This window comes from Pezoporus occidentalis, unplaced genomic scaffold (genome assembly GCF_034315485.1).
Source record: "Pezoporus occidentalis ecotype Australia unplaced genomic scaffold, CSIRO_AGI_Poc_V1 ctg8, whole genome shotgun sequence".
NCBI classification, from domain to species: domain Eukaryota; kingdom Metazoa; phylum Chordata; class Aves; order Psittaciformes; family Psittacidae; genus Pezoporus; species Pezoporus occidentalis.
The window spans coordinates 1,021,224-1,142,175 of NW_026916158.1; the positions used below are offsets into that span (position 1 = coordinate 1,021,224).

The following is a 120,952-nucleotide window of genomic DNA, read 5'->3' on the forward strand; positions in this document are numbered from 1 at the left end:
AAAGTATTCAAGTTGTAATGGACAAAGACCAAATTAATAAAATGAAGTTTGCCAAAATACATGGTCAGGTTGAATTTGAAAATTCAGTTTAAAACATGCATTCTGAAAGGGTCATGAGACAAATAAATAGAAAAAAGAAGCAGGAAAAAGAAAATGGAGCAGAACTCTTATACAGTAAGGATGGTAAAAAGTTTAAAGACTTTTAAGTCAAAAATGAAATGTAATATATGCTTACATTTTTAATAAAGATAGTAAAGTAGAATATGGGGACAAAACTGTGGTTGGCTAATGAACTGTGACTATAGAAATTAAAATTACCATATCCATGGTTCATCTAAGGCCTAAATTTATGTGCTCGCACAAGGAATCTCCATCCAGAATACTAAAAGAACTGCACAGGGTCAAACCTGAGATGCTTTGTGATAGGGGGAAAGCAAAAATAAAACTTGAATTTACAAAAAAGGGAAAAGAAACATGTCATGATCATTGAAATTAAAATGTTCATCCTTAAAGATGTGAAATCAAGGAACATTCACCTGTTTCAGGAAAGGCTCTGTAACTGCTATGCCATATCCCCTACTGTTTGCAGCCACGGTGTTTACATGAGAATGGGGTAGCCTTGGTTTGCACTCTGTATTCTGCAGGAGTCTCCTGGGGCTGCTGAGAATGCGTGTGGAACCCAGGAGCATCGCAGCCAGGCAGCTGAACCCTCTGCATCCATCTGCTCTTACGTCCTGCAATCGCCTTCTTCCACGCTGGGCAGCTCTGCAGATCTGTGAGGGCTACACCTTCCCTTTAATTAGAAGAGAGAAGTAGAAAAATGGGACCGCTAAGGTAAACAAAATTTATGAGGTCATAGATGCCATTTAGTTATCGATGTATCAAAATGTATCAAATGTATCAATGTATCAGTATGTATCAAATCCAGATACTTCTAAGATTAAATTGTGTGTGCTGCTTTGTGCATATGTGAATAATTTTAGCTTTCTTGACCTTTTATTTGCATGTAATATGTGGAAGATGCAACAACTTATTTTTAAAACCCACAAAACATAAGCTTCATTTCCTCTTACTTATAAAAAGATCTTGGTTCATCCACTTTTCTATGGAAATACAGTGTTCAGCTTCCTGCTAAATTCTTAGCATGCTGCTGCGAACTTCTCGAAATGTTTTCCTTCAGCCTTGTTGACTGTGAAAACAACTCCAGACCAAATCCTGAGGCGAAACACTGAAATAGAACAGAGGCTAAAAGTGTCCAGTAATAAATTTTTGGTGTTGTGAGGGGATAAATATGGGCCTTTTTCCTAGAGGTGTGAAAGCCAGCAAATCAGACTGCAGGAAGGGAAAGTCTGGGCCTGCCCAGCAGAAGCCATTTCATGAATTAGACGATGAATTGATTTTCTGTGGACCATAAGCCCATCATTCCTGAGAAGCCTCTGCCAAATCTCTTGTAAACCGCAACTGCATTTCCTAACTAAAGATGCTTACCCTGGTGCTCTGCTAGCATCAGGGTAAGAACAAACTGTATGAATTGATGTCCTTCATATACAGTTCATGTATGATGGACTCTACTATGGGCTCTGTACCATAACTTCTCAGCTACTGGAGTTTACTGATGGGGTAGCTGTCCTAGAGTCATATATACAGTATTTTTCATATGGTCAAATTTACAATTACACTTGCACTGAAACCAATTCATTTTTTTCTAAGTAAGTCTTTTCTTTGCTGGGATCACCATCCCACATAGAATACCTACTTTAGCCTACTACAGATGAAAACTTAGTATTGAAATACTCATGGACATGGGAGAGTGTTGACACCTCCAGCTTACGCTATTTTCACTGCCTGCCCCTATCACAACAATTTCTCACAACTGAAGAAACAGAAATGAAGGCAAAAAAGAAAAACCTTAAATTCTGATGCCGAGATAGAGGAGCGGAAAAAAGATTAAATAATTCCAAGATCAAAAAAAATCTTTGATGCTAAGTTTGGAATAACCACCATTTTCTTCACCCCTGAAGTAGCAACTTCACTTCTAGTGAAGTTGCTTCTTCCTCTTTTTTCTTTACCAGATGCAGACAGTGAGTTATAGCAAAATAGAAACAGAGCTTTTTCTACTTTGAGCCATTTTTCCTGCATGCCCCTTCATATGGTTTTATTTTTAAATATTTTCCCATAAAGATGTAACTTACTTTAGGGCTTACTTCAAGGAAGTTCCTGACAAGTTCCCATATGCTATTGCTTAACCCAGAACAGCTGATCTTTGTAAATCAGCAACAGGCCCAGCAGCAGTATCTGACTGTAATAGCCTGATGGGTTTTGCCTATTTGTAGCGCAGTCAGTTTACTAATGAGGACCTGGCAAGAGGCACAATGCCCCCCAGACCTCATTAAATAGGCTTATTTTGGCCTGCTGAAATGTTACCTCAGGACTTGAGTACAGAGGCTGCAGAAATGGAGGTCCTGTCTCACTAGCAGAGGTGGTGTCTTCCTGAAGAGTTTTAAGTCAGGTTTCCTGCCTGTCACTGTCTCTCTACATATGACATAAGGATACAGTGGTGACACTAATGAAAGTAAGTTTCATGCAGAGGCTTGTCGATGTTCACACTGAAGAAGCTCATTCCCATCCTGGGGCCCACTGTTCAGTCACTCCCTGTGCATAATGACATGTCCCCACATTGGCAGTCTCCAAGCATGCGCTGGCCCTCCTGAGGCTCCTCTGCTTTTCTCTGCAAAGCTGAGCAGTTTTAAACTTACTTACTTAACAAATTGCACAGACATCTTCCCAAAGTAAGGGAAACTACATGAGTGGCAAAGTGCCTTCAGAGCGCACCCTCACCACACTCTGCTTCTGGGCAAGGCAGCCTCGAGGCTACAGAAGGGAGAAAGGCATTAATGTTACACTAGTCAAAACTCATTAGTCAGTTCTCCCAGGTTAAGGGGGAGTCTTAAAGTGAACTGCAGTCATTAGTGCTTTCCTAACCTGCTCTCATTTTCCTCAGCTGTCATGTCCAGGTTTGCCATTTCTAGCTTAGACACGCTGGCAAAAGAGATGCTTACAAAGTGAAGCTCAAGTGCCAAGTCCAAAGGTCCCCTGAGGCTGCAGATTGTTTTGCTTGGAGGCTCATCTCTACTCTGGATAAGCAGAAGAGTAAAAATGACAAATCTGATCAGTCTTTTTTCAGCCCACAAGTATGCAACTTCTGTCACTGTGAAAACTAGAAACCCAGGTTCTGCTTGTGCAAAAACCTCAAAATCAGTTTAGAAGGGAAAGAGCTACCTGCAGGAGCACTTGAGCTGTAACAACAGTGATTTTCACCAAGGAGAAAAACTGTAGACACTCCACCCCATGCCAGAGTCTGATGCACAGTGCCAGTTGACTGCACTGCTAGTGGCATATGCAGGAGGCTCATGTGAGTATGACAGGAGTATCAGGCTAGTCAGGGAAGCCTCTGTTGAATTCTGACTCCTCCCATGTTGAGTAGCCTCTGGAACTGCTACAGGACTGTCAGCAGATGTGGCCTTCTCTAGTCAGATTTTTGCTTGAAAGTCAATAGGTGTTGGATAGCACCCAAAGCTTCAGAAGTATTTGAGAAACAGGAAAAAGACTTAGGATCATAGCCACAGATTTTCATTAGCAAAGATTAACAGCTACTTTAAGTTAGCCTAACTAGAGGCTTTACTTACTAATATAGCATTATACATTTCCAAGTCCCTCTAAGTAGAGCTAGAGGTGCGCTGTCAGCTGCTTTGCCCGCATGACTACAGTTGCTGTCTGGAGACTGCCTGTGACTTCTGTTGATGCAGTGGGAGGTTGTTAAGCAGGCTGCCGCAGGTGGTGCACTAAGATGTCCTGCTGCTTAGCTATCACCACAGAGGTAGATTTATATAAAGGGATACAAGAGGCATGTTTTTCTAAATTAATAATGACTTTATTAATCTGGACAGGAATATTCTGGCCATGGACATCTAACAAGAAATGAAAGTCCTATTTTTGTTCTCCTGTGTCTGTGCAGAAATACATTTCATAATGCTGGTAGCAGCCAGCTTGCTGAGACATTCATCAGAGGTGCTGAAGCTCATAATTACAATGGAACATCATGACAGCACCCCGAGCCACCTGGTTTCTTTGGGAAGTTTGCATTGCATGCTGGCCCAGTGGGGCACAATACTGGGTTGCTGTTGTCATGGCTCTGGTTTTGCTACCAGCTCCGAGCCTTTATTCAGTTGATTGAAGCATGGTGTACTGAAAAGCAGTGGTGAAATCTCAGGCTTTGTGGTGTGCTTTACTTGACAAAGTTCACAGCTCTGCTACAGCTCCAGTTTATCAAGTAACTCGTTCAGTGTACACAAGAGGGTGTTTCTTTTCCCTTTCAGTCTCCTGTGCTTCTGATTTACTGTGGTTCCATTATGTGTCCCCTAGGAACTCCTCTCATTACATTTTCACCAAACATGTCTTGCAGCAGATTGCAATTTAAAAGGTAAGCAGTTATTCCTATTTCAAAATTTGCTGTTCAGCATCTCTATGAAGAAAACTCCCATTAATGAAGGAGAAAGCTGAATGTACACAGCTCCTCATATTCAGAAGTCAGACTGCAGGGATAAGCAGAGACCCCTGCCTTCATGGTCTGTGTCATCTGAGAGGCTTCATCAGTGTTTTCCCTGGTTGTCCCCATGGGATGGGAGAGTGGCTCAGGTCCAGTGTGGCAGTCCCACATCTGCTCAAAACAGAGAGAGAAAGACTGGTTTTGCTTGCACTGTTTAGTTTGTGACAGGATCCAAAACAATGTTTTCTGTTCCTTCAATAGAGTTCATGTCTTAAACACAGAGACAAATAATAACCAATATTTCCTGAACTCACTTGCCCTTATGGAGGGTTCTTTAGAACCAGAACTTAGAATCGTAGAATAGTTGGGGCTGGAAAGGACCTTAAGATCATCTAGTTCCAACCCCACTGCCACGGGCATGGACACCTCACACTAAACCATGTCACCCAAGGCTCTGTCCAACCTGGTCTTGCGCACCATCAGGGATGGAGCATTCACATCTTCCTTGGGCAACCCATTCCAGTGCCTCACTACCCTTACAGTAAAGAATTTCTTCCTTATATCCAATCTAAACTTCCCCTGTTTAAGGTTTAGCCTGTTACCCCTTGTCCTGTCACTACAGTCCCTAGTGAAGAGTCCATCCCCAGCATCCCTATAGCCCCCCTTCAGATACTGGAAGGCTGCTATGAGGTCTCCACGCAGCCTTCTTAACTCCAGGCCGAAAAGCCCCAACTTTCTCAGCCTGTCTTAATACGGGAGGTGCTCCAGTCCCCTGATCATCCTCATGGCCCTCCTAACTTGCTCTTATGGATTTTATTTTTTTTTTTTCAAATGTAATTTTAGCCCAAAGCCTCTTGACTGAGGAGGATTTAAAAAATAATAAATACAGGGATATCATGCCTCTAGCACTTAATATTTCTGCTTAGCCTGAGATAATTTTCATCCCAGCTGTCCCGGGTTCAGCAGTGGCAGTCATTTTTCTCCTTCTTAGTAGCTGGTGCAGTGCTGGTTTTTTGACTTTCAGCCTGGGAACAGAGCTGATAACACCGATGTTTTTAGTTGCTGCACAGTAATGTTTACTCTGACCAAGGACTTCCTGAGAATCATGCTCTACCAGGGAGGAGGGGAAGCTGGGAGGAAGCAGAGACAGGACACCTGACCCAAACTAGCCAAAGAGGTATTCCATACCACAGCATGTCATGGCCAGGATGTAAACTGGGCGCAGTTACCCAGAAGGGCTAGATCACTGCTCGGGTCAGGCTGGGTATTGGTGGGTGGGTGGTGAGAGGTTGTATTCTCTTCCCTTGTTATTTCCCTTATCATTATTATTATTGGTGGCAGCAGCAGTGGTTTGTGTTATACCTTAGTTACTGAATGGCTCTTATCTCAACCTGTGGGAGTTACAGTCTTTTGATTCTCCTCCCCATCCATCTGGAAGTGGAGGGATGAATGGGGGAGGGGAGTGAGCGAGCGGCTGCGTGGTTCTTAGTTACCAGCTAGGCTTAAACCACAACACCAGCTCATTCAGGTCATTACTGGGCAGAAGTCAAAACTGGCTTTCACTGTTATTGATGTCTGTTTGATGAGAGACTACTTGTTAACAAAGCTGCATAGAGGTTTTAGAAACATTTAAAGGTAGCAATAGAAAACCACCTCACAGTTGTCTCTAATTTGAAAAACATACTTTTGTTCGAGTGACCCACATTTCATGTCTGTCATCTTCATAAAATAAAAGCAAAAGTAGAAAAGTTCCATCAACTCAATGCTTAACATAAGGCAGTTCCCAAAGGACACGTAAGGAGCTGTTGCTTTCTAAAATTTACACATCAGAAGTGGAATGAAGTATACAGCTAAATTTTTGTTTGGGCCCTTCTGTCTAGTTACTGACATAGACAAAAATAATATACGTTAAAGAAATAAGTAGCAAGGGCACTTAAAAAAGAAGTTAAGTATATATATGATGTTTATACTGGTTTTAGCTACAAAAATTTCCACTAAAATTCAAATCCAGTGGTGCATTTCCCAAGCTTACTTCTAGAACCTAACTAACCCACTGACTTACAGAACCTAACCCACTGTACTTCATCAAGACTAGGTATTAATTGTTTGCATCCATAACAGGGTAACACCTTGATCATTACCTAAAAACTTTCGTGCTTTTTCTGAATTATTTTTTATGGTTTTGTTCACCAAAACCCACTTGTACTGCTAAATTATATTACTAGTTTAATTAAGTTACATTAGAATCTCTTCTGCCTAAAGTTTAGTCTCTAATAACTTTTACACATATTCTCTACAAGATTTCTCCTAAGACTGGCAAAATTAGTTTAAGTCTCTTACACACCTTGACTGGTATATATCTGAAGATCAGCAACATGCAGGGCTAAAACGTGGAGCAGTACTCACAGCACTGAATGCAGGGAATTGTGAGAGATTTTGCAGAGTTCCTCTTGCCATGAGATCCTGAACTGCCAGGAAGCTTCCCAACATTCCCAGCTCTAAGTTGAGGGGAAAAACTTCCATGGGTTTTCCTGAAGTAAAATTACAGTTTTACTTCTGACAGGCTCTGTGGAAAAACTGACAGCAAGAGTAATTTAAATAATTGTTTTAAAATACTTTTGCCTGAGAAATATCTTTTTAGATGAATTCTCCCAAAAGGAGAGTTGCTTCAGGCTGAACTGGTAAATAGCTTGCTTCTAGATGGGACCTAGCACTACCAGTGCAAAGTGTTTACACTTCAGCTACAGTAACTACGTCCCAGTGGAAATGTTTATTCCTAACTACATCCCTCAAGCAGGGAAAAAAAAGGGTAAGGCTGAATTATTTACCTTCCATTTCTATTTACTGTATCAATTAAGCTGTGCAATGGATCCTAAGAATCATTGATCTGTTTAAACAAACAATATCACACACACCAGCCTGCAAGGGCCATCTGACACCGAGTTCTTTTGTTTCCATTTGTGGAGCAGGCAAATTATATATTGTAGAGTTTGAACAAACCTATCCATGTGATTTTCATCAAAGATCTTCATTTGTGGCAGTAAGTTTCACCGCACCACTTGATGGTCTGTTTTTCGTAAATGGAAACATTTCTGTCTCTGGGAGGATGAAGGAGATGACATTTCAGTTAAAGGAGTTGGTACATGTGCATTTGTGGTTCTCTTGTTGGCATAAAGCTAGTAAATGCCAAACTCACAGGGTTCAGGATTGTATATATGTTAACCACAAACTTGTTTCTCCTCTGAATGAATTGAAGCTTGCTAGAAACATTTTTCTACCCATTTGTGATACATTTTTGTCAGGGAACCAAAAAATTGAGGCTAAATAAAATTTATCGTTGAAACTCAATTAAAGCTCCACCAACACTAACTACAGATTCAGGATGCCACATGGATTTGTCACTTCACTGCTGAATCTTCACATTTATGGCCAATGATCCAAAATGCGCAACCACTAACCTAAAAAAGGAGGGTTCTCAACCCAAATTCCTCACTCCTGTCTGCTGACTGTACCTGACAGGGCTTCTGTCAGAGCGGGTGTACCTGCCACACGTTAGGAATGCCAACTTTATAGGTGCCATTCACTCTTGTTCAGCAAGATTGTTTACATAAGAAAAGTGGCACTATTCCCTGGCCTAAATATACATTAAATAAACAGACTTCTTGCAGCCAGAGTTAAAAATTGCACCGGCATTGATTGAGCAATTGAGCCATCAGTTTAGCCCCTGAGACTGGAGCACCCTGAGTTCTGGGAGGCACACTGGGAGGAGAATAGACATAGCTTCCATTTCAGGAGCATGTCTCTCCCTCACGCTGTGAGGGATGTCTTCTAGCATAGGGCTCCTATTTCTGCCTCAAGAAAGTGTCTCCTTAAGATGCCCCCAACAACCACCAAGGGAACACAGAGGCCACCCAGGTCCAATAGACTCAATTGAGTAAAGGTTCCACTAGCCATATTTCCTTCTTGGCCCTTAGGTTCAGGTACCTGAGTCTCTGGATTTGACTTGTGTTGCCAAGCCTCCAGAAACAGCAAAGCCAAGCCCCTACAAGTAAAACCTCTGAGGAGCCCTGAGTGAAAGAAGGATAGAGGAAAATTAATTGCTCAGAAGAAAACTTGCGAGGGATCTCCAATGGCCCCCTAACACCGAGACTTAAGAAGCCTAATGCCAGGTGCCAGCTGGTTATACCATCCTCAGCAGCTCACCCAGTCCTTTCACTATTCAACAGTGACATTGAATATGGGGAAAAGTATTTGAAGAGCAAAGGTTAAATTTTTCTTAGATAGCACTTGTTACATGCCAGAAAACTTTTTATCTTTACAAACAAGGCCTTACTGCCAGAAACATTGATATTCAACACATGTATTTTGTCATTTATGATGAAATAAAGGGTAAAGTTTTTCTACACACACTTTATTTTGTCTTCTGACTGTTACTTTGGGCTATTGGCAGTCTAACTGCCTACTATTAATCAGAAAGTTAATTTGATCAGTCCCGTGGCAGGCAGATCCATGGCCCTCCTCCAGACAATATTGAAAAAGCTGGTTTAGCATCAAGGAGGTTATAAATCCACACTACGCAATCAAGCTGAAGGTGCAAGGAACAGCTATATTGAAAAAATAACTAGTTATGTTCTTGCTACAGCCTTGAGAGAATTTCTAAGCTAACTGGACCCTCTAGAGTCTGACTTTGTGCTAGATAAGCATATAAACTCAAGCAATACTGTAAAGCAATCCCATAGACTTCTAAATATTCTAATGTTAACAGATAACCATATAGATTTTCAGAGAAAATAAAAAAAAAGTTTGAGAGGAAATGAAATCTTCTGGGTCCTGGAGGTGTAAAAAAATTAACTCGCCCTTATTTAGACATCCCAGAAGAGTTTTCAGTCTATGTGCTTCCTGCAGTTGGGAAGCCCTTGGTATGCTGGGAGACCAGTAAATGTGACTTGTGTTAAAGATCACATGTTCTGGCAGCATAACTTACTTTCTCATTAACATCTTCAGGAATATTGCTTTGTCTTGAGGACTGATGTGTGCGTATACTTCTGCTTGGTCTGGCAGAAGCTGCAGGAAGGAACTGCCCACTTTTGGACAGAGTTGCTGGTAACTTCCTTGCCTGCATTGCATCTCAAGTAGCAGGCTCTCTGCATGCTATGATAGAGGTGCTAATTTCTATGTGCAAGTGCTAATTAATAACAATACATAAAGTCACCTCTCTACAGTTAAAATTCCTTCCCTATGGAGAAGAACAGAAAGCATCAGTGGTACAAAAGAGCACGCTATAGCCACTGTGAATATAATGAATATTCACAGGAATAATAATCTATTCCTAGAGCTTCTCCTACCAAAAAAAAAAAAAAAGAAAAGAACTATTTGGATTCTAGAATATAAATTCTCACAGATTACAAGCACAGACAGGTCCTCTTCTGCAGAACCAGCATCTCAGTTTACCTAATAACGACTTACTGATTTGTAGGAAAAGCTTTTAAGTTGGTAACTAACAAAGTGGAAAAGGAATGCAATAAAAGTCATGTCCTCTCTTTCTGTGAAGAAATACATCAGACAATGTACAACTCCTACAATTCTCTGAGAAAAGTGCTTGCAGGACAGAAGAGGAAGGAAGATGGTAATCCTGTGGAATATGGAGAGCAAGGTTTTCCTTAAGGACTCCCTAGACTCTGGGGTCAGTTTTCACTTGCAGGAATTTGTCTTCAGATCTGCCTCCTCAAGTGGTTTATCTCAGTCAAAAATTAAACCCAGGGAGGATGGTAAGAAATTAATTGAGAATGTAACAAAAACTATGCAAGAAAGGTACCTTCTCTGGTCTCTTCTGGGTAAGAGGGTACTAAATCAGGTAAAAGAGCAAGCAAGGACCTAGCTTTGTTGAATTACATGACAGAGAAAGAGAAAAACCCTTGTGTAAGCCATTTTTCTACATGGTGAGTCAGGGAATTTATGTCCCATTATGTGCTCAGCAAGAAGTGTAAAAGTACAATTCCTTCAAGCAAGTGTGAATAGACGTTCAGTATCAATCTCCATGATGAAGTGTTTGTCTTCAGTATCCCGTGTGCTAGACCTTCACATAGATGATAAGTCAGGAAAGTCAATTACAAAAAAAAATTAAAATTGATTTTATTTTGTCAGATCTGTCATTTTGTTATGTCAGATCTATGAGAGATGGATGATCTCAGACTTGTAAACAATATGATGAGAATATCCTATTATATATCTGCCACTGATTTTTGTTGCATGATTGAGACAAACAGCCAGAAAAGCAGTGGTGCTGCCAGCCAACATGGAGGTGATGATAGGTGAGGAAACTCTGTGGTCTGGAATTAGGCTATAGTCAAGTTACTCAGTCTCTCAGTTTGGAGAGACATTTAGTCACACTCTTCTGTGTGGATGCCCCTATGTCCAGAAAGCAGCTTCTTAGGGACCAGGCACCCTTCCCCATGCAGGAGCAGTTGGAAGAGTGCTTAGATGAGCCCTGCAGCCCATATGAGACTGTGCCTGGTATGACTCTGTGTTTACCACAAAGTCACAGGTTTTGCACACAGGTTTAACTTATGCAACTCCTGAGCAAATAGAGTTGCAGCTTCTTTATCCATAGTGTGTGTTAGCTGTGCTGCTATAGATCCTTGTATTGAATTTAGCCCTAAAGCTATCAGAGTTTCGCAGGTACTAAATTCTCCAACATGATTTTTAGAAATATAAAATAAGGCAGTAAAGTTGTTAACTTAGAGCTCACTCGATATATTCTCAGCTCGAGGTCTTTCTAAGAAAACCCATGGCAGAAAAGCAAAACAAAACAAAACAGCAACATAAATTCTGAGTTCATAGAATGTTCAGTGCAATTTGCAGCATTGATAGTTGTTACAGGGCTGTCTTATACAGCCGGGAAGTATTTAAACTTACTTAAATATATATGCATGATCCACTCTGCCAGACATACGTGCTACACAAAGACAGATGGGAAAGAGCTGTGTATTCTGTACTTGACTGCTGGATTGTGTCATACTGAGACTAGTCGTAGTTATAAAGTTGGTTCATACAACTACTCATGTTTATCTAGAAGTTCTCAAGACTGTTATTGAAACAATAGTTCTTTTCTTACTCAATAAAACATAGAGTTTGAAAGTATTGAAGATCCTCTGGAAGATGCTACTACAAGCAAAGCTTGCTTAATGTTGCCTTCTTTTCAGTCACATAGGGAGATGGGTGGAGTGTAGATGTCACTGGACAGAAAATAAAACAAAGCACTCAGAACTGGGAGCCAGACCAATATAATGCAGCAAAAATTGGAGGCAAAGCCTGTGAATAATTCCAGAAATAAAGTGGTAGGGATTTAAGCTTTGGACAAATCTACTCAGCAGTAAAAATATGTGAATCTTCATCAAGAAATAAATCTAAAAGAGGATTATTTTCTTAAAGAACTTAAAAATTAAATACCTCTGTCAGCCAATAACTCTGGAGTTTACAAGAGAAGTATAGACCATCTGTTCAAGAGACCAGTAATACGATCTCTGCAGCTAATCAGCACAATAGCAGTAGGAAATGATTTCATAGAGACCTATCACATCTGTTTTTAAAACTAGTGGACTTTTTTATTTTTAAATACTTTCTCTGAATCTCTCACAAAGCCTCTTTTCTGATATGAGCTTAGCTTTAGTAGACAGCTAAACCAAGAATGTGGACATTCTACTGTTGGAGACTGAATGTTATTTTCTTCCTGGCAGAAAGGCACTTTGGAGTATAGAAAATTGATTTAATTACATTTTGGATGTATGAACTTGAAACAAAAAAAAAATAAAAAAGCCTCTTGAAAAATCTATTGATAGAAAATAGACCTTTTGATTTCACACAAAAAGCAGTAGGAATGCTGTTGTCAATAGCAGTGTATGTCAGCAAGTTGGAAAGTCAGCATGACCAAATGAAAATACAGCAATGTGCTCTGCCAATTTATTCCAGCAGAAATATTGGCTCTGAATACTATGTGCAACTGGGATTTTTATGACTGTTTTATGGGATTTTTCACCTAATTTTTCTAAGTCATCATGACTCCAAATGGCTAAATCAAGCAGGAAAGTTAAAGAATACAAAATAGCTAATCTTTCATAAGCAGCAAGAATGGCAAAGCAGTAATGGTTACCTAGAATAAATAAATATGAAAGAACTGGAAATATTTGAATGACCTCATTATTGAAAATACTGTTTATGTATCTTGGTCCCGCATTATTATTATACACAGGATGTTTTCTCCTTTCACACCTGATGAACTACTCCTTGTGTTGTTTCTGGCAGCATGAAGGAGTTAATAGTACTCAAAGTGCTTGGAGCTGCATTGTGGTCTAATAGAAAAAAAGAAATACATGCTAGGGAAGAAACTAATGGCCTTCCCTCCCACACCCCTGTGCTCATGCCAGCAATTCCCCAGCAGGTTGGAATTTACTTTTCTTGTGGAAGCTAACCCAGAGCTCAGACCTCCAGCCTTGGGACCCAGGACATTCCTGTGTCATCTGCTGAAGTCTGGCTCTTACACAAAGGGCGACTGCTGTAACCTAACAGGACTCAAGAAGTCCTGTTTCTCTGGTAGCCTTAGGAGTTTATTCCTTTCCTCTTTATTCCACAGAAAATAAGACCAGAGGAGACTTCTGTCTAACAAGTTCTGCTCCTTTGCTGCTGTATCTTAGCAAGCTCTACCATAATGATAACTTGCCTCAGTTCAAAGGTGATCAGTCTAAGCAGTTAGGGTTTCTAATGAGGGTATTCAGAGTAGATACTGACGTGGTTCAAGAAACTTAAAGATCCATACTTATGGGATAGGGTTTATTCTAGAGTCTTATGCTCCTGCCCAAAGAAGACTAAATACTGTCATTGATGGATTTGGAAGCAGGACTGCATTTAAGTATTCTGCTTATCTCAGTGTTAAAATTCTGGTCAGGTCTACCGATAACAGGGATACAGCTGAATCTGTGAGAAAACTAACTGGGCCCTGATAAGTTATAAGCACAGTAATGGTGAGGTTTCATCCAGGACAGTTTGTATTTTTCATGAAAACAAATTTGACTTGTTTGTTACCCTCATCTATTTACAAATGGTGTGTGCTGTCAATGTATTGACTGCACTTGCTCCAAACATACAAATAGACTTTCAGAGAGAGAAGGTTTTCTGCAAATGAACTCCACTCCAAAGCAAGGGTGGGCAGAAAGGATCAATGTACGCTTGCAATTTATGAGCAGTTTTCAATTAGTTTAATTTAGGTGGTCCTTGGACAATGTAGATGAATATTTAAAACCATCCTATTAAGGTTAGGCTAATTTAATTAATTCTGAACTACAGATACTGACTTTTAATAACAGACCATTGATGTGCAAGAAAGTACATTTGGATTTTATTTTGATTCCAGATCTGATCTTTGCAAGATGCTGCCTAAGCAGGGAACTCCTGAGATTCTCATCTATTTTCTGCTCCCACCCTCCCTTATCCTTATCATAACAAAAAGTTCCAGCTGTGAACAGTTTGAGGACTGAGTTGCTTATCACCACTGGTCTGTAACCACAGCTTTAACAAAACATTAATACAAACAACACGGAGCTTACACAGAAAAATAGATCACTTAAACAATATAAAATGAAATAGCAGGAAAATGTAAGTGCAAGGCCCCTAAGTTATCTGCCAAATCTCAAGGACTTTACAGTGTATGTGGCAAGGTATTAAGTGCACTGGGGTTATGTAGTTATGCCTCCAGGTCAATGGACATAAGCAGAGGACTTAATTCTCCTCCCAGTTTCCCTCCACTAAATTTATTGAAGTGGTAGAGTAGCTTCTGCAACACTAGCATAAGCTTCAACAATAATGATGCAGTTTAGTAAGTATAATGACAAAATCTGTTCGATATTTAGTCCCCAAAACTCAGGTTTCTCAGGTTTCCTTGCAGATTTCTAAAGGTCATTTTTTGTGAAAAAAGAAATAAAAATTTGAATGGTTGAAATAAAAAGATGATTTGCAGTTAGGTGTTTCCTGCTACATCTGCAGCTAATAATTGCACTATCACATAGGCAGCATAGGAGGGCACAGATGAGAACAAGCTACAGTGGTCATCCCTGAATTCAGTCTGCCACACACCTATTGCCTCTGAAATGACTGTCCCAAATACACATTGCAGCTACACATACAGAGTTCAATATTTTAGATCTGCGCCTAACTCTTTCAAGGCATAGAGAAAGAGGGGATGTTTTGGCACCCCTAGCAGAATGCAACACTCCTGACTTCAGAGAGGCAGGACCAATCTCCAAAACAGGGAGATGCTTAATTTGTTTTTAGTCTCAGGTGTTTCTCCAATCTGTTTTTTTTCCATACTGAAAACCAGGCAGCTCCTCAGGAAGAAAGGAGTAATGTCGCTGCTTCAGAAAGAAAGTGCTTCAGGTAATGATGTGGTTTACTAGACATTGTACACAACACAGAATGCCTTCTGTCTGAAGATTTTCAAAGCAAGCACCAGATTCTTTCTCAGCACTGTGGATGTTTTAGAGTGTCCAAGTGGCAGCATCTAAAAGTAAATGTGAATTACTGTAGAATATTTTCCCAGTGCTGTGTAATATCACCTAACTCAAAGTATAACATACCTGTGTAACTCACTGCTGCAGTGACAGAAACAGTTTGGCTTGAAACAGTTCATTTACAATATTGATCCTGAAATAAAAGGTTCATGTTTTAAAGCCTTCTTACTGCAACCCTTTCAGAATATTTCAATAAACCTTTTATACTATTAAAATAGATCTAATATGTCCCAGCCTATTGATCTGGTACTGAAATTGCTGTATTAGGCAGTTTAAGGGCACTATGATGCTTATTTGGTACCTAAGTGCTATTTTTTTCACCATGATAAAGATTCTGTGCCTTGACTCTATCTTGTCTTCATTATTAAATAATCAGTAATTCTGTCTGCCACAGAATCCACCTAAACATTATGGGCTTTATGAGCTGTAGATGCTGCTAAAGGAAAACCAACAGACACCCACAGACATTTTACTGATCCTTTCTACTGTCATGGAAACAGTGATGGAGCAATTTGCATAACACAGCATCATTGAACTTCTGTGGCAAAACGAGCAATGTAAAGAATGGATTGGGCATGGAGCAGTGGGAATAAATGTATCTTTAATACTGCCACAACAGTTTCCATCCCCCAAAAGCTTCCTAGAAAGCTTTATGTAAGAAAGAGGATATAGTTTTCAGTGCACAACAGGTTATGTTACAAAACACTGTTTTCTGTTCAACAGCAATACAGAGACTTTTGGCATAGCAAGAATTTTCTTCTGTATTTAGGAAGGCAGTTCTGAAACTGCAGTAATAATATCAGAGATGATTGAGAAAACTAGATTATCATCATGGAATGGTAGCTGGGTTATGTTATGATAGCAGGGAATGCTGCCCACTGCATTGTTGGTTTCAAGCACTTTTTCACTACTGTCGTGGTTTAAACCCAGTCAGGTAATTCGTTCGCTCACTTCCCCCCCTTTCTTGCCCTCCCCCTGCTCTCGGAGGGACGGAGAGGAGAATCGAAAAGAATGCAACTCCCACTGGTTGAGATAAGAACAGTTTAGTAACTAAGGTATAACACAAATCACTACTGCTACCACCAGTGATAATAATGATAAAGGAAATAACAAGGGAAGAGAATACAACACCTCAGCACCAGCTGACCGATAACTTGCCCCCCCTCAGCCCGACCAAGCACCGACCGATACCTCCTCCAACCCTGCAGTCTCCCAGCCCTTCCAGCTAACTCCCAGTTACATCCCGGGCATGACGTGCTGTGGTATGGAATACCTCTTTGGCTAGCTTGGGTCAGGTGTCCTGTCTCTGCTTCCTCCTGGCTTCCCCTCCTCCCTGGCAGAGCATGAGGCTCACAAAGTCCTTGGCCAAACCAAAACATCGCTATCAGCTCTGTTCCCGAGCTGAAAGTCAAAACACTGCACTGCACCAGCTACCAAGAAGGAGAAACATGACTGCTACTGCTGAACCCAGGATAACTACCTGGCACCACCATTTCAGCAAAGGAGAGGTTTGCACTAGATGGTTGTACTGCTCTTAAGATAGACTGAAAAGAAGACAACTCTTATAGTTACATGGAGCAACATGAGACAAGATGCATACCTCTTGATACATGCACCCTTCAAGAGCAAGATCTCTTTGTTTTGCCACTGAAGAACCTTCTGATAAGGGTTCTGGCGACACAGCATACCACCTGTGGAAGTGAAACACAAGTCTTGCCAAAGTCATAATGTATAATCCTCAAAGATCACAGAGCAATTTCTAAAGACAAAACTACCTGAAACCTGCCTTTGTTTGGTCTCAGCAGCTTCACTGGTTGTCAACAAATGAAACTCAGCTTTACAGCTTTTGACAGATTTCTGATATTAACAGTGAAAGGGTTTTACAAGCATCATTCCCTGTAGTTTTCTAGTCTACTCTTGCTGTATAGACCCTGACGGTTTATAAGCTAAAAATTTTACTGAGAAGGAATTTGTTTCCATCAAGAGCTAAATTATAGACAACTTCTTTGTAATGAACGTGGCAAATTAAAAAAAATAAACATGCAAGAGTGCTTTGAAATATGAGAAGGTTTACAATGTTTTAATGTACTCTAGAAAATTATACTTGCAGATATTTACTCTAAATTGAGCTTGTATATTTATATACATAGATATAGATCTAGCTGACAACATTATAGTTATAAATAACAATGTCAGGAAATTCTGTGATTCAAATGAGGAAAACCTGGAAAAGCAGCACTCAGGTTTCATTTTCATCTATAAAAGATGTTGAAATCATGTACAACTTTTTTCTTTTTCTAAAGCCAAGGTTTTTGTGCCTTTTCTGATTTTCCCATGTTTGTTCTTAGGTAACCTTGAGGACAATGAAGGGAGTCAGAATACCTGATGGGTTTTTTTTTTAGACAACAGCTATTTTTTCACAGCTCTATCAAGAATGGTAAATTTTAAGACTCCTAAATTTCCTTTGCCTGTAATTCTAAAGACTACAAACAGGAGAAAATTCTGTTGGTAAAATTTCCACCGGTTGCCCATCAAATACATGTATGAAAGTCAAATAATACAAGTAGTTTCTAGAAACTTTTTTCAAGAGAATGACTGCTTAACAGCTTAGCAAAAATAAAAAAAAAAATCAAATATGAAATACAAAACATACATCTAGGTAGCAAAGCAATGAACGGCAAAAAGCATTGCAAAATGTTTGAAAACAAGTCTCAGTCACGGCTCACCAAAAGACGTATTTCGCTTTTCATTCTGAAACAAAAATTAGGACCCTTTTACTCATTTATTTAGCTACTTCTGGCTATGTTCAGATTACACGTGACTGCAAGCAACATAATCCGAGGAGTTGGAGGAAATTTTTATTCCCTTGGCTAAACTAAAAGTCCTAAATATGTAAGAGTAAGCTAGACAGTTAAAAAAATTGCCTCATAGCTTTAATCACTGTAAAGGAGGACTGAAAAAATATTGTGTGGCTTTTATTTGCAGTTTTTTTTCTCTTTCAGGAATTACAAATATGAGCAATACGCATTTTTGAAATTTCAGCATCAAGGATGACTATTACAACTTGAAATCCTATGCTGTGAATGCATGGACACATAAGAAATTGTTCCATTCTTGATTTCTGATATAAAAAGTTATTTAAAAACAATTCACCCTGAATTTTATTTAATAATTTGATTAAAACTCTCACTTGCTCTTAGTGACTAACAGTTTGTTTCCTGGTATCTCTGGTGTCAGTAATGCATTAGATTTTTAATTAAAGCACACAGCAGAAAAAGAGGGGGCAGCAAAGAATCTCTAAGAAAAAGAACTAACAAAACCATCTTTTCTGGAGCTTTAAGTTCACCTTTAAATGAAGCCCATCTAGCTTTTACTAAGAACATAAACTGTATGTCTTCCTTAAATATAGACATATCCTTCCTATTTTGTACCAAAATCTTTCTTGTGCTTCAATACACACTACATTTAAACCAAGGCATCAAAAGTAAATAAGCCTGATGATAACTTAAAATTCTGTGCAGGCATTTTTCCAGTAATAAATAATGAAGTATTTTGATTAATCCCTACTCTTGCAGCCAATGGTGGTTTATAATCAATTTGAATTGTAATAAGAACACATCTGAAATTTTTAAACACATTAAATAAAAAAGTTTTAATAAAAAGACTGGATATTTAAGAGCATTTTATATAGATTTCTACAATGGAATATTTACACTTAGAATAGATGATGGAAAAAGACTGGTTACTCTCCCAGCTTTGCATACCTACCAATTCAAATTCCTTTCTAAGTATTCCAGCATGAAAATATTGCAGACTCTGAATATAATGGCTTACATCTGTTTCTTCTGGGCCTTTACATCTCCAGCTCAGACTTAGAGCATGAGACTACAAAGCATAGGATTAAGGAAAGGCCAATGCCTATGGGTTTCGCAGGACTGTGAGCACTTCTCCCTACATACCACTCCTCCACACAGTGCCAGACAATCACCAAACGGTGACATAGGCTTATGCATGTAGTCAGACAGTTCCATGAACACCAAAAAGACAAGCTTAGTTCATGGGGGCTTGCATCTTGCCCCTGGGAACAGAAAATGGTGCCTGGCAGCAGTAGCATGGTCTGGGGCTGAACATGGGCTCAATGCTCCAATGAACAGCTTGGATCCCTGGAAACTTCCCTCTCTTTCTCTCTCTCTCATCAGACCACGCACAAATAATGAGAAAGAATGGAGAGACTGAGTTTGAGGAGTGCTAAAAGAAGAATAAAAATTGTGTATGTAAGAATCCAGGTTAAAAGTAAATAAATAGATAAATAAATAAATAAATAAATAAAAATCTCTGGTGGATTAAATTCCCTGCCTATCCTCATGCCATTGAGCTGTGCGAGCAGGAGATGTGATATCACACTTTACCTTGGAGGACAGCAGTATCCGGCTATCACTTTCAGAAATATCTTTAAAAAAGATGAGCCTAGACCCAAAGGCATTTTAACCTGGGAATTACAGAACTGAGAGGAATTATTCCTCAAAGGAAGCCGCCCATGGAGTTAATTAGCAATGAGTCCTTCCATGACAGGGTTTTTTTCATAACTTTACTTTCACTGAACTCAAATGAATTGTATATTAGCTTTTAAAAATGCTTTGAAATGAAGGGTTTGGGACTTCATATAAATAGGCATAAGAGATTGTAAAGGGGGTTAAAAGTTCAGTAAGATACTTTAGGCAAATAATAGCATAAAATATGTCAGTACATTCTTGAGGTGGAGAAAAAAGCAATGGTCTTTTATGAATGTTTAATGATTTTTACTCCAGGATCAGCAAAGTCTTAATCAAAGCGGGATGCATACTTAGCCTGATCAAATAAGGCATGAAGAGTCAAACATTCTTTCTGAATACTAATGCAGTATTATACTTGGACTTTTAAGTAATTGAAAAATGTCAGAAGATCTACAGAGCACATTGAAGAAATACATGATTCAGTTAAACATTTTAAATTTCATGTCTTAAACATGAATATTACCCTAATTGCTGAAATTAAAGTGTCTACTAAACTTCTTTTCAAGCAGACTGAGTAATGTTGAATGCCATTTGGCAAACATAATCTCAGAAAGGTATCTGAATATTCTCTTTAGCATCTATTTATCTTCTCTTCGCCAAAAAGTACAGCAAGCAATAGTAACACATGCACAGAAATGGTGAAAGTTAGGAAACTCCACCCTTCTGCTTTATAGCAAGATCCACTATATTTACCTTACAACCAGTTCGCATCCCCTCAAACCCTTCCGTGGGAGAGGTTTCTTCTCTATTTTTTATATGGAATCTGCAATACAAATATTCACATTCACAAGTATAGGTCTGTAGAGGAAGTCACAAAATCACACATGTGCCTTTAGGTGCCCATAATATCACAAACAACAACAAAAAAAGCACACACAGTTATTCTGTTCAAAAATTCTCCTATGAAATTTTGTGTGCTATCTTCAGAATAATTGAAATCTGAATTTACGTTCCAGGTTTGTATGCTGACACAGTCTATTCAACCAAAATAATAAACTTCATTTCTAGATATTTTTTCTTGGTGGTTTTTGTTTTGCTGTTGGGCATTTGGGGGGGGGCTGGGTTTTTGTTTTTTTTTTTTGTTATTGTTTGGGGGGGGGGGGGGGGGGGAGTTGGTTTTTTCTTTGCTTGAGAAGGAAATAGACTTGATATTAAATTGAGAGCTTTCAGAGTTTTGGATTAATCATTTCCTCCAAAAGTACACATGCACAGTATGCAAATCTGTGTATGTGGCTTCCCTTTTCATGTCACAAGGAGTTTCACTGATGAACACTGAAGCTCTCCTGAGTCTTACCTGTCTCCAAGACTGTCAGATTGTTTGCAGACATAGACTAAATGGTAGTGGCTTGTGTTAGCATAAGGACCTTGTTTGCCCCAAAAAGATACGAAAATGGTTAAGTATTTCCTGGGAACTAACATAACTGACAGGAGAAATACGCTGCTGTTTTGGTTTTGTAAAACTTTTTTTTTTTTTTTTTGTTTAATACTTAACTTTTCTTTCAGTTCAACATTATTGCATTTAACTGTGACCTATGAGTTTAAGTTGTGTAGTCAATTAAGGATAAAGCTACTACAAACATGGTTTTGACTTGTCTCTGATAAATTGGCTATTCTCCAAACATAGCCCAGTAGGAGTGTTTTCTGTATTCCTGGGCTTTGCTTTTATTATTTTCACTGTTATTACATACGTACACATACATTGTCTAAACGTGAAATAGGAATGATTATGAAATCACAGCTAATAGAAACACCACTCATTCATAATTTGTAAAGCTCCCTGTAAGAACTTTTTATATCAGAAGGAGACTGCTTAATCAGTTGTATGGAAGTTCGCTGATGGTCAATAATTACAAGCCAAACTCTCCTTCTCTTCAAACTCTCATACTTTCAAGACATAAGGTATATACAAAGAAAGTCAAAGATATTTAACAGCAGGCAGTACAAACTAGACAACATATGCATTTAGTTTAATAAAAGAGAAGGGCTTGATGCTAAGGTACCAAATGCAGAAATACTGTTACATAATGTATGTCTCCCACAAAAGCACATTAATATTTTAATATTTTAATTTGAATTATATCTACAGGAAAAAGCATAGCATCCCCTTGCAAAAGAAATAATGGATTGAGCTATGCAATTATTTTTAATGAGCAAGGTTTGTACAGTTAATTTTAAGGGGCTGGAGAGGTACTTATGAAAAAAGGGTAGTACTCACACAATTTTAGTATAGTGAGACTACCCAAAACCCATTCGTTGCTAAATGTATGCCATATAAATGTGTGGAAAAGATAGACAGCAAGCAGAGAGTAAACTCAGGGCATGTATAAAGACCAATGAAATGCATAGGACAAGTAATTGTTAAACTTTAGGAAATGCATGCTTGCCCCTTGTTTACTTTACTGAAGAGACGGGATTAGCAGTTCCTTCTTGTATATACACTGAAATAACATGTCTTTTTAGGAAGGTAACTAGGTTCCTGCTACTAACTAAAATTAATATGTGCAGTACTTTCTGCTAATAGTACTCTGAATTAGGGTTTTTGCTTACATCCAAATCCGTCTTGAGAATTTTAAAATAAACTCTTCTAATATGCATTTAGAACTGCTAGCAATCCACCCCCTTTGCTTGTCCTTTTCCAGACCTTTTAAAGTGTTTGCTGGAAATAATTCCACTGCTATGATAGTCGGAATGCCTTGCTTTAACCATTATAGCTGTGATGCTAAAAATGCAAACCAGCCATACCCAAGGAGAGCTGGATAAAACCAGAATATTCTGACGTTTATGTTGGTGGTATTTCCTTCTACGGCTTGATGGAATGAATACATCTTGGATGTATGAAGATCATCAGCACTCTCAGCAAACTGGAAAATATTATGAGAGCTGTGTAGTTGAACTTGTCTTTTGCTCCTGGAGGTGGCCCTTTCAAAACACAGCTGAGCACCATTTGCCAATGCTCAGTGCCAGTGCTGGTATTGCTCACTTTGTGCATACACTGAACTCACAGTTTCCACCACTGCTGACATTTGGCAGAATTTTTTAGGAACAGAAATGAAAGAGAAATCTTTTTTTTCGATGAACTATCTGAAAAGCAGCTTTTCAAACAACAACAAAAATATAATCTAGCACAGCTTTCTAGATTCAGGAACTCTAAACAGAGGGAGGCACCTAAGACAAAAGGATCCAGTCCGTTCAAATCAACAGCATGTGGTCCTTACAAGGTCTTCGGGGCTACCAGGGTTAGTGGTATTAGTTGTCTAGCCAAAACGAATACTACAACTTACAGCCTGATGGACCCCTTCCTTGTTCAATAAAGGAGTTTAGCACTAAATATTTGATCCTGCAGTCAAGAACTGATTTATAGTCACTGCTCCCAGTGGTTAGAATACCCAGAGAAACACAAACACCAGCTCTGAGGACCTCTACTCTTCAAGACAGCATTAGTGTATTGCTGGATCTAATGGATCCTGACTCAAATTTAACAATTGAGAGCATGGGCTTATTTATACTTGCTAGGCAGAGAATTGCTCCTGGCAATCAGATTGACAGATCCTCAAAAAAACTTTAGATAATCTGAAATTTAAAATAGTAGTAGTTTTATTTTCTTTCCTTTATTATATTTATTATTGAAAATTTGCTTTCTCACCTATCAATGCAGATATTTTGAATAAGTTAAAGCAAACATATAGGACCATCTATACTGCTGCTTCCCCAAAATGAGAACATCACATGCTTCTTGTAATTACCATTTCTCAATATACTGGCTCCTTGACTGTTCACTCTAAAATGTTTGCATAAGCATTTTCTCCAATGTAACATTTCTTCTCAAAATACCAGTAGAAAAGGCATAAAAGAAGGCTGGTTTATTATCTGTGGACCTCTACTGGAGGTTTTATTTTCTGTCCTTACACAAATGCTAAGTGTTTTGATCTTAGAATAGGTATCAATTATTAGCAAAGATGGTAGAGAAAGAAAGCAGTTTTTCATGACGAATTACACCATAAGCACTGTTCCATAATCTGTCATGCTGCATTTTCATCCTTCAGAGGACAAAGAGCAGAATGACTAATATATCAATTTCAGTCCTGTTCCCTTCTTTTGAAAAGCACCTTGTTATCTAGGACCACCCTTAATCTACCATCTTTTGAAGACAGAAAATGTAATGAAAACATTCATTTCTGTTTTCTGCTAGCCTGTAATAATAAACATCAGAGTAATAGTTATTCTCCATCCACTAATCAATCGTGCTCCTAAGCCATGCATACTTGTCTGCTCTTCTGACATGTACTTCACCTAAAATGGACACCTCTCCCTCTGCTTAATGAAATTTCCACTATTGCAGATGGGGATGAAAGCTCTGAACTCTATGAAGTTAAGATATACAGCACTTTCTTTACACTGATGGCCCAGAGCTTGGATTTTAATTCTTTAGTGCCATTAGGAATTTTAGAATTCCTGGACTGCAACTCATCATGATACACGAAGTGCCAAAGTCCCAAAGCAAGAGGTTTGTAGGAGATACATAGCCAGCCATTTCAGGAGAATTAAGGTATTTATTCTCACCTGAGAGCTTCCCATCTTTTTTATAATTAAACAGATTGTCTTTTACCTACATATGACATCACAGCCAGCTTGGGTTCACTCTGCCTGTGCCCTGGAGGGGAAGGACACAAGCTAGCCCTGATCTAAAAGCCAGCTAACAACATGAGTGTGGCACAGAGCCCACACTTGTTTCTCCACAGGACTTACTAGATCAGTAGTGCCATGCTAATACTGTGTTGTAGCTCTCAGCTGGTTGCACCAGGCTGGGCTTGTTTCTGCCCGTCCCGTGTCACCACACTCATCTAGGGAGCAGGCTCACTGGTTTGTGAAGCACAGATGCTTTATGAGATTTACAAGATACAACTGAGCAACACCAGCCTGTGCTGTAAAGAACTGATGGTGATTTCATTTTTATCTCATTACTAGGGTCCATGCTTTTTAGCTGTACAAGCTCTATGCACTCTCACTGTTGCCACAAGGTTCACTGTGGCCACGATGTGCAGCCTCCTACCAGCAAATGTGTCATCCCAAGCCTCTTGCAGCCCTGCTATAAAAAGCTCTTTTCATATTCCCAGCGCTTCAACGGTGTATCTGAGGGTTTTGCCTATGGTCACTCAGTACTGGTCCCAGAATACTTTGTAGAGTACCTGACTCCTCCTCCACAATAGGAAGTCACTGCTGGGGAATAAGTTTCAAATAATTTATGAATGTTCAAAGGGTAGGAAGTTAGGTGTCTCAGAGATTACATATAGAGGGTACAGTGAATGTTGAGCACTTTTCATGGAGAATAATTGTGTGTGCAAGTGCAGGGTGACCTGAACAAATTTTTCAGCGACAAAATTTGGAAACATTGGTTAAATTTTCTCATCCTTTCATCTACTTCATTGACGTAGGCATAGACTCTGAATATCCTGAATAAGGCAATCACTACAGCTGTGCGGATTTCTGCCACATCCTTAGTTACTGAAGAAGGTCTCAAGAGCAGTGAATCATAGCCTAGTTCTGGCATACAAACCATGGGCCCAGAGGCCAAGGAAATAACTGAAATCAGTGAGTTTATACAGAAACACACATACATGTATACAAAAACACATGTTTCAATTTGAAATACATTTATATTTTTCAATTGAAAAATCAAACTAGGCTAGAAAGTATTCATAAGTACTTGCTAGCAGCAGACTACTGGGCTGGATACATCCTAACTGGTACGTCTGACTTGTGCAGCTTTCTCCAAGAGGATGTCAGTGTTGATTGCTGTTTAAGAAGATGTTATCTGAAGCTTTTGATTTATCAAAGGTATGGAATAAGGAACAGAAATCCTTCATGTTTACAGAATCATAGAATTGTTAGGGTTGGAAGCGACCTTAAGATCACCTAGTTCCAACACCCTCCTGCCATGGGTAAGGACACCACACACTACACAATGTTGCCCAAGGCTCTGTCCAACCTGGCCCTGAACACCACCAGGGATGGAGCATTTGTCACTTCTTTGGGCAACCCATTCCAGTGCCTCACCACCCTAACAGGAAAGAATTTCCTCCTTATATCCAATCTAAACTTCCCCTGTTTAAGTTTTAACCTGTTACCCCTTGTCCTATCACTACAGTCCCTAATGAAGAGTCCCTCCCCAGCATCTCTATAGGCCCCCTTCAGATACTGGAAGGCTGCTAGGAGGTCTCCACGTAGCCTTCTCTTCTCCAGGCTGAACAGCCCCAACTTTCTCAGCCTATCTTCATACAGGAGGTGCTCCAGTCCCCTGATCATCCTCGTGGCCCTTCTCTGGACTTGTTCCAACAGTTCCATGTCCTTTTTATGTTGAGGACACCAGAACTGCACACAATACTCCAGGTGAGGTCTCACAAGAGCAGAGTAGAGGGGCAGGATCACCTCCTTCGACCTGCTGGTCACGCTCCTTTTGATGCAGCCCAGGATACAGTTGGCTTTCTGGGCTGCGAGCGCACACTGAAGTCGGCACATGTTCATTTTCTCATCGACCAACACCCCCAAGTCCTTCTCCGCAGGGCTGTTCTGAATCTCTTCTCTGCCCAACCTGTAGCTGTGCCTGGGATTGCTCCGACCCAGCTGTAGGACCTTGCACTTGGCATGGTTAAACTTCATGAGGCTGGCATCAGCCCACCTCACAAGCATGCCAAGGTCCCTCTGGATGGCATTCCTTCCCTCCAGGGTATCAACCGAACCACACAGCTTGGTGTCATTGGCAAACATACAGGGACACCTTCTGCTAGACCAGTTTACTCAAGGCCCCATGCAAAGACTTGTAGTACTTCAGTTTGAGGCAAGTCAGGGCAGATATTGTGCTCATTTGAATGAATGTCTTACCTACTCTTGTGCTAACCCAGGGTTTCAAAATAAATCAAGGAGTGAAAGGGAGGACTTTGCAGGCCTGGGATCACTTCACCTATTGTGTGAGCATGTCACAGCTGGCTGAGCACTGGTGGCTGCCTCTGTTGTGGGGACAGAGAAAATGCTGTGTTGGACACAAACCTGAGCACACAAACCTACCTGTCCACAGCATGTCCACACCTGCATATTTCCGTGTGTATACCTTTATGTGCTTCTTTTGCATCTCCCACACCCTTTTTTTCCTTCTCCTGGACTTGATATACTTGACTGCTCTCATCTTTATTGGTTAGTCCTCCCCCTGTAAAGACAGATGGAGCATCTTGCTCTTACTGGATTTTGACAAAGCAGTAGGATGAGCTAATATGGATTGGGACAACACCAATGAAACTTCTCTACATAAACCATCAAAAATAAGTCAAATGCATATGCAGAAACTAGAATTACTTTCCCTGCTAAGCACCTGGGCTTGTTTGGTTGTTTGGGGTTTTTTTTTTGTTTTGGTGGGGTTTGTCTTTTAAGTTATTTTATTATCATAATTGAACTTTACATAACACTATGTGTTTTTACTATTCACCTTGAAGCAGACCATTCTGATTAATAGTATCTGTACTTACCATTTATTGATAATGAGTTGAGTAAATGCATCTGAAGACCTATCGTTCTTACTGGAAAGGTCAGGACATCATAAACAAATCTGCTGTTACACAGCCCAACAATACAAGGCAAACAGAGAAGGCCACATCACTTCCAGACTTCTTTTTTTTTCCCTTCATTAAAGCATAATGATTTGGAATTGTTTTCAAATGTGTTTGGCTCCCAAGTATCCAAAAGTGCATTTGTTGTTAAAGAAAGAAATGGAAGCAGGCATTTTCTTCTACTTGAGTTTTTCTGAGTCTTTGCAAGGCTGCTAGTTTCCCAAAATGTTAATCCACAAAGAGTGGCTGTACAAAACTATATATCTGCCTCTGGCTAAACTAGAAGTGATACACATCCAAATAATTATTTTTCTAATAAAATACTAGAAGGTATCCTTCACACACCAATCCACCCTCTATAACGTCTCGTCAAAAGCTAGTTTAAGATATGCCAATATACTTTGGAAGTCCATAGGAAAAAAAAAAAAAGGGGGGGGGGGGGGGGGGGGGGGGCAGGAGGTTTAGCTCATTCTTTCCTGCTTTGGACATTAGAAAGGGACTTAAAATATTACCCAGTTGCAGAATGATGGAACTTGGCACAAAATCCATGCCTTGTTGCAGACTCCTGGGTTTCACTTTCAAAACTGCTTTTACGTTATATGGCGGGGGTGGAGGGGGAACATCTTCCAAACTATTAATTTTGTTTGAATTGGCAACATGTCTCTATGAAACCGCAAGGCACATGACTGAAGATCTTTAAACCATACCATTACCACACATGGAATATGGGAGTAAAACCTGAAAGCTCCCTCAACCTGGCTATGGATCAGTCAATCCAATAAAAGACACCACTTTTTAGTAAATAACTTTGCCTTGTTTGTCCCCCAGGTCATTTTGGATAGTAACACCAATGTTATTAGTGCCTGGTAAACCACAACCTTCACCTCAGTCGCCATGCCCCTTGCAGAAAAAGGCCTGAAAGTTCATGCACCCTAGCAATTCCCCTGGCAAAAACAGCTTCACCAGCCAAAGGGAGGTGAGGTTTGAAGAAAGGCTTGTGATGTTCCTTTTGGAGTCACTGGCCCTCCGTTTCTTATCTTTGACCACCAGCTCAGCCATCACCTGGGGCCCAAGCATCCTCCAATGGAAATGGGTTCCAGACTCTAGAGTAAGGCCCTGCATACCACATCTTCTTAGGCATCTCCTTACTAAGTCTTTTGTCACTTATTTTTTACTATTTTCCCCATTTCATCTATATAGAGTGGTTGCGGCAATAATGATGAAGAGGTCTCTATGAACCTTTTTTTAAATAAGCAAAACACCTCAGTACTGCCCTCTTCATTCAGCCTGAGGCCATGGCTCAGAGGTTCTGTGCTTAAAGCAGTCTGTCTGTCTTGCCCTCCTGAAGGTCTCTGCACCCTTTCATGTATCAGCATGATGCCCAGCGCTCTCATCCCACCTGGCTAGCACAGAACTTCAAGGTAGGTAAGGTGCTGTACATACTTCTTGGACTATTCTGCCATGCTCCAGCCCAGAGCCTACTCACCCCTGTGTGTAACACAGGCAAAGGTACCAAACATCTGCTCCCATTCCTGACCTGATGTGCCTTTGCACTTGCATACTATTTCTAGAATGTTCCACTACCTGGAGAGAGGAAGAAAAGCTTTATTTTACTTACTGACTGCAACATGAAAACACCACATATCCAGAGTCTTAGAAAGCATGAGTGCCAAGCTCCCTTTGATCTGTCTTCTCAGCCTCTTAGGATCTGAATGTGTACTGATGTCTCAGCTCCTCTGGAGTCAAGCTTCTCTCAAAGCACCCAGATCCATACTTCGGTCAGAATTTATGGAGATACAGGTTATTGCAAAACAAGAACCCTTTGTGCAGCTACATTTGCTATACTACCACGACTACTGAAAAATACCTGCATGAAACAATACAGCTGATGTGTTGCCCAAATAACTTCAAACCATTAGTATCATGCAATTCTCAGTCTGCAATCCTTGTAACATAGTCCATTACACGTACTCTCAGGTAACTCAAAAATTCAAAAAACATAATCCTAATAGTCATTTTCTTCAGCACAACACTTAACTAATGCAATACAGTTTGGGAAAGGAAGAATGAAGGAAAAAAAAGAGCTGCCATCTAACAACTATCTTTGCCTTATTCTTCACAACACATTCTCGTTGGCCACAGATGACAAAAGCAATTTAGGCCAATTACAGATTAACCACAAATACAACAAAACACAAAGAGTGGATGCAGACTGACACACCACTAAATAGCCACAGTCTATAACATTTCTGAATAGGCTATTTCAATTTATTAATTCTCAAATTAGCAAACTGTACATCTGTTTTGGCAAAGCCTGCTCGTTTCAGCTGCAGCTCGATGTTGCCCTCCTGCGGGCAAAAAAAGGGAGAGCTGTTGTGTTGATTCACACCTTCACCGTACCAAGAGAAATCTGGGCACGGTCCACTCCTTTCCAGCCGAGACAGAGTAAGCACAGATGAGTTGTGTCCCTGTAAATCATGTAAATGTAACATTGTTCTGCACATTTAATCACTTCTGGACTACTTCTGGTAAAAGTTTGCTCCAGATCAGCCATAGGAATAAACATCTGCATCTTGCCAAATCAGCCACAACTTACACTAGTATTCATGCTGACTTTCTTCCAGCTGGGGGAAGAGGTGATACATTAAGTTTGCTGGAACAAAAAACCAAAAAAGCAAAACCCAACTATTCTGGTTTGAATGGCAGACTGATTTTTATTCTTTTTTGCCTCCCATCCTTTGCCTCATGATAGTATGGGTGTCCCACAACAGGGGACACTCACAGTCCCACAGTCTTGAGGACCCCCAAGAAAATCCATTTTTGCTTCCAGTTTGATGAATGACTCTCCCTTGCCTAGGCTGGGATGGATTTCTCTGCAACAGCCTCATTATAATGCACTTAAATGTTTGTCATTCATACACTTCCCACGTGTTTTGCCACTTGGGAACCATAGGTCCCTATTTATCTAACAGATTGCATTTGGGACCCATGTGAATTTTGAATTGTGGTTAAATTGATTTGGGGATGGCAGATATTTAAGTTGGTCTCCAGTTAGTGTTCCACTTCATAAGGATGGGATGAGGAGCAAATTCCCCACCAGCAGGAGGTAGGAAATGCTCCAAACCCAGCAACCTGTGAAACACAGACAGCACTTAAATACTGGTAACCTAATAATTGATCTCTTCATGCCTGAAGCAATGGCCAGGAGACAGAATGGGAATACCTGGGCTGTGTAAGAAAAAAACAGTACTCCTTTTCTTATGCATGATGCACAACTAGTGAGAACCCTGATGAACACAGAAAGTAGGGATTGTTTTGTTATTTAGATTGATAATTAATTATTTGTCCTGCATCAAAGCCCCTAGAGAAATTTTCATACTGTTGTCACCCCAATAAGGTTAACTCCCCTAGACTTTTCTAGGGCCTGCAGCCTGCATAGTGCTAAGGGAAGGAAATAGTGCTTGTGGCAGCCACAGGCAGAAACTGAGCTTCAGTTCCTGTTATCAGAGCAGCACAGCTCAGTTCTGTGCCAGGGTCACTGCAAACCTCAGGGAGAGATGGGATTACTTCCAGCCTCTGAAGTGAGACTGTTCTCCTTCCCAAGATGACATTTATGCCACCCTGGAGCATAATCACCTTGGAAAAGGCTCAGATATCCAGGTAATTTATTTTTACTGAAAATACAAGTTTCCCGTAGCATTGCTCCAAATTAAAAAGGGGGTTAAATCCTTAGCAACAGCTTGACTTTACATGTAGCCAACACGAAGCAAGAAGTTGAGCAGTCTTGGATTATTGTCAAAATGCACCTTTGAATTCAGAAATGAATTTGTGGCTGTGTTTGACTGTTGGTATAAGTCAAACCAACTTCTCAAATCCAAACATAACCTCAAACTGAGGAAACTGAGGTCAGACAGTTGTGGCTTGGGTTCATGTCTAGTTGCTACCAGCTCAAAGGCTTCCCCTCTCGAAAACAGAGTGCTAATGACCAAGCAACAATCCAAATGCAAACAAGAAAGAAGCAGCAAGAAAACATCTGGAAGCAATACTGGCAGGAAGAGAAAATGGAGATGAGGCCAAATGCTTCACTGCCAAGAAGGAAGAAAAAAAAATATTTTATGACAAGGGGCTTTTCCTTGCCTGTGTTTAAATATCACCAACAGAACATCTGTGTAGAATAAAAGACTAGGAGAGAAAGTACATATGTGGTTTGTGAACGAGGAAAGAAGAAACTGCTAGAAAAACAACTCCAGAGTAGCTAAGGAAAAGGCAGCTGATTAGCATGCAGTCAGTTGAGATCTCTACAGTAAATAGCATAATCAACATTCATATACATCTGTCCAATAAAGCCTGTAAGAACCACCATTTTTCCTTAACAATAGCCAAGTTTATATTAGAAATTACCATGCACCAGCAAACTAGTAAAAAAAGTAAAATTTCTAAAATCTTTCTTGCCACAATCAATCTGTTGATTAAGTATTAGAATAATGCGAGTTGTCAATGAAAGCCACTGGAAACTTTAACATTAACGCTCAGGCTATAGTGGCTGCTGACACAATGAATTTAAATGAAATCCAGAGACCGTCTGGCAAAGAAAGTATGTTGAAGCAGATGGAAATTTTTAAAGCAAATCTTTGCATTTCCTCAAAAGGTAATTTTGCTCAGGCTTGTTGCTGGAGAGAAAGAGCGGGGAAAAGAAAAGAGCTACATTTCACTCTCCTGCAGCAGCTTCAACAGTACCATTGCTCCATATTCCCCAACCAGTTCTTACACACACACCCCTTCAGGGCAGACTTCCAAATATTAGGAGATGACAGAGATGCAGCACAAATATTTACTCTGCTCTGCGAGGGAGAAAGTGAGGAGCAGTAAAACAGAGGCCTGTTACGTGTCAAAAAAAAGAGAGAGATTCATGTTGCCAAGAGCAGCCAAGGCTTGGTTTCCACTTCCCAGCACCCAACACCTTTCTACAGGAGGCCAAAGCTCCCATCAGGGTGGGGAGAGCTCCTGTCCAGCTGCAGGCAGGGCTCATGGCAAGTGCCCCCAAGGACACATGCTTTGCTGCATGCCTTTGAGCTAAGATTCTTCCTCATGGGCTGCAAATGCAGGAGCTAAGACCCCACACAAAAGTCAGGATACAGGAAAATATGTTGTCTATACAAACTGCTTTTAGAAGAGCTGGTTCTGCAACTCAAAGTCCTTTTAACCTCTGTCAAACTATGTAATGGAGCAAGGGACAAATTACTGCCTCTTTCCAGTCCTCCTTCAAGTGAGTTTCACAGGCTTTACTCTTGAGCTGAATCACTTCAGCTCTAGGAGAGTCTTCCAGTTAAAAAGCCATTTCTGAAAGTGCCTTCAACCAAATGACAATTCAAATAGAATATACTACACACAGACATTTATTTGTCCTTTATAGCACCTTTCTTGATGGATATATACTTCCCATACATCTGGGAAATGAAACCTGACCAAAGAAGTGAAGAAATTGTGAGGAGGTGAGATCCAGTGAGTAAGCAGCTGTTTTACTAGCAGCCATACAGTTCTTGATTTAGAGGCCTCATTCACTCATAGCTGAGGAACATCACCTCTGCCTGGTGCTATACATGTCAGTCAGGACTAAAATAGCAACAGGGCATTTTTGTTGTAGCTTCCCAAACATGTCACCCGAGTTCAATGAAGCTGAGTGCGTGATAAAGGAAGTGGATCCTCTGGCAGCAGTGTAGCAGTCCTATTGCTCACATCCACACCTCCTCCTTTGCAGCAGGGATGGTTGCCAAAGAAAGCAGAGCCATGAAAACAAACAGGTTTCCCAGTGACTGCCCGGCAGCCCCACACGCACACCAAGCCTGTTCTGCAGCTCTAAACTTTCCACCAATTTGATGAAACCCTGGTTTCTCCAGAACTGCTTCATGCTTTCAAAACTATCTGGATTGTCAGATCTGTATTCATTCCTGGCCAAGAATGACCTCTTTAGATAAACACAGCATGACTTACCAGGCTGACAGCCCAGCCGTGGTTGAAGAATGCTGTAGGATATAACCAGAGCATCCAGTGGGACACTGGAGAAGACCAGCTGTGCAGCATTTGTGAAACAGTGCTGACATGTGGCACAAGAGTAACAATGTGTACCTTCAAATTCCAGCAACAGTTATTTCCCCCTAGCTCTAGAAGTCTGCTTTAACCTGACTCAGTACAAGCAACCACAGAAATCCCTGGGTAATTAAAGATACATGCCCAATTTCCATTCTTATATGAAAGAAGATTCTTAACCCTTTATGGTCCTTTGGATTTTAGCACAGTTAAAAGGAGCAGAACCTTAAGTAACCACTAAACAAGGTAAGGATATTCTGCTGTATTAGTCTTTAAGGCTAGTTTAGGAATTTCTCTGTTTCCCAGTCAGTATTTTAAAAATGCTATTCCTACTCACACCTAAAAAGGAAATCCCACAGCACAAAAAGGCTCCATGTGGATAGAAACAGTAACTTTTCAGCTCACATGGAAGAGGAAGTTAATGATCTCTAATAAGAAAACAATTCTGCAGTTGTATTTTCTGATCTGTCACACCCATAAATTCAAATGCCAATCCAAAAAACTCAAACCTGGCTTTATTCAGTGAGAAACTGCCTCTTCTTCAGAATTCAATAATAAAATTACATTGAAACAACTGAACTCGGCCAACAGAGAATTTATGAGACAGAAAGTGAAATCTCTGTGCTATCAGAGTTGGCAGCTTAAGATCCAGTCCAGAGCAGGTGAGGGAAATAGAATGATTATTAACAATGAATATTGATAAAACATAATAGCAACATTTTATAGTTTTAGGGTCTAAAATGTAAATCATTTTTCCATCTTGTCTTTTCCTCTACAGCCTGCAAACCACATAAGCAGTTAATATACTTACTGAAGTATACCAAGAGTTTCCATTTGACTTTTCTCTATAACGTTGACTAAAAAAAAGTTTACTACTCATTTTGACTAAAATGAGTAGGCAAATCCATCAAATTAGAGCTGATAAAAATCCATCTACCTCCTGTGGTTAAAAGACTTCAATAAATGGTTCTGTGCAAATACATTTTTAATAAAGTTTTAAGAAGTTTTATATTGCTTTTTTGACCTGGCTTTGACAAGGTACAACCAAACACACATCAGTGGTCACTTGGAATAGCTGACGGTGTTTTTTTCAGGACTAGAGATATCAAACCAGAAAAAGAAAACCACAATAAAACAACAAAAACTAAAACCTGAGCTTCAATTTTTGGAACAATAAACAATTTCAAAGAAACAGAAAGGATGACATTTTAATTCCACGCAGTAACAGTCATTTTGTCACATATAAATAATTAGCATGAAGGCTTGGAAAACGGGTCCCATCCTTCCAGGTATTTCATACTTAACCACCAGCACCATACTGAAATAGCATATCCAACTGACACCTAGGAAAACAATAAGCAAGTTATTTACTCCATCATGTAGTAACTCAGCCACTATATATTAATATTCAAACAACAGTATACGATTCAGAAATAACATTTCATTCAAACGTCAAACACATGCATAAATGCCAGGTGTAATAGAGATTGTGCAGAACAGGGAGCTGGAGGGCTCCACGCAGACAAGACAATGGAAGAGATGCTCCCACAGCATTGCATTGGCTGGCGTCACTCTTGGCTCCCAGAGTCTATGAGATCTTGGTTTCATACCAGGAGACAGTTTTAGAAACACACACAAAATAGGACCAGGGAAGAGAGCCCACACTAGACATCGGTTTGTTGGGAACGTTTTGTCTTACTACTTGCTCTGCACATCGAGCTGGCAGGGAGCTCTGTCTGGTATTTGAAGCACGCTCCCCCTTGCAGCCCCCTCCTGTCCTGCTGCCCCCAGACTGGAGCAGGGCTGCTGGGAAGGTGGTCTGATGAATCATGGATGCTCGTCTGGCTACTGAGTCACTCAGCCAGAGGTCAAAGCCAAGACTGTAAACGGAGACTCTGCAGTCTCTTCCCAGATCTGTTGCCAAATGGCATGAACAAATCAATTTTCTGAGCCTCAATTTTCCCATCTACTTGCAAAATACTTTGATGCATTTAGATGAAAGGCTATACAACTACTGCCCCATTACCAGACACTTTCATTCTCTCTCAGGTTATAAAGTGCAACTTCTACTTAAAAATGTGTGTGTACATAGGTTTTTTATGTATACATGTATGAATGCACACAGCCAAATATAAACATTACTAGACTTGAGTTCTAAAATTATACCTTAAATATTATGGTTTGTTGCACCTATTATTTCTATCTTAACTAATTTTTATTATCCACGCTCCATTCTGTCTTTAATAAATATCTGTAAAATTAGATTTTGGATGCAGGATGGCAGACAGAATATAAAGACACTATTTTATCCTCAACTTCCACTCACCAGGGAAGTATATATATATATACAAGCATTTTTTCTTTCCACTGTCTCCATTTGCTAATACTTTTATTCACTAGGTTAAACACTTTAACCTCCCCAGCAAATTACGGAAGAGAGTTTATTAAACAGACATATCAAAAAATTAAATTGAGAAAGGCCATTTCCAAGTCTCAAGTCAGATATGCAGAAATTCAGCAATCGGCAGCCATGTCCCTAGAATAGATCTCACAAGTCTCTTGCTCATACATAGCACTATTTTAATTATGCTACAAGTAATGTTACCTCTGTTTTATTTAAGAGTTTTAAAAATCATTCTTGCAAGCAGCCTTAAGTAACCACCGAACAAATTAAATTATGTTGTTGCCATATATTTAGTCAACATATACCCCAGACAGCAGAATAAATGATCAGAAGCTTAGCAGACAGAAGGCTATTGTGGGACTACCCAAAATTCACTCCTAAATTACAAGATTTTTTTTCTTGCTGTTATTATTCTTGGTTTAAGTTCAGTGAATTCGGACTTCTTAACAGATTCTTAACAGCCTTTTGCCCCCAGCTTCTAAAGAAAATGAGTACAAAAAGAATCATTAAATACCGTAAAGGGCTTTCTTTGAGCTTTTATGCGTTATCATTTAACCAAACCATAAAGCACTCCAATTTGTAGAGGGCAGCAGTACAGTTCATAGAGTTCTAATGCTCCTTCAAATAATTTCCTGAGCAATAAATAAGTACAAGATTGACACTATGCAAATCCACTACTTCATTATCTATGCAAGTCTTTACACAGTCCTGAATATATTAGTATTCTAAAGGGAGAGGACAGTTTTTCTCTTGTATTTGGTTTCAACATATTTATTTCTGAACTGAAAGAGGGATGGAGACAAAGAGTGGAACTGGAGCTTGAAGAAGCATACCATGAAGAAAACACATTCCACATTTAAGTAGCATTTATATTGCCAATGGTACTGGCTGTGCTATTGGAGTGTTTTCTGTTTTCCCACAACACTCTATTATAAAGAAAAACATTCATAATTCAAAACTTAGAAGGAGGTTGGAAAGCCAGCTGAAAAGGATGAATATCCTCTTTATCAAGGTACATTTTACACAGAGGGCTACCTACCAACATGCTGAACTAAAGCCAGGTGGGAACACAGAGAGAAGCTCTGTATCTACAACCAATTTCCAGGAATCTGAGAGAAGTGAAATGTTTAATAAAGTGGTAAGGAAGGACTGCAGGCATCTCTGTAATCACTTTAACAGTGGACCACAGGCATTTAGGAAAATAGTGGGTTCAAGAAAGAAGTTGGCAAAAAGCATGGATAAATGCCATGTCTGAGTACTCTGCTTGTACCATGAGACATTCCACCAAAAAACACATACAGAAGTCAGCACTGTAAAGTCAGAAAATAACAAATAAAAGTTATCTAAAAGCTGATGAGAATGAAACATAAAAAGTAAGCTTAAGTTGGGGGTAGGAGGAACCTAGGAGTTCCTATCAGTTGCCTTTCAAATAATCCTGTGTTTTCTGTGGCCAAATGTGACAAATGACAGCAGAGATGTCTGTCAGGAATTCAGCCCCTTAGAGCAGAAAATAAAAGACAGCAACGTATCTGATAACTTCTAACATAATCAGTATATTTTGTTGTCCATTATGGCTTGGCAATGGGATTGAAAAAAGACACTACACTTAATGCTATTTTTATCATGAATCGTAGATCATAATATGTAATGTTGTCACTAGCTTACTCAATTCCACTGTCTTGCACTTCTTCTAAACTTGTTACCTATACATGAAGATTTAAACTTCATATTTTGTGTACAATCACTTAGGTCCATTATGGGGAAAAAAGTTTTACTTCTTTTCTTGTGAAAAGCAAAACTGAATCCCAAACCAGTTTTCTTTGGTAGTTTTTTTCAGATCTGCAAACTTCATTTGCAGAATGAAAAATGAAAACATGATTAGCAAAAAATACTCTATCTCTTCTTAGATATTTTAAAAGGATAAAAATCCAGTAAAGCTTACTATAAGTTTTTATCCTGAGCAAATATGCTATGGAAGACATTCAGTCTGGAAGAGCTTCCTTAGCTTGTCTTTGAAGTGAAGAAGTAGCATTTTAACACAGCATGCTCCACGTAAAATCTTCAGCTTGAAGATAAACACATCAAACTGAAAGAACAGCAGTATTTTTCCATACAGGAAAGATAAAAAACAACCCTCGTTTATAAAATAAAACTAACTGTACAGTAGTGGTCTTTATGCATGAGCTACTTGTAATAAATACCAGGGTATCCTTCTCTAAAGTTTCTTTGTGAAGTAAGGAAATACTTTTCAGCCTTGTGAGACCAATTCCTTTTGCATTAGCAAAGTGCTACAGTTTTATTTTGTGCATGTTTAGCTCCATTATTCAAGGAAATTTTTTTTTTTTCTGGAAATTTCCTTACAGAATTAATTTTGCTAACTGCAGACCTCCTGTACAGGAAATTTATACTGGAACACTCAGATTATGTATTTTATCTATTTCCATGAAAGAAAGAAATGTCCACTTCTCATGTATTAACACATTTCTGTAATTATATTGATTTACATTGCTCAAGAACTGTATTAACTTCCTTCATTCCCCAAGTTAAAAACAAAGAAAAAAAATGGAAAGGGTGTGGTAGAACACTCCACATCAATGCTGTGGAAGAACCACACAGAATACACTATCAGCCTCCTCTTTCCCAGGGGCTTTGCTCCATATCAGCGCCTCTACTTGGATGAGCACCAAGCCTATGGCTATTCTATAGTTGCCAGGCTGCTCCTACGCAGAAACAGCTGATGTTTCTGTGCATCAGAAACAGAGCGGCCTCACTGGATTTCTAAAATACTAAGACAAGAAAAGCTACAATCTCTCCCATAGGCAAGGAGGATGGAGAATTCCAACCTGTAAGAGCCAGGTGGTATGTCAGCATCCTTTGGGATAAGTCTTTCATTCAACAACTGTCTTATTTACCATAAATGTGGAGTTTGTCCAGGAAAAACATGAGAAAATTATGGTGGACATAATGTTCTCTCAATCCTCGGCCTCAGTGGTTTCAACATAAAATTGCAAGACCTGCTTTGAAGGAAGGAGATAAATTAGCTCTTTAGGTGCAAATATTCTGCAAATTTGCTATCAGCTCTCAGGTAGGACACTCAGAAGTCATACACACACTCTCACTCCAGCTGAAATTAATACTTACATCAGTAACTTCCATTCACAAATGCAGTAAGTTTCAATTCCTACATGAAATCTGTCAAAAAACTACCTCTCCATATACTTGTTTCTTTCCTGTTAACGTCCACAATTTAGTTGCCATAGAGTTTTAATGCCAAGCATAAGACTTGGTAGGCATTAGAGCTACATGCAGTACTGCATGCTGGGGGCCCTCTCAGCTAATGGCGACTAGGTTGGAAGTTTGGCCTTTTTTCTGAATATGTATGCTTTAATGTTACCTTGCATTTTTGATTGTACATGAAGACCCTTCAGGAACAAATTCTGCAACTAGGAACTCTTCCCATTTGTTTCTTTTTTTAGTATTATGGAAAGTTAAACGTGTATTGAAATTAAAATAGGTCTTTAGGCTGCGGTATTTTGAAAACATTCCTCAAGTGCCTCTTTAGGGTTCTGGTCATAAAATACTTCATGCAGGGAGTAGTTTTGTTGTCTTAATAGCTGCAAAGCTTTTCTCTCCTCTGCAACATAATCTCAATTTATTTTCATTTTTTTTATGAGCTTCTGATTCACAGCATTTGAATGCTGCTATAGCTTTATAATATGATTTTGCTCCCTTAAGAGTAAAAGTAAGTAAGAATAACTTGCCAAAAAATTGATCCATTTATTTGCTCAACCAATATTTCAAGAACACCTGCACAGCTGTTTTGGCAACATACTGGTATCTTCATTCAGCCTTTTACGTTTGTCTTATTCAACTTCAGGCAGATTATGTCTACCTAATGATGAAAAATTCAGTGTTTCCCATACCCCTATGTTCAGCTAAAGAACATCTCATTTTCCTGCTTTTGCCATCTGGATTAGTTATATGGAACAATTCAGTTCATGGAAAGTTCACATTCCCTTTGTGTCAATGATATTTAGAGAAATATCAAGCCTTGTCTGTATATTTTTCCATGCACCATTATTTTCAGAATAAGGGAAACACTTTTTTTCAACTCTGAGCAACCCAGTGAAAAACATCCTCTTTGTAGAGCAAGGCCAAGATACAGACAGGCTACGAAAAACATCAGGCACGAGTTTCTGTTTCTACACACACACACACACGCACACATGCACACACACACATATATGTAATGATGAAGGCTAAAAAGCTCTGATTAAATATATATGACAACAGCAAAACATTGAAGCAGTCACCTACTCCAAAAGCCACCAGCAATGCCACAGGTTGGGAGGAAAGACTCACCTGCGGGATCTGAGAAACTGCACTCATCAGTGGCCCTCTATCTCCATCTCAGACCACTGGCTGTATAAACTACAAGAAAAAAAGTTTAACTGGGAAACACAGTCTGTGTTTTTTACAGAGAATAACTCAGTTGTACTTGATATACAACAGCTCCCTAGTTCTGATCCTAAGGCATCTCTCATTACCACTGTAGTTTAGAATTTACACTTCAAGAACACTTTAAAGCTCCCTTGTTTCTGCCTTCCCTGCTCCTGCCTGCATTTATGCAAATGCCATTAGCCACCCATGCCTGGTTTGTGGGGTTTTTTTGGCTTTTTTTTTTTATCCCTGCTGGAAAGCTGACATTTGGCAAACACATGAGATGTGAAGGGAGCACAGTTTGGATGAAAAGTGACATGCATGTGTATGCCTGAGTGATGGGGGCACGGGAAAGGAGTCTAGGAAAATAAAAAATTTATACCTCATATGGCCAAAATGCTCTCATACAGATTAACATATGTGATTGAAGTACAAGAACTGAGAATTTCCTCTTTTTGCAAGCAATGCAAAGATTCTTTGCAATGCTGTCAATATCTCCATTTTACAATTCATGATTGCACAGTGAAGACAAGTCTGAGACAGTCGGACCTGGAAATTTTAAGGCAAAGCACTATTTTATATACCAGAACCTGTCCTACTTTACATGGCACAGGTTTTAAAGAAGGACCAAACACTTGAAATAGCTCCCTGGTGAATCAGTTTGCAAAAGTGATTCAGAGATGACAAGTCTCTAAATTTGGATGTGCCAGAAGTTGTTGCATTTTGTACCTGCCCGCCTCCTACACTCACTCAGTACTTCCAAAGATTAAAAACTAGCTTTTAGCAGGTTATACATAATACTTTTTGCCTCAGCTTCTCATACATTGTGTTTAGGTTATGCTAGAGAACGATTCTTAAAATGATGCAATGACCTTGCACTTTTGGCACTTGAAACTCATTAAGGGCCACCAAATCTTACAGAAATGCCTTCACTTACCACCATGTCCAAGTCAAAAGTCCTTGGGGGGGGGGGGGGGTAGTTAAATCCCCCCAAATCCTCATTTCCTGTAAGCTCAGAGACTTGCTAGAATTCAGGAGCTAAAATACCAGAGGAGTTCATCCTTACAAAACACACTCTATCTTCTCCAAGCTCTTTTACACACATCCTGGAGGCAAAAAGTTGGATCCAACTACAGCAAACCCCAAATTTCTCCATAATCAGTGTGGCGAGTGCAACCTGTGACTGGAGCAGAATACAGCTGCCCTCACCAACTCCATCTCTACATCCTCACTGCTGCCACAAAAAGATGGACAAAGACCTATCCTTCTCATATTAACAGCAGCAGCTGGGCGCACCTTCCCCTTTCAATAGAGTAACAACTGTTATCAGCCATAAAGCTACTTTAAGGAACAAAGACCTGAGCAGTTATTCTGCTAGTTCTGTTGCTATTACACACCCAGAAAATGTGTGTATACACACACTGTATGCACACTGTGTGAAAGCACTTTATATGCATGGAAGAATATCCTTTAATTGAAAATGGGAAATTACTACTTCATAAACAAAATGGAAAACAGTGAGGTTGAAAACCTTTTCACACATTACCAATGGATGACTGCATGTTATGAGAGATTAGTAACCCAAGTAAGAGAAAGCTTAAAGCCTTAAGTATTAGTCAAACACACTCTGAAGGGTAAGTCATGATATCTTAAGGTATTAAGGATGATAAACAGTCTCAAAAGCATAAAGTATTGCTCAAATCAACTGCATTCCAAATGAGATTGTGAAAATGCTATGTTTTCATGCCCTGCCTGTACTACAGATTTTGAAGTAAGAGGCTTATACTAAATTTGCTTTGCTACCTTCCTCCTCTCTACTCCTCACTCCCAAGAGTACAGAAACAAAATGGTGTAAAGCAATTAGTAGCTGAGCAACTCTTTTCACAAGTAAGCAAAATTCTTGGAAATCGAAGAATTCTAGTTTCAAGCCAAAACACTAGATCCTGAATAAATCTGTTACTATGCAACTATGCACCTTCCTTGCCAACTTCAGGCACCCTGAGACATTCAACAGCTGTAAACCAGTAGTAAGTAGTGCAGGCAAGCGCAAAGGGAACAACATTCAGAACCCAAAACACAAGTGATTTTTTTCCAAGAAAATGCAGTTTTCTTAACTGTAAAGGTGCTGTGGCATCGCCCAAAACCCTGCCTACAATATGGCAAATATTCTCCACGCTGGCCAGGCTCTCAGCTTTGCTACTTCTAAAGTTGCATTGATGCCAAAAAAGGCTGTAACCATGCTGACTGAAATCCTGCTTTTGAACTGTTGCCTTACTCTATGAAATATCTTAAAACAAAAATGCTTCTATCAGATCGCTGACCTTGTATTTGATTCATGTGCAAAATAATCCCGAGGTGCACAGCTTTAAACACTGCCAAAACAGCTCTTCTGAAGTGAAGCTTTAACAGCCCAGTGTCCACGTGGAGACCAGTGATGAGCGGTGTCCCTCAGGGGTCAGTGTTGGAACCAATCCTGTTCAACATCTTTGTAGATGACATGGACAGTGGGATGAGTTGTTGAAGTAAAGTGCAAGGTCTTAAACCTGGGCCAAGGCAATCCCAGGAGCAGCTACAGGTTGGGAGGAGAAGAGATTCAGAGCAGCCCTGCAGAGAAGAAGCCGGGGGTATTGACTGACAAGAAACTAACATGAGCTGGCGGTGTGCGCTCGCAGCCCAGAAAGCCAACCGTATCCTGGGCTGCATCAAAAGGAGCATGACCAGCAGGTCGAAGGAGGTGATCCTGCCCCTCTACTCTGCCCTCTTGAGACCTCACTTGGAGTATTGTGTGCAGCTCTGGTGTCTTCAACATAAAAAGGACATGGAACTGTTGGAACAAGTCCAGAGGAGAGCCATGAGGATGATCAGGGGACTGGAGCACCTCCTGTATGAAGACAGGATGAGAAAGTTGGGGCTGTTCAGCCTGGAGAAGAGAAGGCTACGTGGAGACCTCATAGCAGCCTTCCAGTATCTGAAGGGGGACTATAGGGATGCTGGGGTGGGACTCTTCATTAGGGACTGTAATGATAGGACAAGGGGTAATGGGTTAAAACTTAAACAGGGAAAGTTTAGGTTGGATCTAAGGAGGAAATTCTTTCCTGTCAGGGTGGTGAGGCACTGGAATGGGTTGCCCAAGGAAGATGTGAATGCTCCATCCCTGGCAGTGTTCAAGGCCAGGTTGGAGAGAGCCTTGGGTGACATGGTTTAGTGTGAGGTGTCCCTGCCCATGGGAGGGGGGTTGAAACTAGATGATCTTAAGGTCATTTCCAACACTAGGTATTCTATGATTCTAAGATTCTACTGTGAGGGTGGTGAGGCACTGGAACAGGTTTCCTAAAGAAGTGCTAAATGCTCCATCCCTGGCAGTGTTCAAGGCCAGGTTGCAGAGAGCCTTGGGTGACATGGTCTAGTGTGAGGCGTCCCTGCCCATGGCTGGGGGTTGGGACCAGATGGTCTTAAGGTCCTCTGCAATCCTAACCCTATGGTGCTATGATTCCTGGCTCAGTCCAGCTCCCAAACTCTCCTGAGCTTTGACACAGCCCCTTCCTCATTTCACCCTCCCCCTTCAGCCATGAAATGTATTAAAAGACAGCCATCATCCTGTAAGGGGGATGTATTTCTACAAATCTACAAATGGGAAGATAATTACAGAAAGAAAAAAAATACAACTAGCAAATATAAAGTTTAGCTGAAGATAGATGCATCTCTTTCCAGTTGTGTTTAAAGATTGAATAGTACACAAGAACAAGGTTCTTCAGTACTGCTGAGCAAGACTATCTGCTTCATTACATTCAGAGTAACTTTTTATATTAAGACAAAGAAAGTACTCGGGAAGGCATGTTGGAAAGTCATTTGTAGTGACACTTCTACCATATGGGTACAACAAAATCCTGCACCATCAGTTCTCATTTCAGTTTTAGTGTTGGCTGGAAACTAACTTTCTGTCAGAGACCATCTTTCTTGGCACAAGCTAGAGGGAAGAAACAGAACAGCTGTGACTTCCTGGCAGTCATAAATCAATTCCTTATTCCTGCAACCCTACTGTTAACTCTACTAGCGCAAATCTCAGCTCTTAGAACTATCAATTCTACAAATGCATTTTATAAGGGCTCTGCCCTCTAATTCATGCTCTGCTATGGAATAAAAAAAATAAATCCGTAACTAAAAAACCCAACTGCAGTCAAGTAACTTATCTGACACCGTAGTCACAGGGGGCTGCTGAGACAGGCACTGTCCCTTTCACTCACAAAAAGAGCAGATCAGTCTACTCTGCCATGCAAGAAAGTGAGGATTCAAGGGAAGTGAAGATTCAAAAAATACTTCTTTCAGAACTGAATCCACTGAAGACCACATCAGAAACAAATCAAAGGAAACTGAAATGTATATATTCTTTAAAAAGCTCATTACTGTAGCTGAAAAGAAAAATCTGAACAAATCCTTTTAAGCAGAATAACAAAATAAAACTTGTACTTGCACATGGGAAGAAGGAATTACAAGGGTCCTTTCTAGACTTTTCCATCTCTTTAAATGTCATGGTCTCCTTATGGCTTTTATACTGCAAAAGAGAAACTGTTGTGGAGGTTCTGCATTCAATTAACGTTTATTTAACAAATACAGTAGATCTGGGGGGAAATCCATTACAAAAGAAAAAAGCATAATCAAACATATTTCATTATTATTGCCTCACTGAAAATAAATCTTTTGGGGTTTGTCATAGTTTTATCCGAAATGAAGTGACAAATATATATCGTAATTGTTTGTTGCACAGTGATGTTAAAGAAGACGAAATGTGTAAAACCTACCAAATACTCTGAACATTGTTTAGTAGTAGAGTTGGAATGGTTCATGGATAAGAAATAAAACCGAGCTATACTCAGTCTCCTTTTGGTAAAAACTATTAAGAAATCTTTTGGCCATATACTGCTTTTCCACCTCTTACCCACACCACAGTCTCTTCAAGTACTTAACAGTGAATAATAAAAGCTAGATGAAAGTGGAACAAATCAAATACTTTAAAAACATCTCATCTGTTGTAAAGTACCTTTATAGCCTTGTACTTTTGAGGTTTCTCAATACGCTGCTGGAATTAAGGCTGTTGCTTTCTTCCTGATGCAAATATCTTCATCAGGAAGGTATCGATGGCAGGGGGAGGGAGGAAACAATATGCAGAAGAACTTCCCATGTGCTACAGGATTGTATTTCTGTGGAGTTTTTCCCCAAGAAAGCGCCTCATAACAGTAAACTGAAATATTATTCTGTTCCAAGTTAGCCTAAGAGATCAAAGGCAAATGCTCAGAAAAAGGAGATTAACAAAGGTCACATTCATTCTGAAGGCCTGAAGATCTTGTTATTCATAAATTTTACCTAAGCATAGGCAGTATAGAGAGAGACATCCACTAAGACAGAGATGTTCTATGTCTGCAAAGACAAGGGATATCAATCCCCAAATATTAGCCTGAAACAGAGAAAAGCTGACAGTAAACAGAAATTAAACAAAGCAACTTCCTGTTAAAAGCCAATATTTTTCAAGCCAGCCCATTTTAGTAAATTACTGAAGTTACTGCATTTTGATGCATTTACTTCAGCATAATTTCAAGTATAATTACAAACCATTCCGCAAAACAGCATAACAGGGATATATGCAGACACTTATTTATGGTAAAAGAATAATATCTGAACTCTGCTCCCAATCCTTCAGCTCCAAATAAAGCTTCTTTTTAGTGGATGTGATACAAAGCTTCTTCAACTGTTAGCAGGTAAAAAGTGAATTACTGTTCTGATCATCAAAAAGCCTATGTGAAAAAGCAATGCTGGTATAGAAAACAAGAAGCATTCATCCTGCTGAAGTAATTTTGAAAGTGTAATGCAAGGTTTGGTATGCAGGCACAAACTCACGTAAGAAAAAATTCAAGTAACACAGCAAATAAACCAAAAACTGACACTTAGAGAAACCCCCAATTTAAATGTATCAACATCGCCTTAAAAAATATTCATCAGTAAATATTATTTCTGTAACAATGGCAACATCCAAAGAAACTACCTAATACAGCAAAATAATAAAAAAATACCTAATAAAGCAAAAACTGTTATATTAATTTTAAATTACCCTTTATTTTTCACAAGTTTTTTCAACACGCTGTGCCTCTTGGCACAGCAGACTTTGAGACAGTCAGCTTCAAGTTTCTTTAAATTACAAACAGTAGATACAGTAGGAATATTTTAAACCAATTTCTTTAAAATAAATGGCAAGTTAAGACCCTTAGCTTTAAAAGGGACTGCAACAATTTCATTTTCCGGATAGAAAATTCAAGTAATTTTAAGTAAGAGTAGAAAATTGTCTTTATAAAACATCCTATTATTAAATTTTAAGCAAGTTTCTTAAAATAAACATTAAATTTCAGTATCAGTTGGGTGCAATTATACCTTTAGAAAAATAATTCATTTTAAATGAAGGTCACTTGGTGAAGATAAGTAAATTTTCAACATGATGAGTTCACAAACCAAAAGATAAACCATGTTTTCTTAGCTAAATTATTTAACCCTTGCTCCATCTACACAATTAATTTATTTTTTCATGTATTAAATTCAGTATTGAAAATGAATTAAGAAAATGGGCTTACTGATACTTTCCCTTCAATATGTACCAGCATATGACATTATTGCTTATCCCCAACAACTGCATACAAGATTCACTTGATATTGGTTTTTAATGGGTTGGTACCAAACATATACACCACAAAAACTTTAGCTGTATTAATTTACTGAATGAAAACCACAATAATTTTTTTTCAGATAATTTTGTATTACAGTTTATAGGGGTTTTTAAACAAAGAAATGGATTCGTTATAAAATGTTTTTCCATTTTCCCTCCTTACCTACTTTTTAAGACAGCAGAATGGAAAACCAAGCAGGACATGTTTACTTTGTAACTCAAGGCTCAGAGCAGATACTGAGAGATCTTCAAAACATTTTGGAACATTTTCTTTTTTTTTCATTCTTTCAGCCCAAAGTAACTTTGTTGTCCAGGAACAGAAACAGTTTCTTTTATCACCATCTTCCAGAAGAAATCTATAAATAAATGTTTATGTAGAGACTCAAACACTGCCGTTGAAGAGGGCAAAAAAAAAATTAAGGATCAATAAATGATACTGCAATGTATCTTGTGCCATTCAAGATAGGAAGTCCTTCATGCAAATGAGTAAGTCTTCCTGGATGCATGAAACTCCATCCTTTCCTGGGAGACTCAATGGAGCAGTTGTACCTAAGAAATTTACATCCACCTCCCTGTAGTAAAAATAGAAACAAAACAAAACCCCAAACATTTACTTTGTGTTTTAATAAAGTTCCTTTTTATTTATCCATAACTTGAAACATTTTGCTATTATTAACAGGCTGCTAACAATTATTTATTTTTTTTACTATCCCTACTAGCAAGGCTGTTAAATGACACCATCTTCAGAGCAATACATAACAGACATGCAGTTAAAATCAATTTCCCTTGCTTTGTTTTAGTATTCTCCAGATAAAACTTCTGCAAGCAGCAACTCTGGCAAACAGATCTTCAGTAACTTCACTGTAGATTATACCAGAAACAAGCAAATCATGTTCACAGGCCTTGTTCCAGGACTGCAATCCTATCCTGGAGAGCGTTTAAACAAATCTTAAATAAATTAACCTGGCTATTGCTTTCAAACTGAAGGTGTGTTTTCTAAAGTAATGTTTGACAAACACATTTATGGGCGTTAAGTAGGACTGTGAACAATACAGGTTTATAAACAAAACAGGTTAAGTTTCTCTACTAGTCAAAGCTGGATATTAATGCCACTGCCCTGCCTGTTTACTTGAATCAGAGTAGAAAATAATTCATATCTCAGGAAAAAACCTCAAACAGAAAAACAGGAACAACAAATGAACATTTTCATTATGTGGCTGATCTTAAAAAAGAATCATTTAGAAAGTTGTAAAGAAAAGCTATTTGAGTCAATTTGGGACTAAAGTGTTTTGAAAAATTAGTTTTCACTGTACAGAAGCATGTCAGAAATGTTAAAAATGAAATGGTTAACATCTCCAAAGTTTTTCTTTAAATCCCTTCTCCTTCACCATCTGAAATCATTTTGACCGATTCAGCCTGACTGCATCAACAGCTCTGGATCCTGCAATTGAGCCAATTTAGTACTTATCAAAAAACACCAAGGAGTATCTCAATTTGTGATACACATCTTTTCCTTTTCAACTTGGTCTTTAAGTATATCCTTTTGGGCTCTAGTTTTGAAATTATATTAAACACTCAAAGGATATCTTTTTTAAGTCAATAAATTGTCAACTTACCTGGAAGTCCTCGCCTACTTTGTTGAGAGCGATGTTGATTGTGAATGTAGATGAGTCATGATGAGGTCTGAGTGACCGCTGTCTGTCAGGGCTATATTTTACAACAAAATTCAGTAAAGCAAACCCCTGAAACAAAACAGAGTCACACTTCAACATGTGAACTTCTGCATCACATAGACAGTCCTTGGGTTGTTTTTTTTTTTTGTTTAAAACTGAATTTATAACACAACATTCATCTATAACTACTACTTCATCATGCATGAACTCCCCAACCAAACCAAATAGCGCATATTCAATAATATATTAGAATCAGCCATGCCATCCAGTAATTACCTATATAAGTTTTAAACCCATACCTTGGTATAATAGCCAGCGAACACTTTCAGGGTTACAGGTGCAATGAACTCTCTTATGAAATGCAGCCATTCATTATCCAGTCCAATTTGCTTCATATGAATATCATCAGTTGGGACATTTTCATAACCTCCAGAAATACGGCTGTCCTAATGAAAACACCATAAATAACCTTGAAATATGGAAATGGAATGCTTCCGGCACTTCCACAAAATTTATTTGAAAACTGCAACAAAGCAATGCTTTAGCTGGCATATGTGAGCTTGCTGTACAGTAATTTAACAGCCAACAACTGTGGAAAAAAAATGCTGAGCTATGAATGAACAAAAATTGGAAGTTTTTAAAAGGTCAGTCAATATTGGGATATGTTCCCTGTAAATAAGGGCCTCCTAAGGTAATGATTTTATTTATTGAGATATAGATGTCTTGATCTCTGATATAACTTCAGTTATATCAGAGATCAAGACAGTACAGGCCTCAACTTGACAGTGTAATAAATAACTTGAAGATAAAAGTATGTTAAAATGCTTTCTGGAGGCTCCTCTTTGCAGTAAAATAATGAATGTTATTTATCTCATTTCCAAGGTACCACATTTGCGAATACAACAAACATTCCTCCAATTTCAGCCATAGTTAATGAGTACCTTGAACATTTTGCAAACACAGGGGGACGACTGTGACAAATTAGTACTTAAGAGGTAAACAAGCAAAACTTTTCTGGACATCTATTAAAGATCAGCCTTGGATAACTGTCAGATAACTACTACAGCAAATGCACAGTCAGTGTCTGAATTTGGTCTGTATTGGGTTTTTTGACCCAAGGTCTGTATTGGGTCTGCATGTCAAAGTATTTGCAGCAGGGGAGGACTATATTAGTGGCTTCTGTGTGAATCTGCTAGAAGCTTCCCATATGTCCAACAGAGACAAAGCCAACTGGCTTCAAGATGGACCTGCCGCTAGCCAAGACCAAGCCCATCAGAGACAGTGATAGCACCTCAGGTTAGGCTGGGGAGTAACAGGACAGTGCAACAACAACTGCAGCTGAGGAAAGAAGTAAGAATGTGAAAGAAACAGCTCTGCAGACACCGAGGTCAGTGAAGGAGGGGAGGTGATCCCGGAGTTAGGCAGAGCTTGCCTGCAGCCGATGGTGAGGCAGGCTGTCCCTCTGCAGCCCATGGAGATCCATGGTGGAGCAGAGATTCACCTGCAGCTCAGGGTGGACCCCATACCAGAGCAGGGGGATGCCCAAAGGAGTCTGTGACCCCATGGGATGCCTGCGCTGGAGCAGGCTCCTGGCAGGACCTGTGGCCCTGTGGAGAGAGGAGCCCACGCTGCTGCATGTTTGCTGCAGAACTTGTGACCCCACAGGGGCCCATGGTGGAGCAGTCTGTTCCTGAAGGATGTACCCCATGGAAGGGACCCATGGTGGAACAGTTCATGAAGAACTGTGGCCTGTGGGAAGGACTCAGGTTGCAGAACTTCATGGAGGACTGTCTGCTGTGGGAGGGACCCCACACTGGAGCAGGGGAAGAGCGTGAGAGGTCCTCCCCAGAGGAGGAAGCAGCAACAGAGATGATGATGAACTGACCACAACCCTCATTCCCTGTCCCCCTGCACCACTGGCAGGGAGGAAGCAGAGAACACAGGAGGAAAGTTAAACCTGGGAAGAACGGAGGGGTGGGGAAAAGGTGTTTTTAAGCTTTGGTTTTATTTCTCATTATCCTACTCTGATTACATCAGTAATAAATTAAACTGATTCCCCCAAGTCAAGTCTGTTTGGCTTGTGACAGTATCTGGTGAATGATCTCTCCCTGCCCTTATCTTGACTCACGAGACTTTTGTTGTATTTTCTCTCCCCTGTCCACCTGAGGAGGGGAGTGACAGAGCAGCTTTCTGAGGCACCTGATGTCCAGCCACGGTCAAGCCACAACAGGGTTCATTGAGGAATCTCTCTAAATCTACTGAACAAGAAGCTACATGGTAAACTAAAATACACACTGTACACCATGAAGGAGATGTCTTGGGTCATTGGCAATTCTTGAAACGCTTGCTTGTTGCAGTACACTGTGAACTGTAAACTTATTATTATAAAGGTATTCACTAATTAGGGTCATGCATATATAGGCTGACACTTAGAATCATAGAATAGTTTGGGTTGGAAAGGACCTTAAGATCACCTAATTCCAACCCCCCGCCATGGGCAGGGACACCTCACACTAAACCATGTCACCCAAGGCTTTGTCCAACCTGGCCCTGAACACCGCCACGGATGGAGCATTCAGAACCTCCATGGGCAATCCATTCCAGTGTTACTTACTTGGTGTCTTCCACCAGACCACTGTCCAAAATGTTCCATTTCTTCTACCAATTCATCACAGGCAGTATCAGAAAATATAGGAAACCAAAACACATCTGGACACGGCTGCAAACAAAAAAAAAAATATCTTTTTTTTAACTACATTCATATTTTCAGTGGAGTTAAGCTTTAACAGCTTTTAGTTTTTAGCTGCTAAAAAAAAGGACATCTTCACTTTTCTTATTTCTTAGAGAATACCAGGTGTTCTCATTCAAATCATAACTCAGATACATTTAAATAATTAAATTTTGCCTTGATCCACAATCACATTCTCACAGAATGAATAAAAAACTATGAGCTATCTTGTAAGCCATGACCCAATATTAACAGCTGTATCAGTGTACCCAGATATTCTGTGCCTTGGTTGCCCTAAGTAACAACCCTGATCTACATTTACAAGCTATTAAAAAAAAGTTTAAACTCAACATTGCTTTAAATACAAAACCAATTTATCACAGCTTTTTAAGAAAGCAAAATTCAATAAATCACCTAATTGACACAGAACAGATCATCCAGCATCAGTACAACAATTACCATCTTAGAAGGGCTCTGTCCAGATCAGTTGCATGAAAACAAGAAACAAGCAGCAAAGAGTTAAAAAAAGAAAAAAAGCCATCAAAAGGCTTTACCTTATATTCCTGGTTGTCAGACCTTAGAAATCCATAGGGAAAGGCAAACCCCAAGGAAAGAGTGTAGATGAACTTTTCTTTACCGGACACCAGAAAACACAGCTATGTGCTACAGACGTTTTATTAGGCCTTCTGCTAGTGGTACTAACTAGTTCAAATAAATAAGCTAAGCATATCTGTATTTTGGAGAAGGCAATTACTTCCACAACTACTACTAATTATTTTTTGGACTAGCCTCATCTAATTTTCAAAATGGCAAAAGCTACTTTCCAATACAAAAAGCTGTTCAGCCACAAGACCAAAAAAGAATCTACATCGAAATACTGTATGCCAACTTACTATCAGTCAGGCCCACAAATTTTAAGAAAACTATTTATACCCACCTGTTCTACTATATTATCAGTGAATATCTTTGAGTAGTTGGGATTTATATAGGTTTCCTTCCAGTCCTAAAACGCATAATATTAAAACATTAAAAACAGAATAGATTAAATCATAAATGACAAAACCAAATTCATATTCTATTCATTTGCTCTACTGAAATCATTCAAAACAATTAAACAATTTCTTACAGCCATAAATGAACTGGCTCTCATCATGTCAAAAATCATGAAATTACATTAGAGCCGTATCTCCAACTCCTTACACTTGTCATCAGTTGGCTTGTTCATATGATATATTGTCATTTGCTTAAATAGGCGGTAGAGAACACCTTTTAGTACACAACCAATATTAAGTGCATAAGAAACAAATATTCTCCATGTAGTCTTTAAATCCCAAGTCCTTTATAATACACAAACTTTACAATTTTTCAAACAAAATAACTGTTTCATCAATTATAAGATGCGTACCACAGGATTTTCGAATATCTGCCAAAGGTCGTTGTTGTAGTGGGAAGTATTGTAATTGGCTGTCGAAATAAGTCTTCCAAATTCATGTCTGTTGGTAATGTACATGAAAACACCCTACCAAGTAGAGAAAATGTCATTAGCAAGACTGTCCATCTTGGCACAAATGATGTTTTAAAAGAAGTTTGCTTATGATTGCACTTTCATGAACTCTGTCACATACCTGTACATGCACATTATACGCATACTGTTCATTTAACATCTTTAATTTTCAAATAGTTAATTATAATCAACAATTAATGTTCATAATTTCTTCTTTACAAGCACATGAATTTATTTTGTAAGCACATTAAACCAAAACAGATATTGTTCATACCATAAATCTACATACAGTTACAGAAAGGAAAAAATAAGAGAAGTGATGAGATGATTTGTTTTCCAGAAAAACCTATCCAGACATACTGGAGGCACCTGTTCTCAAACTGAAAATACTCATACAAGAAAAACAGCATCTAGGGTTTAGTTTCTGGTCAAAAACTGAAAGAACAAGCTAACAATAAAAGGGCTAATGGAAGTCAGAACAATAAATTTATTTCAGAGTGTTCACTACACAATCCTTCTGGTGAACTGGCCTGAAATAAAAAGATAATTGGCAAATACAGCATATAAGAATATTCAGATAGGAGTACAAAACAGCTGAGCACTTCCAAGTATGAGCACCTAAGAAAACATTGCAAAATATTTGCAAGATATCAAATATGGTAAGATACATATTTATTATCAAGCTATTAAGAGAAGATACTAAGAAAACTAACTTGATTAGAAATAGTAGCAGGAAATAGTCTTTTTTAAAAGAAACTTAGGTTTGGTGGGGCTTTTTTTAGTTTACTGTTTTTCAGACTAACACTTCATTTCTGAAGTATTTGTGACTTTTGTATTTGCAGCAGATGAAGACTGGTATTCCTGTCTATGTTTTCATCTGAAAAACAGTTAAACTGTTAGAAAGATAATTATTATGTTAAACTCATGCCCAGTTTTGGGCACTTACAAAATCATAAAATAGCTGCAGCAGCAGGGAGAATAAGGAGGGTCTGGGTCAAGAAAAACAGCTTAAAGTGACTGTGCAGTCACTGAACTGTAAAGGACAGAGAGAGCCTGGCAGAACTGCTAGTGATTTGAGCTTTAGTTCTTCCTAGGAATATTAAATCAATTTTAGCTATGGAAGCACAGCTTTGGCACACCTTGAGCTCAGGAGCACTGAGAAACCTCCCTGAGGAAACAAGAAGCCTGTCTAAGATTCTTTGAGCTGGTCGTGAAGAACCTGTTCCTGGCAAAAACTTGAATCTTAGAAGACTGAAGAGAAAGCTATAGCAGTATTTCATTAAAGTAAGTGGACAGAGGAGAAGTATCTTCCTGTGGTAGGATAATACTGCACATAATAGTAACTAATGAATAAAAAGTAAAGCAACACCTTTGGGGGTCTGAGCATATGGAATGTTTCCGAAGAAGGGGAGTCTTTTTCCCTTTGTAAACTCTAAAATGAAGGAGAATTATCACATCAGTTTTTCGTTACATAATCTCTCTCTCTTTTTCTGACTACTATTAAGTTTCCACAGTTATATTAGGGAAATAGCAGCCTTTGATCTAAAGCTGATATGCCTTTACAGACAACATGCATCTCCAAGCAAAGCTCATAATCCACATGTCAAAGCTGTTTCCACCAGCCCCTTCTTATCTGCTGCAATACAAAACCAAGCACATACCAGACCATCTTGCAGCACAGACTGAGAAAGAGGAAAGAGAAAGCAATATTCTGATGAGCCAGTCAGATTAGTTTAACGAACGCATAGGAAGCACAGGTTTGCAATAACTGATGCTGAAAAGGTTTGAATACAACAGAACTGGATGGGGATGTTCTGAAGAATCAGTACAAACAAAGGAGATCATGCCTTGTTATGGGGGAATAAAAAAATTAATACTTGCCAACTTTTCTTGTTCAACTCAGCAAAATTATTTTTCAATGTTATACTGTCTGGAAATAGGTCTGGTTTAGGTCTTAAATTTGTTTCTGTGCTGAAACTAGTGTAAATATCAGTAGAATATGAACATGTAAATTCACATATTTTACAATACAAGTAAGTTTTCTCTCATTGCTTACAGCTTAATGCAAGTAACAAATTTCCAATACAGTGTTAATCTATCTGGGAAAAGTAATGAGCAATTCATGCTCCCCAAAAAGATTCCTAACATTTCTTAAATCACTTAAGGCTTTTAATATCAGCACTGCCCATAATTAGTTTAAATATGTATCTACTTAAACGTAAAATTGCAAAACATTCCAACTTCAGTCTTCTAGAAGTTTCACACTGTATAAAAACATAATAGAGATGCTCTAACTGCACTGATAAGTCTGAAGTCATCTGCTGTGGTTGTGCCAATGAGTAAAATATTTTAACCTCAACAGGAATTTCCAGTGAATTTAACTAAAAGCCACTATGCAGCCAGTGCACTGGCCTTGCAAAAAACCTCTGTTCTCAACAATTTAAAAGAAACACACCCACAGCGTTCTATGTCACAAAAATTGGCTAGTACTTTGAATTAGAAGTAAATATATAATATTCAAGATCAATCAAGTGAAGCAGTCAAACAGTAGCAGGACACAAAGAAGTCTGTGTGTATTTAAATGCACAGATACACCTTACCATTTCCCTGGCGTTCCTGCAGAGAGCCATATCAGGATCCAACTTATCACGCATAAAGTAGTTCTTTTCTTTCATCTCCAGTCTGAGAGTCTGTCCCTTAATTAAGTATATATTAGCCATATATGGAATATTCCACACTCCTCTTAAAAAAAAAAAAGGCAGATAATTTAAAGCCATGAAAACTAAGTTATTGCCTATTTATCAAATCAGCATCTCTGTATTTGCTAAGAATAAGCAAGTTTCAAGGAAATGAAGCTGAAAGGTTCCCCAGACATTTGAAAAATTACAGCTGGAGATTGTGAACATCTCAAACATAAGCGTAATTCAACCTTTATGAAGTACTGTTATAAAAAAATAGAAAGCTCAAATTCTCTGAATAGTTTTTTAACTACAAATATACTTCATGTTTCCTAAGTGAAGACAATTAGTCAAAAACTCTTTTGTAATATTATTCTACACTACCAAATGGAGAAAGCAATTCTAAAACAGATTTTTAAATGAGTTTAAAGACTTCACTGAGGCTTCACACAGCTGGTCTGACCTCCTCACACAAATACTCACAGACCATAGCAGGCCACGTACTTATGTGAGTTCAGCCAATAACAACAAAAAAAGCATTGCTGTCATGATGCTCACTCTGCATATTTCTTCCCACCCAGCGCCATGAGCACATCTTTCAGTGTAACTGAAAATGAACTAGTTCTATTCAAGCACTCAATCTGTTTCAGACCTTTTGTTCTTCCAGGGCAATGAAGAGGCATCACCATATGGGAAAGGCAAGCTTAGAACAACTTAAATCACATTTGTTTAGGGGAAGGACAAACCCAAAAGGCTACGTGACAAAAGTATTTCTCATGAGCATCTTGGTCTCTAACAGAATATACAGGAAGAAACATGAAGAAATTCTAGCTGTTGATTAAACACTTGTCCCAAAGAGATGAAGAAGTCATCTGATGAATGCAACAATCATAGCTTTTGACTGAGGCTCCTGGGATGTAAGGGTTTGGGTTTGCTATTTGTCTTGTCACTTTCTGTATCATGCACTGCTACAATAACCAAACACAGTCAGACAGGTACTAGCAATGACTATGTCTGGCTTGAACACTGCTTTTTGATTCAAATTATGAATGGGAAAAACAAATGGGAAAACATGTCTATGAAATAGAAAAAACTAAACAATATAACTAACCTAAGCTCTTTAGGAATACCACAGTGCATGAAAACGTAAGAATATGTTGCTAACAACCATACTAGGTACCTTAACTCTAAAAATCAGCTTACAGTTACTTACACTCTGTTCCCTTGGACAATATCAACATAATCTTCTGATCGAGCATAATAGCCATCTGGGCTCAAAGCACCCCAGAAATTGGACCAAAGCTTCCCATGACGAGTTACAAGTGGAGCAATTATCTTTCTGCGAAGCAACATATTGAATAAGAAAATACGAACATTTACACACAGACTAAAACATTAAAACATACCAGTTTTACTCAGTTTGGAGTACAGTGTAGTTGAATCACCAATGACTGTCAAATTTTGCAAAAGCTATTCTGAATTTAAGCTGGAAGAAACAGCATCCAAGTACCCACTGCCTGGAGACAACATCATGCAACAAGACCAAAGATCCCTATAAATTTGAGGTGGCTTGATTTTTCACTCAGCAAAAAAATACTGCCTATACCATAAGACAAAATGCATCCCAAAGTCAGAGACATGTTAAAAAAAAAAAGGCAGAAAAAACAAGACAAAAAAAAAACCAAACCAAGCCAAACAACAAACAACACAAACAAACCACCCACTCTGCTAACCCAAAACTTTCTAAGAGTGGGGAAATCTAAGTTGACCAGAATAAAAAGAATAAAAAGGTGCTTTGCTTCAGAGGATGCCTACTGGTAGATACAATTTGCAAAGCTTCTGTTTCTTCCACCTAGTGTACCTGTCTTTTAGCCTTTTTCTGTAACAGTAAAAATTACAAGGAATATAATGCAAATGATTGTCAGCCAGATCTTTACTTAAGTTTCAGCCCTTGTCACTAGTAGAATGAAACAGACATTGATCACTTATCTTCCTGTGATGGACCTGAGATGCCCAGACACATTACGAACAGGCAAACACCACCTACCTACCTCAAATGTGAATTTAAAAATTGGCAGGAGTAAAGTGTACAGCATTCACAGCGGGCCCAGTCCACTGAAAGCTACTGATGATAAAGTCACAGCTTTGTACACCTTAAGTGATCATACTGATACAAGATGAAACACCTGCTTCATCTCCAACACATTTCCACTATTTTATTGCATCTATGATTTAAAAAGAAAACAATAATACTGTAATACCAGAGTAGCAAACTCTAGGAGTTTCTGTTAGGTTTTGTTTTGGGGTGTTTTTGTTGCTGTTGTTTGGGGTTGGTTTGGGGTTTGGATTATTTTTTTTTTGTTATCCTTCTGCAGGTAACCAAACCATTAGTCAGTGAAATCATAACTCATTTCATAAAACCTGCTTACACAATACCATTCTCTTTAGAGAAACTTTGAAGCATTTGAAATTCAGGAATTGCTGTTTGACAGGAACAAAATGCTTTGTGAATTGTTGGCCTCTGAGTCAGTTATGAAATATAGTAATCAAATACCACCGGTAAACAAGGAGGACCAAACTGCAAGAACAGGCAGGATCTTACTTTCTCTGTATGGCTCCAGAGAATCCTTTCAAGCTAGAGAAAATTCTGTAAAATCAAGAGATATACTACACCTGTTCTGCTCCATCAATATTCTTAAAGTTTTCGGGTTTGTCAGCACAACATCTGCATCTATGCTGAAGTAATATTCACATGCTTTATCCTGGCGACAAAGGTCCCTAAAAAACCAAAAAGGAATGGTTAACTTGCACATGTCTAGAAAAAAATTCACAAACCACAAAGCAAAAACTTCAAAAACCCCAAATCATAACCAAGTGCTCTACTCATACATTGCATTAAAAGCCCTCTGCAGTGTAGTATTGTAAAAGAAAGGCGCCTTTAGATCATAGCAGTGTGATAAACTAAAAGATTATTTAAAAACATGGATTAGATGCCTTATTTATTTAAAAAAAAAAAAAAAAAGGAAAAAAAGTGATCCCTAGTCTTCACCAAGTTTAGTTAGAGCTACTATGCACTAAGTTTTGGTCCAATTCATAGTCATTCAGTAATATATTCAATAACCTGAGAACTCTTTGAAAGCATTACTGCTTTCAAGTCTGATTTTAACCTCTGTAACGAACATTAAATATATAAAATATATATAATACATATAAGTAACATATATACACGTATTAAATATGTGTTCATATATTGTATGTATATGTATGTGTGTGTTTGTATACAGATACAAGAAGAAAAAAATCAAGGCTACTATTCTGACGGTACTTGGACTCATTTTTTTTCCTTATTTCTTGCTACACATCACTGAAGAATGGATCAAACTGCAAAACTATGTTTGAAGCATAATTCTCTACGCGTTTACAGACACAAGTCACAATGTCAAATGTGAAGTTTTGCCCTTGCATTTTAAAGTCACTAACAAAAACCACTACAAAATCTTCATGTTTCAGATATACAGGAGTTATAACAGTTTCTGTCAAAAGTAATAAGGCAAGCCTACTCTTAAGAAATTCATGTATTTTCTCTTTTAGGCTTTCAAAGTTGCCAAGTAGTTTTCCCAAGGAAATAGAAGTAATCCTGGGTATTCCCATGCTTTAAAGTATTACCTTCTCACAGTGTGTGCTGACCTCGCCAAATGTAGAAATACCAGATTACATATGAAACTACTATGTATATCCAAGTTGCAGCAAAGAACAAGTGGAAAGTGCTTTCTAGCATACTCATATGCATAAGTAACATACTTCCTAATCTAAACTGAATGGCTAAAACCTTTCATCTACTTGCTTTACACTCCACCTACTTACAAACTAAGGTCAAAGGAGGAAAAGAAAGCCATTTTGGTGGCTTTCCTAATAAAAATTTAGAAGAAAACCAGTTTTTTTTTGTTGGAAATGTGAAGTTCAGCAGATCAGTTTAAAGTATTCTGCAATCAGAGCAATGTTTAACCTTGCTTACAAACCACAAGCCCATCTAGAACAGTGACCTCATCTGAAAAGGGAAAGTGTCACTGCTCTTCATCAAACTTTCCATGAAGATATTCCAAGGGTCTATCTGTTTATAGCAGTAAGACATATGGTCTACCCACTTTCTTTACCCTTAAGTCACTTAAATTTTTACTTTTTAGACATAGTTTTAATTTTAAATTAATGCATTTATCATTTTTATATCCCTCACAGTTTGAAAATACAATTCTAAATGTGGACTATGAACCCAAAGAGAAAGCACTTGCTCTACTTGACAAACCTCTGAAAGAAGAGGTGACCCAGATACAAGTCTGCAACACTCACTCAAAGACTGGGTGATATGGCCTGCCGTTTAGGGCTACATTTTGCATCTCTCCAGATGGCCACAACAGTATAAAGAAACTCTTACCAACAATCACTAAAAACAAACAAATGTAGCCACAAAACAGATAAAGCACTAATGTTTAGTTTTGCATCTTGGGCTTAAGTATTACTACCACAGTTAACCACAGCCGGAAGCTACTGAAATCAGATATGGGTGAGAAATTTTTTTTCCTTCTGCAACACTCAGAGTTCAAAATATTCCTCCTCCATCTGAGGCTGAAACCTTAAACTGCTCACGTGTTCAGGAGAAGCAGCTCCAGAAAATCCAAGACTCCCAACAGAAAACACTTGACATCTGGGAGACAGAGATTTAATCCCTGACCTTCGTTCAACCATAGCCAAGATACTTACCTTACTCAAAGGATTGAAACCAGTCCTTTGAGTAAGGCAAGTCCCTGAGAGCTCAGAGACAATGACTTAACATCGTCTTTCATAAAACACACAGGAGATCCCAAATTCAGCTCAAAATTCAACAGTGAGGTCAATAAACTCTATAACTGATTCTGATCTTGCTACTATTCTTCCCGAAACCTCTGAAAGCTTTCAATGGAAAATTTCACTAGAATATGTGCATTCCCACTAAAAGTTAAGGTAACCGTCATTTTTTATAAAGTCCAGGAAAATTCCTAACTAGCTCTATTAGTAAGGAAAAAAACAACACCCTCCACCCTCCCCCCCAAAAAACAAACCCACCCTGAAGTCTGTAAGTACCAGGGAAAAAAAGATTATGGAAAACAAGCTTTCTATAAATAAAACCACAGAGAAGTGAATGAAATAAATTCCTGTATTTCCCCACCTTCTGTTATTGCCTGAATATACTTCATATTGTTATTTTACATTTTCTGTCATAACAAATTCTGTAACAGCTAGCTGAAATCTCATCTCCAAAAAAAGCAAACTTGCAAATCTTGTTTTTTTAAACAAAAAAGAACTAACAGTAAGAACTCTAATACAGTCCTTGTAGACAAGCTGAGGAGGGAGGGAACACAACATGGAAATGCTATTTTAGGGTTTCAAGTGATGTACGAGCAGAGAAAATACTCGGACAACATGCAACTAAACTTTCCTTCACTTTACACTGCTTTATTTTCACATTCCTTTTTATTATATTTCAGCCCACATTGACAAAAGCATTGCACTCCTGGTTGCCAGTATTATTGAATTGTAAGCTAAAATGCTAAGTTGTAAATTAAAATCACTCAGTTAATGGTAAGCGAAAATGTTAGGTTGTAAGTTGGGACCACTCTGCTGAGAGCAAAAGGGGCCGGTATGGCCTTGGGGTACATATAAAACAAGGGTAGCCTCTGAAGATAAGAAACGAGTGACCAAGACAGACGGGACCAGTTCTTCAAGGCAGAAAAATAATCAGAACAAACTGACCTAAAACATGGACACAATTGTTAAGTAATTCTTAAGAGTCATTTGCACATGCACAAGCAGAGTTCAATCAGTGGATACTGATAGTGGAGGCTATCCTCGACCACCAGAGACCCCTCAAGACTACAACTCACCAAGGAAGTGCACGTGTAATTAAAATACAGATATTATAATTAGTTCCAGGAAATCTACTGAATATGTAAAGCATCTCCCAGAAAGGTTGTAAATATGCGCAAGTTGCTGGATATATAGATGCTGCTTGTAGACTCCAAGCGGCTCACCTTCATGAAATTATTTTCATGTGTGCCCAGCACTGCAATAAGGAATGCCTGCTTTCTAAAACTTTTCCAAAAATCAAGTCTTAGACAGCTTCTCTGACCATCTTTTGCAGTAACAGAATCATAAGGTTTTGCTGACTGCACAATTTTGGGTCCTTTCCAATGCTTATCCAACTTTCACAAGTGCAGGAGTTTTCCATGTCAAGGCAAAGCAAGAAAGTAAATGCGTCAATTATTCTTTGTGTGAATGAGAAAAGTAGACAGAGGCTTGCTGCATGGCTATGGGTGAAATTAAAAAAAAAAAAAAGTTATTTTCTCACATTTATACTGACATCAAAGAGTCTCATTTACTGAGAACCTCACTGTGATTTGTCACCGCTTTTTACTGAGCCAAAATGGAGGGGGACAGGGAGGAAAGAGGTAAGAAGAAAGAAAACTGACACAACAGCATTATGTACTCAGAAGTATTCTGCTGGAAATAAAACAGGCCTTCAATGCCTAAGAGTTGGGTTTTGGCTTTTTTTCTCTCTTAGCCTGTTTTGCTGCTTCAGATAAACTGCAAATTCACAGTGACGCTAAAATCAGCTAATTTGGAAAAAGAAGGAAAGCAAGTGTTTGAGGCAGATGGAACAAAACTATCAGTCAATAATGCAGATAGAGGCAGGAGAAAATTAATCAGAAGACTGAATATATCTATCTTTGTACATCAAACCATTAAACAGCTTTGAAGAATCACTCTTCACAAGTCGTTCCAATCACAGTATTAGTGAGAAGCAAATTAGGTTATTACATTGGAAGCAAGCTGAAGGGTTGAAAGCAGGTCATTTTTTTATAGTAACTGCCTTTGCCATGAATATCCTGTACTTCTGTTCCAGAGAAGTTTGTAATGTTTACAAAAGTAGCCAAGCACAACAGTAGTGCAAAGTAAACAGCAGATGAACTCAACCTGCTTCAGTCAAATTGAAAGGAGCTATCAATCTATATCCACATTGTTCACATTGAAGATCCTACTACAAGATCATACTTTCTAGATGAATCAGTATTCTGGTAAGATCTGATTCCACATGTGCCATACATAATGTATAAAGAAAATATGAGGTATCTCTTTAAGACAGAAACTTCATTAAAGATTCCTTTGAAAGCAGGAGCAGTACAGGTCAAATGATACCCAGACAATGGATAGCAAATCACAGTGTAGTGTATCCAGTGGAACACAACACAAGTGTGATTATCTTCTGCCTTACGAAACAGAATTTGAAATTACTTTGTGCAAATATACATTCAAATTACTAATTTTTATCCACAGTTCAAAGATATATCAAAACCTGTCATGTCTTAAAATCAGTAGGCTCCATCAAAATATGACAGATTTAAAGATCTTTGAGTGACATTTAGTAACAGTATAGAAATTAACTACACTAAAGACTATGCCTTATGCTGTCTATATAACAAAGAGGAAAAGGCAACTCCAGAAATTCCGCCTTAGTTACATGTAACATATGCTACTACAAAAAGTTTGCAAACATGGTACATTTGCTCTAGAGATTATTAGAAACAAAGAAAGAAGGATTTATAAATATGTGAATGGCTGCCTACACTAACACTGGACATCTGGACATCCTAGAAAAGCTAGGGGAGAGGCTTGGATCTCAGCCAAATATAAGTTTCCCAGTGGCTTCAGCACAACAAAACCCCATTCAAACAAATTTCAATGAACACCATGGGGAATCAGGACTAGACCTTCATTTTTTTTGACTGATGCCATGAACAGCCTATGCTATGCTCTTAACCTCTTAATATTAAAGAAAAGGGCCTTTTGAAATTAAATTCTTCACTCTGACACTCATGGTACATTTGGGAGAAAAGAGAGTGGAAGAATTATGTGAGAATGAAGCCTGCTCAAAAGTCACAAGCAAGGTCTTCATGGTCTGTAAAACTCCACAGTCTGATGGATATACTGGAAGAGCCATGATCGACTCTGGTGGTAGCCAGCCCTGCAGCCACTAAAGAGACCCTTCAGACAGGCAATCTGACACAGGCTACATACTCCTAATGTTCTGATTAAGCCTGGCAAGTGTAATGCATAAAAGATTAAAAAAGCAAGACTAAAGATAAGATCAAGTCAGTTGCCTTTGCAAGTCCTTTCTTCCCCCACCCTCCAGAAAGCAGAAACTTCTTTCTGCTAGAGCACTTCCAAAGGATATTCCTGTCTCCTTGAGCTGCAGAGAGAAATACCATTCTCTCCTGTACATTCAGATCAAGCTTTAACCATGTTTTTTACTGAAATGCAGTATCATTACAAAAATCCCAAAGTGAAAACAAAAACAAAAAACAAACAAAGGAGGGACTAGGACAACAACTGTGCAATTATTAAATGCATGTTCAATGCAAGAGGTACTTCTGTGAAATCACTCTGTGAGATAAGTTAATTTGAAAAGGTTTTGGATAAAAAAGTAAAACCCAATTCAATACTTTTTTCAGAAGATACATTGCAATTAGGATTTCTATTTACATTTGCACTTGCTTACACATTCCTTTTTAAATTACTGCTACATACAATTTTCTGTACAAACCTCTTATAAAATTTTATTGTGTTGTACCATCTATTTAATTTCAATAGCATTCTTAAAAAAAACTTTACAGTTTATGCTCGTATTTTTTAATATTGATGTTTAATGTAAAAATAACCTGACATACCTTATTTCTTTGTAGTCTACTATTGTCTATGCTTTCATTAAAAGACAAATGACAGACAGAATGAAGTAGTCCAAACCAGAGATGTTTTCACAATGGCCAACAGCTTTTTGTTAGACAGAAACCATAAAATACTCAACAATTCATATCTTGTATCTAGATCTTGTTCTACCACAAAAGCTCCCACTTTTGTATCTTAAGATGTAAAGCTGTTAGTGCTTAAGAGGCAAACAATATATATGAGATGAAAAAGATGTTAATGTATGCATCATTGTAACAGATGTATCAATTAGTATTTACATTCCCATGTTCCGGGCTTCTGCTTGACTGAGATTTTCTTCAGGTCCAACAATTTTTATATTTTTGATGATGTTCTTGGCTTTTTCCCAGAATTTCTTGATGTGCTTTTCATGGTAAACCTCCTGAAATCATGTTAACATTGTTTATAGTGAAAAGTACAAGTTGCTGTGAAATCATAAACACAGAGTCCAAGAGCACATTGTATTCTATCCTAAACAAACAGATGGCAAACAGTATTTGAAGATATTCCAATATATGTCATTAAAATGAAGCTCGTGTCCAAAATTTTAGCAAAATAACCCAACACATCAGCAATGTAAATCAAAGCTGTACTTCCAGACCAATGATTCAAGATTCACAGGCTTTTTATGCAGTATTTTTTCAAGATACTTATCTTACAATCTTCAAAACCTATCCTACAACCTCAGTGGCACCCAGGAGGTTTTTATGCCACTTCAGAAGCGCACAGGGCTATCAATAAGCAAATCCAATGTCATTTACTGGATAACAGTCATTAGTAATATGCTATAAAACCTTTGGTCAGTCCTGAAGTGGTCAGGCAGTTGACCTAGATGACCTTTGTAGGTCCCTTCCAATTGGAACTATCTTATCCTATACTACTTGATTTGCGTCAATCAGTACTTCTCCCAGAAGCAGGACACTTTTACATACAATCTTTTTCATTAGTAAAAGAGAAAGAATCTATGCAGTTTCTTTAAATATATTTCAGCAAGCACTGCCAGAATTTGTGTATTTTTTCCACTTCTGCATAGTAAATTCTGAAAGATCCTCTCTTCCTATGCAGTTTATATTTCTTCACACACTTTCATTTATATCATAATTTCCAAAACTGAAGCTTTGCATAATGGTAGCATCATACTTACATTATTATGAATGAAGATACTGAGTGCCTCCTTTGGGTAATCCAGAGTCAACAGTCTGTCTAAAAATTTAGGTAGGAAAGGAGTGGGTTGCTCAATGAAAACACCAATTTTTACTCTTGGATAGTCCTTAAAAAAAAAAAGAAAAAGAAAAAATTTGACACGACTTGTAAGACTTGCCTCCTTTTTAAGATTAGCCATAATAAAAAGTAATTAATGTCATGTTGTACTAACTTAGGCCACACAGCTTTGAAACAGTTAAAACCAACTAGCTAAAAAATGGTATGCCTTTTGTTTAGTTTTACTGACTTCAGTAAATAAGCAAATTGATTCACTATTGCTAGAAAACTCTGAATTCCAGTAACAGAAACTAGAAGTAGAAAACAGTGTATCATGGTTTTAAAAATTCTTACATTAAAAAAATATTAAAATGGTAAAAAAATGTATTCACGTAAATATGCCTAGAACTTCATGGCAATTAATTTTTTGAAAGTATTCCTGTATTTTCTTGTAAATGTAACATACGTACCTAAGACCACATTTTTAAAAATAGTTTGAGCATAACTACCACAAAATATTTTGTTGTTCAACCTGGAAAAGAGAAGGCTCCACGGAGACCATATCCTTTGGCACTTAAAGGGGGTCTAGACGCAAGCTGGAAAGGGAATTTTTATTAAGACAGGTAGGGATAGGACAAGGAGGAATGGCTTTAAACTGGAAGAAACTAGATTTAGATAGATATAAGGAAGAAGCTCCTTAACTATGAGGATAGTGAGGCACTGGCACAGGTTGCCCAGAGCAGCTGTGGCTGCCCCATCCCTGGCAGTGTTCAAGGCCAGGCTGGAAGGGGCTCTGAGAAATCTCATGTTGTGGGAGGTGTCTCTGTCCATGGCAGGAAGGCTGGAACTAGATGTTCTGTAAGATCCCTTCCAACCGGAACCATTCTATGATGCATCTGTACTTTAAGCCAAAGACGACAATACCTTTCTATACACTTACATTTATTTCCCCCTGACCACTACAAGTGGTCTCTGAGTAACTTCCCGACTCACTGATTTTAATCAAGACCTTTGATGAATTAACTAGAGCTTCTTTCTTTGCATCCAAGGATACTGAAGTTTTATCCACTTTATTTTAATGTGAATTCACATGTTTTGAAAAGTGGTATTAATTCACTGTCTGTATGTGCTTGATACAGGCATCATGACCACTAAAACAAACCTAGACAGCACTTCTGTTTTTTCTTAACAGTATTACATTATGCCAAAGAAATTTAACCTTCAAAGGCTTCACTCCTACAAAAAGAAATGCACTGCTTGAACAAAAAAATTTTCCACTTCTAAAACACTTAGTATAAATGTCTAACCCACTATAAAGCTCAGAGAGAAATATAAAAGGCTGCAAGTTAGCTTTCCTTAAGCAAGACAACAGCCACTTGAAAAGTGTCTGGATAAACCATCAGTGCTTGTTGAGATTTCAGTGTCACTGTCTACATCGGAAATCCAGAAAGATACTGGCAAGTGCACCAGATCAGAAACATTAGGCACCACTGTTTATGCTGACTGCCTCCAATTCACAACTTCATTGGCGAACCGAATATGTACTCATGCAGACAGCCCAATAACTTCAAAATAGCTTATAAAGACAAGTACATTAATGTGTCTTGAAAAAAAGTATTCTCTGCAATATGCTCTGGCAACCACTCCAGTGAGGCCAGTGTCATGGTACCTGGTACCACTGACTTTGGGTAATGAGAAAAGCAGCACATGCAATGGGGCTTACTGAGCTGAACATGCACATGTGCTACCAATACTAAAACTGCTGCAATAATTTATGTAGTGTATTTCTATAATTCTAAGCCATTTTCCCCTTATTCTCTAGGACAAAGAGAAGCAAGTTCTGGCTGGATGTGCAAAGGTTATACGGACAATCAGGGATTAGTATCACTCCTTCAGTACACCAAAATGTGAACCACTTGGCTCTACACTAAAAAACCAGCACAGCTTAGACCTCTTCAGGCCACCTTAGCCCAGTTTAGCACAGACCAGCACAGTTTACACCAGTTCAACCTAGTTTAGCAAAATTCATGTCTCTCTAGACCACTGTAGCAAAGTTAAGCCCAATTTAGACCACTCCAGACCGGTTTAGCCCAACACAGCCCAGCACAGTACACTTCAGCCCAGTTTAGCCTTTCCCAGCCAAACGTAGCACACTTTAGGCCAGCTCAGTCCAGTCCAGTCCAGCATAACCCAGGCCCAATTTAACCCAGTTCAGCCCAGTTTACAGCCCAGCCCAGCCCACTCCAGGTCAGCTGAGACAAGTCTAGAACAATTAGGCCAGGTTTAGCACAATTCATAGAATCATAGAACAGTTACGGCTGGAAAGGACCTTAAGATCATCAAGTTCTAACCCCCTTGTCATGGGCAGGGAGACCTCACACTAAACCGTATCACCCAAGGCCTTGTCCAGCCTGGCCTTGAACACTGCCGGGGATGGAGCATTCACAACCTCCCTGGGCAACCCATTCCAGTGCCTCACCACCCTAACAGGAAAGAATTTCCTCCTTATATCTGTAAACAATACAAGAACGATTCGTATCAAGAACTTAGGAATCATTGTTACCAATGCACCTGTGACCAGTGTACCATGTGTGGAATGTATAAAAACGACCTTGATTATAATAAATGTTGCTGTCAATGTAATGATGGGAAAGAAGAAGAAACAAGGGAATAAGCTAGTCCCCTCTTTAATCATTTAGACTGTTAAAACAATAAGGAACGCTTTTAGCTTTGTTTAGCTGCTTGAATGCTTTAAGGGGGTTAGGTAACCAAGGAGACACATCCTGTTAAATATACGGGTCTAAGATTGTGGTTAAGCTTGTAATACACATCTTTTTGTTAATGTATTACCAAGAAGTTTCAGTATGTTTCTTTACCTGGAGAGAAGACCCCAGCAACGGGACAGAAACAAATGAAAAGGAGCCACATCGAGTTTCGGGCAAAGAAGACAACAGGATTGGCTGAAACTCAAAACCAGGAACTGAAACCCTGGACCAAGAAGAGACTGTACCCCAAAAACCCCGGTGTGTGTTGTTGGCGGAGCAGAGACTCCCGGTGCACCCAGCGCCGCTTGCTTATTGCCTCTTGATATTAATCAGTTGTAATAAAATAATTAAATCAGATCATAGCCAAGGCTAAATTTTTATAACATATCCAACCTAAACTTCCCATTTAAGTTTTAACCTGTTACCCCTTGTCCTATCACTGCAGTCTCTAATGAAGAGTCCTTCCCCAGCATCCCTATAGGCCCCCTTCAGATACTGGAAGGCTGCTATGAGGTCTCCATGCAGCCTTCTCTTCTCCAGGCTGAACAGCCACAACTTCCTCAGCCTATCTTCATATGGGAGGTGCTCCAGTCCCCTGATCGTCCTCGTGGCCCTTCTCTGGACTTGTTCCAACAGTTCCATGTCCTTTTTACGTTGAGGACACCAGAACTGCACACAATACTCCAGGTGAGGTCTCACAAGAGCAGAGTAGAGGGGCAGGATCACCTCCTTCAACCTGTTGGTCACGCTCCTTTTGATGCACCCCAGGATACGGTTGGCTTTCTGGGCTGCGAGCACACTGAAGCCGGCTCATGTTCATTTTCTCATCGACCAACACCCCCAAGTCCTTCTCCGCAGGGCTGCTCTGAATCTCTTCTCTGCCCAACCTGTAGCTGTGCCGGGATTGCTCCGACCCAGGTGCAGGACCTTGCACTTGGCATGGTTAAACTTCATAAGGTTGGCATCAGCCCACCTCACAAGCGTGTCGAGGTCCCTCTGGATGGCATTCCTTCCCTCCAGCGTATCAACCGAACCACACAGCTTGGTGTCATCAGCAACCTTGCTGAGGGTACACTCAATCCCACTGTCTATGTCACCGACAAAGATGTTGAACAAGACCAGTCCCAACACCAACCCGAGGGACACCACTCATTACTGGTCCCCAGTTGGACATTGAGCCATTGACCACAACTCTTTGCGTGCGGCCCTCCAGCCAGTTCTTTATCCACCTAGTGGTCCATCCATCAAGTTGATGTCTCTCCAATTTAGAGACAAGGATGTCGTGTGGGACAGTGTCGAACACTTTACACAAGTCCAGGTAGATGACATCAACTGCTCTACCCCTGTCCATCAGTTCCGTAGCCCTATCACAAAAGGCCACCAAATTGGTCAGGCAGGATTTCGCCTTAGTGAAGCCATGCTGGCTGTCACCAAGCACCTTGCTGTTTTTCATGTGCCTCAGCATGCCTTCCAGGAGAATCTGCTCCAAGATTTTGCCAGGCACAGAGTTGAGACTGACTGTTCTGTAATTCCCCAGGTCATCCATTTTCCACTTCTTGAATATGGGGGTTATATTTCCCTTTTTCCAGTCATCGGGAACTTCACCTGACTGCCATGATTTCTGAAATATGATGGGTGCCTTTGTGCCTTTCAAAGCAGAGTCACCTACTACTATGACCCGCCACTTTCTCCTGGAAGCACTAGTAGTGATCATCTTTACTGTTGCTGGTGAACAGCTCTGCTGGTTGTTCATTTGGTGCAGTGAGTGCTTCCTCATTAGTCCTCTGCAGAACTGCAAAGTGGTTCTGGGTGGGGATGTTGGATTTTGGAGTAAGCCACTTGCCTTTAACTGTCCTCTTCCTCCTTCGTGGTTTGTTGGTTTTGGGGTGGTTTTTTTTTTGTTGTTTCTGGCTCCCAGCTTCTTTCATTAACGCCCTCCTCGTTTTCTGTATGCGCTATGGTGGACGCTTGTGGCCCCTGCACAGTTTGGGCCTGGAGCAAGCAGCCCTGCTCCCTCTCAGCTTCCCTGACATCTTTTAGCCTACTGACAAGTCTCCTCCAGCTCAGCCCCCTGCTGCAGGAGGACCTCCACCAGGGCGCACCGAGTGCAGCCCTCCCCGTTGTGCACCCTCCCCTCACCAGACCAGTGCAGGCACCTTCTGCACTCTGAGCTCTGCGCTTCAGCCTCCCCTCTCACCGGCTCTGGTGCCAACACTGACACCGCCAGGGCAGCCAGAGCAAAGCTTACAGGCTGGTCCCTGGCCCTTACGCAAGTGCTCACCATCCCACTCACTGCCTGCCCTCCGTGCCTGCACTGACTGCCGCACCTCGCACCTCTCTCTCGTCGCCACACTCTCTGGGGTGAGTTTTACCCACTCAGGGAGGTGTGGACCCTTCTGCCACCCTTCTGCGAGTCCCTGCTGGCCTCAGCAGAGCTGCTGGCTCCTGGGCAAGGCCTGGCCGCAGCTAGAGGCTCCCTCAGCGGCTGGGGCCGTTCAGAACTGAGGCTCCTGGCCGTGGGGTCTCCCCTCGCTCTGGTGTTGAAGGCTCCTCTCTGGAGATATCTCGTCAAATAAGGTGTACCAATGCACATATGGGTGTATCAATGCAGACAGTTAAATAAAGCAGTATGGTAATAACTATTAGAGGCACAGAGCTAGTATTGCTCTTTCCACTGAAGATTTGTTAAGTAAGAACTATCCAGGCCTAAACAGAAAGCACGTTCAGAAAACTAAATACTGCCTGTACTTAAAAATGCCCGAAGTAAACACTTCCACTGAGGCCAAGGAAAAGCCTCATTATTTCTGATGGCAGAGGAAATGAGGCATGAAGTCCAAGGAATGTATTACTGTAAGGAACACACATTCCAAGTATATGTACATAAACTATAGGAAGCTATCCAGTAAATTATTGCAAGTTACTCCCTATTACCAGCTTTAGTATTTAACTGCTCCCCAATCATGTCTTAATTACCAGCACCATGAGGAAGAACTCAGTTTGTTTTCTTCAGGTAAATTTTATGCTGGCAGTTCAAACATTATTTCAATACAACACAATATGAATATTGTATGTTCAAAGCAAAATTAAAAACAAATAATAATCTGAAAGTTATTACAATTCCAGCAATAACTTTTCAAATTTATGTTCTAGTCCATAAGCTACTTACTGTCCAGAAATTCTTTTGCTTTGTCCTTTCATTACAAAGGTAAGCTACTACTCATTTCATGCTATCCTCAACTCTACCTTAAGACCTGTTCACATTCAAATCTTCAATATAGAACAGAAATTAAACAGCTGCTAGAACCAGCCTATTTAGAATAATCAGAGTATTCTTTTAAGTACAAGCCTAACATTTATACATGGTTATTTAGTCTGCCTAATATTTACTGAGTATAAGCTGAAATATTCATAAAGACACTAAAGACATCATGCTTAGTGCCAAAGAACTGAAGTTCCCAAATTTACACACACCACGTGTACATGCATGTCTGTCCTATAAGAATTCTGAAGGCTGAACTAATATATGATCTTAAATGCATCAATTTAGTTCTACATAAATACATTTGTATATACAATACAGGTATCTGTACCATTCCTTATGAAAAGTAGATCTTTTAGAAAACAGTAACTTCAGCCATGTTACAGTTAACTATTAACTTCTATTTGTAAAAAAACCTGTAAAACCGATGCATATGATGCATATCAAGTTTTTTGTAGGTCTACAGTTGAAAATCTGAAATACCTAAAAAGTTTTCCTACCTCCCAAAAATTCTAATTACTTGCTTAGATTTTGCACAATTCAAAAAGTTATTCATTTACCCCCAGTGAACAGAGGTAAGGATCTGGGGGCTTTTGGGGATGGGATCATCTTTCGTTATACTGGGGAAGTCCATATCAAAGTGCATGCATAAAATCATTCCTAAAAGTACTGGTATTTCAAGTACATTAAAATTCCATCTTTATAGTTTCATATAGCAGTAAAAATATTCTGATGAGTCCGCAAAACATAATACTGCATAGTGAAGCCACTTTGCTTCATAGAAATCACTATACACCTATCAACTGCATTCAAAAGGGGTTTTGTTTTAGTGAAAATTATCCTTACCGTTACTGTTGACAAGTCTAGTAAGTCTAAATCACAAATACTGCAACCAGTTTCCCGTGTCCAAGCGTTAGGAATATAGTTTCCCAAATAATTCAAGTGAATCTGGTAAATAAATGAAAAATTCAGATCAATTAAAGGTGCATGCACATGGTGATTTATTAAAAGAGTTCAGGCCTACTCACTGAATCCCTTATACATAAAAGCAATTTATTGTTTTGGCTTATGAAATTTAAGATTAAAAAAAAAACAAAAAACAGACACCCCTAGAAAAACCAACAACAAGCAAGCATACAAAATCAGCTGCTAGAAGACTTTCTTCTTTTATTTACAAAACAAAAACTATATTCTTCTAGCATCTACATTTATTGCTTCAGTTAAACCAGAAATTTATTGCAAGTATAACTACTACTAACTAAACCCTTGTATGACTTCCAAGATACAGACTACAGCTCTCAAAAGCCACTAGGCATAATTTCAAGGAGAAATTCTTTTCCCAAAGCTGAGAATCACCAACACTACACAAAACACAGACATATGAAAAACACATAGAAAAATGTAGAAGACAGATGCCCAGATGATGCATTTCTGACAAGCCATGCCAAGATTCAGAAGCCAACCAGAGGTATACATTTTAAAGCAGCATCTAGCTTTTTCACACATTTTGATTTGGCACTGAACAAAGTATGTACTTTTGAAACAAGTCAATGGGCTGCCTGGGCTGCCCTGTCCTCCTGGATTCCATAGAAAAGTTTGTGCAGAACTTCACTCCTCTCTACTGCCATTTGCAATGGTTAAAGGATCTCTTATGCCAGGGAAAGGCTGTCTGAGGGAAGGCTGCTATTCGTTCCTGCTCTACTGCCCTCAAAAAAATGGAAGGATGAAGTACAGTTTTGCATAGAAAACACATTCCAGGACTCAGTCTGCATTTTATCGTTGTCTGGGTGCTTGCTCACACATACTGAATATCATTCTAGACAGATTATAAATAGAATTGCTTGCATTTAATTTCACAAACTCCATAAAAATTAGTATTTTACAAAAAAAAAAAACACACCATTGCACCTGAGGAAAAAGAATAAAAATATTGCATGTTGGGATAGTTTAGTATCCATTTCAAAGAAATGTCTCTGACCAATGCTATTTAGTAATCTGCAAACTGAAGACAGAAAATACAAAAGAGAAAGTTCTTATAAACGAAAACCTTGGAGTTAATTTTGGGAATTACTTTAATGGTACTTTATTTACCAACTAGTGAAAACTTTTTCTAATCCTATTATACTATTTTCCTCTTAATTCTATGTTTAAAACAGAATAATTTAATCATGATGACAAAGTGATATATATAGCAAGAGTTCCCTCTTTGTTTTTAAAACATGAATATATGCAGAAATGGAGTTTTGTTTAATGCAGCATAACTCATGGACTAGTATAAGGAGTTCCAACCTAAACTGCTTGCCCAGCTATAAAATACAGTACCTTTCTTTTCATTGGCAAAGTGTCAGCAAAGCCAGTGATGATAGATAATTTGAAGATTTAATTGAAGCAAAAATAACTACAGCAACATGGAAGAAATTGATCATACATTTCACCACTACTGAGTAGTTGTAAGCCAAACAGATAATGGCATCATTATATTCTCTAATTCCAGAGATGAAATAGAGTGCAAAAAAACTATGAAGCAGCAGCCACTGGGATATTAATGAGTTTTAAACTTTATTTCATTCTCCTGGGTGAGAAGAACTTTTCCCTCTGAAAATAAGGAGCTACAGTAAGGAACATGTATTCAGAAGAAGTCAGGAAGTACTCATTCCCAATCCTTCAGCCAACAGAGGCTATTACAAATGATATGCCTTTACACTTCTTTGCCATATAATAACTGTGCCGGTTGCTCTGTACCACTGAATCCTTACACAGAATCTGTCAGAACAGCTACTTCACAGGGCAGATGGTGCTCTACCGTGAAACCAAAGTTCATGAGTCATGGGTGTATTGCGAGCAGTGTGACCAATGACACTGGAGATGCAAAAAGCCAGCCACAGGTGTGTATATACATTATACTTTGTTTTTACACTTTTTTTTTTTTGCCTACATACATTTTCTAAATATGAGTATACAAACACACACCAAAGTCTGTGGTAGGATCAGATGTGCTACTGTTTCATGCCCCAGCCTGTCACTCTTGATTAGACTTTTCTCCCCCTAAAAACCTATTCTTCTGATTACTGTTTAATAATCAGATAAACATTCTTCACTAGGTTCAAAAAATGTTTTGTGACAGTGAACATATTAACATAGGCTTACTCTTTTCTAATATCCCATACTACAATGAATCTGGGAGCAGAATTAGTTGTTTCAGCATGATATCAAGTTACAACACAACATCCTTGTCTCTAAACTGGAGAGACAAGAATCTGATAGATATACCACTCATTGGATAAGAAACTGGCTAGATGGTTGCACTCAAAGAGTTGTAGTTAATGGCCTTATGCCTGAGTGGAAACAAGTGATGAGTGGCATTCCTCAGGTGTCAGTACTGGGACCAGCACAGTTCAACATCTTTGTCCATGACATGGACAGTGGGATTGAGTACACCCTCAGGGAAGCTGCTGATGACAGCAAGCTGTGTGGTGCAGTCAACATGCTGGACGGAAGAGATGCTATCCAAAGGGACCTCGACATGCTTGAGAGGTGAGCCAGTACAAATCTCATGAAGTTCAATAAAGTCAAATGCAAGGTCCTGCATGTGGGCTGGAGTAATCCCAAGCAAAAATACAGGCTGGGTGGAGAATGAACTGAGAGCTGCCCTGCAGAGAAGGACTTGGGATGTTGGTCAGTAAGAAGCTCAATGTGACCCAGCATGTGCACTTGCAGCCCAGAAAGCCAATCAGATGTTGGGCTGCATCAAAAGAAGCATGACCAGTAGGTCAAGAGAAGTGATTCTCCTCCTCTACTCCACTCTTGTGTGACCCCATGTGGAGTCCTGCATTCAGCTCTGGGGCCCCAACATAAGAGGAACACAGACTGGTTGGAGCAAGTCCAGAGGAGGGCAACAAACGTGATCAGTAAGCTGGAGCATCTCTCCTATAGAGACAGGCTGAGATAATTGGGTTCATTCAGCCTAGAGAAAAGAAGGCTCTGGGGAGACTTTAGAGCAGCCTTCCAGTACCTAAAGGGGAAATACAAGATGCAGAATGATACAGTGACAGCAGAATAACATGATGGAGAAAGCTATCAGAATGCGGGGGTTTATCCTTGAAATTCTTATTCACACCAATTGGAAATGAGCAGTGGTGTTGTGCTACGATTATTTCAGACTCTTCCATCATTATTTAGTCCTCTATTAAAGTTGCCATCTTTGCACAGAAGTAAAACAAACTGTCACTCACTTTAGTTGGACCATTTCCATGAATAGTGATTGGTAATGTGTCGTACACTGAATTCCTTGCTCTTACTTTTCCTTCTTCAAACTTCAAAAGGACTTCATCTGCAAATCACAGATCATACAGTAGTAACAGTTTATAAATAAAAGCTATAGTTTCAGAGTTAAGTTCAATATACTTCGGTGTTGTTATCATTGTCAATGTTATTTATTTGGAAGTTTTTGTTCATTTTTTTTTAACTAGATCTTTAAACTAACTAACTTTGTGCAAATAATATTTATAGAGAATCATAGTTATTATCATAGTTAGTTCAAGTATGGTCTCTTTTTTCATATTTAGAGTTTAAATGTAAGAAAGGAAGTTTGCACAGATGCCATCTTCAGTTTAAATTCATGACAGCTGAATAAAGGAAATCCTGCATTATTCCACATTCCATGTCATTATGTATAGTCATTTGTTTTAGAATACCTAAAATGCAATTTTCATTACTAATCTTACTCCTGTAATTAAGTTTGTGAACGGCAAAAGGAAAAATGGTTCTTAACTTTGTGTTTACTTCAGTTATTGAAATCTTCTGTTTTTAAATCAAGTATTTTATCAGAGGGAGAAAGCAATTAATATTAAACCCAAATGACCTGTAAGTGATCTGGTAACCAGGTTTATCCATCCAAATATTTCATTAAAACAAGCATATGCTTAGGGAATTATAAATATTGTTAAGCAAAGGAAGTGTTAATGACATTTAATACAACACACAACATGCAAATCACACACTTACCAACAGCTCCATTTAGGGTCTGGAAAATTGCACATTTGTGGTCCAAAGTAATGTTAAAACGTTCCTGAAATAAAGTTCACAGTTACTGAAGCATTCTAAAAGCCAATGTTTTTTACAGTAGTGTTGCAGTTACATTGCAGTGGCAGCAAGTAATCAGGCAAAACTGACATATTCAGCTCTCAGATATAATTATTAATTTTATACTGTTAAGTTTTTCTTCATTTCTGAGTTGTGTAACTGTATAGCAGTCAGTTTTATAAATGCAAAAGATTTATCTATACTTAAAGGATAGAGGTCATAACTCTCAAAAGAAACTACAATTTGGCAATATAAGCCAAAGAAAATTTGTGTCTTATCCTAAAAAATAAATAAATTAGCAAGCCTAGTCTTAGCCAAGCAACAAAACATACTATGTTTCATAGTCTCAAAAATATAAAAGCCAAATCTAAGTATCATGTCAGAATAGAAAACACCAGTGGTTTTAGCACATGTTCCTAATACTGTATTATTAATCCTACCTAGATTCTTCTTTAAAGTATCATGGTTTTAACATGTTGATGAACAAGTACATAACCTTTAAAACATGCTTAAAAACCCTTATATATGTAACATATTCTGGTTTGGTCTTCCAAAATTTGTTACAGCATTGGACAATACCATACAGAGAACTGGTGCTGATGTATAGTGCAGTATCCCAAGCTAAGCACCACGGAGGCATTTTGAATCACAGTGCAGTAGTGTACTGTGAAGCACAATTTTTTTGTCTAGAAGACAATCTATTTAGACAAGTAATTATATTACTTTTAACTCTGGTCAGCTTTAATGTCTCTACACCCTGCCCTTTCAATTGCATACGCAGCATCTGACTTAACTTGCATAAAATCAATTTAAACATTAAGGACTGAAACAAATGTCCTACAAGGAGCAGCTAAGGACTTTGGGTTTATCTGGTTTGAAGAAAAGGGGGCTGAGGGGTGACCTCACTGTTCTCTACAATTTTCTGAGAAGACAAAGTGAAGAGAGAGGTGCTGAACTCTTTGCCCTGGGATGCAGGGATAGGACACATGGAAATGGTTCAGATCTGCATCAGGGGAGGTTTAAACTGGTTCTCAAGAAGCATTTCTTTACCGAGAGGGTGGTCAACCACTGGAACAGGCTTCCTAGAGAGGTGATCAATGCCCCAAGCATTGGGGTCAAGTTTTTAAGGAACAGTGCCCTTCACAACATGCTTTAACTTTTGGTCAGCCCATACCGGCCAGGCATTTGGACTAGATCGTCATTGCAGGTCCTTTCCAACTAAAATGTTCTGCTCTATTTCTGCACTTGTATCTAAACATGCCTGATGTTTCAGGCATAACTTAGTGGAAAAACACATATGCAATTCAGCAACTTCACATCTGCCTTAAGCTTACAAATGCTCAAAATCAACCTCAAATTCAGCAGTATCAGCTTCTAAAGGTTTTTCTGCATCAATACATTGTTAACTTTCCCTTTTCCAGCATCAGCGCCATAGCTCTGACATCTGTCATGCTTTAATGCTCCTACTCAGCAGAGAACTTTGTTAAGCTAGGGGACAGAGAGGTCTTCACCAAAAATTTATGATGCAGCTTTACTGAATGTATCTGCACAAAAAGCTGAAGAATCAGAGACAGCTGCAGGCAGGAGCTGAAATGGCAGCAGGCCAAAATATAAAACACTGGATCAGCAAGTAGTTCAGTGACACCCTGGAAAAATGCCACATTCTCTAGCTGTCAAACTGCCAAGCACATGGGACCCTCATTGAGATGAATGTGCCAGCTCCTATACCTCAGAGCTATTATTTCTAAAAACGAAGCACAACCTGCCTGGATCTGCAGACAGCCTGAATAATATATCAAGTCATGACCCTTTGGAAGCCTGTGTATCACTCCAACAGGAGGAACCTCCAGAGGACAAACACAACTGTCAATATGGCACCCAGGAATAAAGAGGCAGCATTCCTTTTATTTTTGTCTCCTGATTTTTTATGAGGAGCAGCATGTTATTTCAAGCAGAAACAAATGAGAAAGCCAGTCACTACCTACCCTTGCCAATGGGTCAACATAGATTTTAGTGTAAAACAGCTGGTCATCATCATTATCCTGGAGATTCCATTGCTGCACGATACCATTTATATATGGAGCATAACCAATAAATCCTGCAATATCACACACACACAAGTTATTTCCATAAAAAGCACTATTCTGCCAATGTTATCCGCCAGTCGGGAACTTCATTCTTACTGTTTGGTGCTAGCAAAGGAGAAGTATGAAATTCATACAAATTGGCTCAAAATCCAGTTTTCTTCCTGTCATATGTATTGCTTCCGTTTTAAAGAATTCACAATTAAGGGTTATTTTTACACAAATGCTATTTTAAGCGAAAAAGTAGGAAGCAGATATCTGTTTTGGATGGCCCGAGAGCACCAAAGCATTAGATTACATTACCATTATCCCCAAGATTCCATATGTGGAAAAAAAGTTTCATTTTCATCAATCACTTCTTGCTGGCAGAGGAACCTAAATCTAAGCCAGAACTACAGAGAATTCATCTCAAAACCAATATACGTTATGTTTAAGCCAAAACAGCAACAACAACAAAAAAAAAAACCTACACAAAAAAAAAACAACACACAACAACAACAAAGCCTAAGCAAAAATAAGCAACATGCAGATAGGTGAGATAAAGAAGGGAGGGAAAGAAACGGGGACATTCCCAGATCTGCACCTTGTCCATGTACCTAGGAAGTGACATACGCTGTGCTCTGCAGCAGTCAAACAGTATCAGTGTTAGCGCATGTATTAATCAACTGCAAAATTATTACCAAAGCTCACATTTAAATCAAGGAGGATTCCAGAATTAACACATCATTGAGATTAACAGGAGTAACTAGCATTTCTCTTGGAAAAAACTGCCTCAGCCATGCTGATGGGCCAGGCAGAGCTACCAGCACATCTACAATGTATGCACATATCACCAGGAACAAGGTAGACAGGTCAGGAAACCCTGTGATGCAGCTAAACTGTGCCTATAAATGCCATGTACTGCTTTGACCGCACTTACACATTGGATTGCTTCTGAAGTGGATTCAGTCAGTGTCAGTTGGGTCACCCCTGTACAGCACTTCATCGCAAGACACAGTTGCTTGCTCGGCCATCACTTTATTTACCTGCTTTTTACAAGTTATTGACAGCAAAGTCTAGTAAGTTTGAATGAAAACTGTTCTTGAGCACAGAAGAGGAGCTATTTGACTGGGGAGGAAGACAGCAAAGAGGAGGCTAGCAAATCTAGTCCTCAATTTTACACTTGGAGAATTCAGGAACAGTTTCCCATGCAAATATATAAAACAGGTGACAGAAACAAGTCATGTTGAAGTTCCACGACTCATTATACTCAAGAATCGCACTTGCCTCCTGAGTTCAGGAATCGTTTTCCACTCCGGACAACAGGATACTTGTCAGCTAGCCTTTTATCCGGCCAAATTAGTCCATCTGCTGCAAACACCACTTTATGATTAGTTTCCTGAAATTTCTTTAACAGTTCTTCAGGACTCCCCGCAAAAATAACATCATAACTGAAAACAAAGAAAAGATACCCATTACACTAGTTTAATCTTAATACTTGTGTGTTCAAAGTAACAAGTGGTTAGACTATTCATGTGTTTTAAATCATACAAACAGCCCTTGGAGTCTGAAAAATTACACTAATCATGTTTTACCACCATGTATTTTTAAACCTTACACATTTTGGACATTCTTTCTCCTTCAAATTTAGGCAACCTGAAATCGATTTTCACATATCATGTATTTCAAGTAAAAAAAACACAAAACATTATGTTTTCCTTTGGAAAACTTTTTATGTGTTCATGAACAACTACCACAAAAAATAAAGTCAAAACTCAGCAGATGAAGTACAGTTGGACTGAAAAATAATTTAGGTATCTCTCACTCAGAGACTTGACGATCTTGTTCTAAAACACAGTAGCACTTTCTTCTGAAAAGTCTTATCAAGAATGTACCTAGATATTTCTTAATAAAGTCTAGTTGCTCATAAACTTAAACCGTGTTCTGTCAATATACAGCTTTCTCCTTCAACCTCTTTAATGTGCTGAAGTCTTCAGGAGGCTTTAAACTTTACAAGTATTTATAAAAAACTCCACCTGCCTTTATGTGTTTGTCAGATTTGACTCTCGCCTCCTATTGAGGACAAAGACCTAAGTTGGAGGGCTCATCTATAAAAATAGCAGTTACCCATAGCCAAAGGTCAACATCACCTCAAAACAGAAACAAACATGCATGGGTTTGGCAAAGGTCATGTAAGAATGTAGTATCACAAGCCTTGCAGTTTCTTCTTGTTGAAACATCTAAATCAATGGGTCTTGAGGGATGGGAGACTGAAGAGATAACACAAAACCTCAAAGTATGCATAAATTACTAAATTATTCAGAGTATAAAGTTCATTTCTTTGTGCTTAAGATCTACATATAAAAGCATTAATATGAAAACCACTTCAAGGTTCATTTTACAAAACATGAAACCATAACAAGTAATACTGGAATTATGTCCCAGATTAGACCCTGGCTGAGGAAGCAGAATATTTAAATTGAATGGCAGCATCTCAGCCCCACAGCTTCCTCATCTGAATGCAGGTATATTCATCTTATTCCACACATCTACCTTATGAACTAAAAATCATAAGCCCTGACAGAGGGCAAAGGAATGGTACAGCAACCAATAACTGAAAGATCTAACCCTGACCAAGATTTTGTCCTTGCAAAGTCTTTCAGATGGACTAAGTAAGACAGCAGTACCTTCACCTGCAGTACACAGAACTTTTTGCACTGCAATTTATTAGCCAGCAATAGTGCCAACAGACCAACTATTATTGATTTCTGGTACTTCTTTACTACAGTTTTGAAATCACTTAAAATGGCTTTTCTTCAAAGGGAATTTCATGCAATTGGTCTAGGAGAACTCAACACCACCTGACTTACAAATGCAAAAGAGCATTTCCACTGCAGAGAAAAGAATGAATCCTAGAGAGGAAGTGTGTTATGTAGTCTATATAAAGAAAGTGGGTTTCTGAAAACTCACTGCTATGTTTTCCTGTAACTTTGGCAGAAGAATGTACAGAAAAATATTGTACATTTTGAAGCTTCCCCAGTTTTGCAAAAACTGCCTGTTTCTGCCCAAATATACAGGAATACACTTCCCTCCCTTTTTCCATTCAATTGGTCTAACCTGATTCAAAGCCAGAATAAGCCTGAAGAACAAGCAAGAAATAGGAGACAAGTCAAAAACAGACAAAACCAGAAATCTGTCTGAGGCTTTAACTTAATAGCTTATGGCAGGCTGTGTTCTCCTCTTTGATCAGTTTAGCACTGCTGCTGCAATGACTTACAGCTGGAATATTGCTTCCAAGGACTGTCATTCTGTAAAAGAAAGCCAAAGTTGAGCAAAGTGCTGTGCTAGCCACAGGATCTGCTTGTGAAAGGGATACACTACCTAATAGAGCACAGTCTGTAACAGAAACACAGTACAGAGCTATTAAGCTGCATTACCAATTATTGTAAACTTTACACACTAATGGATATTATGCAGAAGAATCCTGCATGGACGCAGGTCTACACCATTAAATCCATCACAAAATGTGTTCCAGGACTACCCTTGACAGTTTATACTGTTACTATGAGTGATCCACAAAGAATCACAAAATCAGCTAGGTTGGAAAAGACCTCTAATATTACAAGTCCAACTGTTACCTCAGGACTGCCAAGGCAACCACTAAATTGTGTCATTAAGGGCCTTGTTCAAAACATGGGTTTTGAACACTTCCAGGGACAGTGATTCCACCACTTTCCTGGGCAGCCTGTTTCAATGCCTGACTAACCCAGGTAATTTAATTCACACAATCTTAAACTGTAAATATTTTAGCTATACACAAAGGGAAAAAGACTATACTAAGACACACAAGATGATGAACTTGCTACAGATCAGTTCTCTTCAACATGACTTATTTTAAACAGGGCTTCAAAATTTGACAGGGAAAAAAAAAATGTGGATTTTTGCAGGAAAATGCAGGCTGCCTTGGCAAGCTGGAAAAGCTCAGACAATTTTTTATTTAGTCTTCATAAATCCTTCTGATTAAGTTGAAAGCAAGAAGAAAGGGGGGGGGGGGAAGAGAAAAAAGAAAACAAAGTTTCCACAACTCCAGTCCCATTTCCTGAAGCTCTCAGATGGCAGATGTTTGAAGCTAGAATCCACCCATCCCTCCTCCTCTTGCAGCAGCAAAGCATCCCTGCTACACACCCAACAACACAAGAAAATGTCAAAGGTGGCTCAGGTCCTCTGGAACTGTAAACGCATTTTTTTCACCCACAACTTTTATAACAAGGACTTGTTACTACTGGGGCTGCAAGCTAAGAGCTGAAAATACAAGTGGGAGAGGGATAACTAGTAACCAGCAATTCAAGTCCTTTATCTCATTTTATTTAATTGGACTATTCAGCCACACAGCCATTCTGTCATCTATACTGTATCCCCACTGGCGTGACAACCACTTCGAGATACGTATAAAATGTAGTTATCGCTTACTTTCTGAAAGATATTTAAGGAGAGGGGAAGGAAGAAAAAAAAAAAAAGGTCAAGACAAAACAGAGGCTTCAAAAATCTTCCAGAACACAAATAGATGGCTGTGAGAGTTCTGGACGAACAGTCAAAGCATCAATCATTTTATCCAGTCTACATTGGCCATTAGCCAGTTCAACCTGAAATGGTCCAAAGAAAACCAGTAGTTAGCTCTTGCAAAAACAAGCCTAATTTAAATAGCATTCCATCTGCAGGCAAAGCATTTTGCTATCTGCACCTAGACACAAGCTACCCACAGAAGTTGTACAAACTTTTTGCAGAATTGTGAGCCACATAAAAAACTGCTCAAAAAAAAAAAAAAAAAGCAAGAACCCAACTTTAAGTAAGCAGTTCACTAGAACTTACTTTGCCTAGTTACAGTAAGTAAACCAGACATTTCCTCTCCCTGCCCCCAAGATTAATATTCCAAATGCTTCACCATGAATATAACAAAAAACACGTGAAAAATAAAGGAAGTTCACTATATTTGTCTTTCCCAAAGTTACAAACACATTGATCAACATTTAAAAATTACAAACTAGGATTCTTAGAAATTAAAGAGCTCATGAGAATAAAATATAAGGCTAGAATCAGCAACCTATTTTTTTCTATCTGGAATCAGTTCCACCAACTTTAAATCAATATGTACTTGGGACTATAGACCTCAAGAACTTGTGTGGTCTTAAATCCTGTGATTTTTCATGACAAAATAGATTATGGCATCTGCACTTCAACACACATGGTCCTCTCTATTCTCTCATCCATGCCAGAAGACAGCCTGTCCCTCAGGAGAATAAATTATGTTGGAGAAGAATTTGAGCTATACCCAAATTTGATTAAAAAATTTGCACATTTTACCATATAGGAAGAAAACAGTGATGAATCAGGACAATAAATTCAAAACCAAAGACATTTAATGTAAATAGTAAATATCTGATTCATCTGAGCATTTAGTAAAGAACAAAATTATCTCCCAAATTAATTTAAAAAGTGTCAGTTATTGCATGACCAGTTAGACCACACTGTGAACAAACATGCAATACTTACTTTTAGAAAGATACTTTTTCCACTTACCAATTAGGAGGTGGAGGGAAAGGGGAAGCAGAGGAAAGCAATGGGAAAAGTAGGATTTGAACACGTTTGAGCTCCCTGCTCTCCTGTGACAGGGAGAAACCCGTCTGCCCTCCAGTAAGGATGCTCAAGCATAGCTGTTCTATGAGCTATAATCTGGCACCTGCAGGAGCACTGCCTCCCCATCTTTCCATCACGCAGCCAGTGGGGTATATATCTGGCAACACACCTCTTGTTTCAGTCCTCTAACATGTAAAAGAAGCTTTCCTGTTAAATGCTTTCCTCAGATCCCCATTTTTGAGCTTCCTCCATATCACTGTTACTTCATGGAACAAGATCATGTTCTGGTCCCTACTAGCCACTTTATTTCTGGAGCTGCTTTTGCTCCCCTCCGTCATTCCACACTCCTAGCCTGCAGCCACGTCCAGCTCTCACTGCAGCAGAGAGGACAAAGGCTTGCCTAAAAGCCTGTCAGCTCCGAAAAACTAGTCTTCCAGCCCCTCAAGAAAGCAGCACTGTGAGCAGCCTACTATTTTTATAAATGAAGAAAAATGGAAGCAAACTCTCTCAAGCAAACAGTAAGGGGGAAAAGCAGCATGCAACTTTCAGCATGTCAGGCAGCGACTTTTGCATGCCTACTCAGACTAAAATGTAAAGAAAACAAGCCAGGTTTGCTCACCATTCAACAAACATTACAACCAAGTCCTCCTGATCAGCATAGCTTTCTATGCCTTCTTTCAGTAACCGAACTTTCTGCCCTCCACCAATAGAATTAGGCAGCTCCCCACCTTTCCACTCTTCACCTTTTCCAAGTACCTGGAAGAAGGAAAAAAAGCATTTTTGCTAGTACCCAAAACCAAGAGGCTTTTTAAAGCAGGACCTTATTCAAAACAGATGTTAAAGCAGAAGCAACATATTAAAGCATAACAAGGCAGCATTTCCAGCATCATAAGTTTTCCGTGTCTGAAGCAGCATTCAGCACAATGACATCACTGCAAAAACATGAGACATTTCTTAACCAAGTAAGAATTGAGCAATTGCCTGCTACCACCGTTTATTCAAATGAGTCTCCTTCAGATGGGGGAAAAAAAAAAACGACCCACAACAGAAACAAACACTAATAATTGTTTCAAAAGCTGTATTAAAAGCAGTGAGTGAGACCTTTAAAAGTCAATGCAATCACTTTGGGAACAGGAAGATTAAGAGAGCTTGGTGGATCAGGTTATTACTAATCCAAATCGCAAGCTCCAATCTTTCTCAGATCCCTCCAGAACACTTTCCCATATGGAAAGGATAGGTTCTGGTGGTTGCCAAAATCAGCTAAACAAAACTCCTCCCTAGCCAAGCACTATAGCAAATTACAGCTCAAAAAGTAACAAAAACACTTAAACTTTTTGTGGGTTTTGAACATAATGTTTTTGGAAATCAAAACCTGGAAGATCCGCACTGCATGAAGCTTTGGACAAATCTGCAAAGTAAATAGATATGCCCAGAGCTCAGGCTTCTTGGGTGCCTCAGTACAGCCTTATCAGGCTGAAAGGTTCTCTCATTCTCCCAAGTTCAGCGGTTCAAATCAAACTTCAAAGACTCAAATAATTTCCTATTTATGGTGGAGACACCATCATAAGTAAGCAGAAAAAATTTATAACACCAACAATTCCTGGATTTTCTCTTGCAGACCAACTTGTGGGGAAAGTTTAGAAGAGGTTTAGTGCCCTCCCTTTTTCCCAAGGTCATGCAGAGGCCAATCTCAGAATGTGACGTGGAGATATGGAGCAAGAATCATAGAAACATTTTGTCCTCTCAGAGAATTACAGGTTCCTGGAAAACACAGAGAAACTTTTAATTGGGATTCTCCTTCCCCACAGCAGAGATCTGGCTTTGTTTAAGGAGGAAGGAGACATTCAAAGCCCTTTGAGAACAGTACTGCTTCCAAAAGTATTAATTCAAACAAAATCAGCCACACTGAAGAGCAAGGCTGTATGGTAAATCATGACAGAACATTTAAGTGACTGAGGACACCGATCACGATAGCTACTGATCTTTAAAACAGTTCCTCAGGCAGGGAAAGAAGCACTCTCTCATGGTTGCTCAGATGGGAACCAGCAGGTAAGCAACAGGGAGAGCAGCATGGTCACGTACAAGTGCCCTACCTGCCCCTGAGCTGTGTAGTTGTTTTATTTTGCCACAGCATGCAAGGAAGCTAATGCAATTTCAGTTACTACTGCACTGTTAATGTCTTAAAGGCTGTGTAGTATGAACATCTGGTATGAAAACATACAATACCTTTACTGTGTAGTTGAAGTGCTTTGCAGTTTGCATGAAACGGTGAAAGCCATCAGGTTCTTTAGTTGCTACAGTAAAAACTAGTAGTTTATCTGAGGGAGAAAAACACAGAACATGTATTAGTATGTTCTCAGGCCACAGTTTATAACAAAAAAAATGCACTGGACAGCACTGCATCAGGGGACTTGCATCTCATTCCAAGACAGGAGGCAAATACACAGTCATATTATAGGCTTGAGACATTATCAAACAAGAACTACTACTGACAAGGTTGCTGTATCTAAAATTATCTGCAGGAAGAGGAAGCAAAGAAAGCTATCTACTCTTGTAAACAACTAACTCAAGACATGAAAATAAAGCTAGTATGACTACTGGACAGGAAGGAATCTTCAAAACAAAAATAACTGTTACTTTTCAGTCTGAGCTAATCTTGTGATCTCTTATCACAGGACTGAATGGTACCAGAGAAATTACCCAGCCTCAGCAATTCCCCTGACAGAAAGTGTTCATATTCTTCATAAAAACAGGGCGGGAAAAAAAAAAAAAACAAAAAAAAAACACAACACCAACTATGTAAACCAGTCCCCCAACAGGCAGATTTAGTGCTTTTAAGTCTTTGGGCAAGAGAAAAGAGCAAGGGTTTTGGGTGTTTTTTTTTTAATTCAGAGCCTCTGTAAATTACAGCAGTGCCCTCTTAATGCACGCAGGCAAATGACTGCAACCAATTTCCTTTCATATCCCTGGGCTTTTGACATAGTTCAAATGATGCCATGCATTTCCGCTAACCAGCTTCCCAGTTAAACTACTGAACAACATTCAGCACCCTGTGCGATATACTGCATAATCAAAGCACACTACCACTATACAACATCAAGTATTTAATCAGACCAGCCTGGATCCCAGAGCACATTGCAGTTCCCCAATTTAGTCTAAGTGCAAGCAACAGCTGCCCTCTAAACAAAGCCCATGAGATCAGTCCTTATAAGAAAGTAAAACTGATCGCCTCTAATGAACATTCCAGATACAGTGCCTGTCGTTGCCTCACTTTCCCAAAAAGCATCCTCTGGGTTTACCTTCATCAGCACAGTATCATGTGCTAAAAGCAACTGCTGTGAAAAACATTTTATTAACCCTTCAGCTTTGTCCACCACCACAGATGTAGCAGGCTAAGAATTCTGGTAAGACAGATTTAGAAGATTAATCGCTCCATCTTTTTCCCACTTAAGTGGCAGTAGTCTTTTGTAGGCAAGAATCAGAAGGAAATCCCTTGAGTACATCTCAGGATGGTAGGAGGACCTCCACAGAGGATTCTGGTGCAATACGTTCACAGACACACTGACTAATGGACAGACTTAAGAAATCTCTTGAGTACATCTCAGGAAGATAGAAGGACGTCCACAGAGGATTCCAGTGCAATACGTCCATAGACACACTGACTAACAGACAGACTTAAACACAGCAATAATGGTTCAGTACCTTCAAAATCATTTATTCTAAAGGTCATGTAGTTTAAAGTAATTCTACAGGAGTCACCACCGAATGAATAAAGAACATGGTATCTTAGACTATGACTAAAACAGAAGTGAAGGCAGAGGATAGGATTTTTCTCTATGGAATAGGTTAAGTTATGATTAATTTTTTGCCAAGCACTTCATTTTCAAATTACAGGGAACAGGAAAAATCTGATCATACCAGGCTGTATCACCAAGCCAAGTGAATCCATTATCGAAAGTTTCCATGATGAGAGACTGAAAAGTCCTTGATCCAGATGACCAACCAGTCAAGCACTGGCCAACCATGGAATTTGGTTTGGAGTAGACATTTCACACCTACATCTTCCTGAGGAATGCTAACAGCAAGGATTTCAAAACTGTACTTTACAACATAATGCAAATGAAAAAAACATGGGCTGCATCAGATTCCTCCTATAGTCATTAAGTCAAAGAAAGTATAAGATCAATGTGCAATTACAGTATGGCAAGCAAAAAATAATCTACTGTTCTTTACAGGATATTGTCATTCTCTTTTCATGGCATCCAAAGCAGTTCCACCTACACAAGTACTTCAGGATTCACTATGAATCCTGGTATGTTACTTGAGTTTTGTGGAATAAGATGAAAGATAATGATGTGCTAATCATATAGATTTGCAACCTGAGCTATATAAATGGACAAAGATGAGCAGACGAATAACATCCTTTATATTGACATGAAACTGCAGAAGAACCTGTATTACACTCACAGCCAATGAAGCGTTCTAAGTAGGCTGCCTCAGTTACGTCTGTAGACAGTCACAAAACAGGAAGCTATTTTTATAAATGTATGATTCACATTGGAAATGTTTCCTTTTAGCATACTTGCCAACGGTCTATTTTTTAAAATTACAGATGAAGAGGCTGGGCTGTATCAAAAGGAGTGTGACCAGTCAAAGGGTATGATCCTGCCCTTCTGCTCTGCTCTCACGAGACCTCACTTGGAGTACTGTGTGCAGTTCAACATCAAAAGGACATGGAACTGTTGGAACAAGTCCAGACGAGGGCCACGAGGACGAACAGGGGACTGGAGCACCTCCCATATGAAGACAGGCTGAGGATGTTGGGGCTGTTCAGCCTGGAGAAGAGAAGGCTGCGTGAAGACCTCATAGCAGCCTCTGATTGGATGGCAGAGAGGGACTTTTCATCAGGGATTGTAGTGATAGGACAAGGGGCAATGAGTTTAAACTTAAACAGGTGAAGTTTAGGTTAGATATAAGGGTGAAGTTCTCTACTGTGAGTGGTGAGGCACTGGAACAGGCTGCCCAAGGAAGCAGTGAACACTCCATCCCTGGCAGTGATCTAGGCCAGGTTGGACAGAGCCTTGGGTGACACGGTCTAGCGTGTGTGGTGTCCCTGCCCATGGCAGGGGGGTTGGTACTAGATGATCATAAGGTCCTTTACAACCCTAACCATTCAATGATTCTACTTCCATGTCTCTGCTGCATCACAGAATTCTAGGTGCATGTGACACTTAAAAATTATTTAAGTGCAGCAGAACTGTAATTAAAGCACTTAGAGTCCATGTAGAATTAGATTTCCTTTGTAGACTACTAAGTCTTTCTTGAGGTTTTCTGGGGAGATAGTGGGGTTGGTTGTTCAGTTTGATTTTGTGGTTGGATTTGGGGGTTTTTTTTGTTTGGTTGGTTTGGGGTTTTTTTGTTTGCTTGCTTTTAGTAATCTGTGCCTGACCAAAGAGCACAAAAAAAAAATCCTTTTTACTCTGTCTGTAGCGAGTATGGACAGACAGTGCAAAGTGCACTAAATTATAGTTACCTTGGAACATTACAGAGGGCATTATTAACCAAATGAGGAAAGAGCACTGTAGTCTTCTAGCTAGTAAGACATCACAAAAATATTAATGTAATTCCTGCAGGCTCCGGTGACTTTATTTAGAGGCAAGTGACAACTTGCACCAGTTTTACTGGCAGAGTTCCATCAAGCATAGCATGGGAGGTAAGTGTTTCTTCCAGCCTAAGTGAGGGAAGAGAATGCTTCTGCCCACCAAATACTTCTGCTTATTTCTTTTTAACCTTTTAATTTGATTCACTTTGAAATACCTATGCTTCGTTTTCTACATTTAGGTACAACAACTTCTTAGAACACTTGTCCCAGTTGTGTCTCGTAACATAAATCCAAAGTGACCTTCACGAACTCACAGGAGTGTCAACGTGCAAGTATAACACAGATCCCAGAGGAGTAAGTTCATCCAAGTGCTATTTCCATTTCAGGATGTGCTCAGCTACATCTATTTTCGCTGCAGCCACCCACGGTGTCCCTGCTGCGCAAAGCAGGTTTGGTCACACAAAGAGCCCCACTGGTACAGATGTTCAGTGCAGCACCAGAGCCCTTACCATAGGCTGAGTTGCATGTATATGTTGCTCTGAGCGGTTGAGTGACAGGCCCAGAGTCCCCAGCAGCATCAGTGTGCCAGCTCCAGGGCTCCAGCTGTGCAATGAAGACCTAGGCCTAGCAGCAGAAAGCTGTCTGCAATTACTCAGACCCCAAGTTACCACTGTGGCCCAGTACCCCCAAGGGAGCGAGCCACAAAACTCTCTGTTTGCAAAAAAACCCACAATGAATTCTAGCTGCAGCTAGACACTGTTCCTGTTTCACCACTCTCTTTGGCACAAACCCCTGCCCCAAGCTCCATGTAGGTGTCTACCCTGAGGAGCTGTACTGCATGGTGTTACATGTAGACTTGAGCTATCTTTAAATCTGCCTATCCCCCCATGAGGGGACAAATACACACTTTTAGTAATATTTTTCAACAAACAGTAACAGCATCCTCAAAATGCAAATTTACATGAAACAAACAACACAGCAGGCAGTCACAGCCCTCCACACTTGCAGGGCACTGGGATGCCACAGAGGGTACAGACTGCCTGGCAGGACCAGGCTCTCCCAGCACACAGCCTGCCAGAGGCATCTTGGCAGGCACTGGGGGGGATTACCAAGCTTGGCATTTATTTCCACATGTAAAGTCAGTTTGTGTAAAAAGGAAATGAAAACCCTCTACTGAAGTAGGAGAAGGCATGAAAAACATCTCTGAAGAGCTTCATGCCAGGTATGAGTATGCTGAAGTTACTAGAGTGCAATTATTCCAGACAGCTTTCTGATAGTTACAGTCACAAAACAGCTGTTCCATTTTGAAAACAAGCCTGAAAGAGCACGCATTTGGCCAAGAAAAGTATATCCAGTGACAAAAGAATTCATTTTTACATGCAAATTAGGAAACCCTTTAGCACTCAAGTTGTGAAAGACAACACTGCATAGACAGCACATGCAACTTACTAGGAAATCCAGTGAAGGGTTATCAAAACATCTCACTCTTATTCAGTCTTTTGTGCTGCTACCATGAGTGATCTGACTGAATCACAAATATTTATTTCCACATATAAGAGCTATAAACCAATGCCTTTGTCGTCAGTGAATTGCCTGGCAAGGTCTCAGCCAGGAATTGACATGGCAAGATTGCTTTAAGTAGCAGTAACCCCTCTCCTTGTACTTTGGCAAAGAAGTAAGCAAAGAACTGCAGTCATTCCTCACACACCCACATGGTTCTTATTTATCTTGAATGAACACTGACAGAGATTACTATATAATTTCTACCAGGGGTTGCGGGCACGAGTACAGTAGATTCGGAGCAGCCAGAACTGAGGATGTTGCTCACAGCCGCATGGGAGTTGACATTTGGTCCTTGGATTCAAGCACCACAGACTTCTCTGGAGTAGGAGTAAGCTGTAAGATCATAGGACATCTGTGCATGGTACTACATTATGCCATTAAAATCTATTTCTACCTTCAAAACTAGTGGTTTATAATGGTAAACAAATACAGTTTACAGTTCTAGTATCTATATAAAACAATCTATTTTCTCCTTTGCAGATTACATCACTCTCAGAACTGCTCAATGGAGTAACAACTGTGCATCAACCTCTCCTTTAAATGAGCAAAGAGGCATACACCTGCAAAACAATTCACCAAAGGTCTCCAGCAAGCAAATCAACAAACTGGTAGAGAGCATGGAAGAACCTAGGAAGTGGAAGTATACTGGGAATATCTTTGTGGCTTTAAAAAAAAGAAACAAACCACAAACCCATACATGCACACTGTCAAAGGAAGGTTAGGTAGTAACTTTGGCAGTGATCTGCACGACCTTAAGGCACAGTCTGGGCACATACTTGGAAAAGAAATGGAAGAGACAGATACCTGGAAGAGGCATATGAATGCATCCAAGCCCATTAATTAAGCAATGTAATTGTGCCTGTTACGATGTCTTTCACACCTCCAGAGATGTGGCAGACCAACAGGTTACACACACACACCCAAAAAGGAGAAAAAAAAAAAACAACCCAACCCATAGACTGGATTTAGCTTGCCTTTACACCACACAGGAGCACCCTTCTCCATCACTGGAAAGGCACACTAACACACAATACAACTGAAAGTGTTTTCAGCCTGGATTCCTCCCTTTATGCTTCAACAGCACAGTAATGAGGACTGTTCAAGAGTAAGCAGAACCGAGAGTAGATGTCAGAGTGCAAATCAAAGTTCTCATATGGCTGTTCACATCCAAGGCAGGGGCAACCTACACATGTATAATCATCAAACTTAAGAACCCTGACTTGGCCATTCCACCTTCCCTTCCAACTTTATACTGCGCCAGTAACCAGAAAGTGAACTAGAGGAATTGCCCTCAACAAGTTCTATTTTCCTTCCTTACGCAGCTCACCTAAAGCACATGCTCCATCAAGAAAACTCACATTGCAAGACTTTTACAGTAATCTCGTTAGAAACAAAATGTAAGCAGGAGTTTCCCTGACTTCCCCATCCACTATATTCACCTGAAAGGGGAATATTTTTGTGCCTGGAAGAGAAATCACAATCCCCAGCTCTGCCCTCAGCCTAGCTGTTTGCACACCAGAAGCTCCTGGTGGGTGTTTTCCAGCATGTCACCAGCTCTGTTTGGAGAACACGCCATTTTAGTATCACTGCCCTGATAAGTATATTCAGTTAGTGCAGTTTGAGCTGTGTGTGGGTCAGCTTACAGTATACAAAGGCATTGATCCGTAACAGGCATGCAATATATAGTTTCTCATGTCCTCATGATAAAACTGATACATTTTGGAAGCATAAAACTTTAAAAACTATTTAGGAATACAGTGTTGCTATACAACTAACCTCCTGTAATTTCTCTAACAGATGAGTTGTATTTCAAGAAGATATCCTGGAAAATATAGTATATTCTACAGTATCTTCTGAACAAGATCCGAAGAGATCCAAAGAAAGTGTCTGATACAAAGCCTGTTGGAAAATGTATTTATAGGAGCAATTGCTGCTTCCTCCATAAAACTGAATAACGTAACAGTCCGAGTTCCCAACTAACTGAAAAACTGTGAAGAGCTTTTAAAGAGAATACAGCACAAGTTTTAAGCATTAAACATTAAAAAAACCCTGAAATGGACCATTGGGCTACACAACACTATATGGAGTCAATACAGTCATGATAGCCAATTCTCTATCCATGCAAGTTTTGATGACTGTACTAAAAACAACTTTTCCATATGCTTGCAAGTTATGCTGAAGCTCTGCAGATAGCTAGAGGATCCCTGATGGTGGCAACAGCAGCTTCCTTATTTATATGGACTCAGGCTGTATGCTCAAAACTCAAAAAATTGTTAATCAGCTAAAATGTTTCAATATCAAACAGCACTTTCAAAATCCAAATTTTTTGCACATGATCTTCCACTTATCACTCAAGAAGGCAATATGAGACTACTCGAAAAGTAGATTTTGATTTCCCCTATAAATAGGGGTTATAGCCTAAACTTCTATGTCAAATAAAACTTGAAAAGTCACACATTCTGCAAAGATGTCAAAAGCTGGAAACAGGAGAAACCCATCATATGCAGTGTAACCATGACTGTAAGTTATACATACATATACTTCGTTAATGCAATCCAGAATACAAAAATGATCTTAAGAACATGCCCTGAAAAAGACAAACCTCAAACATATATATCTACCCACTGTCAGTTTCTATGATATCCATATGGTCAAAGAAAGTAGTAAGCCAACAGAAGAATTTGTGGTCAAATAAAACTTTTGGCATAGAGAGGGAAAACACAGAACTATCCAACAGTTGTTTATTTCCCCCCAGGATTCTTTAGAAACATGACAATGCGCTGAAATAGCAAACATGGTCATCTTCTTTTCTCAGGAAAGAAACATGCATTACATTGCAGGAGGGGGAAAGATGACTGGAGCATACACAGTACGACTTCATATTTGGAAGTTCTGGTGTTTTTTTAATCTGATTTTTATATTATACAGTCAACACCTGTTCTGCACAAACACTTTGCTGCACACCTCCAGTCATGCCACATCTAACTGCTTCTCAGAGAGGCAGGCTGATTTCAAAGTCCTAATAAGAACTTCACGAAAGCTAAACTCCTGACAGAATTAAATCTGGCCAGGGATGTTAAGGGGGACAAGAAAAGCTTCTGTAGGCAAATCAGGGATAAAAGCAAGATGAGGGGAAATGTGGGCCTGCTCCAGAAAAACATGGGAGACTTGGTTACCCAGGACATGAAGAACTGCCCACTGTAAGACAAGATCAGATTTGAAACCACCTAAGCAACCAGAAGGTTCACAAGTCCATGGGATCTGGTGAGATACGTCTGCAGGTCCTGAGGGACACTGGAGGATGAACTGGCTAAGCCACTGTCCATCATATTTGAGAAGCTGTGGCAGGCCAGTGAAGTTTTCACTGACTGGAAACAGGGAAATATGATCCCCATTTTTAAGAGGGAAAAAAGGTAGAACCAGAGAACTACAGGCCATTCAGTCGCACCTCGGTGCCCAACAAGAACATGGAGGAGATCCTCCTGGAAACTATGCTAAAGCACATGGAAAATAAAGAGGTGACTGTGACAACAAAATGGCTTCACAAAGGGCAAATCATGCCTGACAAATTTGACGGCTTCCTATGACAGCATGGCAGCACTGGTGAATAAGGGAAAAGCAACTGACATCATCTACCTGCACCTGTGCAAAGCTTTTGACACTGCTCCTCAGAACATCCGCGTGTCTTAACATGGCTTTGACAGATGGACCACTCGGGTAAATAAGGAATTGGCTGGACGGCTGCAGTTTCAGTTACTTTGAGTAACTGGTATTGTTGCAACTTCCCCAGCTGGAGTTAAGTGTCGCCTGTCACAGGGTTCTCCCTCTCCCCATGTGTTTTAGGGGAACAAAGAAACTGGGTTAGCAGAAATGCATGATTATATTAAGCAAGAGCTGCTCAGAATTTTCTCATAATATAGAAATTTATGCTATATTAGCACTTGCTAACACACAGCCACTGGACAGGATGCTAACCATCCCCTCCTCTTCCCCAGCTTCCCACCCCTTTCTACTAACTGAATCCAAACTAAAGTTTTCTGAGACTTTCAAAGACACTTATCACTCAAGACTTATCACACCATTATTGTCAAATGCCATCTGCAATCTAAATCCATTTATGAAGAGGTGAACTGTGCTGTAGAAACAGTGCATTTCAGAATCTAAAGTTTGTTAGGAAAACACCAAAGTTTTCTCACATGAAAAAAAATGTCTCATGCTTTAATTCACAGCCCACAGGGATGAAAACAGGCATTAACTTCTTCCATGCGTACTGACTGAAATGGCAAGCCTGTTGAGCTGCTGCTTTCTGCCTTTTATCACATCATTTCTGATATCACACAGATACAGTATCTAAAATGTTTACATGGAAATGATCAACTGTTGAATAAAGCCATTTCTAAAAAAATAAACAGCCTCCCACATACTGTATCTCTGTAACTGTATTTCTGTATATACATTCACATGCTTTCAAAGATGTTATTGCCAACATTAATACACAACTGATTTCAGAAAACATTTGAAAGCTGATTCTGTCTCAGCTCTCAATTTACTCTTTTCTTTTAGTACTACTGAATATACAGTCAACAAGAGCTCATTAAGACTGGTATGTGCACTCATCAATCACCCATGTCAGTCCTGGGTGAAGCACTGAGCAGTGCTCAGGCCCACATCTATTCTAATGCAAAATTTCCCCGTTTTGATAGCTGAACAAAACCAGATACAAGCAGAAGCAGTCAGACCCTGTTTACTGAATCAGTTATTCTGTAGTAAAGCAAAGATAAGACACTTTCCTTAGTTCCCACATAAGAAAAAAAATAAAGTCAGCTGTTTGTAAATGACATTGCCATTCATGAAGCAACTCCTCCAACAAGAGCTGCCTAACTTCCTGACAAGCAGGGAAGAGATCAGGTTACAGCTGTTTATTAGTATACAGATAGCAATCAAACCGCAAAAATCTTCTTGAGAGTGGGAATGGATGGAGTCATGGCACAGGCTGGGTCTTGCTTGAATGCACAGACTGGATGGCCCTGCTAAACTGTCATCGGGGCTGTGCAGCTGAGAGCAGGACACAATTAACATCAGCTGTCTAAGTGAGAAAGTTTACTCAGCTTTTACGTTTTTGCAGCCTTGCCCTCTCTCAAATTTATATCTAGAGAACAGCATGCTGTTCTTAAGCTGCCGTTTAGCAACTCCAGCTGTTTAAAGCAAAGTGGTCACACACAGCACTAGGTATTGTTAAAGTCCATTTTCTGACAGCTAATCAATCCATCAGTGAACTTCAGCAGGTAACATCTGCAATAACAGATTAGTTAGTCTAGTGTCTAATAACACCTAATAATAAGTGTCTAATAACACCAGTGTCTAACAACACTTAGACTAGTCTTTGCTTTAAAAAAGAGACAAACTGGAGCCGAAACTGGGAACTGGGAACAAATCCTGATGATGTGTAACTGTCCATGCCTGCGCCATGGTTCCTGCTGTCAGCACATGCTACCACCCTGATTAGTCAGTTCATTTGAAAAAGCTGCCCTGCAGCTTCACATCTGGCCCTATGTCCAGATACTAGTCAAGTAAAATTCTCTTAACAGAAACGCAGACCACACAACCCTGGAAAAGGAAGAAAACATCCTTTTCAAAGATCCCTCTTCTGACTGACCAAGCGACTTAAACTCCACACTTGAGACACGTGTAGTGCCCCTACTTGAACTATTCAGTCCTTCAAATCATGCAATAGCACCAAAAACCTTCTGTCCTACTTGTGATACAAGACACCCTGATATGGATGCATATTTAAAGATGCTTTTAACATCAAACACTTGACCCAGCAACTTCAGTTGCTTAAGTTTATGGGCTGGTTCTGATCTAACGTGTACAATTGCTTTACAGTGATGTAAAACAGAATTGGTAAACTGCTTACAGAATAGCCTAAGGCAACACATTGCTGTATTAGTTTCATGTAAACTACAAAACTAATAGAAAAAAAAAATCCAATTCTATCAGATACCGATTATTTTCTGCACAGATGATTTCATCAAGAACCCCTAATGAACTCATTCAGTACATTAACAATTAGACCCACAGTTACATAATCAGCTGTCAGAGGAATGGCATTTAAATGCCAAACCTATTTTTGTTTCACATTTTTCTGATTTCTCCCTTTACAGTTTGCCTTAATTACAAATACTGCCTATGTCAGCTTTAACAAACATGCCTGCAGTTGCATTGCAAAAATCAGTACTATCATCACAAAGAAATACCCACACCCTTGCCCTTTTTTTTTTTCCCCGTGTCTATTTTCTAAAGAAATCCACAGTGGATTGATAGATTTGCCACTTGTCTAAGAAGAAACCCTGGAATATCTTCAACAGGCAGACCATAAAAGCTGGTGAGTCAACAACTAAAATAAAGAGGGTTTCTTCAGAACTGACCTATACATTCAAATGGAATGTTTTAAGCCAAGGAAGAGTTGTACTGCTTAACCTTAAGCTATTAAGGAAATTGGTCTGTAATTAGTACTCCATTACAAAAATAGCCATGCATTTTAAAAGAAATTATATAGTAATCCACAGTATCTTTAATTTTGGTTAAAGCTGAAGCAGAATGAAATAATCAAATATGGCAGCTGTGTAATTTGTCAATAACTTTAATATTTCAATAACTAGTAGGCACCTAAGCTTCTGCAGTCTCAGTGCTGAGTTGGTACCACTACCATTAAAATATTATATTAAAAAGGCACACAGGCATGCACGCACACTGAGAACATGAAGACAGGTTACACTGATCATCAAATGAAGGATTTACTGTTTCCTTAGAGGACCTCTCATTTCTTTGTTTTTCATTTGTTTGTTTTTCCTTCTGCAAAATGTAAATTAAACTCTAGCTCCCGATTTAAAAAAAAAAAAAAAAAAAAGTGGAATGAATCCACCTTGAGGAAATACTCCAGAAGCAGTTCCATTAAACCACCTAAAGCTACTTGTGGAATCGGGCTGTGCTTGCAAACACGTACTCCTTGATGATTAACTGCCATTTATTCTCTAGAGCTACAACATTCCCACAGACACACATTCCTGCTACTCATCTGTTTGGTCGTGTTTTGTGCTGGAAAGAAACACCCTCTATGTATAAATTAAGAGGGAACAAAAATACTCTTCACTTTCAAACTTCTCTGGCCTTGCAAGTGGTCCCTCAAAAACTAAGAGAAACTGACATCATAAATAGAAAAAAAAAAAAGCCTTTATTACGACCGTACTTACTCTTCATGACAACGGAATTCACTTGAGCAGTGTGTCAAGTAATTTGTATTTTGGACTAGCAGCTCTACACAAATGGAAAGATACTGGTTTTGATTACACAATGTAATAGTGTTAATTCAACAAACAAAACCCTTGTCCATGAAGAGACTAAGTCACTTTTGCTTAAGTAAGCAACAGTGAGGGAAAAAGCCAAGAACCTGCACATAAATCATTACTTTCCAGAACATGGCACCAATATTAAGAAAACTTTGAGAAATAATCTGTTGGTTTAGATCAGGAATGTGTTTCACACAAAACCTCCCTGCTTCATATATCCGTGGTGATCATTTCACTGTACCTTTACACTGCAATTTACAGCATCAAATGCTGATGATAAAGGTCACAACTGGTTTACCTTTTCTTTTTTTTAATTAGAAATACGTCGTAGAGTCAAAGTTGCAGTGATCTTATCCAACCCCACCGCATTATCTCAGAAGCAATGTCACATTCACCACTGTGGTCTACCTCAACAGCCTAATTATTCTGTCCACCTAAGGAAAGAAAGAAAGAAAAGCCTGGCCCCAAAAAAAAAAAAACAAAAAACAAACAAACAAACAAAAATATTTTCAACAGAGATTGGCATTGTGCAGCCTCTAAACCAGATGCTATGGAGAACTCAGACTGCCAACTCTAGTTGTCTTCAGGGATGTTCATTTTCAAAGGAAAAACTATGGAAGAATGACTTTGCTGTTTTGCACCTCCAACCCACATTTGATTACTTTTAACAAATTTCCAAACACACACACAGCCCACCACACTGTTTTGTTTGTTATTCACCGTTTATTTCAAAGGTGGACACCATTTATTTTAAAGGTGTGTTAGGTACTGGGTACATCACTCTGCCTTTACTCTTCACCTGTAAGGCCAGGTGGCAGCTAGTTCATACAGTCCTCACATAACGGGCACAAAACTCTGAAGTGTTCTAGAGGAGGTTTTTCAACAACATAGGTTTATGTAGCAGCTTTAGATACTGCAGTGACAAGATGGGACAAAAGTTGCATCAGAGAAGCAGCATGAAAATTGGGCAGAGAGACGGAAGCAGACATACAGTGTTGTACTTATAGTCTCTCCTCCACCAAGCAGGCCAAGCCTTTTAGTACTTCTAATAAGTATGTTGAGATGGTTGAATGACCAAATTCCCTTGTCTGCACACAGGTGCCTCAAAAGGAAAGGCCTATCAATCCCTGTCACTCACAGCAACCATTTTGGCTGAGTCCAAAGAAGTCAACAGAAATGGCTGTATGTGCTACATCTCCAGGTCCTTGCACAACTAGACAGCTCAGCAATTATTTCCTAAAGCACTTGTGACAAGCATCTGACAGATACCAGGGTGGAGGAAAGCCTGCTGCTCCCACTGCCTGCCACGCTGGCTCTGGACAGCCACCCGTGCTGTCTGGCCCTGCTTCATGACAAACCTCCTCCCAGCCCAACCTCCCCACCCTCACATTTTGAAACCACAGAGACAGAAATGATCCACAGGGCTCACCTCAAAACCTGCCCGTTTGCCACCGCTACAACCGGCGGCCCCAACGCCTCAGTGCAGCCACGATCCACCTGGCCCAGTCCCCACAGCCGCTCTGGGGAACAGATTTAAAGGCAGTGAAGCCATTTCCCATGCCAACAGCTGACTAATAAGACATTTTAGGTGGGAACATCATTTGCATCTGTTGCCAAGAGCAGTGTCTGCTTCTAGCACAGTAACAAATAAATGTCTTTTCCGCTTGCTCTCTTGTATGTCCTGGACTACATTACATGATAAGCAACGTGCATGCAGCAAGCACAGTGCAACAGAAAGATTTTAACGCTGTTCTTTTAACAGAGAAGCTTTTGTGTCTTCACCATACAGGAGGCAGTGTTTCGAAGCTCAATGACGCTCTTCTCTGTGACCGCTTGAAACACAAACCTGCAGGAAAGGTGCACAGGAGGGATTTCAGCAAATAGCTTGCCACAGGGCCCCTCTGGCTGCTCACTGTTCAAGTAACCACTGCTGTGCAACAGCCTATTCTCTTGCTCTAACTTTTCCAAGCCTTTCTATGTTAAGCAGCAAAACCTTATTCAGAAACATAGATGCAGCCTGGCAGTTGGTTTGATACTCTTGTTGCAACTTATTTCTGAAGCAAGCAGTAACATTAAGGGACCGCTTTAAAACCTGACATGTAAATTATGTCTTTGCCAGCTGCTTTACGTCAAGTTGGACAAAGTATCATAAGACTAGAAATTAAAACACAGATTTCTAGAACTGGAAGCAAATTAAATTCTGCCCTTCTTCAAGTAACACAGCACAGACTCAGAGACAACATTTAAGGGTTAAAACTGGAATAAAAACAAGTAACACAGCAGGCAGTGTCTGGGGTCACGAAACTACTCAAGGAGTGGTTTCAACTCAGGGCCTTCAACAATTCAGGCTTCTCATGTTTAAATTAAGAACATCTAAGATCTTCCTGTGTGAACATCTATATATAAATGTACCAGTGCTTCCTAGCACCATAATTTGTGTAGCATATTTATTATTTATACAGATGTAGCAGTTTATTTTGGGTTTGCTGAATCATGCAGTGCTGCCTGGACTACACGCTATACTTTTCACACCTTTGAACACCAGCAAGATGCAGGACTAAAGAAAAATCCTTACCATGCTAGCTATTATTTGTATCAGCTTGAGGTCCTGCATCTCAAGTATGAGGTTGAAAAAGACGCATTATTTTAATAGATATGTTTAAGAAATCTCAACTGTGATTGCAGTAACTGACTTCCAAAGGAGCCTGACTTGCAATATCACTGCCCTGAAGACAGAAGCTCAACTATTTACCCAAAACTGTCCCCCTAGGCTGCACCAGCAAGGGACAGTGAACACTGATCAGTAATGCTCACACTCCCCTAACAGACCACCAACTACAGCACATACCACAATCTCCTCTGAATGACCAAAAGCAGCAAAACATTCAGAAAACTGGGAATAAGAAATTCATTGAGTGGAATCTGGTCTCCATCAGCACCTTTTTCTGTCTTTATTTATTTTTCACTAATTATCAACCAAGCCAGCACTTTTTCTACAAAAATGAGAACTTGCTTTGTTCAAAATAAATTAAAAAAAAAAAAAAAAGAGGAGGTTCCTCTTGCACATCAGAATAAAATTAATCTCGGTATTAAAAATAACTTGATCACACTCTTGAGTAGTTTACTTGAGTAGTATGCCAAGAAATTAAACTATTTTGGATTTCATGTGGTAATAATCTAGAGGGATGAAACACCTTTGTACGAAATACAGATTCTCAAACAGCATTAGAGCAAGAAATACGTTCTGGTACATAGCTGGGCATACATGTTCTTGGACACCTCTCTGAGGGAATTTCCTGTATACATTCTTTTATTTACATGATGAAGATAAAATTTCCCTCTGTCTTTTGAATCCTTAAAGTGACTACAAAACACGACAAGCCAACAAGCCTCTACGGGACAGGAAGGAGCACGGAAGCCTCCAGCTGACTTTTGCACGACGTAGGAAACTTCATCAGCGCTTGCTACAGTTCAAAGAAGCGACTGACGGTATGCTTTCCCCAGTCTTGGAAAAACATGTTCATCAACACCTTGTCTCACGGAAAGGGAAGAAGAGGAGGAGGGAGGGGGTGCAGGACGGGGAAGAAGGAAAAAAGTCATGGACATTCACTTCCCATTATTTTATTTATTTTCTTCCCCAAGGGGGATTATGCATCTACGACCCACCTCGGCAGTTAAATTACCTTCAGCCAAGCGGTTCCTCCCGGCAGCAGCCGGGGAGCCCTGCTCCCGCCGGCGTCGCAGCCTCTTTCCGCACCGCCGGCCCCGCTCCCGCGTAGCATTTTTAAGTGCGGGGTGAAGGAAGCAATCGGGGTTAAAAATAACTAACTGGGAAACCGGCGGCTCCCAGCCACCGCACCCGAGACGGGAGGGCTTTCCCTTCCTGGCAGACGTTACCGACCCGGGAGACACAAAACCGCCGGTACCGCCCGACCAGCAGCGCATCCCCGCCGCCGCCACCCTCGCTGCGCCCGAACACACCTCTCACAAGCGGCCGGTCCGCGCGGGACCGCGCCGCAGCACTTCACCACCGCACCCCCGACCCCTGCATCGCACCTCACCTGCGGGGCCGGGGCCCTGCCCGGGGTGCCTCTCCGCCGCCGCCAGCAGCGCCAGGACCAGCAGCAGCAGCGGCAGGAGGAGGCTCGGCGACCGGGCGCCGCTCCACGCCATCTTCCCCCTCCGCACCCGCCTGCCTGCCGCCGCGCCCCGCGCCACCACCCCCCGAGAGGAGGGGTGGGGGGAAAGAAGGCGGGGGATGGAAAACGAGGGGGAAAACCCGGTGCCTGCGGTGCCGCTCCCCCTCCGCAGCGGGCAGGAGCGAAGGGCGCTGTCGCCCGGCCCAGGCTTTATACGGCGGTGGGAGGACCCGGGCAGCGAGGGCACCCGCCGGCGTAACAGGAGCCCCTTGTGGCGCCGCTCCCGGTACACGCTGCAGCTCCTGCTGCAGCCGCCGGGGGAGGGACCAGCGGCCAAGCCCCGCCCCGGCCTCCGTCTCCCGGGCCGCCGCCGTAAATTCGCCGGGCTGCACGAGGTCCCGCGCCTCCGCAGGGATGAAGCGGAGTGGGTCGGGTCTGACTCGGCCCAGCGCGGTACCGCCACTTTCGGTACCTGTCGGGGAGAGGGGCCGAGGTGGCCTTTCCGACCCGCTGCTGGAAACACTCCCGACGTGCTGGATACGTGGGGAATACTTGCCTCCCCCTGCAAGCGTTTTGTCAGTGGTTCCGCTGCCCACCATTATGTCCTGATAAGCATATTCCTGAAAAATGTTCGGGAGATTGTGGGCAGCTGAAGCCATTAGTTCATTCTATGATTCTATGGGCCAGCAAAACCAATCTGACCCTTTTGCATATGGGCAGAGAAAGCAGGTCATGAGTAACTGTGCAAGAATTGGAGGGTCTTTTCTGTTTCTCCTATAGTTAGCAACTGCAGCTTCAGCATCGCGCAATTACATTTTCAGTGTTTCCTAACTGCTGCTTTCACAGTCCTTCTCGCTTGTAGGAGCTCCTTTGACTGAGGACTCAGCCCTTTTCTTTGGTTTGCTTTACCTTCATCCCTGCTGTGTGTGCTGCTTGGTCCAGAAAGAATGAGCTTTCTCAATTAGCCGTAAAAGCATGTGGGCACATAATGCAGGCTCTGATTTCTACTGGGTTCTAAACAAAAGCATGGAACTCTTATGGTTGCAGTAGCCAAGGTCAAATTTTGCCTTCTTTTCCCCTTTTTTCTTTCCTCTGTGACTCCAAAAAAGCACATCTGTTAGGCCCATAGAGACATTTAGGATAAAAAATGAGGTGTCTATTTGACGATTATATAGGTGGATCTCAAATACATGAATCCTGCTTTCAGCACTAATTTTTGTTTTGGATTATGCCCTTGGTCCTCAAATAATATTTCCAAGGTGTAAATCCACACAGATTCCAATAACCTGCCATCTGCTTTTATAATTTTATATGACTTCCAAGCATCTAAGCTATTGTTTATGGTATTTTTTTATTTTGAATCTACCTTGTATTGCAATAAGAAAGAGTGGAGGTGGGCCAGTACACTTCCTTCATCATCAGTATCTTAGGGCTTGTCTTCAGTAATTTGGTGATTCATTGGGTGTTTCTTTAATGATAAAAGTGTAACAGATTTGTGTGTTGAGATTAAGCAAACGAACTGTTTCTTTTATGGAAATCTGCCAAATAAGGAGTGTTTGACAGGCAAATCGTCCACAAGCACTGTGGATGCGCAGTGTGGTCCCTACACCAAAAGTGATCATAGACAAGATGACCACATTTATGCACACATCCATGAATGGCCTCTGCTCACTCTTCCAAGAACCAGCACTACTGCTGCAGATCAACTTACATAGGTATGTAGACTGCATTAGCTGAAAGCAAGCAATGCCGTGACTGGACAATACTGCAAGTACTTCTTCTACTACATATATATATATTATTTTTTTTAACAAGGTTAAGAAATGGGACTATGAAAAACAAAGGTGGAAAGAATAGTTACTAAATCACAGCTGTAGTTTTCAGATAGCAAACAGGTAAACAAGCATTTCAAAAGAGGTCTGCAACAGAACAAACCTCACCTCAGATCCAGAACAGCTTAACAGTAACACTTGAAGATGTAAAGAAAGTATAATTACAAGGCTGAAAAAATAAAAACTTATGAGGAGGAATTAAATCACAAGAGACATGCAGAGCACACTTACTACCATCAACTATGAAAGAAATGACAGATTTCTTCAATAAAGTCTGAGGGGAAAAAGACAGGACTGTTTGGCACCATTGCAGAATGCCATGGTGATGATGTCATGGCTCCCATGGACAGGACAGGAAGCAGATGAAGCTTCAGCCCTGCAAATTTAGAATAAATCAGCTGAGTATCACGCACATGCACAGGGCCCTGAGAAATCACAGCCCAACACCTCAACTCTGTCATAAGCAGCTAGTTTCACCAGACACTAATACAGAGGTCCCGAAACAGCCCTGTTAGGTGGAAACCAACAAGCATACAGAAGAGGGAGCATCTGAGAGAAACCCTAGAAGACATTTTATTAATCACAAAGTACATGTAAGCAGCAAGGACGAATGAAAAGCATTAGTGAGGGAGGGCTGTAAATATGCAATAATGAAAGAAAAGGAAATAGCTGGCAAAGACAGATTTCTAATGCATGAGCAAAATGGGTTGAGAGAACTGTGATCCAAATGCAGCTTGTACCTGTAAGTGCAAGCCCAGACTTTTGACTATAAATTTTTACGTTTTATAGTTTTTCTTGATCTCTTGAAGGCTAATGTCATTTTCAGCTCTTCTTAGAAAATACAGCCTTTGCTCCCAGACAGAAAGCAGAGCTGAAAGTTACTCAAAACACTGCTTTCAAAGTGACAGATGTGGCCAAAACATCTCCTATCCCCAGAGGCTTTAGTCAAACATTGGCCGATGGAAGGGAAAATGCTTGTGAAACTTCAGAGCAGAGCAACGCCAGCTGTGCAGTGCCCAAGGGCTCTGTCTTGCCCTGCCTCCACAGGCACTTGGGTTAGAAAAGCTACTTTTGTCCAGAAATACCAACTTCAAGGCCTGAACTGGCAACTGGTGGTTAGCAGAGTCTTCAGCACTCCTAATGCTGTTGCAGGCTGCTTCAGTACTTAAAACTGTTCTAGAGTACTGAACACTTAAATCTCTGAAGTGCTCAGTAGGAAGATACCCTCAAATCAAAATAATTTTAAAGAATAACACAGTGTGTAATGTAATATGCAAGTATGATCATATGCTACAGAGGTCTCCTCCAGAAAAAATTCCTACAAATATCCCAAAAAAGTCTCATGTTCTTGCTATTATCACTGTTCGCTCCTTTGACTTTTGACATTATCAACCCTTTTTCCTTTTCCTTTGCAACAAGGCAATTTCTTCATGAAAGATAAATCACTTTGGTTAAATAGGCATGGAGGAGGGAATCGAGTTCATTACTGTTAGTTGAACACTGGAGCCCAAGGGGTTTTCTTGTGCTGAAAATCCAGCAATAGTGAGCAAAACCAGGAAGGCAGTAACTGGTAGCAGTCATCACTTCAGAAAGTCGCTGTGAAAAGTAATTTCTAACCTCTGTGCTGGTTTTGGCTGGGATAATTTTCTTCGTAGTATCTGGTATGGGGCTATGTTTTGGATTTATGTTGAAATCAGTGTAGAGAATAAAGGGACGCTTTAACTGTTGCTGAGCAGTACTTAACACAGAGCCAAGGCCTCTTCTGTTTCACATACCACTCCATCAGTGAGTAAGCTGGGGGTGCACAAGAAGGTGGGAGGGGACACAGCCAGGACAGCAGACCCCAACTGACTGAAGGGATATCCCATACCTTATGACATCACATTCAGCATATACAGCTGGGGGAAGAAAGGGGACACAAACACGCACGCATGTTGGGAGTGATGACATTTGCCTTCTCAGTAACTGTTATGTGCAATGGAGTCCTGCTGTCCCTGAGATGGTTGAGCACCTGCTTTCTGACAGGAAGTGGTGAATGAATTCCTTGTTTTTCTGCAAATTTCCTGCTTTGTGTGCACAGCTTCTGCTTTACCTATTAAACTGTCTTTATGTCAACCCATAAGTTTTCTCAGCTTTTACTCTACTGATTCTCTCCCTCATCCCAAAGTAGAGGAGAATGAGTGAGAAGCTGTGTGATACTCTGGTTGTCAGCTGGGGTTAAACCACAACAACCCCACAGTCAAGTGCCAGATTAATTTTTTATTTTTTTTTCAGACTCAGTGCATTTTCTACAGATCAGCAATAACACCTGGAATTCAGCTAGCAGATATTTGGGCAAAATTCTACAGGACCTTTGCAGGAGATAACAGCTTCCTGAATTGTTACTAATCCCCATTCCCTTGGTGCCTTTTCCTCAGACGTCTGAACAGTTCTTTTACAGTCTCAGTAACCCCCTGTCTGTATCTGCCCATCTCTATCTCCTTTTCCCCATCTCTTTCCTAATTGCCTGTCAGGATTCATCATGGGGTTGGCAATGTCCATCTTCCCCAAACCACAAATAATTTTCTATTTCAAAATGCATATAGCTAGTGCCACATGGAATGGAAGCAGATGTAGTTCATTACATCGCCAGCCTGTCACTGCAGCCAGAGGCAGGTAAGTCCTGTCATAGCAAGCTGCCTTCTATAAGCTACAGAAGCTTCTTATAAGAGAGCTTTTTCTCATCCTCTAACTACTCTTCATTTCACTGTATTGAAAAAAAACCCACACGGTCCATGCTCCTGCTGTGCTGTGTCTGTCCTTGAACTCATCTCACCTTGCATCTGGAGCCCCACTAAAATACTTTTTCCACAAATGCTAAAATGGAGCAGTGTTGGGCACACAAGCTTACTTCCCTAATCTTAGAATCATAGAATAGTAAGGGTTGGAAGGGACCTTAAAGATCATACTGAAATTGTTCATTATACAGAAATAAAAACAAAAGAAAAATAACAACATTGGTCTGTGGAGAGCCATGGGACAAAAGGAATAGTCAACAATTTACCAGCAGCAGTATTCCAAGAATAAAATAAAATAAAATTAAAGTAAAATAAAAACCATAGTCATGCAAGTATCCTAAGTCCCTTACTTCAATACAGATCATAAACATTTTTCTGACAGACAATAAATTTGACATATAATGACCAAAAGTCTATGTTGTCTGGACAAAAGTCAGTCATTCTCCATATATTTTCAATAGCAGCAGTCATTAGTCATTTGTTACGAAGAACAAATTAATTCCTCTCCCATTCTATCCTAGCTTTTCCTCTTAAATATCTTTCTAGTGTCATAAAGTTTGTCCTCTCTGTGGTACAGAGATAATTGCATAGCCATTCATTTCACTTCCTGGGTCAAGTGCATACAAACTACAGAACTAAACAGAAGGTTTGGCTTTTTTTGTTACATCATTGATATAATTTACTGTATCAAAGTAGCTAGCTGAGTTCATCATTAGATTAGTAAAACACTTTTGGATATGTCATACATATTTTTCCAGTTAAATTATTTACTTTCTGTAATTTCTAAAAAGAAAATACTAGATTTGAATTATAAATTAAATACATACCAGTATTTTACATGAGCCAAGGCTAGCTAAAAATAGATGTTTGTTGTTATATAATAATACCGATGAAATCAATATTCTTAATTAACAGAATTTTTTAATCCCTTTTCAGTCATGAGAAAAAAGGTTCTTCAGATATATTTTATTTAAATGCTTGTGGTTCATTTAATTTGACAAGTCAAGAAAACACTAGACTTAAACCAGAATTTAAAAAAAAAAACAGAAAATAAGTACATCGATATGAATGGAAAGGCCCATCTGGCAATAACAGAGCTTTAAATTGTGCATCACATTCCCAGACTTTGTAGTGTATGTGAGCCTTTAATAAGGGCCTCTTAAGTACTTCAACCTTAATGAGAAATCTTCCATAGACAATTTATTTCCAAGGAATCAGGCTAAAGGTTACTGAAATTCTACTCTCTCTGTCTGAAAACAGTTTTGCTTTGGTTGCCTCCCCTTAATTTATCCTCAACTTCAATAAGAACATTTCTTTGAAATGCTGCCCCAGTCTTGTTATTATGGATGCGATCCAGCCCATTGACGAGATGTGCTGAGCACTCCTCAGGGGTGCTGATGCCATGCTGATTTCAGTGGATGCTCAGCACCTTTCACTATTGAGCGCTGAGTGAATCCTTTCTTTCATAGTAGTCACAGTTTCTTTCCCAAACCACCCAATCAGAAATTACTTTGTTTCATTCACTCATTTACAATTAAAGCTATAAACAGCACATCCTAGCAAAAGATTAATAGTGTAAGCAAGTATTTCCAGGGTATACTCAGCTGTCATCCCATAATTACTCAAAAGATTGGATGAGTGGCTTTGAAATTACAAGGAGAGTTATATTTCTTTACCAAGATGGAGCAGCAAGACAGGAGTGCCCATGAAAAGCCATGCTAAGTTTTTGTCTGCAGTCCATCCTTTGGTATTTATGACAAAATTGCTCCAGCCTCAGGGTCCTATCCTGCACTACAGAAGTCAGTGAGCATCATAAGAGAATAAATCCTGCTGACCTGGCTTCAAAACAGATGTTTTAGATCTCAGTTGCTGCTTCTGATGGACACAAAGGTCTGACCTCCATTTTTGTTTTCTTTGCATTCATTTTTATGGGATTTTTATAGGCACAGGAAACTGAGAATTAAATCCTGCAGAGTGTATCTTGTAAACCCTGCTGATCAGGGTTGATCTTGTAAAGTTGTCTGTCCCATCACCCAATAAACTATAAAATACTTCCCAGAGCCTCAAATGGGAGGTGTTGAAATGGACAGTTAATCATAATGACTAATTTAAAGTCTTGCTTTTGTTATAGTTTGGGAATGCAGAAAAGAACATAATGGAAGAGTTTCTTTTTCAGGAAAACCAGATGAAAGAAAAATTCTAAACATTTACAGTGGGATTAATAGGAAATTGTAGAAAAATGTGTATATGAAATTATCTGAAACTGGGAGTCTGGGAGTGTTTGTGTTTATGTCAACATATGATCGTAATGTAAAAAATCTTCTGAAGTAAGCCTGTGCCATTAAACAGACTGAAGTATGTCATGTGTATGACCAATAGAAGAGGGGAGGTCAGTATGTGTTTTACAATAATTACCCTAAAGCCTACTTTTTTTTGTGTGATTTTAGAAGCCTTCTGAAGACTCCTGGAGTGGTAATTTGGGAAACCACTGGAGCAGAGAAGCATGTCCCACAAGTATTCCCCTACGGGAAGACATCAGATTTCATATTCTCTGTTACTGGAATGGTTTTGGTCGAAGTTTCTTTTCTGCCCCTGCTCTGGGAGTTTTATGACTGTTCTGCCTGTCCACAATGATCTCATTCTCTCCAACTGACTTGTATAAGGTAAATAGAAACTGCTGTCTGACAAAACCCAATTTTGACAGGTAGGTCCTTTTAGTAATTTTAATTTAGTTTGATTTATAACAAAACTGCTATTAAATTAGTCTTATTTCCTACTTCCTGTATGATCTAAATGAGGAATCTGGCCCCAGAAGAGCTCCTGGCAGCAATTCTGGGGCACTGGATTTGAGACAGAAAGAAAGGAGATTTTCTGGCTGTTATTTTGCTGCTGCTGCTGAAGTCTCCTTGCACAGAGCCTTCCGACTTCCACTTTTCAGCAGGAATTGTGTGGCAGACTGAACACAGGAAAGGTAAGAAAAAGCTAATAGCTACAGATCTTAATTTAGTGCCTCACTGGTTGGTCAAAATACCACATGGCTTTGCAATACCTAACTTGACAAGGAGACCTTTTACAGGGGAAAAGAAGTGGCAGCCAATAAAAACAAGGCATGGAAAGTAACAATCCAGTCTTTAAAATGAACAGTTAAATACAGTTACCCGGAAAGTTGAGGTTGTGAGCTTTGTCCCTGACATAAGCAAGAAAATCTCATGACCAAATCAGTAGGAGAATATGCTTTGAAGCTTAGAAACATTTAGGAACTAAAAACTGCCTTTGAGTTTGGGTTTTTTTAGTTTTTTTTTTTTCCCTTATCCTCTTCTCCATCTTGCATTGCTTGTGCACATAGTTTCATTTGGCAAAAAGGGATATGAAGGGAGGTTACGTTCAGATCACTATTAGAAAAGTTTCTCTGCAGAGCAGGGTTCACAACTTAGCCTGCACTAGTGTACTTAATCACTTAACTCTGTAACTGATAGGGTGTTGACAGTGGACCAGATTTGGACATTTAACACTAAAAAGGCCAGGAATTACTGAAGCAATGAAAAAGTTCTAAGTTTCAGACTGTGTACTATAAAAGTGAAATGCATTCAGTCTGGATGCTTCTTCTCCATTGTGCTTCTTAGGCCAGTGAGCAAAATTAAGGCTAGGAGGTTGACAGTTCTCACTTACACTGGAAGGGGCACAGAGGAGACATGCTCTGAGTAGCAGCATAGTTTTGATAAATGTGATCCACTCTGCATTCAAGACAACTCACCTGTCTGCTGTTCAAGGAATGACTGGAATAAATTGAGAACTTCTGATAGATTCTCAAGAGGTCTCTTTTCAAAAGTTTAGGAAATTTAGTTATATTTTAGCACATCACTCAACAGAAGCCAGGACAGCTACTGTGAATCTTTCAAATAATTTTTCAAAGACTACAATCTGTGCTTCTGTAGTCTGAATGCTCAGGAAGATGAACTAATTACGATCACTTGTCAGGTTGTCAAAACCTGACATTGGCAGTGCATCTTGGTCCTGTAGTCTGGGCTTTGGGAGGGTAATTTCGGAATTACACTGTATTCATAAAATCCCAAGCAGAATTAAGAAGGTGACCAAACTTGATCATAGCCTAAGCATCACATGGTGATGAGCCTGAGTCACTGTCATCTTCTGTTCTTACCTCTTGCTCAGTCTTTCTTCACTCCATCAAGATGATATGCAGAGCATATAAGGCTGTAGCCAAAACCACTTTCATAGGCTTTAGAAGAGTAGAAATAACAATATTCAACCTAAAAGTGGCCTCAGAGAAACTGTAAAGACAGCCTCTATTCCAGGGTACCTAAAGGAGAAGGGTAACTTGATAGCACAGAGCACACATCCCCAGGATGCTCCTAGTATATGGCCAGGTAAAAGTCATCCTGTTGTCATAGCAGAGAAAAGGACTAGACACAAGTGCCCTTCCCTCCTATTCCTGTACCAACATAAGGATATTCTTGCCTTTGTGATATTTACACATAAACAATGTTCTTTTGTATATTATTTATATATCAAGAAATAAGGAAAACATTATAGCCTTTATATCTGATTCTGACAGGCAGCTACCTAGCAAAATTATCAGCTCTGCAAAACACTTACAGGAAATATCTGAAAGGGTCCTACAAAGACGATGGAGAGGGACTCGTCATCAGGGACTGTAGCAATAGGACAAGGGGGAAGAAGTTCTTTATTATAAGGGTGCTGAGGCACTGGAACAGGTTGCCCAAAAAAGTGGTAAATGCTCCATCCCTGGCAGTGTTCAAGGCCAGGCTGGACACAGCATTGGATGACATGGTCTAGTGTGAGGTGTCCCTGCCCACGGCAAGGGGGTTGGAACTAGATGATCTTAAGGTCCTTTCCAACCCAAACCATTCTATGATTATATGAAAGTGTTATTAATGTGGCTGTCATATTGTGCTTACATTCTGCTTGCCAGAATTCAGAATTCTGCTGAAATAAAGGCTGCAGAACTCACTGTAGCTCAGCTGTAATGCTCCTCACATGTAGTAGGGAATATTGATATTACTTATTCTTGCATTCAGGAATTTGTACACCTGATTCAGAAAGAAAAAAAAAGGAAAAAAAAACAAAAACCCAGTAATATTACTCTGCTTGGAAAGGCTATGTAAACATTTCTGATAAGCTACTAAGTTGTTTCTAATCAGATAGATTTGATAAGATTTATTAAAAAAAACACCCTTTACACCTGTTGTGGTTTAAACCAGTCATTTTCATATTTCTCTTTCATTTATCCTTATTTTGTAGATGCTGCTTTTTCACTTTTTCTACCAAAATACTCTCATGCAATGTAGCTAGAGCTTATTATACTGTATTAGCCTAGTCTCAGTATAAATGCTCTGCAGGTCCATACTTACTTCATTCTCTGTGTTTTATGACAGGGATGCGTGACTATCTTTAGCTCAGTCCCCTTTTTTTGTGTATAATCATTTGTTCTGCCAACTCTGCGTGGACATGAGTCAACCATCTCTAAGTCCGCCAGTCTGCTCCAGCCTGGGACAGTGTTCAGAAACATCAACATGCCTTTCCAGCCCTTCGGTAAATGCTTTCAAGCTATGAGTACGGCATTTCCAGTCATGTGGCCTTCATCTTTTTTTAAGGTCTTTTCAAGCTGTTTGCTCTTGAGATGCAGAAGTCAGATCCCAAGACTGTGGATCCTTTAGTCCTCTCACTTTGCATGTATATTTACACTAGCCTGTTGGAGTGTTTGTACCCAAACTGAACACAGATCAAGGGAGTTGTTGGATCAGGCCCCTAAAGGTTAGCACTATCTGAAAGACTTCAAACTGCCAGATAACATAAAATCCACGGTTTTCAGTTGTCCTGGTTTCAGCTGGGATAGGGTTAATTTTCTTCCTAGCAGCTGGTACAGTGCCATGTTTTGGCTTTAGTCTGGGAACGGTGCTGATAACACACCAATGTTTTAGTTGTTGCTAAGCAGCACTTACCGTGATCAAGGACTTTTCAGTCTATCATGCTCTGCCAGTAAGGAGGGGCACAGGGAGCCGGGAGGAAGCAGAGACAGGACACCTGACCCAAGCTAGCCAAAGGATATTCACAAACTAGCCAAAAGGATACAGCACATCATGCCCAGTATATAAACTGGGAGGGTTGGCTGGGAGCCACCAATCACTGCTCAAGGATGGGATGAGCATCAGTCAGCAGGTGGTGAGCAAGTGCATTGTACATCACTTACATTTCTTGGGTTTAATTCCTCTCTGTTATCTCCCTTTAAAATCTGAATGATGATGTTCAGACTATTATTAATCATTTACTGAGCCATCATAAATCCTCAGATAGCTGTATAAAGCTGATGTGAGATATTGCTATTGCCACACCCTATTCAGCTTACCATCTTGCCACCAGTCTTAAGGTTTATCCCCCTGGAGATAATAGTAATAGTGTCCCCAGCTTTCCAGTCCAAAGAATAGAAATCACTTGCTCTCAAAACAAATTAGACTCTTTAAATTGGACCATGCCTGCAGTAGCTACTGAAGCTAGAGAAAGCACTGTGATGCAGTTTCCAAAGAACAACAAAGACAAGGTAAAGGCCAAAAACATTCCCCTCTAAATCACAGACATTCAAGAAAACTTATGCTCCGCTAAAGCCAGGCTTCTGCAAAATGTTAGTTGCAGCCTTTTTCTCTTCTTGGTACCTCTTTTATCTTTTTTCAAATCCGTATCAGAGAGGATGAAGATCCTTGTTGTTTAGTAAGAGTAGGCCATTTAATCGTTCATATCTTCCAGCTGTTGTTCATGAGCATCCCAGCTTGCTGTGTATGTATATGCATTTGTTCTGTTGAACCATTACAAATAATTCTCTAGTTCTCAAACATAATTCCAGTGTTTTATTCTCCCTGTGCTCTAGGATTATAATTGAGACAGCTGATGGTGCAGCTGAATATAAGCTTCCATAAACAAATGCTGTGCATTTGAACAAAATTGCACTTAGGCCATCCACGCACTTTTTCCACTGTGTCTTGTTTCTCCCTGCAGCCAATTAGGGTAGATGTTTTGGCCATGACTCTGCTGTAGATTACTCTACATTAGACCAATGACTGATTGGATTGAGGAAAAAACTACTGGTTAAATGTCTATGGTTTTCAGCTGGTGTGCCAAGAGCTTCAGACGAGATGCACTTCCTCTCTCTTCAGAAAAGGATCAGCATTCCCAGGGTGACCTTCAAAGCCGAGCTCTGGTTTTGGGAGCACGTACTCTTCACCTCTCAAAGACAGGGAACTTACTGCAGCAGTTGAAATTTTACTGTCTCTGTTTGCTTTTCATATAGTGCAGACAGGGAATATTAGGCAGGGATTTGCTTTACAATCACCGTTTATGGAATTTACTCTTTTTTTCTTTTCATCCCAGAGAAAGCCTGACCTTTTTCCCATGGAATTTCTCTTAAGTGAGTCACAGAAGTTACTGTTGCCCAGGCACTTACAGGAAAGATGGATTTACGTTTTATGTGCATTTTTAGGAGCACTCTTCTGTCACACTGTAGTTCTCAATGACTAAATTAGGTCATTCCTTTGCTTTTTCCCTCTTTGCATTGTAGATAAAAACAGACATGATTTATCAGTCTGTCATTATGGAGAAGGTTTTATTCTGACTTTATCTGTTCAATTCTAACTCCACATAAACCTCAGTCTGTGATTCCAATCATTTTGGGGCTCCATAACTGGAGAGCATGACTGGGCAGAGAACGGCTTTGATACTTTGGTGATTAAACATTTTAAAAACACCTAATTTAGATGATGCATAGATGACAACAAGAAAGCAGCACTTCTCTGTGATGTGGTCTCCCCATAACCCACTGAAAAATACTTGGCAGTAAGCAAAGATTCATAAAACAGGTACTAGCAAGTATGCTTTGTTTCTGCACATATGCTGTGCCTGAGACGGCTTCATGACAAATTCTTGGGAGGCAGCATATGTCATTGGCAACAGGACCTACAGCCACTCTGCACAACACCTTGGTCCTCCCCAGCTGCCCCAAGATTGCACCCTATAGCAGAGCTATAGAGAACCCTTTGCCTTTTCAGTGGTGGTAGCGAAAGCGATGACTGCTTTTAAGGGGATGATTCTTTTGAATGCTTTTCAGCCTTCTAAAGATTTTAAATTTATGGAATAAATACTTAATCTTGCACTAAAACTCATTCAGGAGTTGAATATATAAACTTTAAAACCAAAGTAACCTTCTGCACTGGAACTGATGGGCCTCAGAAAACTTCGTTACTGCTTCACAGGCACTGAAATCTCCAATAAACAGAGCATTGTTTAACTAAATCTAATAAAATCATTAATTCAAGTATCATTATTTGGAGAATTCCATCATACATGAAGATATAAGAACCTTTACCACAAAATTGCTAGATTAACAGGAGCATCTTCATAATTCTACCTGGCTGCCTTTTTTTTTTTTAGTTTCTTTGGGGGTAGGGTGGGGGTGGGGAATTGGAGTTCTTATATTTTAACATGAGGAAAGACACTTGATCAACTTTCTGACCAGAATGTTACACTCATTGCATTCCTTGTACGTACCCTCATATTATAGCCAAGAACATGATTTTGATTAAACCATTTTGGTCTTCAGCAGAGTAAACTGTTGATGCCATGCTGACAGCCTGTTAACAGCAACCAGCTATTAGTGGAATTGCTGTGGGAGTTTGCAGGAAGGCATTTGCAAATGCTTTATCAATACAGATTTTACCTCAGCAGCCAAAAAGGCAGACAGCATTAGTTTTTGTGGCCTGGGTAGATAAGCCATACGCTTCCTCCTCACTGAAGAAAAAGCACTTGAATCAATATGAATTGCAGGTAGATAGCTCAGGTGGAGCAGAAGGTGATGGTCCCAGGGAAGGGATGAAGTTTCAGGAATTGCAACAGTTTTCCACATACCTGTAATCAGGCAGCATCAAAGCACATCTCCAAGGAAAGCACTCATTATATTCTCTTACCCAGTCACTCCAGGCTGCAGCTTGATTATGCTGAGCCTTCAAGTACTAGTATTTTTGGCACCCTTCTCTTTCATTTTTCCATTGTCAGCAGGTATATTTGTATTTTTAAATGTTCAAATTCTAATCTTAAATATACATTAAACAACAACAACAACAAAAAAAGTAATCTGTACTTGGACAGAAATGCTGGTGTGGCTAGATCTGAGCTGAGATGCAGACATTTATCAGTTGTGATAGGTGCCCTCTGGACCAGGCAGCAAACTGCCTTTGAGTTTACCAAGCTTTGGCTCAATAGGGGTTTGAAATCAAACTCATTTCATGGCTGCTTACACCTCATTACATCTTTTTGAAAGACAAAAACTTGTATAGTGCATATTACTGTTTGCAAATTTGGACTGAGTTTATATGATAGTGAAAGCTTTTGCTATATTTCACCACATAATTACTGAAGCACAAATCCCCAGAAAAAAAAACCAACTGCTGTAAAGATTTCATATTTGCACCTTAAGAGGTGTTGATTAGTTGATGTTTTACTCTGGCACTGCATTTTAGTGGCTCCCTTAAAGCATACATAACTGCTGACATCTTTGTAGTTTATTTTTCAGTACGCATTTTTTGCACAAATATTTCCTTTGACTAAACTTTGCTTAGAATGTTGAACACCATAAATACAGCACAAACAACGTACATAAATTTAGTTGGTTTGTTCAGAGATTTTATCGTCTCTGTCTTGCTCTGTCACTGAAATGTTAACTATTTGGTATGGGGGGGTTGGGGTTGTTTGTTTTTTTTTCCTTTGGTTTTGTTTTTCTCCATGGAAAAATGTGTGCTGCAATGCTCAGTTAAGTTCTTGTTCATTTCAATGGCTGCCTTTAATTCTTACTGCATTTTAATATTAGCTTTCTACCTTTCATGGCCTTTCCAAAGTTTGTTCAGTGGAAAAAAAAGAGGACAGGGCACAGTGAGCCCTTGTCTGTGTTGAACAAATTCACTTGTATTTCTTTGCTGTCCTAATCTGGCAACAAGCAGAATACAGACATAAACAGAGTGCCGGCAAGCCCAGCCTCAGTCCACTGAAAGACCTATATTTTCCAGGAGCCACAAATTCTGCTCCATGGAAAATGAGAAATTTGCTGGCACAATAAAGCAGTGTGCCTGGGTTCCATTGTACAGCCATACTCAGTGGGATAACAAATAGTTTTATAACAGTTGAAGAGTTTTGTACCAGTTAAAAAAGCAGGACTGGCTGCAGGAGTGAAAAAAGATGGGATTTAGCTGCTAACATGTAGGTCTCTGGCAAATGTACACAACCCTTGCAGTATTAGGATTTATTTTGTTCAAATTCCCCAGGGCAAGTGTTGCTGCATATCATACTGCATGGCTAGAGAGAGCTACAGTAAAACCCTGAGACAGAGCCTGAGCTGAAATATCAGCTGGGAGATTGGGAAAGATCATAAAGAACTGAAGGAACAACTTGCAGAATATAAAGACTGTAGGAATGAGTTCATCGGTGATGTACATGACAGCTCAGTTGTATAGCAGGGTATAACTACATAGAAAGTAGACCAGCACAAAGCAATGACTGCACAAGTTTGGATACTTTGGGAGGGTGTGCTGTTCAAATTGTGCCAAAAAAAAAATCCCAACATACAGGGGGAACTGTACACTTACACAAGAGGGACTGTACTTCAGAGCAGGAACATCTTGCCAGGATCTCAATTATAAAACAGTATTGCACTGATGCATACATACCAGCAGAATGTTGCTCAAAACCATGAAGTCAAGGCAGCTCCAAAGTCTTTAGTGTCTTCAGGGTCAAAAAGTATGACTGGGTCATTTAAATTATTAAATTAGTATTTGTTTATATTTTTCTTCTTATGAATAGCTTCAATTATAGCCTTCACCACAAGCCCCAGCCTCCCCAGTTTGTGTAGTTTTTGTGCAGCATTTGCCACTCACTGCCCATTCCTGGGACTCAGTGCCTGCTCACTCCATCACTACAGTGCCATCACCACAGTGCCATCACCACAGTGCCAGGGCCATCTCCCAGCTTCATATGCAGGGCTATGGCAGCGTTGCAGTATTTGACCACTTACCTTTGAAATACACCTTTGTCCGTGCTCCTTGCAGTCATGATGTATAGTTGCACAGGAATTTTCCTGGTGTTGAACATCTCCATGTCACTCCCTTTCTGTAGCACACACAAGGAATAGGAGGCTCCTGGCAAGAAGGCAGCCAGGCCAGTGGTTCCTGAGTTTTCTGGCATGCATTTGTAATCAGGGACTGAAGCTGGTTGCGCAGCAGGGCCATGAATACCAGGAGATGCTGAGGTCCTGGTGGGTACAGCACCAGTGCAGGCTCCCCTCTGTGCATGCTGCCCAGCCTCCTACCAGTTTCTGTTTACTCCTCAGTAAATGGCAATTAACACAGGAGAAATACTGACTTCCTTACATGCTACCAGCTGCCCTGGTTCAATAACTAGGTTAGTTAAAGGTTAAACCAGCCAAGGCATGGGCAACAAGTTTAAACTTAAAGAAAAATAAACAAAAACTCAAACAAACAAACCCAACAACAACAAACAAACCCGAAACAAACAAACAAACAGAACTTAGGAAAAAAAACCAAAACACAGCAAACGGGGAAAAAAAGAAAAACATAACTGAAGCCTGGGGGCAATCCTGGAGCAGATTCCCAGGCCCACGCGTAGCCATTGCTGTCCAGTCCCTTGCTCTCTTCTCTGTCCCTTGCCCTCTCTTCCACTGCCCTGCCATGCTTGCAGTCCACATCACAGCCATGCACACTGAAGCCATCGCATGTCTTGGGGCCTAAATGCACCTCAGATGAAAATGTGACATCACCACAGCAGCGAAACTAGCCTGTTTTCTTTGATGTACCCTGCTGTGATATATGAATAACTTTTTGTGTTATGTAGTAAATTATACCAGAAATCATAGTCCAATTCCAAATTCTACTATTTACCAAGCCTAATACAGCTTTAAGAACATTACACAGAATTTGTCTGAGCTTTTTTAAATCAATCATGGTTTAACCATACTTTTGCACACATTTTTCAATTTTCCTAGTGGCACATAAGTGCATTTGAAGCTTAAGATTTTGCAGCTTTGGTGGGAAAGACACATCTAACTCTCTACACTCATTTAGGGAATACATACTTTGGAGATAGTGTAATATGAAATTCTTCCACTGAGAAAATCAGAATGACAACTAAGGAACTGCCTGTGAATCTCAGCACAAGGTTTTAAAGCAGTGAGAAAATAATTCCTGTGCTAACACTGCCACCTATTGCCACCCGCTGAAAAACAGAAGACAGCTGTAGATGCCTGTTCTCGTCTCTTCTAGCCCTTCGGTATTTGTTGCAATGCTTTAATACCACTTTAATACCACTTTAATAACAGTGTTATCAGGGAAACAACGCAAATAAGCCAAAATCAAGTGATATGTCAAATGTATCTGCAGAACATAAGATAAACTCTGCAGAACAGAATCAGCAATGTATGGAAGTCTTCCTGTGAGATGTGACAGGGAGCTACTAGATTCCTGGTGCAATCTGATCCATAGTATTAATTAATATATCCTGAAAGCACATATAGAGCCCTGATCCAACACAACAGAATTCTCCACGTGAGAAATTCCCTTATCTGCAAGTTCCTCTGCTTCCACAACTTCCTCCCTGCATCATCCTTTTCCTTTACCATTTATCAATTTCATAAGTATTCCTGTCCAAATTGTTAGCATTCATACAATGCAATGCACATCAGTAGTCAAAAACTTAATTCATGCAATTTTGCAATACATTCCCTTGAAAAAAGATTTTATTTTCTTTTTTACACCTAGCATTTCCAATGAGTTACCCCTGCACCTTCAGTAAACTAGCTACATTGCAGTCCCTGCTCCCACTGACAGCTTTTGGTCAAAGTTATTAGTAAAACCAAGATGAGGTACATGAGCGATGTAAGGGTTGCCCTTGCGCCTACAAAATACCCATTAGGCCTTTTTATGAACTTTACTAATATGGATTAATTAATTTTAGGAGACCAACTATCATACAATACTTTCAAACAACACTCCTGCTCTACTCCAGTTAGTAAAATTATTTTCTCTCCTCAATTAGCAAAAAAACAGATCTTGCTTAAGAGTAAAGGAGGAGTAAACTACTTTTTTTTTCATTTATAATTTTAGTTTCTGACAATTGAAATCAACTGTGCTTTTCTACTGAGACATATCATATAAATTACCCCTTTCTGTGCTTGCAGACCCTAAGGTTTCATTAAGTGCCTACATCTCCTGTACAGCTGGAGATGAAAACCTTACAGGGATGATACAGATGGAAAGGTCATTAACAGAACTAGAGAAATGCATCTGCAAATCTCACTCTGTAAAGGTTTTATGTAACAGCTCCAT

General features: G+C 39.7%; 1 protein-coding gene and 1 long non-coding RNA gene across 3 annotated transcripts in view; both read right to left on the minus strand.

Moving 5' to 3' along the window:
- The window catches only part of LOC134155779 (uncharacterized), a 3,462-nt gene extending 1,154 nt beyond the window's left edge, over positions 1-2,308 (minus strand). The window contains exons 1-2 of the long non-coding RNA XR_009961723.1: positions 2,193-2,308; positions 537-782 (exon numbers count right to left, since the gene is read on the minus strand). This is a non-coding gene — a long non-coding RNA (uncharacterized LOC134155779). The remainder of the gene's footprint in view (positions 1-536; positions 783-2,192) is intronic.
- Positions 2,309-46,270: 43,962 nt separating this feature from the next.
- Positions 46,271-102,747, minus strand: PLOD2 (procollagen-lysine,2-oxoglutarate 5-dioxygenase 2). Of its 2 annotated transcripts, XM_062603408.1 has the most exons (20): positions 102,476-102,747; positions 86,505-86,596; positions 84,898-85,034; positions 79,932-80,095; positions 78,567-78,679; positions 76,504-76,567; positions 75,732-75,829; positions 72,346-72,447; positions 65,420-65,545; positions 64,536-64,657; positions 58,153-58,257; positions 56,693-56,818; positions 55,402-55,543; positions 54,171-54,233; positions 52,703-52,816; positions 52,235-52,300; positions 51,184-51,288; positions 48,869-49,015; positions 48,513-48,638; positions 46,271-47,468 (listed from the first exon to the last, which is right to left on the minus strand). In XM_062603408.1, exons 1-20 carry the CDS (start codon positions 102,735-102,737, stop codon positions 47,313-47,315), a joined length of 2,430 nt encoding a protein of 809 aa, XP_062459392.1. In that variant the 5' UTR covers positions 102,738-102,747; the 3' UTR covers positions 46,271-47,312. The 2 variants fall into 2 exon arrangements, with proteins under 2 accessions (XP_062459392.1, XP_062459393.1); XM_062603409.1 differs by lacking the exon at positions 54,171-54,233.
- Positions 102,748-120,952: the final 18,205 nt, after the last annotated feature.

What these genes read in the sequence shown, in the direction of transcription:
- PLOD2 (XM_062603408.1), bottom strand. Translation starts at nt 102,737, where the DNA reads ATGCGCTGCTGGTCGGGCGGTACCGGCGGTTTTGTGTCTCCCGGGTCG. An exon ending in ACGATTCCTGAACTCAGGAG is followed by an intron (nt 78,680 to 79,931) that starts GCAAGTGCGATT and finishes GTGATATTGCAG; the next exon opens with GATTTATTGGTTATGCTCCA. An exon ending in AGATATTCGAAAATCCTGTG is followed by an intron (nt 52,301 to 52,702) that starts GTACGCATCTTA and finishes TATGCGTTTTAG; the next exon opens with GACTGGAAGGAAACCTATAT.